This window comes from Nomascus leucogenys, chromosome X, assembly GCF_006542625.1.
Source record: "Nomascus leucogenys isolate Asia chromosome X, Asia_NLE_v1, whole genome shotgun sequence".
NCBI lineage: Eukaryota > Metazoa > Chordata > Mammalia > Primates > Hylobatidae > Nomascus > Nomascus leucogenys.
Genome location: NC_044406.1, coordinates 91,313 through 235,491, shown reverse-complemented (window position 1 = coordinate 235,491; position 144,179 = coordinate 91,313).

Genomic DNA, 144,179 nt, shown 5'->3' with positions numbered 1-144,179 from the left:
TTTATATATTATATATATATTTATATATATTATGTTTATATACAATATATATTTTATATATATAATATATATTTTATATTATTTTATATAATATATTTTATATATTTTATATAATATATTTTATATATTTTATATATTTTTATATATAATTTTATATTTTTATATATAATATATATTTTATATAATATATTTATATATTTTATATATAATATATATTTTATATATTATATATAAATATATTTTATATATTATATAATAATATATATTTTATATATTATATATAATATATATTTTATATATTATATATAATATATTTTATATATTATATATATATATATTTTATATATATTATATATATTATATATAATTATATTTTATATATATTATATATATATTTTATGTATATTTTATATATATTTAAATATATATTGTGTATATATTATATATTTATATATTTATATATTCTATATATATTTTATATATATTATATATATTTTTATATATATTTTATATATATCTATATATATTTTATAAATACTTATATATATTTCATATATATTTTTTATATATTTTATATATTTTATAATATTTAATATATTCTATATATTTTTATATATATTTATATACATTTTATATATATTCTATATATATTTTATATATTTATATATTTATATATATCTATTATATTTTTTATATATATTCTATATATATATTTATGTATTCTATATATTTTTATATATATTTATATATATTTATATATATTCGATATATATTTTATATATATATTCGATATATATTTTATATATATTCGATATATATTTTATATATATTCGATATATATTTTATATATTTTATATTTCTATAATTTTATATATATTCGATATATATTTTATATTATTTATATATTTATATATTTTATATATATATTCGATATATATTTATATATATTTATATTCATATATATTTATATATATATTCGATATATATTTTATATATATTTATATATTCTATATATATTTTATATATATTTATACATTCTATATATATTTTATATATATATTTATATATTCTCTATATATTTTATATATATTTATATATTCTATATATTTTATATATATTTATATATTCTATATATATTTTATATAGATGTTTATATATTCCATATATATTTTATATATATATTTATATATTCCATATATATTTTATATATATTTATATATTCCATATATATTTTATATATATATTTATATATTCCATATATATTTTATATATATATTTATATATTCCATATATATTTTATATATTTATATATTCCATATATATTTTATATATATATTTATATTCCATATATATTTTATATATATTTATATATTCCATATATATTTATATATATTATATATTCCATATATATTTATATATATTTATATATTCCATATATATTTTATATATATTTATATATATTCTATATATATTTTATATATATTCATATATATTCTATATATATTTTATATATATTCTCTATATATTCTATATATATTATATATATTCTATATATTTTCTATATGTTCTATATATATTTTATACATATATTCTATATATATTTATATACATATTCTATATATATATTTATATATTCTAATATATTCTATATATATTCTATATATTTATATATTCTATATATTTATTATTCTATATATATTCTATATATTATATTCTATATATATTCTATATATTTTATACATATATTCTATATATATTTATATACATATTCTATATATATATTTATATATTCTATATATATCTATATATTTATATATTCTATATATTTATAATTCTATATATATTCTATATTTTATATATTCTATATATATTCTATATATTTATATATTCTATATATATTTATATATATTATATATTCTATATATATATTTGTATATATTATATATATATATATATACACACACATATAGAATTATATATATACTTTAAGTCCCTACAAATTAGAAGAAATAAGTTAACTGGGCATGGTGGTGCACACCTGTGGTCCCAGCTACGCTGACACTGAGGTGGGAGGGTTACCTGAGCCCAGGAGATCGAGGCTGCAGCAAGCTATGATCATGCCACTGCACTTCAGCCGGGTGACAGAGTGAGACATTGTCAGGGGAACTCCCATTTATAAAGCCATCAGATCAAAGGAAACCAAAAGAAAAAGAAAAAGATTGTTCTATTCAGATCTAATTCACATCCCGTACAATTCACTCATTTTTCAAGTAGAGACAAGGTTTCACCATGTTGGCCAGGCTGGTCTCGAACTCCCGACCTCAGGTGATCTGCGCACCTTGGCCTCCCAAACTGCTGGGATGACAGGCGTGAGCCACCATGCCTGGCCAACAGTCACTTTTAGAATGTCAACAGTGGATGCTATGATGGGGTCTCCTACCTCTGCCTGTGATGTGCACTGGCCATCTAGTCATGCGCAATTCAATTTACAATTCAATGGCTTTTAGGATATTCACAGATGCAGAGAAGCATGACTGTGGGTAGTTTACAACATGTTCATCCCTTGCATAAGACAAAGAAACCCCATACTCTTTACCCATGACCCCACTCCCTTCCCACCCCGACCCCAGCCCCTGTGAAACCACTAATCTGCTGTGTGTCTGGATTTGTCTATTCTGAACCTTTCATCTGAATGAAATCACAGAATACGTGGTCTTCAGCGACAGGCTTCTTTTCACTGAGAATAATGTTTTCAAAGCTGTGGTATTCTCCCGACGTCAATAGCACCATGCTTTATGCTTTACCAAAGAAACAAAACAGGGTTGGCCTCTGGGGACACCGAGAACCATGCCTCCTGCCTATGGAACAGATGCTGAGATGAGGCCCCAGGGCCAAGAGGTTATGATGCAGTGTAAATCGCTCGTACCTTCAAAGATGTCATTAGAAGGAAACGAAGGTCCTGTTACCTCGGTAACAGGTAGTTCCTGTTTTACACAGGAGTGGCAATGGAATTTACATAGAAATGCAATGGAATGGCAGTTCCATTTTTACACCCCCAGAGTGGCTGTTGTACCAGCTCTTTTTTTTTGTTAATTGCTATAAAGCCTTCTCAGCTTGTCTTCAACATATATGCTTGGCCAGGTCCTTACTCGGTTAGATGCCTCTGAAATCCTTCATTTATTTTACTTTTATATTATTTATTTTATGAATTTTTTTTTTTTTAAGACGGAGTCCCCCTCTTGTTGCCCAGGCTGGAATGCAGTGATGCAATCTCAGCTCACTGCAAGCTCCGCCTCCCGGGTTCTAAGAGATTCTCCTGTCTCAGTCTCCTGAGTAGCTGGGATTACAGGCGCCTGACACCACACCTGGCTAATTTTTGTATTTTTAGTAGAGACGAGGTTCACCATGTTGGCCAGGCTGGTCTTGAACGCCTGACATCAGGTGATCCACCCGCCTTGGCCTACCAAAGTGCTGGGATGACAGGTGTGAGCTACTGCACCCGGCCTATTTTATTATTTATTTATTTATTTTATATATATATATTTTTTGAGACAGAGTCTCTCTCTTGTCGCCCAAGCTGGAGTGCAGTGGCCCAACCTCAGCTCACTGCAACCTCCGCCTCCCAGATTCTAAGAGATTCTCCTGCTTCAGCCCTCTGAGAAGCTGGGATTACAGGCTCCCAACACCACACCCAACTAATTTTTGTATTTTTAGTAGAGAAGGGGTTTCACCATGTTGGCCAGGATGGTCTCGAATCCCCAACCTCAGGTGATCTGCCCACCTTGGCCTCCCAAAGTGCTGGGATTACAGGCATGAGCCACCACACCCAGACTTTTTAATTAATTTATTTTTTATTTTATTATTTTTTTTTGAGACAGAGTCTCCCTCTTGTCACCCAGGCTGGAGTGCAGTGGCCTGATCTTGGCTCACCACAACCTCTGCCTCCCGGGTTCTAAGAGATTCTCCTGCCTCAGCCTCCTGAATAGCTGGGATTACAAGCGCCCAACACCACACCCGGCTAATTTTTGTATTTTAGTAGAGATGGGGTTTCATCATATTGGCCATGCTGGTCTCAAACTCCTGACCTTACGATCCACCTGCCTCGCCTCCCAAAGTGCTGGGATGACAGGCATCGGCCACCGCACCTGGCCTGAAATCCCTTTAAATAGTCCACCCGCAACAGCTTCCTGTAACACGACATTCACTCTCCTCACCCCCACGTAGACAAATTATGACCTGGCAAGAACAAAAGAATGGAAATTAGTTATCCCTCTGGCTTAGAGGAAGGGCGGTACAGCCTAGCACCCCAGCCTTGCTCAATTGGACTCTTGAGCAATCCTGAGACGAGACGAACTCACGTTTCCTCTCAGAATAAAAATGACCTCATTATCTTCACTGATTGCTAAAGAGAAAAAAGACATTGATGTGAATGGGGTTGAAACATGTACCCCCAAATTCACGTCCGCTCAGAAGCTCGTGTGACCTCGTTTGGAAATAGAGCCTTTGCAGATGTAATTCGTAAAGATTTGGTCAGAATGAAGCGGTGTTGGCCCCTAATCCAACATGATACTGTCATTATAAGAGGGGGAAAATGTGGCCGGGTGCAGTGGTTCACACCTGTAATCCCAGCACTTCGGGAGGCCGAGGCGGGCAGATCACCTGAGGTCAAGAGTTTGAGATAAGCCTGGCCAATTTGGAGAAACCCTGTCTGTACTAAAAATTCAAAAATTAGCCAGGTGTGCTGGCGGGCGCTTGTAATCCCAGCTACTCAGGAGGCTGAGGCAGGAGAATTGCTTGAACCCCGGAGGCGGAGGTTGCAGTGAGCCGAGATAGGGCCACTGCGCTCCAGCTTGGGCGACAAGAGCGAAACTCCGTCTCAAAAATAATAAACTAATTAATTAATTAATTAAAAAGTATTGCAAATATTTATGAAATGCAAACCGGACACACCTGCCACCTTCCTTTTCTGCTGCACCCAGGTAACCTCTGTGCGTAGATTGACTTGCTGCTTTCCAGGGCTTTTCACACCAGTGCAAACCCTTCCCCTCACAGATAGCACCACCATTGTCGTGATGTTCTCCCAGCAGTCCCATTTTCTCCACTGGAAAATGTGTTGGGTTTTGCTCTCCGTAGGGACCACCCACGCTATTTTTTTCACCCTGTCACTTGCATGGAAGCTTTGCTGTTACCTGGTCGTGTCCTGGTCCTTGGACACGAGATCCCTCTGAAGTTTTCTCCATGTGTAAATGGCACAGCAACACAGCCTGAACCTTAATGCTTCATTTGCCTTTTCTTTTTTTTTGAGACGGAGTCTCGCTCTGTCACCCAGGCTGGAGTGCAGTGGCTCGATCTCGGCTCACTGCAACCTCCTCCTTCTGGGTTCAAGGGATTCTCCTGCCTCAGCCTCCTGAGTAGCTGGGATTACAGGTGCACACCAAGACGCCCAGCTAATTTTGTATTTTTAGTAGAGATGGAGTTTCACCATATTGGCCAGGCTAGTGTTGAACTCCTGACCTCGTGATCCTCCCACCTCGGCCTCCCAAAGTGCTGGAATTACAGGTGTGACCTGCCGCGCCCGGCCCATTTTCCATTTTTATTCTTAGAAGAAAATAAAAAACAACCCATGGAAAGGAATTGCTGTCCAACGGCTTGTCAAAAAGGGTCTCACCATTTGCAAGGCATGAGCTTGCCTGTTCTGTCGCTGTTCTAACCCTGGAGAACATGACTAGAATTATTTTTTTCATCTTTGTGTGTTTGTCCATTTCAGGCTGCTATAAAAAATACCTAATCCTAGCACTTTGGGAGGCATAGGTGGGTGGATTGCCTGAGCTCAGGAGTTAAAGACCAGCCTGGCCAACACGGTGAAACCCCATCTCTACTAAAAATACAAATAAATTAGCCAGGCATGGTTGCGGGTGCCTGTAATCCCAGCTATTCTGGAGGCTGAGGCAGGAGAATTGCTTGAACCCAGGAGGCAGAGGTTGTGGTGAGCTGACAGCATGCCACTGCACTCCAGCCTGGTGACAGAGCGAGACTCCATCTCAAAACAAAACAAAACAAAAAACAAAAAACAAAAAAAACAGTACCATAGGCTGGGTGGCTTATAAACAAGTGATATTGTTTGCTCACAGTTCAGGAGGCTGGAAGTCCAAGATCAAGGTGTGGCAGATTCTGTGTCTGGTGAGGACCCACTTCCTGGTTCATAGATGGTGCCTTCTGGCTGTGTCCTCACCTGGTGGAAGGGGTGAAGGAGCTCTGTGGGGTCCCTTTTCTAAGGGCACTAATTGCATTCATGGGGCCCCACCCTCACCACCTCATCACCTTCCAATGGCCCCACCTCCCAACACCATCCTCTTGGGGTTGAAGATTTCAACACAGGAATGATAGTGGGAGGTGACTATTCTGTCCATAAACATTTTCTCTGCTTTTGCTGGGACTGGAAACTTCATGTTTCAAGATGGGGTCTTGGGCAGCTTATAAGCAGTCAACCTTTAGGTCTCGCAGTTCTGGAGGTTGAGTGTTCAGGATCAAGACATGAGATTCAGTATCTGGTGGAAACCCCACTTCCTGGATCATAGACTGCTCCTTCCGTCTGTATCGTCACATGCTGGAAGGGAAGATGGAGCTCTTTGGGGTCCCTTTTATAGGACAGGAATCCCCTGAATGAGGCTCCAACCTCATGACCTCATCAACTCCCAAAAGCACCACCTCCGAAGGCCATCACTCAAGACAGAATTCAACATGAATACCTCATCCACTCCCAAAAGCACCACCTCCGAAGACCATCTCTCAAGACAGAATTCAATATGAATACCTCATCAACTCCCAAAAGCACCACCTCCGAAGACCATCTCTCAAGACAGAATTCAACATGAATACCTCATCAACTCCCAAAAGCACCACCTCCGAAGACCATCTCTCAAGACAGAATTCAACATGAATACCTCATCAACTCCCAAAAGCACCACCTCCGAAGGCCATCACTCAAGACAGAATTCAACATGAATACCTCATCCACTCCCAAAAGCACCACCTCCAAAGACCATCTCTCAAGACAGAATTCAACATGAATACCTCATCAACTCCCAAAAGCACCACCTCCGAAGACCATCTCTCAAGACAGAATTCAACATGAATACCTCATCAACTCCCAAAAGCACCACCTCCGAAGGCCATCACTCAAGACAGAATTCAACATGAATACCTCATCAACTCCCAAAAGCACCACCTCCGAAGACCATCTCTCAAGACAGAATTCAACATGAATACCTCATCAACTCCCAAAAGCACCACCTCCGAAGGCCATCACTCAAGACAGAATTCAACATGAATACCTCATCAACTCCCAAAAGCACCACCTCCGAAGGCCATCACTCAAGACAGAATTCAACATGAATACCTCATCAACTCCCAAAAGCACCACCTCCGAAGACCATCTCTCAAGAGTGAGGATTGAACATGAATACCTCATCAACTCCCAAAAGCACCACCTCCAAAGGCCATCTCTCAAGAGTGAGGATTGAACATGAATACCTCATCAACTCCCAAAAGCACCACCTCCGAAGGCCATCTCTCGAGACAGAATTCAACATGAATATCTCATCAACTCCCAAAAGCACCACCTCCAAAGGCCATCTCTCAAGAGTGAGGATTGAACATGAATACCTCATCAACTCCCAAAAGCACCACCTCCGAAGACCATCTCTCGAGACAGAATTCAACATGAATACCTCATCAACTCCCAAAAGCACCACCTCCGAAGGCCATCACTCAAGACAGAATTCAACATGAATACCTCATCCACTCCCAAAAGCACCACCTCCAAAGACCATCTCTCAAGACAGAATTCAACATGAATACCTCATCAACTCCCAAAACCACCACCTCCGAAGGCCATCACTCAAGACAGAATTCAACATGAATACCTCATCCACTCCCAAAAGCACCACCTCCGAAGGCCATCACTCAAGACAGAATTCAACATGAATACCTCATCCACTCCCAAAAGCACCACCTCCGAAGACCATCTCTCAAGACAGAATTCAACATGAATACCTCATCAACTCCCAAAAGCACCACCTCCGAAGGCCATCACTCAAGACAGAATTCAACATGAATACCTCATCAACTCCCAAAAGCACCACCTCCAAAGGCCATCACTCAAGACAGGATTCAACATGGATACCTCATCAACTCCAAAAGCACCACCTCCAAAGACCATCTCTCAAGACAGAATTCAACATGAATACCTCATCAACTCCCAAAAGCACCACCTCCAAAGACCATCTCTCAAGACAGAATTCAACATGAATACCTCATCAACTCCCAAAAGCACCACCTCCGAAGGCCATCTCTCGAGACAGAATTCAACATGAATACCTCATCAACTCCCAAAAGCACCACCTCCGAAGGCCATCACTCAAGACAGAATTCAACATGAATACCTCATCCACTCCCAAAAGCACCACCTCCGAAGACCATCACTCAAGACAGAATTCAACATGAATACCTCATCAACTCCCAAAAGCACCACCTCCGAAGGCCATCACTCAAGACAGAATTCAACATGAATACCTCATCAACTCCCAAAAGCACCACCTCCGAAGGCCATCACTCAAGACAGAATTCAACATGAATACCTCATCCACTCCCAAAAGCACCACCTCCAAAGACCATCTCTCAAGACAGAACTCAACATGAATACCTCATCAACTCCCAAAACCACCACCTCCGAAGGCCATCACTCAAGACAGAATTCAACATGAATACCTCATCCACTCCCAAAAGCACCACCTCCAACGACCATCTCTCAAGACAGAATTCAACATGAATACCTCATCCACTCCCAAAAGCACCACCTCCAAAGACCATCTCTCAAGACAGAATTCAACATGAATACCTCATCAACTCCCAAAAGCACCACCTCCGAAGACCATCTCTCAAGACAGGATTCAACATGAATACCTCATCAACTCCCAAAAGCACCACCTCCGAAGACCATCTCTCAAGACAGAATTCAACATGAATACCTCATCAACTCCCAAAAGCACCACCTCCGAAGGCCATCACTCAAGACAGAATTCAACATGAATACCTCATCCACTCCCAAAAGCACCACCTCCAAAGACCATCTCTCAAGACAGAATTGAACATGAATACCTCATCAGCTCCCAAAAGCACCACCTCCGAAGACCATCTCTCAAGACAGAATTCAACATGAATACCTCATCAACTCCCAAAAGCACCACCTCCGAAGACCATCTCTCAAGACAGAATTCAACATGAATACCTCATCAACTCCCAAAAGCACCACCTCCAAAGACCATCTCTCAAGACAGAATTCAACATGAATACCTCATCAACTCCCAAAAGCACCACCTCCGAAGACCATCTCTCAAGACAGAATTCAACATGAATACCTCATCAACTCCCAAAAGCACCACCTCCGAAGACCATCTCTCAAGACAGAATTCAACATGAATACCTCATCAACTCCCAAAAGCACCACCTCTGAAGGCCATCACTCAAGATGAAGATTCAACATGAATACCTCATCAACTCCCAAAAGCACCACCTCCTAACGCCATCTCTCGAGAGTAAGGATTCAACATGAACTTGGGTGAACGCAGACATGCAAACCATTGTACCTTGCCCTTGCTGAGTGGTTCGGATCGGGTCTCTCTCACTGTGCACCCTGCCTGCAGCTCCCACCATTGCCTCACCCCAGCCCAGGGATGTGCTGTCCTGGGCACTGAGTAATGTTTGTAATACACATGAGCCTGTGGTGCAGGGTGCATGTCCCATTCACTGCTGGAAGCTGCCCGCTGAAGAACCCAGCTCCAAGCCAAAACCCTCTATGTGAACCCATAGATATATATGTCTTATATACATATGTGTATATAATATATGCACATATGTATATGCATCATATACACGTATGTGTGTGTCATATACACATATGTGTGTTATATACTTACATGTATGGGTGTTATATGTACACACGTGTGTTATATAGACATAACTATATATTATATAACTGTATTATACAATATTATCCATTATACATGTAACTATATATGTTATACAGTGTTATGCATACATAATATTATTTCTATTGCAGATAGTGGAATTTGAAATAGACTATAAGTATATCTGTATGTAAAGTGGGAAACTTCTATGTTTCCTATGAAATTGCACTATTATATAATTTTTTTTCATACAGAGTCTTGCTGTGTCGCCCAGGCTGGAGTGCAGTGGCGCAATCTTGGCTCACTGCAACCTCGGCCTCCTGGGTTCAAGTGATTCTCCTGCCTCAGCCTCTGGAGTAGCTGGGATTACAAGAGCCTGCGATCACACCCAGCTAATTTTTGTATTTTTGGTAGAGACAGTGTTTCACCATGTTGGCCAGGCTGGTCTGGAATTCCTGACCTCATGATCCACCTGCCTCAGCCTCCCAAAGTGCTGGGATTACAGGCGTGAGCCACTGCGCCAGGCCGACTATTATATATTCTACCATATAGTCAAATATATATATATTTATAATGCATTATCTGTATTATATATTATATTTACTATTATGCACATATAACTATTGTAGAGAATATAATATATAATAAGATATACATACATCCATATTGCAAGCTGGGAAAACCTTATATTTTCTATAAATTGCACTATGGGATATGCAAACATATAGCATATCATAGTTTATACATAACACATGATATATTATAATGTATAATACGGTAACTATCCTGGAGGATAGAATATATGTATATCTATATGCAAGGTGGGAAACTCTGATTTTTTTCTACAAAGTTGAACTATTCTGTGTATAATACATATAATAAAACACATATAGGTCAGGCGAGGTGGCTCACGCCTGTCATCCCAGCACTTTGGGAGGCCGAGGCGGGTGGATCAGGAAGTCAGGAGATCGAGACCATCCTGACTAACACGGTGAAAGCCCGTCTCTACTAAAAATACAAAAATTAGCCAGGCGTGGTGGTGGGTGCCTGTAGTCCCAGATACTTGGGAGGCTGAGGCAGGAGAATTGCTTAAACCTGGGAGGCAGAGGTTGCAGTCAGCGAAGATTACGCCACTGCACTGCAGCCTGGGTGACAGAGTGAGACTCCTGCCAAAAAAAAAAACAAAAAAACACACACATATATATATATCTTTTATATATATTGATATATATATTTTGATATATAAATATATTTATCTTTTATATATAAATATATATCTTATATATAAATATACATCTCTTTTATATATAATATATATCTTATATATAAATATACATCTCTTTTATATATAATATATATCTTATATATAAATATACATATCTTTTATATATAATATATATCTTATATATAAATATATATCTTTATATATATCTTTTATATATATCTTTATATATCTTTTATATGTATTTTATATATAATATATATTTTCTATATCTTATATATAATATATATTTTCTATATCTTATATATAATATATATTTCTATATCTTATATATAATATATATCTTTTTAAACAATTGCACGATTATATATTCTGCATCCTATAGGTGGTATAAAGTACCTATAACACAAAGCATGACAATATGCTGCATTTTGTATAACAGCACACTGCAGAATGCCGCGTCTGAAACAGCCTCTCACCTGTCCTGCTAACCCTCCTTCTAGCCCTCGTTTTCTTTGTCACTGAGTCTCAGGGGATGCCAGAGCCCGAAACGCAGAGCTGAGCATTTTGGCGCGGCCACCGGGTAACCCTGCAGAAACAGCCTCTCTGTCTCCACAGGCTTCAGGGTGTCAAAGGGAGATTTGAAAGCTCCCCCGATAGGGACGGGATCAGATTACAAATTGGCTTTGCAGGGCAGCAGGTCACACGCAACTGAAAATCGATTCCTCTTGGCTGGCCTGTATTGATCTATTTAGAAAGTAGACCTGGACCGTCTCGCTTGCAGCCAAGCTGCTGAAGCCCCGTCCAAGCTGGAGGCTCCTCACTGACTCCTGAGGGCACCCCCAACCCACTGGGGATGAGGGAGTTAAGATGCAGAACACCTGCCTAGCTCAGCGGTTTCTCAAACTCTCTGCATTTCACCACCCCTTGCTGATACCTTAGGACTCCTGTTACCCAGCCGACACCTCCCATCAAATAAACATGGGTCTCTGGGCGTGGATCCTAGCCTCAATATTTTCTAAAAGCTCCCATAAAATGCCTTTGTGCAGCCAGAGTTCAGAGCCACTGCTTAGGAGTAAGTCACCACACGCCACAGATGCTTGGTAACGACAGCCATTGACGCCGAACAACTCCAAATAAAACAGAATAAAATGGGACCAACCCATGAAAACGTTTGCATCCTACCAGAAAAGAAAGCCAAAAGTTAGTGCTGCAGTGAACATTTGTGTGCATGTGTCTTTATGCTAGAACAATTTATTTATTATTATTATTATTATTATTATTAAAACCAAGTCTCACTATGTCACCCAGGCTGGAGTGCAGTGGCAAGATCTCAGCTCACTGCAACCCCTGCCTCCCGGGTTCAAGTGATACTCCTGCATCAGCCTCCCAAGTAGCTGGGACTACAGGCATGAGCCACCAAGCCTGGCTAATTTTTGTATTTGTAGCAGAGATGGGGTTTCACCATATTGGTCAGGCTGGTCTTGAACTCCTGACCTCAAGCAATCCACACACCTCGGCCTCCCAAAGTGCTAAGATTACAGGCGTGAGCCACTGTGCCCGGCCAGTACTCTTCTTGTAAAGACACAATTCTATCAGGTTACAGCCCCACACGTATGATCACATTTGACCTCAGTTACCTCCTCACAGACCCTGTCTCCAAATACAGTCATAATGGTGGACTCAGAGCTTCCACCTGTGTCTCTGAGCAGTGGCAGGGGGTCGAATCCAGTCCATAAGAAGAGATGGGCAGGGGCCCAGCCTTTAGAGAAAGCACCCGGTGCACCCAGTGGCTGCAAACACCAAGCCAGATCCGCGGCTCCTGAACTGTTCTACACGCTGAATCATCAGAATTGACTCTGGGGCTGGGCATGTGGCTCACACCTGTAATCCCAGCACTTTGGGAAGCCGAGGGGGTGGATCACCTGAGGTCAGGAGTTCGAGACCAAGTTGGCCAACATGGTGAAACCCCGTCTCTGCTGAGAATACAAAAAATTAGTCGGGTGTGGTGGCGCCCACCTGTAATCCCAGCTACTCAGAAGGCTGAGACAGGAGAATCGTTTGAACCTGGGAAGTGGAGGTTGCAGGGAGCCAAGATTGTGCCACTGCACTCCAGCCTGGGGGACAGAGCAAGACGCTGTCTAAAAAAAAGGAAAAAACAATTGAACAGCAAGGTGTGCATGGAAAGAAAACTCACTACCTAATTTTGTGCTGAGCTCCTAAGACCTGAAATTAGCTCTGACATTCCTGCCCCTAGATTCTGAGCAGTGTCTGAAAACACATGCCTGAGAAATCCAGTCTTTGGCCAGTAAGAAAACATCCGCCAAGGTCTGAGTATGGAGCGCGACCCTGTTAAGTTGAGATTAAATTGTGGTCACTGAAGAGCAAGTGGGTAATTAACAAATCACAGAGCAATCAGCCAGCAGAAATGACTAAATCAAGACTGGGACCTGAAGGATAGGAAATTCTTCCTCCAGGGTAACAAAGTGGAAATTCCAGCTGAAATGTTTATCTTGGTCTGTGGCAGTTTGAGTTAGAAAAGAGGAGGATGTCCAGAGATGGTGTCCAGAGACCCTGAACGAAAGGATGTCCACTGGGCTTCATTCTCATTGTTGATGAGAGCCCAGGGGGTGATCCTGGGGACACCACAGTAAATGATAGATGATAGATAGATGGAAAGGGTAGATAGATAGACAGATAGATAATAGATGATAGATACATGATAGATCTATAGATAATAGATGGAGATAAGAGATACATACATAATAGATGATAGATGATAGATCAATAGAAAATACAAAGATAATAGACAGATGGAGATAAGAGATACATAGATAATAGATGATAGATACATGATAGATCTATAGATAATAGATGGAGATGAGAGATACATACATAATAGATGATAGATAGATGATAGATCAGTAGAAAATACATAGATAATAGACAGATAGAGATAAGAGATACATAGATAATAGATAGATGATAGATAGATAGATAGATAGATAATAGATGACAGATACATGATAGATCTATAGATAATAGATAGATGGAGATGAGAGATGCATACATAATAGATGATAGGCAGATAATAGATGATGGATCAATAGGTAATAGATAATAGACAGATGGAGATGAGAGATACATAGATCATAGATAAATAGATGATAGATTGATAGCTAATAGATGGAGATGAGAGATACATAGATAATAGATACATAGGATAGATAGGATAGATAAATAAAGATGATAGATGGAAAGAAAGATAGATAGACACATAATAGATGATAGATCAATGATAAATCGATAGATAATAGATGGAGATGAGAGATAGATAATAGATGATAGATAGGCAGATAATACATGATAGATGATAGATCAATAGATAATAGATAATAGATGGAGGTGAGAGATACATAGATCATATATAGATGATAGATCTATAGCTAATAGATGGAGATGAGAGATACATAGATAATAGATACATAGGATAGATAGGATAGATAAATAAAGATGATAGATGGAAAGAATAGATAGATAGATAGATAGATAGATAGATAGATAGACACATAATAGATGATAGATCAATGGTAAATCGATAGATAATAGATGAAGATGAGAGATACATAGATAATAGATACATAGGATAGATAGGATAGATAAATAAAGATGATAGATGGAAAGAATAGATAGATAGATGATAGATAGATAGATAGATAGATAGATAGACACATAATAGATGATAGATCAATGGTAAATCGATAGATAATAGATGAAGATGAGAGATAGATAATACATGATAGATGATAGATCGATAGATAATAGATGGAGGTGAGAGATACATAGGTAGATAATAGATAGATAGGGTAAACAGAGATGATAGATGGAAAGGATAGATACATAGATAGACAGATAATAGATGATAGATCGATGATACGTCAATGGATAATAGATAGATGGAGATGAGAGATAGATGATAGATAGATAGAGATGATAGATAAATAGAGATGATAGATAGATGATAGTTAGATGTAGAACAGAAATTTATCCTCTCCCAGTCCTGCAGACCACAAGTCTGAACTGAATGTGTCTCAAGGCTGAGCTCCATCTGGAGGTTCTAGGGGAGGATCCTTCCTGCCTTTCCCCGCTCCTGGGGGTGGCAGGCATCCATGGGCTTGTGGCCACATCACTCCAGTCTCTGCCACCATGTCCATGTGGTCTCCTCGTCTGTGTCTGTGTCTCCTCTTCTGTCTCTTGTGAGGACACCTGTCATTGGACTTAAGGCCCATGCAACTCCAATATGATCTTGTGTTAACTCATCACTTTTGCAAAAATCTTATTTCCGTATAAGATCACATTCTGAGGTTCCTGTCAGATGGATTTCGGACACATTCTTCAAAGCAGCCCACTCAGGTGACAGCAGGATTATTCCCCAGGATTATCTAGAGTTGATAGACCAAGGGTCAGATAAGAGGCAGAAAGACCAGGAAGAGATGGCTTCAAAAGTCAAGCAGAGGGTGTGTGGTGAAGGGTAGAGACCTCACTGGGCACCCTGGAGGTCATAATGTACTCACCTCTGGGATACACGCTGAGGGCAGAACCATGAGGATTTCCTGATAAAAGGCTATGTTCTGGGAAATTCATAATTATACAAGACGTGCCAAACAGCCTTGTGATACCAAGAATATGTTCAGACGTTGCCAAATGTGCCCCAGGGCAAAACATCATACCTGGTTGCTAGCAACTGCCATAGATAGATATATAATAGATAAGTAGTAGGGAGAGAGCAAGGGAGAGAGAGAGAGCAAGAGTGAGAGAGCGAGAGAGAGAGAGAGAGAGAATATACTTAGGTAAGTAGACGATAGATAGATAGATAGATAGATGATAGATAGATAGATAGATAGATAGATAGATAGATAGATAGACAGACAGATGATAGATGATTAGATAGATGCTAAGGAGGTAGGTATATAGACAAGTAGATAGATCAATAGATGATAGATAGATAGATGATGATAGATAGATAGATAGATAGATAGATAGATAGATAGATAGAAGCTAAGGAGGTAGGTATATAGACATGTAGATACATCAATAGGTGATAGACAGATGCTAAGTAGATAGGTAGATATGTAGATAGATCAATAGATGATACATAGATAGATGCTGAGTAGGTAGATAGATAGATATATAAATAGATCAATAGATGATAGACAGATGCTAAGTAGATAGGTAGATACATATATAGAGAGATAACAGATGATAGATGCTAACTAGGTAGGTAGATAGATGTGTAGATAGATCAATAGATGATAGATAGATTAGATAGATAGATGATAGATAGATGCTGAGTAGGTAGCTAGATAGATATATAGATAGGTCAATAGATGATAGATGCTAAGTAGGTAGATCTGTAGATAGATCAATAGATGATAGATAGATACATAGATGCTGAGTAGGTAGGTAGGTAGATATGTAGAGAGATCAATAGATGACAGATACATAGATACATAGATGCTGAGTAGGTAGGCAGGTAGATATGTAGAGAGATCAATAGATGATAGATAGATACATAGATACATAGATGCTGAGTAGGTAAGTAGGTAGATATGTACAGAGATCAACAGATGGTGGATATATAGATACATAGATGCTGAATAGGTAGGTAAATATGTAGAGAGATCAATAGATACACAGATGCTGAGTAGGTAGGTAGGTAGATATGTAGAGAGATCAATAGATGAAGATAGATAGACAGATAGATACATACAGAGTAGGTATGTAGGTAGGTAGATATGTAGGAAGAGCAATAGATGATAGATAGATGCTAAGTAGGTAGACAGATAGATATGTAGATAGATCAATAGATGATAGAGAGGGATGATAGATGCTAGATCAATCAATGCGCAGATGATAGAAAAATAGATGAAAGACATGATAGATAGACAATAGATGAGATACATAGATGATAGAAAAAAAGATGATGGATACACAGAATGATAAATGATAGAAATAGACAGATAGATACATGATAATACATGATATATAGATATAGGTAGATGTTAGATAATAGATGATATATAGAAGATACATAGATAATAATAGGTGAACAGATAGAATAATAACAATAATAACAGATGAAAGAGAGAGAATTATAGACTGAGTGTCTCATGCTAAAGAAGATTATCTCAACCTCAGCAGTATTGATGTTTAAAATCAGATCATTCTGGCTGGGCACGGTGGCTCACGCTTGTAATCCCAGCACTATGGGAGGCCGAGGCAGGCGGATCACGAGGTCAGCAGTTCGAGACCAGCCTGGCCAACATGGTGAAACTCCATCTCTACTAAAAATACAAAAATTAGCCAGGTATGGTGGCACACGCCTGTAGTCCCAGCTACTTGGGCGGCTGAGTCAGGAGAATTGCTTGAACCCGGGAGGCGGAGGTTGCAGTGAGCTGAGATCGCGCCACTGCACTCCAGCCTGGGCGACAGAGTGAGACTCCATCTCAAAAAAAATAAATAAAAATAAACAAACAAAAAACCCAGGAGATGATTAATTTTTTTTGAGACAGAGTTACACTCTTGTCACCCAGGCTGGAGTGCAATGATGCATTCTCGGCTCACTGCAACCTCCGCCTCTCGGGTTCAAGCGATTCTCTCGTCTCAGCCTCCTGAGTAGCTGGGATTACAGGCACCCACCACCACACCCGGCTAATTTTTTTGTGTTTTTAGTAGAGACGGGGTTTCACCATGTTGGCCGGGCTGGTCTCGAACTCCTGACCTCAGCTGATCCACCTGCCTCGGCCTCCCAAAGTGCTGGAATTACAGGCATGGGCCACCGTGCCCAGCCAAGATGACTAATCTTACGGACAGAACATCCAAGACCAGTTTCTCCCTGTAGTTATTTCTGTGGCACTCTGCCAAGACAAATACCCTGAGACCCGTCTTTCTGAGAAAGACAAACTGTGAGCAGCAGAAATTGATTTTTATTAGCTCAGGGAAGCAGAACGTGTTACACTTTGGAACTGGAAAGAGATGAGAACTAGTAGGGTCTCTAAACGCAAAGGCACTTTCAAAAGTGTCTCAAACTCACCAAATGATGATCTCTTTCTTCTTCCTGTAAGGTCTGAGCCCTGCTAAAAGTCTCAGACGTGAGGCTAAATCAACAGGGGGTACTCAGAGAATATTAATTAGATTTCAGACATTGGGGCATGGATGTAAGTCATGAGCCAACACCAAAAATAAAATGTTAAAGCATTTGATGCAATATGTCGAGGGGAAGATAAGTAGGAAGGGAACCATGGAAAAATGCCTTTATTTTTTCCTGGGAGGATGACAGACATTCAAAGCCTTTCTCTCTGGGCTGAGACGTCACAGTCCTTTGCTCTGCCTGGAACTGGAAGTTATCCCTCCAGATTATATTTATACGCACACCAAATGGCGTCAAACAGAAACGTGGAAACGTCCCAGTTTTTATCTGACTCGAAAGGGTGTTTTTCTCACTGTTTCAGCCTCTGTTCTTTGAGTTCCGTGGGGTACTGAGCTGGATTCCAGCATCTGGCTCAGTGGAAGGTCTTGGGTTCCCGTGGGGGTTCTGGGTTTAAAATCGGCTCAGCTCACTCACTGCTCTATTATACATCGAATAAGGTAAATGAATTTGTCGTTAAACACTCCCAAACAAAACTCCAACCCCAAACAGCTGTACAGGTAAATTCTACCAATTATTCAAGGAAAAAAAAAAAAAAAACCTCAATGCTATACAAATGCTTCCAGAAAATAGAAGCATATACTTCTCAGCACATTATATTAAAGACTTTTTGTATATTTGCTCATGAGGAATCTTTGCTATTCATTTTAGAGTCTAACAACGTCCTAGTCTGGTGTTAGTATCCAGGTAATGCTGGCTTCGCAAGACGTTAACAGATCAAAACCACAAGTACTAAAACGATAGTATTGGCCGGGTGCAGTGGCTCACACCTGCCATCCCAGCACTTTGGGAGGCCGAGACGGGCGGATCACCAGGTCAAGAGATTGAAATCATCCTGGTCAACATGGTGAAACCCTATCTCTACTAAAAATACAAAAATTAGCCAGATGTGCTGGTGGGTGCCTGTAATTCCAGCTACTCAGGAGGCTGAGGCAGGAGAATCGCTTGAATCTGGGAGGCAGAGGTTACAGTGAGCTGAGATGGTGCCACTGCACTCCAGCCTGGACGACAAGAGTGAGACTCAGTCTCAAAAACATAAATGAAAAGAAAAGAAAGAAAAGAAAAGAGAGTCTCACTCATAAGTGGGAGTTGAACAATGAGAACACATGGACACACCAAGAAGGAAAGGAAAGGAAGGGGAGGGAAGAGGAGGGGAGAGAAGGGGAGGGGAGGGGAAGGGAGGGGAGGGAAGGGAAATATTTCACGACCAAGGGTTGGGGAAGGAAAGAATCTATCCCAGAAATGTGGGTTGGCTCAGCCTTTGAAACAGATCAAGGTAACTCACCATGACAACAGAATAAAGAATTAAAAGCATATGATTACACTAAATGCCAAAAAGACACTTGACAAATGTACACATTCATTTATGTTTATATATATATATATATATATTTCTTAAAGTAGGAATAGAGACAATTTCTTCCACCTTATAAAGCACATTACAAACTGACAGCTATTGATTATACTTAGCAGGGAAGGGCTAAATGCCTCCCTGGTAAGATCAGGAGCATGGCAAAGTGTCCCGTCTCACACAAAATCAAACTGTAGGACCCCCTAGTGCAATTCAAAAAGAAAAGCTAAGAAAATGCCTACTTATTGGAAAGGAGGAACTAAAACTTTTTTTATTTAAGAAAGTGCTTATGCGATAGAAACGATATGAAAAATAGTTCAACCATTGTAGAAGACAGTGTGGCAACTCCCCAAGGATTTAGAACCAGAAATATCATTTGACCCAGGAATCCCATTACTGGGTATATACCCAAAGGATTATAAATCAGTTTACTATAAAGACACATGCACACGTATGTTTATTGCGGCACTATTCACAATAGCAAAGACTTGGAACCAACCCAAATGCCCATCAATGATAGACTGGATGAAGAAAATGTGTTGCATATACACCATGGAATACTATGCAGCCATGAAAAAGGATGAGTTCATGTCCTTTGCAGGGACATGGATGAAGCTGGAAACCATCATTCTCAGCAAACTGACACAAGAACAGAAAACCAAACACCGCATGTTCTCACTCGTCAGTGGGAGTTGAACAATGAGAACACATGGACACAGGGAGGGGAACATCACACACCGGGGCCTGTCGCGGGGTGGAGGGCAAGGGGAGGGAGAGCATTAGGACAAATACCTAATGCATGAGGGTTGACAGGTGCAGCAAACCACCATGGCACACGTATACCTATGTAGCAAACCTGCACATTCTGCACATGTATCCCAGAACTTAAAGTAAAATAAAAATAAAGAGAAAGGTACCTTCTAACTAGGCTATTGGTTAAAAAGAAAAAAGAAAAGAAAAAGCAATGGTCCAGCATTGTTTGGATTTTAGAGCCTCCCGGGCTGAAAGAGTGGCTTATCTTGGGTACAGGCACCCTCCACTGGACACATGGGTTCACAGAATGGGATCTGGATAGAAAGCAATTATCTCATAACGTTACAGAAGAGGAAGCTTCAATACACTTCCAAATAAAGGAACCCGGCGACGTGACAATTCGCCGCAAAACTATGATTAAGAAAATTAAAATGTATCCACGACTCTTTCAAACACCTTGGAAGTATTAAGGGAGAGGGGAAATCAGAATCTGTTTAACCTGCCGATGAAAAGGATTTGAAAGCCGGTTTTGCATGATCATAGGGAAGAGAGACCAGGTGCTCCAAGCAAGAACCTTCATAAACGGAAAATCATTGGAATTATGCACCGTTGTGAATCAGGCAGGTGTTTGAGACCCTGTAAAGATTCAGATACAACCGTTATTTATTTTTCGCTTCCTAGTAGATATTCTAACCATGCAATGCAGCGTTACTGGGCTGCTGTTAGTGACAGATGCGTAAGTCTCTTTATTAGGTGCCTGATGGAGTGTGTGAAATCCTTGCTCTTTTTACATTTTTTAAACAGAAATTGGCCACTGGAGAACTTCAGTCAAAAATTTCCACATGGCTTCAAATCTGTTTCATTTTAAAATCTGAAACAGTATGTTTCTTAAAGAGAAAATGTAGGTAGGTGAGTGGCAACAATTAGCATCTGTCTTACATGTTTTATACATAATTATGAGATAAATAGAATAAATGTAGTGTATCCATACACGGATACACATATATACACACATACATATTCACACATATATACACACGTACATATACATATATACACACATACATACACATATATGTATACACATATACACATACATATATGCACACATGTACACATATACACACATACATATATACACACATACATATATACATGTACATATATACACATACATATATACATATACACACACATATATACACTCAGAGACATATATACATATACATATATACACACATACATATATGTACACACATACACATATACACACATACATATATGCATATATACACATATATACACACATACATATATACAGACATACATATAAACATATATACACACACATAAATATATACATATACATATATACACACATACATACACATATGTGTATACACATATACACATACATATATGCACACATGTACACATATACACACATACATATATACACACATACATATATACATGTACATATATGCACACATACATATATACATATACACACACATATATACACTCAGAGACATATATACATATACATATATACACACATACATATATGTACACACATACACATATACACACATACATATATGCATATATACACATATATACACACATACATATATACAGACATACATATAAACATATATACACACACATAAATATATACATATACATATATACACACATACATACACATATATGTATACACATATACACATACATATATGCACACATGTACACATATACACACATACATATATACACACATACATATATACATGTACATATATACACACATACATATATACATATACACACACATATATACACTCAGAGACATATATACATATACATATATACACACATACACATATGTACACACATACACATATACACACATACATATATGCATATATACACATATATACACACATACATATATACAGACATACATATAAACATATATACGCACACATAAATATATACATATACATATATACACACATACATATATGCACATACATATATACACATACACATATATACTCACATATATAATGTACATATGTACACACATACATATATGCACATAAACATATATAATATAAATATGCACATGTACATATATACACATATACATATATAATATAAATATGCACATATACATATATACACACATACATATATACACTCATACATATATACATGTACATATATACACACATACATCTATAAGCACATATATACATATATACACACATAAATATATAAATATACATATATACACATACATATAAACACACATATACACGCATACATATATACATTTACATACGTGCACACATACATATATACACACATACATATATACATATACCTGTATGCATACATATATACATATACATGTATACATACATACCTATGTATATACACTCACACACTCACACACAGAGTTGGCTGTTTGTATCTGTGGCTTCCAAATCCAGGGATTCAACAAACCACAGATGAAAAATATTTGGAAAAAAATGCATCTGTACTGAACATGTACAGACTTTTTAAAACATTATTCCCTAAACAATATGGTATAGTAACTATTTACATAGCACTTCCATTGTATTAAGTATTATAAGTAATATAGAGGCAATTGAAGGTATTTGGAAGGATGTGCATAGATAATATGCAAATACTACACCATTTTATATCAGGCATATCCGTGAATTTTACTATTGTCTGTCGTGTGTCCTGGAACCAATCCCTCACAGATAACAAGGGATGACTGTATATAGATGAGTTAGAGATAGAGAATGATAGAAAGAGAAAAATAAATAGATAAGATATGTGGATAGAGTGATACAGCGATGAAAGGATTGATTGACTGATGATAGATATATGGATGGATAGATAGAAGATAGATGGAAGATAGATAGATAGATAGATACATACATACATACATAGCTAGATAGATAGATAAGTAGATAGATAGGTACATAGATACATACATAGATAGCTAGATAGGTAAGTAGATACATAGATGATAGAGATAGATACATAGATAGGTATAGATAAAAAGATAGATAATAAATACATAGCTATAGATAGATAGAAGATAGAAGATAGATAGATAGACAGATGGATAGAGAGATAGTAGATAGATAGATAGATAGACAGATGGATAGATAGTAGATAAATAGATAAGTAGATAGACAGAGTGAGGGCAGAGATGAGGAAGTGAGGATGGAGAGAAGTTGGCGGGGTCAGGTGAGGAAGGGACTTTCACGTCAAGGGTGAAGGGCATCGTGGCAGTGGGGGTTCAATGTGGTGGACCCGGAGTCTCTGGGGTGAGCGCACTGTCCACACAGCCCTCTCCACCCAGGGATGCTGGTCATCCCCTGCCCCTCAGGTGACACCATCTACTCAACCCACAGGTCCTGCAGGTGCATCTTTCAGGCTGAAACCACCCACCTCTTGGTGACCACCCTGGAGGAATGACCAGCACCTCTCCTGGTCCCCTCCTGCCTGGCTGAGCCTCTCCAGGAAATCCAGGACACTCACTGAAGAGGGTGTGGACCCCGACCCAGCGGGTGGGGTAGGAATCTCCATTGTTTGTGGGTGGGGCTGAAAGAGCCAACACCAGAGTGGCATGTCATCCTGGAACAGCACACCCCTTTACCCCTGGGAGAGCAGGTTCTTCCTTGACTCAGAAATAGGTGGATTTCTGAAAATGTACACAGTGACACAGCAATGGGAGGCATGTGAGTACATGACTCTGTGCATATGGTTCTCTCTGTATGTATACATCTGTATATCCAATGTGTGTTTATACACGTGTGTACACACCTCAGTGTATATGGCTCTATCATCTGTCAATCAACATGACATCAATCTATGTACCTGTCATCTATGTATGTATGTATCTATCTATCTATCTATCTATCATCTATCTATGTATCTGTCATCTATCTATCATCTGTCTACACAGCTACCTGTCTACTGTCTATCTACCAGCTACTTATCTTCTATCATCTATCTATCTATCTATCTATCTATCTATCTATCTATCTATCTATCTATCATCTATCTATCATCTATCTACACAGCTACGTGTCTACTGTCTATCTACCTACCTACCTACCAGCTACTTGTCTTCTATCTATCTATCTATCTATCTATCTATCTATCTATCTATCTATCATCTATCTATCTACCAGTTACTTTTCTACTATCTGTGTACCTACCTACCAGCTACTTGTCTACTATCTATCTATCTATCTATCTATCTATCTATCTATCTATCTATCATCTATCTATCTACCAGTTACTTTTCTACTATCTGTGTACCTACCTACCAGCTACTTGTCTACTATCTATCTTCTATCTCTGTCTACTATCTATTTACTTATCTATCTATTATCTATCTACCATCATCTATCTTTCTATCTTCTATCATCTATCCATCTATGTATCTATCTATGTATCTATCTATCATCTATCTATCTATCTATCTATCTATCTATCTATCTATGTGTCTTCTATCTATGTATCTATGTATATTTCTATTTATCTATCTATCTATCTATCTATCTATCTATCTCCTATCTATCCATCCAGACATCTATCATCAACCAATCTTTCATCTCTGTATCACCGTATCTCACTCTATATATCTTTCTCTATCTCTAAGTCATCTATACACAGTCATCCCTTGTTATCTGTGAAGGATTGATTTCAGGACACTCAGCAGATACTAGTAAAATTCATAGATGTCCCTTATATAAAATGGTATAGTATTTGCATATTACCCATGCATATCTTTCCAAATACCTACAATTGCCTCTATATTCCATCCTCACTACCTCATCTCTGCCCCCCCAGTCTGAGAGCAAAGAAATCCCTCCCTCTAAGCATCAACCACTTTAGGTCTAACCCAAACCCATGCACGCCTCCCTCTTGAAAACAGACTTTGAAGTCAAGCCAGGGAGAGGCTGGTTTTTCTCCATCTCTCTGGTCTAACCCATCCCTCCCCTGGGGAGATGAAGTGAGAACCATCAGGCTACTCGAATTAGTTAGCAGGGCAGTGGGTGAAAGGGAAGATGCGAAACTGAATGAGAGGGAGAAGCCTCATTTACAAACACCCCAAAGCATCATCCTGTCGTGTGTACATAGAACATTACCAAGTCCCTTCTTCCTTCATTCTAAGGAGGATGCACCTCTGACATCCAGCCTGATTCAGGCTAGGCTGGAGATCAAAGACTCAGAAAAAGAGCCCGATGTTCTCAGAGGACCCCATCCAGGTCTCCAGAATGGGAAAATCCTCACTGGGGGGTTTAAAGTGGAAACCCAGGTGGGATGGAGGTGATTCTACCCAGAGGGTCCCCACTGCCCAACCAGGTTTGAGAGCCTGTACTTGCAACCAGCAACGGGTCCACAGTTGGGATTTGGAGGTCTCTGCCAAATATATTCTTGATGCAAAATGACTGTTTTCTTGTGCCTTTAATCCCCATGTTTCCTCCAAGTACCCAAAGCCTCCCTTCCAGTCGTAACTCAGGGCCTTTCCAACTCTTGGCATCTTCCCAGAGAAGATGACTCTTCTCTCCTACATTCTTGTAAACTACTTCAAATAATTTTTTTTTTTTTGAGCCAGAGTCTTGCTCTGTCACTCAGGCTGGAGTGCAATGGCACAATCTCAGCTCGCTGCAACCTCCGCCTCCCAGGTTCAAGCAATTATCCTGCCTCGGCCTCCTGAGTAACTGGAATTACAGGTGCCCACCACCATGCCCAGCTAATTTTTGTATTTTTAGTAGAGATAGGGTTTCGCCATGTTGGCCAGGCTGGTCTCGAACTTCTGAACTCAGGTGATCCGCCAGCCTCGGCCTCCCAAAGTGCTGGGGTTACAGGCGTGAGCCACCGTGCCTGGCCTTAAATAATTTTTTAAACAAAGCAAGCCCCCTTCCTCCCCACAAAACAACTGACAAGATAAATAGATAAACAATGTGGCTCACAGATGCTTGGTGGTTATTCTATGGCTGACATATCCAGGTGGACATCTGTATGTCCACATAGAGAATAAGACTCATGGATATTTGCAGACACCCAAGTCAGGGAGAAATTTAAATAGTGACGGCCTTTCCTCATGAGGAATGCGTGCACGACTTCGGTGTCCACAAATCTGTTTCAATACTGCTTAACGCCGCTTCAACAGCTGTTTCAATGCTGCTGGTTTTGGATCTTGTCCCAGTATCCCCAGTGTGAATGGGAAGCTTATCAAATTCCCCGATTTGACTCCATTTGCTTCTATCAAATTCCCCAATTTCACTCCATTTGCTTCAGCATGTATTTCCTCTACCAGATGTCCCACCTCCTGTGTGCCAAGCACACAGAGATATTGGGACGGGGGGTATGGGAGGTAGAAGGGTGAATTCTAGAGGCACAAACTGCCCATCGGAGGAAGCAGTGCCTACAGGCTAGGCTGGAGACCAGAGGCTCAGAAAAAGAAACTGATGTTCTCAGAGGACCCCCATCCAGGTGTCCAGGTGGCACCTGCCACCACACCTGGCTAAGTTTCTGGCTGAAAGTGAAGAAGATAACATTGCAATATTTTCTTGAAGTTGTGCGCAGGTACACAAGCTTTTAAACTCACCCTTCTCGTTTTGAAAAATCAAGACAGAATGTCGCTCCATCACCCAGGCTGGAGTGCATTGACGTGACCTTGGCTCACTGCAGCCTCGACCTCCTGTGCTCAGGTGATTCTCCGGCCTCCCAAAGTGCTGGAATCATAGGCATGAGCCACTGCACCTGGCTGAAACTCACTATTCTTTCTTTTTAGACGGGGTCTTGCTCTGTCGCCCAGGCTGGAGTGCAGTGGCGTGATCTTGGCTCACTGCAACCTCCACCTCCTGGGTTCACTCCATTCTCCTGCCCATTACCAATATATACGAGGCAAATTGCTGAGAAAGCTTTCTGCTGCTTAAAGCTCAACCACCGCAAAAGCTCCTCTTGGTATACTGGAAACTACACGTGGGAAGGTTACCGGAGGCGTTCAGGCGTGTCCTGAACTAGGAGGCCTGGGGAGGGAGAGGGGAAAGCCCTAGGACTCAAAAAGTACAAAGCAGAATGGGGAAGAGGCGTTCAGGCACCTGCCTCTTCTACCACTGGTAAGGAGACCGGAAGTGGCAGGACCTGCTCCAGGATATAGATACTCATAAGAGCATGGCTGCCCAGGGGCCTGAGGTCTTGCCCTTCATCCCCCCCAAGCTGTGCAATGCTCCAGGTGTGCACCCAGCATGATGTGGGAAGGCAGATTCCCCACTGGGGTCCGGCCTTGTAACTGCCTGTGGTCAGACCCACAGGACCGTATTTAGGCCACTGACCTGGGTTTGGAATTCCTGTCTCATTCCCAGCTTCCTGCATAACCAGGAATGTGACCTGAGGGAACTTCAGTTCCACCTCTGCAGAGGGAGAGACCACAGGGCCTATCGTGGGCTCTGAGAAGAGAAAAAGTGGGGCCAACTAGTCCTGGGCAATGTGCAGAAGATGGTGAGGGTTAGGTCCAAGTGCTTAGCAGCCAGCAGAAGATTGTCTGTGTTAGGCCCTGTAGGTGCAGGACCTTGAGGTTGGACCCACTAACCCTGGCTCTGACAGTCAGGCCCATCTAGGTGCTCAGCAAATCGCCCGTCCTCTGCAGTGAATCAGTAGGACCTGCTCAGTCAATAGACCACCCCCCAGGCCACCTGCAATGGCCATCAGTGAGCCCCCAGGGTCAACAAACCATCTCTAAGGCCACCAACAATGGTGGTCAGTGAGTCCCCAAGGTCAACACACCACCTCCCAGGCTACCTGTAATGGTCACCAGTGAGCCCCCAAGGTCAACACACCACCTCCCAGGCGACCTGCAATGGTCATCAGTGAGTCCCCAGGGTCAACACACCACCTCCCAGGCCATCTGTAATGGTCATCAATGAGTCCCCAAGGTCAACACACCACCTCCCAGGCTACCAGCAATGGTAACCAGTGAGCCCCTGGGGTCAACAGATCACCTCTAAGGCCACCAGCAATGGTGGTCAGTGGGCCCCACCAAGTCAACACACCACAGGCCACCTGTGATGATGGTCAGTGAATCCCTGGGGCCAACAGAACACCTCCCAGGCCACTTGTGATCACCATTAGTGGGCCACACCAGGTCCTTAGCAGACCATGGCCCAGGCCTCACTGCCCTGGCCTTTCATGGGGCCAGTGTGTCCGTGGTGTCTCTCTCATACACACACAAAACACACAACATACAACATGTACGTGCTCACACACACACACACACACACCGTCCCTTCTTAAATGTTCATGTTCATTATATAACTTATGTGAGAAGAAAATTTGTATTTGTTCCTGAAAGCAGAAGACACTATGAGACTGTGTTTTAGAGGTATGCCTGCAGAACTCGCTGTTGACATAAATCCAGCAGCATCTGCCCAGCTGGTGGGGAATACTGGACACAGGACCCCAAGCCTCAGGGCATGGAAGATCAGCATGCCATCCATAAAAGTCTCTGGGAACAGGGGGTGGAGAACTAGGCACTGTGCCCATCAATCCAATTAAGCTACTGAAGCTTCCCTGGTCAGTAATTAAGCAGATCACTGGCCGGGCCTGGGGATCCTATCATCACCACTGTTTGATTTCATTCTCTGTAGAAGTGCTTGGAATGAAAGTCGGTTTAGCTACAAAACAGCTCTGTAAATCCTCAATGCTGAGAAGTCCTGGACCAAGCCGCCACCCCGTGCAGGAAATTCTTTCTGCTCCATGCACAGAGAACCCCCAATCGCCCAACAGTTGGGCTGGCTCGATGATTTTCCAGCTCTTCGATTTGCGAGATCTCCCTCCCTCCCTAAGCTTGTAATGATGGTTCATGCTTTATTTCTCCCTGTGCTATACCCAGAGTCCCAGCTGGAAATGATGTGCTTGATTGAAAAATTAAAACATAGATCAGAACACTCAGTCCCTTGGTTGGGAACCTGATGACCTCAGATCTTGCCTCCTTTGTGGGTGAAGTGAAGGAGGCTCCTTGTGATGAGAGGAGATTTCAGGGGCCACTGTCTTTTTGTGTGTTGCTGTAACAAAATACTTTAGACTGGGTGGCTTTTGAACACCAGATGTTTATTGCTCATAGTTCTGGAAGCTGGACGTCCAACATCAAGACATAGAAGATTCAGTGTCTGGTAAGAACCCAGTTCCTGGTTCATAGATGGCACCTTCTTGCTGTGTCCTTGCATGGTAGAAGGAACAAAAGGAGCTCTCTGGGATCCCTTTGATAAGAGCACTCATCCCATCCACGGAGCCTCCATTCTCTTGACCTCATCACTTTCCAAGGGTTCCACCTCTTAATACTATCACCTTGAGTATTAGGTTTCCTCATATGAACTTTAGGGACACAGAAACCTTCAGAGCATAGCACAAATGTTCAAACAAAATACGCACCCAATTATTCATAGCAGCTTTCTTCCCAATCACCAACAGGTAGATACAACCCAAATGTTCATCCATAGGTGAATGGAGAAACAAAATGGCGTCTATCCATATGGTGGAATATGATACAGCCATCAAACGCAATGAAATCCTGACACACGCTGTCATGTGAGTATATCTTGAGAACATTACGTTCAGTAAATGAAGCCAGATATAAATAAGCCACACCTTGTGTTATTCCATTTATGTGAAATGTCCAGAAGGAACGAATCCCTAGAGACAGAAAGTAGATTAGGGGTTTCCATGGGCTGGGAGAAGGAGGAATGAGGAGTGAGGGCTTAATAGGTACAAGGTCTCCATTTAGGGTGATGAAAATGTTCTGGAAGGAGACAGAGGTAATGGCTATACAGCATGGGGAATGTTGAATGTTCTGGAAGGAGATGGAGGTAATGGCTATACAGCATGGGGAATGTTCTGAATGTCACTAGTAGTAAATGTTATGTTATATGTGTTTTGCCATAATTAAACTGTAAAGATAGCTGGGTGTGGTGGCTCACACCTGTAATCCCAGCACTTTGGGAGGTGGAGGTAGGTGGATCACCTGAGGTCAGGAGTTTGAGACCAGCCAGACCAACATGGTGAAACCAACATCTCTACTAAAATACCAAATGAGCACGGTATGGTGGTGGGTGCCTGTAGTCTCAGCTACTTGGGAGCCTGAGGCAGGAGAATCACTTGAACCCAGGAGGCGGGGAGGTTGCAGTGAGCCAAGATTGCATCGTTGCACTACACCCTGGGCAACAGAGCGAGATTCTGTCTCAAAAAAAAAAAAAAAAAAAAAAAAAAAAAAAAAAGCAAAAGAAAATTTTAATTCCCAGCTCACAGTGCCTGAGATAAGGTATGGGACAGAACAGGGACACCATAAGCAAGGCTTGCTCTTTGTGAGGGAAGCATGAGAGAAACTTCACTTGGTATGTATTGTTTAAGATGCTGTTTTAGTATCAAACGCTGTACATTACAGTGCAGAATGTGTCTTTTGCAGCTTTCCTGAAGCTTCCATTTGGAAAATCGTGCTTAACCCTACACCTGGTCTTCGCGACTCAACTCAAACGGACACCCCGCTACACACCACCTCCTAGTGGCAATGGAGACTAATTGCAGGAATACACCAACATTCAGATCCTCATTCAAGACTGTCCTGCCAACCCAGAACTCAGCCTTGAAAAATTAGAATGAGCATCTTTGAAGTGGAAGAGTGATGGGAGGTGATTAGAAGAGGAGAGGCTTTTTTTTTTTTGAGACGGAGTTTTCCCTTTTGTTGCCCAGGCTGGAGTGCAATGGCACAGTCTCAACTCACTGCAACCTCCACCTCTCAGGTTCAAGCGATTCTCCTGCCTCAGTCTCCCAAGTAGCTGGGATTAAAGGCATGAGCCACCACGCTCAGCTAAATTTTTAAATTTAGTAGAGATGGGGATTCACCATGTTGGCCAGGCTGGTCTCGAACTCCTGACCTCAGGTGATCTACCCGCCTTGGCCTCCCAAAGTGCTGGGATTACAGGCATGAGCCACCGCGCCTGGCCGAGGAGAGGCATTTCTAAACTTGAGGCATTGTTTTAAATTTGAAAACAAACACTTACAAAATAATTGCCCAGTGGATCAATTATTATTAAATCTATCCATTTGAAACACACCTGGTGCTTAAGGAAGACCCAAGTTCCTTTACCTGGTAGAACCAAAGTTTGCTTCCCTTGCAAGAAAAAGAAAATAACTACCTCAAGTCAAATGGAAGGAGTTTCACCCCAAGTAATACAACGCTCTCAACAGGTATGCCTGCCAGGAATCCAGGCTCTCTCAACCTTGTGCTATACTTTGGGAAAAGAATGCGATACACTTATTCTTTTTTCAGCCAAATACCAAGAAAGAATGAAGATCTCAGGAATTTCAATGAGACTAACTTGCTGACCTAGCTGTTTTTATTTAAATGAGGATAATGATGACTATGCATTCAGAACTAGAATAAAGCTCTTATCTTCTGAAAACAGGTATTTTCAGAATTTTTCAGTCACTTTCTTTTTATAATCCCTTTCTCACTTTTCTTCTTTTGCTTTCAGTAAACAAACAGAGCAGAAAACATGAACTCCTTCATTAAAAGTCTGTGCAAAAAGATGCAAACTTTCTAAAAATGTCTTTCACTTCACCTATTCCACAGAAATTATTGTGATTCACTCTGAAAAAACCTGCAGCTCATTTTTGAACCAGGCTCTTACTAGCATGGATTAAGTAAAAGCCTGAACATACGTTTTATTTTGTAAAAGAAATGTTCACATTCAGTTAAAAGTATTGGATCTCACTTATGTAAAGAATCTACAAAAATAAAAAGAGAATGAAAGGAAGGCAGAAAGAAGGAAATGAAAAAGAAAGGAAGGCAGGAAGGGAGGGAGGGAGGAAAGAAGGCAGGAAGGCAGGCAAGAAGGAAGGAAGGGAGGGAGGAAAGAAGGTAGAAAGGAAGGAAGAAGGGAGGGGCAAGGGAGGGAGGAAAGAATCTACGAAGGAAGGAAGAAGGGAGGGAGCAAAGGGGAGAGGAAAGGAGAGAAAGAAAGAAGGAAAGAAAAAATGAAAAATGAAGAGAGAATGAAGGAAAGAAAAAAGAAAGAGAGAGAAAGAAAGAAAGGAGCCAGGTGCAGTGGCTCACGCCTGTAATCCCAGCACTTTGGGAGGCCGAGGCGGGCAGATCACGAGGTCAGGAGATCGAGACCAGCCTGGCCAACACAGTGAAATCCCGTCTCTACTAAAAATACTAAAAAAGTAGCCAGGCGTGGTGGCGGGCACCTGTAGTCCCAGCTACTCGGGAGGCTGAGGCAGGAGAATGGCGTGAACCCGGGAGGCGGAGCTTGCAGTGAGCTGAGGTCGCGCCACTGCACTCCAGCCTGGGCGACAGAGCGAGACTCCATCTCAAAAAAAAAAAAAAAAGAAAGAAAGAAAGGAAGGAAGGAAGGATGGAAGAAAATATATAGAAATAGAAAAAATGTTGGTTGTTACAGATGATGTAGAATAACTCTAGAAATCAAATGCAAAATATAAGGACTATAATCTATTTTATATTTAGGATTTTTGTTAAAAGAGTAGATAAGGTGCTCTTGTTGCAAAAAAAAGGTAAATATGTGAGATGATAGATGTGTTCATTTTCTTGACAATTATAATCATTTCACTGTGGCACTATATCAAAAGATCATGTTTCATGTCTTAAATACATACAAAAGAAATTAATTTAAAAAAGGAAACGAACTCAAACAATGAATCCGGGGATGTTATAATTTATATCAGAAGAGTGCTTTAGAATTGACAAAGTACGCTATATGCTTTACCTTGTTGGAACCCTTCCACAAATACGGAGAAACCATCTTTCATTCTCATTTTACAGATGAGAAATGTAGGCTTAAAGGGAGCCAAGTCTCTACCCGAGGTCGTATAACCCGTTCAACACAATATGCTATTCAGGAAAAGCAGAGAGTACTGCGGTCAACGTGAATTATTAGTGTGGGCATGTTTATGTGCTTAGTGAACCCAGAGAGGCAATAACTATTATGCCTCTTTGCTGAAGTTGCCAGAATTAAAGAAGCCGTCTTCACTCCACCTTGTATGGTTTGTGTCTCCCAAGTTTCATGTGTTGGAAACTTCTCTCTCAAATTAGTATGTTGTAGTGTTTGGAGTGGCACCCTTAGGAGAGAATTGGAATTAGATAAGATCATCAAAGCAAGGCCCACATGGACAGAGCTGGTGGCATTAAAAGTCCTCTGCTATGTTGTAACGTGGCAAGATGCCCTCATCAGATGCAGGCACCATGGCTTTTGGACTTGCCAGCCTCCAGGACTTTACAAAATAAACTTCTTTTGTGAATTACCCAGACGGTGTTATTCTGTTGTAACAACCGCAAACAGATTAAGACACTTTCTGGGCCGGGCACGGTGGCTCACATCTGTCATCCCAGCACTTTGGGAGGCCAAGGTCGGTGGATCACTTGAGGTCAGGAGTTCGAGACCAGCCTGGCCAACATCGTGAAACCCCATCTCTACTAAAAATACAAAAATTAGCCAGGCGTAGTGGTGGTGCCTGTAATTCCAGCTACTCGGGAGGCAGAGACAGGAGAATTGCTTGAACCCGGGAAGCGGAGTTTGCAGTGAGCTGAGATTGCGCCACTGCACTCTAGCCTGGGTGACAGAGCAAGACTCTGTCTCAAAAAAAAAAAAAAAAAAAAAGATACCTCCTGAACTCAGCCTGGCTATGGGTCTTCTGCAAAGCAATTCCATTCACTTCAGAACACGCCATCCATGGTCTCCCAAAGAACAGTCACAAAGACCATTTTTATTTCCTGGAAAAATCTCCGCTCTAAGGCGTATTCTGCCACTGACAGTTATTTGGACTTCACAGGCATTTATGCAGTGACCTTTTTGACTGTTGACAATCTTTCATTTCCAGTTGGTCTCGATAGAAGTGGCATTTCACACCCACCCTGCAATGATGCCAGGCCAGGCCTGATTCTCCTCTGTCCCAGCGGGCAACGAATCGGCGCTTCATGACACATAAACACAGCTGCATGGAAGAACTCCAGAGCTCGAGTTCAAATTCCCAGTGCCTCCCTCCGTTTCCTAATAGATAAGCAACAGTGCCTCTAGATGGTCAAAGAGAGACCTCTACCAAAGCCAATTCCATCATCTGCGTGAATAGCCACTCACTCAGCATCAACTGAGAGCATCAGTATAGTTGTAAAATGAATACTAGAAACCTATGGGGACTTATGCAGAAGGCACTCAGATCTTTTGAGATTTGGACTCACTGCCGCACTGGAGGATTCGAATGTAAGGTGCCCTGCAGTAGAGGGCATCTTCTGTTGTAGCTTTGCTTCTTTAGTGCTTATTCCATGATGAGTGCAGGTGCAGCGCCGCTCATTCCCAGCAAGGGCAGGATAGCAGCAGTCCAGCCTCCCTCTGTCTCACAGAACACAAGTAAATGGACATGGATTGTCCTGTATACAAAAACGTGCCAAATTGGTCCAATGTACAGAAACTCTGGTCACTCAACTTTGCTTTGCTTTTTCCTTCCTTCCTTCCTTCCTTCCTTCCTCCTTCCTTCCTTCCCTTCCTTCCTTCCTTCCTTCCTTCCCTTTCCTTCCTTTCCTTCCTCCCTCCCTGTTTCTGTCTCCCTGTTTCTCTCTCCCTCCGTCTTTCTTTCTTTCCGTCTTCTTTCGTTCTTCCTTTCTTTCTTTTTCTTTCTTTCTTTCTTTCTTTCTTTCTCTCTCTTTCCTTTTTTCTCTGTCCCTCCTTCTTTCTCTTTTTCTTTCTTTCTCTTTCTCTCTCTTTTTCTTTCTTTCTCTCTTCCTTTTTCTTTCTCTTTCTCTCTCTCTCTTTCTTTCTTTCTTTCTTTCTTTCTTTCTTCTTTCCTCTCTCACCCTCTCTCTCTCTTTCTCTCTCTCTCCTTCTTTCCAGCCTGGCCAACATGGTAAAATCCTGTCTCTACTAAAAATACAAAAATTAGCTGGGCATGATGGTGCACACCTGTAATCCCAGCTACTCGGGAGGCTGAGGCAGGAGAATCACTTCAACCCAGGAGGCGGAGGTTGCAGCGAGCTGAGATCGTGCCACTGTACTCCAGCCTGGGCAACAGAGCAAGACTCCATCTCAAAGAAAAAAAAAAAGAAAAGAAAAGAAAAAGAAAGAGAAGGGGCCCAGGAGTGACTTGCTGGAGAATTTGGCTCAGGGTGGTCCCTGTTCAGCTCATTTCCATCTCAACAAAGGAGATCAAAGCTACACTTGGAAGCTTTGCTAGGTCACAAAAGCATCAATGTTGTTAGTTAGCAATGGGGACTATTTTTTTTGCTTTTGAAGACAGGGATAAAGTCCTTCTATGGCAAAACTCACCAGGGAGATGAACTATATAATCAGGACAAAATAAAAGGAAGATGGTGAATTATTACAAATCAAAAAATTTTATGAGACAAATCAGCCATCTAAAGTGTGTGGAGTTTCTTTAAATTTTTATTTAAAGAAACCAACCACAGAAAGTCATTTCTAAGACTGAGGGAAATTTGAACACATACTGATGAGTACATAATATTAAAAGTATTGTTGGGCCGGGCGCAGTGGCTCACACCTGTAATCCCAGCACTTTGGGAGGCCAAGGCGGCGAGTCACAAGGTCAAGAGTTTGAGAGCAGCCTGGCCAACATGGTGAAACTCAGTGTCTACTAAAAATACAAAAAAAATCAGCCAGGCATAGTTGTGGGCACCTGTAATCCCAGATACTTGGGAGGCTGAGGCAGGAGAATCGCTTGAACCCAGGAGGCAGAGTTTGCAGTGAGCTACGATCACGCCACTGCACTCCAGCCTGGGTGACAGAGTGAGACTGTGTTGAAGAACAGAAAAAAAAAAAAAATCTGTAGAATTGAAAGGTAGAATGATAATGATGTCTAAGATTTTCTTTCAAATATCCTGGCCAAAAAAATTACGATGGAAAAATAAAACACATTGACAACTGTTTGTAATCGTTAAAACCTGGGTGATAGATGCATTAGGGTTCATTAAACTATTTTTTAAGGAAACAGAATTCGAGATCTCAGTACACAATCTCCATCTGAAAGCAAAGAATGCTTCTCCATTTTTAGAAACCAGTTTGTAGATAAGTATGCATGCTGTTCGCTTATATGCTTTAATGCTCTTTAATACGATTTTATATTGTGCCACTGGAAGAATTATATTTCATCACTTAGAAAATATCCACTCTAATCTGTAAAAGCAGAATAAATTGCTTCACCAAAGAGACACACAGAGAGAACCCTCAGTGAATCAGACAGCTCAATCATCTGTGTAAATATGACCTGAGGGATGGCAGCATTGGGCTTCATTTAATTATTTTACAAAACGTGTCATGCATTTACCATTCCATATACGTTACGGTCTTCTGTGGAACAGCTGCAGCCCACCCTGCCATACTTGGAAGTTGTTTCCATCAATAACACAGGCACCACTGTGGGCGTAGACCTTACATTATAAAACATGGTGTTTTTCGCCAGGCTTATCACTACACCAGCTTATATTTTGGAATAACTTCTATTGATTCTCAAGGATTTCCAGCGGAGACATACTTGGTAGTTACCCAAATGTGTTGTGTGGCTTAAATCCATTTTTTTCTTTTTTTGAGATGGAGTTTCGCTCTTGTTGCCCAGGCTGGAGTGCAGTGGCACAATCTCAGCTCACTGCAACCTCCGCCTCCCAGATTCAAGCGATTCTCCTGCCTCAGCCTCCCAAGTAGCTGGGATTACAGGCATGAGCCACCACACCCAGCTAATTTTTTGTATTTGGTAGAGACAGGGTTTCACCATGTTGGTCATGCTGTTCTCAAACTCCTGACCTCAGGTAATTGACCTGCTTCAGCCTCCCAAAGTGCTGGGATTACAGGCGTGAGTCACCACGTCCGGCGGCGTGACTGAAATCTTTATGTGAGTTTATATAACGGGTGTTACACACAGTGTCAGGTTACAGTTGTTAATATACAGTAATGGATGGATTTCCCTGAGCTTTCCAGCTTAACTCACATTTTAATCAAAGCTGGCTTTTAAAATTTTTCCACCTGTCATTAAAAAAAAAAATCCACTGACTGCCTCACTATCTGTCACCAATGACATGATTATTAAGAATCCTCCTTGAGTAGACAATGAGTCACTATGCAAAGCAGACGGGAAGGTATACTGCCAACCCTGTTCACTAAATGACAACCTCCTGTTTCAAGGTCTTTTTATATACAAAATCGTTGACAGCATCAGATAGCTGGTAAAGACCTCAAGATAGTATTTGAGGTCTCAGCCTTGGCAAGTCTGAATATATTCATTAAAAGCAATTGCTTTAGCATAGTATTCAGAAAGACTCATTTATGATTTCAAGCTCTTATGCCGTTGAATTAAGGTAGACTTCCTTGTTATCTAGTTTGACTTCCCTGTTATCTAGTTTCTGGCCAATTGCCTCTGTGGCCAGAACATTCTCTTCATCTAAGGTGGATCACGTCCTTTCTCTTCTTTAAAGAACGCTCTGAGGTCCTACTCACTCTCTTTACCGAGCTACATAAGTTGCCACAAATCTTGTTCCTTAAAATTGTAGCTTAATCTGTACAGCAAAGCAAAGAATCAGCAGAGTAAATGCACAACACACAGAATGGGAGAAAAATTTTCCAAACTATGAATCCGACGAAGGACTAACATCCAGAATCTACAAGGAAATCAAACAAATCAGCGAGAAAAAAACAACAACAAAAAATCCCATCAAAACATGGGCAAAGGGCATGAATAGACAACTCTCAAAAGAAGACATACAAATGGCCAACAAGCCTGTGAAAAAATGCTCAACATCACTAATGATCAGGGAAATGAAAATTAAAACCACAGTGAGATACCATCTTACTCCTGCAACAATGGCCATAATTCAAAAATCAAAGAATAACAGATGTTGGTGTGGATGTGGTGAAAAGGGAACACTACTGGTGGGAATGTAAACCAGTTCAACCACTATGGAAACCACTGTGAAGATTCCTTAAAGAACTAATACTAGAACTACCATTTGATCCAGGTATGGAGACTCCTTAGAACTAAAACTAGAACTACCATTGATCCAGGTATGGAGACCTTGAAGAACTAAAACTAGAACTACATTTGATCCAGGTATGGAGACCCTTGAAGAACTAAAACTAGAACTACCATTGATCCAGGTATGAGATTACTCCTTGAAGAACTAATACTAGAAACTTAAGAAAAAACTAAAACCATTTGATCCAGGTATGGCGACTCCTTAAAGAACTGATATGAGAACTACCATTTGATCCAGGTATGGAGACTCCTTGAAGAACTAATACATGAGAACTTAAGAACTAATAAACCATTTGATCCAGGTATGGAGACTCCTTGAAGAACTAATACTAGAACTACCATTTGATCCAGGTATGAGAGAAAACAAATACCATTGAAAAGAACTAATACTAGAACTACCATTTGATCCAGGTATGGAGACCCTTAAAGAACTATTGATCCAGTATGGACTCTATGAGAACTACCATTTGATCCAGGTATGGAGACTCCTTGAAGAACTAATACTAGAACTACCATTTGATCCAGGTATGGAGACCCTTGAAGAACTAAACTAGAACTACCATTTGATCCAGGTATGGAGACTCCTTGATGAACTAAAACTAGAACTACCATTTGATCCAGGTATGGAGACCCTTGAAGAACTAAAACTAGAACTACCATTTGATCCAGGTATGGAGACCCCTTGAAGAACTAAAACTAGAACTACCATTTGATCCAGGTATGGAGATTCCTTAAAGAACTAATACTAGAACTACCATTTGATCCAGGTATGGAGACTCCTTGAAGAACTAATACTAGAACTACCATTTGATCCAGGTATGGAGACTCCTTGAAGAACTAATACTAGAACTACCATTTGATCCAGGTATGGAGACTCCTTGAAGAACTAAAACTAGAACTACCATTTGATCCAGGTATGGCGACTCCTTAAAGAACTGATATGAGAACTACCATTTGATCCAGGTATGGAGACTCCTTGAAGAACTAAAACTAGAACTACCATTTGATCCAGGTATGGCGACTCCTTAAAGAACTGATATGAGAACTACCATTTGATCCAGGTATGGAGACTCCTTGAAGAACTAATACTAGAACTACCATTTGATCCAGATATGGAGACTCTTGAAGAACTAAAACTAGAACTACCATTGATCCAGGTATGGAGATTCCTTAAAGAACTAATACTAGAACTACCATTTGATCCAGGTATGGAGACCCCTGAAGAACTAAAACTAGAACTACTATTTGATCCAGGTATGGCGACTCCTTAAAGAACTGATATGAGAACTACCATTTGATCCAGGTATGGAGACTCCTTGAAGAACTAATACTAGAACTACCATTTGATCCAGGTATGGAGACCCCTTGAAGAACTAAAACTAGAACTACCATTTGATCCAGGTATGGAGACTCCTTAAAGAACTAATACTAGAACTACCATTTGATCCAGGTATAGAGACTCCTTAAAGAACTAACACTAGAACTACCACTTGATCCAGGTATGGAGATTCCTTGAAGAATTAATAATAGAACTACCATTTGATCCAGGTATGGAGACTCCTTGAGAACTAAAACTAGAACTACCATTTGATCCAGGTATGGAGATTCCTTGAAGAATAATACTAGAACTACCATTTGATCCAGGTATGGAGACCCCTTGAAGAACTAAAACTAGAACTACTATTTGATCCAGGTATGGAGATTCCTTAAAGAACTAATAGTAGAACTACCATCTGATGCAGGTATGGAGACTCCTTGAAGTACTAATACTAGAACTACCATTTGATCCAGGTATGGAGATTCCTTGAAGAATTAATAATAGAACTACCATTTGATCCAGGTATGGAGACCCCTTGAAGAACTAAAACTAGAACTACTATTTGATCCAGGTATGGAGATTCCTTAAAGAACTAATAGTAGAACTACCATCTGATGCAGGTATGGAGACTCCTTGAAGACAACTAAAAAGATAGATCCTGGAACAATTGATCCATTGATCCTGAGCAAGAACAAAGATAAGTCTCAGAACTGGGCATCTACACAGTGGAAAAGAAGTCATTATATGGAAAACGACACTTGCCTTTTATTATTATTTATTGATTGGTTGACTTTTGTTTCAGTAGTTTTTGGAGGACAGGTGGTTTCAGGTTACATGGATGAGTTCTTCAGTGGTGACTGATAGCAGCACAATTTGCAATTGCAAAAATATGACACCAGCCTAAATCCCCATCAACCAATGAGTGGATAAAAGAAAATGTGGTGTATATACACCATGGAATACTACTCATCCATAAAATGGAATAAAATAATGTATTTTGCAGCAAGTGGAGTAAAATAATGTATTTTGCAGTAACCTGGATGGAACTGGAGGCCATTATTCCAAGTGAAGTAAGTTGGGTATAAAAACCAAATATCGTATGTTCTCATTCATAAGTGGGAGCTAAGCTACGAGGATGCAAAGGCATAAGAATGATACAATGGACTTTGGGGGAAAGGGTGGGAGGGGAGTGAGGGATAAAAGACTACACATTGGGTACAGTGTACACTCCTTGAGTGACGAGTTCACAAACATCTCAGAAATCACCACTAAAGAAGTTATCCATGTAACCTAAAACCACCTGTTCTCCAAAAATGACTGAAACAAAAGTAAATAAATAAGCAATAAAAAAAATTGTAGCTTAAGCAGCTCAGCTTTCATTGTAATGGTATTCCTTAGGTAGGGCAGCCATTAAAAAAAAAAAAAATCACTGCAAAAGAAATGGCTCTGGCCAGACGCAGTGGCTCACACCTGCTATCCCAGCATTTTGGGAGGCCAAGTTGGGCGGATGACTTGAGGTCAAGAGTTTGAAACCAGACTGGCCAACATGGTGAAACCTCGTCTGTACCAGAAATATAAAAAAGTTATCTGGGCGTGGTGGCATGTGCCTGTAATCCCAGCTACTCAGGAGGCTGAGGCAGGAGAATCACTTGAAATCAGGAGGTGGAGGTTGCAGTGAACTGAGATTGCACCACTGCACTCCAGCCTGGGTGACAGAGTGAAACTCCGTCTCAGAAAGAAGAAAGAAAAAAGAAAGAAGGAAAGGAAGGAAAGGAAGGAAGGAAGGAAGGAAGGAGGGAAGGAAGGAAGGAAGGAAGAAAGAAAGAAAAGAAGGAAAGAAAGGAAGAAAGAGAGAGAAAGAAAGAAAGAACGAAAGAAAGAAAGAGAAAGAAAGAAAAGAAAAAAGAAAAGAAAAGAAGAAAAGAAAAGAAAGGAAGGAAAGAAGGAAGGAAGGAAGAAAGAAAGAAAGAAAGAGAAGGAAAGAAAGAAAAAGAAAGAAGGAAAGAAGGAAAGGAAGAAAGAAAGAGAGAGAAAGAAAGAAGGAAAGAAAGAAAAGAAAAGAAAAAAGAAAAGAAAAGAAGTGGCTCCAATGAACAGAGATAGATTCTGTCACAACTCTGGAGACCAGAAGTCTGAAATGAAGGTGGCTACGGGGCTGGTTTGCTTCTGGAGGCTTTGAGGGAGAATCTGTCCCAGGTCTCCCCACTGGCATCTGGTGGTCGCCAGCAAGTCTTGGTGCTCCTTGGCTGGTGGACACATCACCTCAATCTCTGCTTCTTATCTTCTCTGTTTCCCTTGGTGTCTGGACTCATTACATTTGCAGAGACCTGATTTCCAAAGAAGGTCACCTTCACAGGCACCCGGCATTGGGACTTGACCCTAACACTGTAGGGGACACAATTCTACCCATGTCACTCCCTGACACCCAGATTCTGTCCTTTGCTTTCATGGTTGTTGTGACAGTACATGTGTCTTCTCTACATGTCCTAGATCAGCATTCCTCAAAAGTAGAGATGAAAACCAGCATCTGGCCGGGCGCAGTGGCTCACACCTGTAATTCCAGCACTTTGGGAGGCCGAGGCAGGCAGATCACCTGAGGTCAGGGGTTTGAGAGCAGCCTGGCCAACATGGTGAAACCCTGTCTCTACTAAAAATACAAAAAAAAAAAAAAAAAAAAAAAAATAGGCGGGCGTGGTGGTGGGTGCCTGTAATCCCAGCTACTCAGGAAGTTGAGGCAGGAGAATCCCTTAAACCCTGGAGGCAGAGGTTGCAGTGAGCCAAGATCACACCATTGCACTCCAGCCTGGGCAACAAGAGCAAAACTCCATCTCAAAAAAAGAAAAAAGAAAAGAAAAGCAGTATCTGGGTACTGATAGATTATTTAAAAGGTGATTGCAGCTGGGCACAACGGCTCACGCCTGTAATCCCAGCACTTTCAGAGGCCGAGGCGGGCAGTTCACGAGGTCAGGAGATCAAGACCATCCTGGCTAACACAGTGAAACCCCGTCTCTCCTAAAAATACAAAGAAATTAGGCGGGCGTGGTGGTGGGCACCTGTAATCCCAGCTACTCAGGAGGTTGAGGCAGGAGAATCACTTAAACCTGGGAGGCGGAGGTTGCAGTGAGCCAAGATCACGCCATTGAACTCTAGCCTGGGCAACAAGAGCAAAATTCTGTCTCAAAAAAAAAAAAGAAAGAAAAGAAAAAGAAAAGCAGTATTTGGGTACTGATAGATTATTTAAAAGGTGATTGCAGCCGGGCGTGGTGGCTCACGCCTGTAATCCCAGCACTTTGGGAGGCCAAGGCGGGTGGATCACAAGGTCAAGAGATTGAGACCAGCCCGGCTAACACGTTAAAACCCCATCTCTACTAAAAATACAAAAAAAAACTTAGTCGGGCGTGATGGTGTGTGCCTGTGGTCCCAGCTACTTGGGAGGCTGAGGGAGGAGAATGGTGTGAACCCAAGAGGTGGAGGTTGCAGTGAGCCGAGATCGTGCCACTGCACTCCAGCCTGGGTGACAGAGCAAGACCCGTCTCAAAAAAAAAAAAAAAAAAAAAGGGTGATTGCATAAAGCAAAAATAAGGGATGGGGAGAGGAGTGCTGCCATATGGGAGAAGATCCAACAGCTGGGGTTGCTATGGCGCTTGTTACTGCCATGGGCAAGGGGGTCTGTGTCCTGCTGAGGACCCTCTGAAGGATGGAAAGGCTGGAACATTTATCTATCAATTCCTGTTCTCCCACTGCACAGTTGGAATCCACTCTGCAGCACGGAGCAGCTCCCAAGGCTTCCAAGAAAGCCCTGAGTGAGACGGCTAGCTCCAAGTGTGTGGATGCAGAGACACAGAGAAGGCTGCAGTGTGATGGGGGCTATGAGAAGTGACCACAATGCTACAACCCAACATCAATGCATGGATCTTCAGTCATCCATGATACCCAGAAAACAAGATCAAGAAGCAAGATCAAGATCAAATAACAAGATCAGGGCATAGCACCAGGTACGGAGCTAAGCTAGGTATGCATTCAACGTCTGACCCCAGAAAAAGGGATATTGTAAACTGGTGCTGTAACTCAAGGGTCCTGAATCCCCAGGGCACAGAACAGCACCGGTCCATAGCCTGTTAGGAACCGGGCCACACAGCAGGAGGTGGGCAACAGGTGAGCAGCAAAGCTTCATCTGCATTTTTTTATTTTTTGAGATGGAGTCTCATTCTGTCACCCCAGCTAGAGTCCAGTGGTAAAATCTCAGCTCACTGAACCTCCGCCACCTAGGTTCAAGCGATTCTCCTGCCTCAGCCTCCTGAGTAGCTGGAATTACAGGTGTTCACCCCCACACCCAGCTAATTTTTGTATCTTTACTAGAGACAGTGTTTCGCCATGTTGGCCAGGCTGATCTTGAACTCCGGACCTCAGGTGATCTGTCCACCTCAGCCTTGCAAAGTGCTGGGATGACAGGCGTGAGCCACCATACCTGGCTGCTTCATCTGTGTTAACAGCTGCTGCCCATCACTTGTGTTACCACCTGAGCTCCACCTCTTGTCAGATCAGCAGTGGCATTAGAGTCTCATAGGAAGGCGAACCCTATTGTGAACCACACATGTGAGGGATCTAGGTTACATGCTCCTTATGAAAATCTAATGCCCGATGATCTGTCACTGTCTCCCATCACCCCTAGATAGGACCATCTAGTTGCAGGAAAACAAGCTCAGGGCTCCCACTGATTCTACCCAATGGTGAGTTGTAGAATTATTTCATTCTATATTACAATGTAATAATAATAGAAATACAGAGCACAATCAATGTAATGTACTCAAATCATCGCAAAACCATCTCCAGGTCATCGTCCATGGAAAACAATCATCTTCCATGAAACTGGTCCCTGATACCAAAAAGGTTGGCAATGACTGCCGTAAATCAAGCTTGAATGGAAAACAGTATGAAGATTTCTCAAAAGACTAAAAATAAAACTACGATTTGATCAAGGAATCCCACTCCTGGGCATATACCCAAAGGGTAAGAAATCATTCTATCAAGGCATCACCTGAGGTCAGCAGTTCGAGACCAGCCTGGCCAACATGGTGAAACCCTGTCTCTACTAAAAATACAAAATTAGCTGGGTGTGGTGGCAGGTGCCTGTAATCCCAGCTACTCAGGAGGCTGAGGCAGAAGAATTGCTTGAACCCAGGAGGTGGAGGTTGCAGTGAGCTGAGATCGCACCACTGGACTCCAGCCTGGGTGACAGAATGAGACTCCATCTCAAAAAAAAAAAAAAAAAAAGAAGAAGAAAGAAAGAAATCATCCCATCAAAAATACACCTGTAGTCATATGTTTATCACAGTGTATTCACAACAACAAAGATATCGAATCAGTCTAGGTATCTGCCATTGGAGAATTAGATTAAAAAAACTGTGGTATTTATACACCGTGGAATATTATGCAGGCATAAAAAGAATGAAATCATGTCTTCCAAAGAGACATAGATGGAGCTGGAGGCCATTATCCTAAGATAAATAACTCAGAAAATCAAATACTGTATGTTCTTACCTATAAATAGGAGCTAAATAATAGGTACCCAAAAACATAAGAGATGGAGTTCACAGATATTGGGGAGTCCAAAGGGGAGAGTGTTGGGGTGTGGGGGTGAAAGTTGAAAATTTATCTCCTTTTTTTTGTCTCTCTTTTTTTTTTTTGAGATGGAGTGTCACTCTGTTGCCCAGGCTGGAATGCATTGGCGAGATCTCGGCTCACCGCAACCTCCACCGCCTGAGTTCAAATGATCCGCCTGCCGCAGCCTCCCAAGTAGCTGGGATTACAAGTGCCCGCCACCATGCCTGGCTAGTTTTTGTATTTTTAGTAGATACAGGATTTCACCATGTTGGCCAGGTGGGTCTTGAACTCCTGACCTTGTGATCCACCTGCCTCAGTCTCCCAAAGTGGTGAGATTACAGGCATGAGCCACTGCGCCCGGCCGAAAAAATTATCTCTTGTGTACAATATTTTCTCTTCAGGTAATGGCTATACTGAAAGTCCAGACTTCACCATTACACAGCATATCCGTGAAACAACACTATGCTTGTACCCCTTAAATTTATTTTTTTGATTTAAAGTAAAAAATAAAGTGAGTTTTCTGTTCTTGTGTTAGTTTCCTGAGAATGATGATTTCCAGCTTCATCCATGTCCCTCCAAAGGGAATTGAACAATGAGAACACATGGACACAGGGAGGGGAACATCACACACCGGGGCCTGTCGGGGGGCGCAGGGACAGGGGACGGAGAGCATTAGGAGAAATATCTAATGCAGATGATGGGTTGATAGGTGCAGCAAACCACCGTGGCGTGTGTATACCTACATAACCAACCTGCATGTTGTGCATGTGCAGAACTCAAAGTATAATAAAAAATAAAGTAAAATAAAAAATAAAATAAAAAAAAATATAAAAATAAAAAAGCGAGATTGAATGTTACCAAACTGAGTTCGTCATCCTGACTCTGCTGCTCACTTGGAAGGTGTAAGAACCCGATCATAGGTATCGGCTGGGCTTAAAACCAACGTCTGCCTCATCCTGGCTCTGTGCCCTTTCTGGGTGTCTCTGTTCTCAGCTGTAGAACAGGGTTAATAGTGCCTACTGGCCGGGCACGGTGGCTCACGCCTGTAATCCCAGCACTCTGGGAGGCCAAGGCGGGCGGATCACCTGAGGTCAGGAGTTCGAGACCAGCCTGACCAACATGGAGAAACACCATCTCTACTAAAAGTACAAAATTAGCCGGCTGTGGTGGTGCATGCCTGTAATCCCAGATACTCGGGAGGCTGAGGCAGGAGAATCGCTTGAACCCGGGAGGTGGAGGTTATGGTGAGCTGAGATCGTGCCATTGCACTGCAGCCTGGGCGACAGGAGTGAAACTCCATCTCAAAAAATAAATAAATAAATAAAAATAAAAATAAAAAAGAGTGTCTACTGCCTAAGGTTGATAGGATGGTAGCACTCACTGAGAAGACATCGGAGCCACTACACCCGTGAATACACACATCGGAGTATATGGAGCACTTTTTATTATTGCCTGGTAGTCCACCCGCTTAACACTCTCCCTTGCGTGTGAAAAACACAAGTTACACTCAACATGATTGCATCCTCCACACACCGGGTGTGTGGGACGATCTCGGCTCACTGCAACCTCTGCCTCCAGGGTTCAAGCGATTCTCCTGCCTCAGCCTCTCGAGTAGCTGGAATTACAGTTGTGCACCATCATCTCTGGCTAATTTTTGTATTTTTTTTTTTGAAATAGAGTTTCTGTCTTGTTGCCCAGACTGGAGTGCAATGGCGATTACAGGCGTGAAACACCTTACCCGGCCAATTTTTGTATTTTTTTGGTAGAGACAGGATTTCTCCGTGTTGGTAAGGCTGGTCTCGAACTCCTGACCTGAAGTGATCTGCCCGCCTTGGCCTCCCGAAGTGCCCGGATGAGAGGCGTGAGCCACTGCACATGGCCTTTGCTTGTTTTCTTTTTTTTTGGAGACAGAGTCCCTGTCACTCAGTCTGGGGTGCTGTGGCTGATCTCGGCTCACTGTAACCTCTGCCTCCAGGAGTCAAGCGATTCTCCTGCCTCAGCCTCCTGAGTAGCTGAGATTACAAGTGCCTGCCACCACGCCCGGCTAATTTTCTTTTTTATAGTAGAGATGGGGTTTGACCATGTTGCTCAGGCTGGTCTCGAACTCCTGACCTCAAGTGGTCCACCCGCCTTGGCCTCCCAAAGTGCTGGGGTGACAGGCATGAGCCACCACTCCTGGTAGAGATTTTGCTTTTTAATTCTATTTCCTTAACACCTTGAACATGTATTGCTTGGGCTGTTCCTCATCTCAGCCTTATGTTTTGATTCGATTGCCTTCCAATGAGCACCTTATTATTTAAAAGTGGACTTCAAGATGGGACTGTACCGTTTCCTTTTCTATCACACTTCACTGTTGGGCCATGAACCCTATTATTATTATTATTTTATTATTATTGAGAGAGTTTTGCTCTTGTTGCCCAGGCTGGAGTGCAATGGTGTGATCTCAGCTCACTGTAACCTCCACCTTCCGGTTTCAAGCAATTCTCCTGCCTCAACCTGCCGAAGAGCTGGGATTACAGGCGTACACCACTATACTCAGCTAATTTTTGTATTTTTAGTAGAGACGGGGTTTCACCATGTTGCCCAGGCTGGTCTCCAACTCCTGACCTTGTGATCTGCCCGCTTCAGTCTGCCAAAGTGCTGGGACTACAGGCATGTGCCAGCACACCCGGCTAATTTTGTATTTTTAGTGGAGACAGGGTTTCACCATGTTGCCCAGGCTGGTCTTGAACTCCTGACCTCGTGATCCGCCTGCCTCGGCCTCCCAAAGTGCTGGGACTACAGGCATGTGCCACCACACCCAGCTAATTTTATATTTTTAGTAGAGATGGGGTTTCGTCATGTTGCCCAGGCTGGTCTCGAACTCCTGACTTCGTGATCCACCCGTCTCGGCCTCCCAAAGTGCTGGGACTACAGGCCTGTGCCACCACACCCGGCTAATTTTTGTATTGTTAATAGAGACAGGGTTTCGTCATGTTGCCCAGGCTGGTCTTGAACTCCTGACCTCATGATCCGCCTGCCTCAGCCTCCCAAAGTGCTGCGATGACAGGTGTGAGCCACCACGCCCGGTCACCATGAACTCTAATGTCAGGAATTACCGAGGCGCTCTTTCTGCATTTTTTTCTAGTATAGATCCTGGTAAGCCACATCCACGAGAGATTTCTCTGGAAGAACTTTGCCTTGAATGGAAGCAATTGTCCTGATGGCCACTAGGGGGAGCAAGCATCCTTTTCTCTCTTCGAATTGTAACTCGAGAAGGATCCCAGGCAGGTGTCCATAACTGCGGAAGTTGACTTTGCCAGGGTTGAGGACGCCATGACATAAACTCAGGAGGTCTTGATGACATGGGCCCAAGGTGGTTGGGGTGCAGCTTGCTTTTATACGTTTTAGGAAGACTTGAAGCATCAATCAATACATGTAAGATGTATGCTGGTTGTATCTGGAAGCGCAGGATGACTCAAAGTGGGGGTACACTTAAACATATTCTGGGCCGGGCGCGGTGGCTCACACTTGTCATCCCAGCACTTTGGGAGGCTGAGGTGGGTGGGTCACCTGAGGTCAGGAGTTCGAGACCATCCTGGCCAACGTGGTGAAACCCTGTCTCTACTAAAAATACAAAATCAGGCCGGGGGCAGTGGCTCACGCCTGTCATCCCAGTACTTTGGGAGGCCGAGGCGGGCAGATCACGAGGTCAGGAGATCGAGACCATCCTGGCTAACACGGTGAAACCCCGTCTCTACTAAAAATACAAAAGGAATTAGCTGGATGTGGTGGCAGGCGCCTGTAATCCCAGCTACTCAGGAGGCTGAGGCAGGAGAATGGCGTGAACCCAGAAGGTGGAGTTTGCAGTGAGCCGAGATTGTGCCACTGCACTCCAGCCTGGGAAACAGAGCGACACTCTGTCCAAAAAAAAGATTAGCTGGGTGTGGTGGTGCGAACCTGTAATCTCAGCTGCTAGGGAGGCTGAGGCATGAGAATTGCTTGAACCTGGGAGGTGGAGGTTGCAGTGAACCGAGATCACGTCACTGCACTCCAGCCTGGGCGACAGGTGGAGACTCTGTCTTAAAACAAACAAACAAACAAAAACATACTTATTGGCAATTGGTTGAAAGAGTTATTATCCCTAGTAAGGAATGTCTGGCTTGTGATGGTGTTGTGGAGACTGAGGTTTTATCAGGCAGATGAAGCCTCCCAGGTAGCAGGCTTCTGAGAAAAGAGACTGCAAATGTTTTTCTCTTTTTCCTTTTCTTTTTTTTTGGGTGGAGTTTCACTCTTGTCATCCAGGCTGGAGTGCAGTGGCACAATCTCAGCTCACTGCAACCTCTGCCTCCCGGGTTCAAGTGATTCTCCTACCTCAGCTTCCTGAGTAGCTGGGATTACAGGCATCCGCCACCACGACCAGCTAATTTTTGTATTTTTAGTAGAGACGGGGTTTCACCATGTTGGCCAGGTTGGTGTTGAATTCCTGACTTCATGATCCGCCCGCCTCGGCCTCCCAAAGTGCTGGGATTACAGGTATGAGCCACCGCGCCTGGCCTTTATGGTTATTTCCTGATGATATGCTAAACAAGGGGTGGATTATTCATGCCTCCCCTTTTTAGACCATATAAGGTAAATGAGGCTGAGACCTACTGGGCTGCATTGCTAGATCGTTAAGTCATTTTAAGTCACCGGATGAGATAGGAGGTCGTTACAGATCATAAAGACCTTGCTGATAAAACCGGTTGCATTAAAGAAGCCGGCCAGAACCCACCAAAACCAAGATGGCCACAACAGTGACCTGTGGTCGTCCTCACTGCTACACTCCCACCAACACCATGACAGTTTACAGATGCCATGGCAACGTCAGGAAGTTACCTTATATGGTCGAAAAAGGGGAGGCATGAATAATCCACCCCTTGTTTAGCATACCATCAAGAAATACCCATAAAGGCCAGGCGTGGTGTCTCACGCCTGTAATCCTAGCACTTTGGGAGGCTGAGGTGGGCAGATCACGAGGTCAGGAGTTCAACACCAGCCTGGCCAACATGGCAAAAATAATAAATAAATAAAGCAAAAATAAAAATCTGAATGGACTCCCTCCTTGGCCAGGACGCTCTAAAATTTAACGTGAAATTATTTCAATTTAAATTTAAAGTTGGCTGGGCATGGTGGCTCACGCCTGTCATCCCAGCACTTTGGGAGGCTGAGGCTGGCAGATCATGAGGTCAGGAGATCGAGACCATCCTGGCTAACATGGTGAAACCCCATCTCTACTAAAAATACAAAAAATTAGCTGGGCGTGGTGGCGGGCGCCTGTAGTCCCAGCTACTGAGGAGGCTGAGGCAGGAGAATGGCATGAACCCAGGAGGCAGAGGTTGCAGTGAGCAGAGATTGTGCCACTGCACTCCAGCCTGAGCGACAGAGCAAGACTCCATCTCAAAAAAAAAAAAAAAAAAAAAATTAAAGTTCATGCCATGTTGGGAAGTGGAGGTTGGCCAGGCCTCACTACACCCCTCTGTTACCAGAAAGGGGTCCTCATCCAGATTCCAAGAGAGGGTTCTTGGATCTCACGCAAGAAAGAATTCAGGGCAAGTCCGTAGAGCAAAGGGAAAGTGAGTTTATTGGGAAAGTAAAGAAATAAAAGAATGGCTACTCCGTAGACAGAGCGGTCTCTAGGGTTGCTGCTTACCCATTTTTATGGTTCTTTCTTTCTTTCTTTTTTTTTTTTTTTTTTGAGACGGAGTCTTGCTCTGTTGCTCAGGCTGGAGTGCAGTGGCCCCATCTCAGCTCACTGCAACCTCCGCCTCCCACGTTCAAGCGATTCCCCTGCCTCAGCCTCCCGAGTAGCTGGGACTACAGGCATCTGCCACCACGCCTGGCTAATTTTTGTATTTTTAGTAGAGATGGAGTTTCACCATATTGGTCAGGCTGGTCTCGAACTCCTGACCTCAAGTGATCCGCCCACCTCTGCCTCCCAAAGTGCTGGGATTACAGGCATGAGCCACCACGCCAGGCCCAGGTAATATCTCTTATAGCCAGAGTGATTTTAGAGTGACCTTCACATATCGTGACCCGTGAATGAGTTTCCTGGGCATGATGGTTAATACTGAATGTCAACTTGATTGGATTGAAAGATCCAGACAAAGTGTTGTTCCTGGGTGTGTCTGTGAGGGTGTTGCCAAAGGAGAATAACACCAGAGTCAGTGGACTCGGAGAGGCAGACCCACCCTCAATCTGGGTGGGCACCATCTCATCAGCTGCCAGCGTGGCCAGAATAAAAGCAGGCAGAGGAGCGTGAAAAGGCTAGACTGGCTTAGCCTCCCAGCCTCCATCTTCCTCCCTTGCTGGATGCTTCCTGCCCTGGACCACTGGACTCCAAGTTCTTTGGCCTTGGCACTCAGACTGGCTTCCTGGTTCCTCAGCTTGCAGATGACCTATGGTGGGACCTCACCTTGTGATTGTGTGAATTAATACTCCTTAATAAACTCCCATATATATACACATACATACACATATACATACATATATATATGTGTGTGTGTGTGTATCTTCTATTAGTTCTATTCCTCTAAGGAACCCTGACTAATACAATCTAAAAAGAGTACACATGAATAATCCACTCCTAGTTTAGCATATCATCAAGAAATAACCATAAAAATGGGGGCCAGGTGCGGTGGCTCATGCCTGTCATCCCAGCACTTTGGGAGGCCGAGGCAGGTGGATCGCCTGAGGTCGGGAGGTCGAGATCAGCGTGGCCAACATGGTGAAACTCTGTCTCTACTAAAAATACAAAAAAACTTAGCCGGGCATGATGGCAGTTACCTGTAATCCCAACTACTCGGGAGGCTGAGGCAGGAGAATCGCTTGAACCCTGGAGGTGGAGGTTGCAGTGAGCCGAGATCATGCCACTTGCACTCCAGCCTGGGCGACAGAGTGAGACTCTGTCTCAAAAAAATAAAAAAAGGTTGTATTCTTTTGAGTCCTTGATAGCCTTTGACTGAATACATCATTTATTAGTTTGGTGTAGAAGTAATGGAGTGAAAACAAAAACACCACAACCACAAAAACAACAACAACAAAAAACACCCAGGCACAAAAGTGCAAAATGGCACAATCTCATTTGCATGAAGTGTCTAGAATAAGACTGTTTGCAGAGTCAGAGAGCAGATGGGTGATTGCTTAAGGCTGAGAGCAGGGAGATTGGGGAGTGACGGTTTAATGGGTATGGGGTGTTTTTTGGGGGGTTATGAAGGTGTCCTGGAACTAGATAGGGCTGGCGGTTGTGTAAAATGCTCTGTGCACTAAATCGTCTCTTCGTTAAAATGGCAAACTTTGTGTGTAATGTGCATTTCCCACAGTAAGAAACAACAGCAGCACAAAGGGAGGCGATAACTCAGGTCGTATCACACCCTGCAGGCCCCATCACCCTTCCTCCTTCCTCTGTTCACCTCCTCCTCTCTTTCCGGGCTCTGCAGACGAGCCCTGGCAGCCCTCCCCTGGCCGTCTGGACCCAGGCCTCCCTGTCTTGGTGCATTTTAGGACATTAAGTCTGGCTGGAACCTGAGAGCATCAGCCAGGCGGTAAGTCCCCACGTCCCTCCAGCAGTCTGGGAGGGGAGCTCTCTCCTCTGCTTTTGCACACCCTGGAGAAAATTGTCAGGCAGCAGACATGAAGAGCCTCTGGGAGATTCAGTGAGGGCTGGCAGGCAGGTGTCCAGGAGCCTGAGTGACTCGCGAGAGAAAGGACGTATTCCTTAAAGACAAATTCATCAAGGGATTGGTTTAAATAATTCCTGCTCTGCACATCCCAAATTAAGCTTCATCATCAGACACCGCATCTGTTGCCTTTTCTAGAAACATGAGCTCTCAGCTCAGTGATACCGTCTGTCGGGGTTTCAACGTTTCACCCCCCAGGGGAGCAGGTTTCCATACACCAAAGCTCTCCAAGGTCCAGTTCTGAGGACGGGGAACGCTGGCTGTCTGGTGACGGCCTTTCCAAAGCTGCCCTGTCCTCTTGCATTAAGAAAGATTAGTTTGCACTCGGGGAGGAGAGGCGCAGAAGGTTAACAAGATTAGAGAGAGCTCCTGAGACCTGCCGTGAGATTCCCTGAGGGATGTGGCTAATAAAACTGTAAAAACAACGCAGGCGGTGTCTCTCACGGCCGGGTCCTGATTTCAGAGCCGGAAATGTCTACCTCTTCTGGGCAGTTTGCTACCTCAGTAATTTAGGTTGTCAGTTGTGGTATCCAAGCCCCAGCACAGTTGTTTTGTTTGTTTGTTTTTTGCAGTTTGCAGGTGATACTTAGTTCCTAAAGATGTTTTTCTATTTTTCTTTTTTTTTTCTTTTTGTTTTGTTTTGTTTTTTTGAGACGGAGTCTCGCTCTGTCACCCAGGGTGGAGTGTAGTGGCACAATCTCTACTCACTGCAACCTCCGCCTCCTGGCTTCACACCATTCTCCTATCTCAGCCTCCCAAATAGCTGGGACTATAGGCGCCTGCCACCACGCCTGGCTAATTTTTTGTATTTTTAGTAGAGACGGGGTTTCACTGTGTTAGCCAGTATGGTCTCGATCTCCTGACCTTGTGATCTGCCCGCCTCGGCCTCCCAAAGTGCTGGGATTACAGGCATGAGCCACCGTGCCCGGTCTATTTTTCTTAACTAAGAAATGTGTATGTGTGTGCATATGGTTGTCTGACTGGTAGAGGTGAAGAGCTTCATGAATGTGTGTATGCGTGTGTGTTTCTGCATGTGTCTGTGTGTGTATGTGTTTCTGTGTTATCTGTGCTTGTGGTTATGTTTGTGTCTGTACATATGCATGTGTCTTTGTGGATCTGTGTTTGTATATGTATGGCCATTGTGTGTTTGCCTGTTTGTGTATGCATGTGAATGTGTGTGTTTATATTTGTGCATTTGTGTCTGTGTGTGTATGTGTATTGTGTATTTGTACATGAGTGTGTTTGTGCATGTATATATTTGGGTGGCATGTGTATGTGTGTGTGCGTGTGTGTATATGCATGCTAGTGTGTGTGCAGTTGTGTATGCATTTGAGCATATGTGCATGTATGCATTTGTGTGTGTATATGTGGATACAGATGAGCATGTATGCCTGTTAGTGTCTGTACGCATTTGTGTGTATGTGTTTGTGCATATGTGCATGTTTGCATTTGTGTGTGTATATATGGATACGGATGAGCATGTATGCCTGTTAGTGTCTGTATGCATTTTTGTGTATGTGTTTGTGCATGTGTATATTTGGTGTGTGTAGATATGGATATGTATGAGTGTGTATGCCTGTTGGTGTCTGTATGCATTTGTGGGTATGTGTTTGTGCATATGTATATTTGGGTGTGCATGTGTGTATGTGTGCGTGTGTGTGTATGCATGCTAGTGTGTATGCAATTGTTTGTGTATGTGTGCATATGGGCATGTGTGCATTTGTGTGTGTATACATGGATATGGATGAGCGTGTATGCCTATTAGTGTCAGTATGCATTTGTGTGTATGGGTTTGTGCATATGTGTATGTGTGCATTTGTGTGTGTATATATGGAGATGGATGAGCGTGTATGCCTGTTAGTGCCTGTATGCATTTGTGTGTGTGTTTGTGCATGTGTATATTTGGGTGTGTGTAGATATGGATATGTATGAGTGTGTATGCCTGTTAGTGTTTGTATGCATTTGTGGGTATGTGTGCATGTGTATATTTGGGTGTGTATGTGTGCGTGTGTGTGTATGCATGCTAGTGTGTATGCAATTGTGTATGTGTGCACATGTGCATGTATGCATTTGTGTGTGTATATATGGATATGGATGAGTGTGTATGCCTGTTAGTGACTGTATGCATTTGTGTGTGTGAGTGTTTGTGCATATGTGCATATATGTGTGTATATATGGATATGGGTGAACGTGTATGCCTGTGTCTGGATGCATTTGTGTGTGTTTGTGCATATGTGCAGGTATGCATTTATGTGTGTATATATGGATATGGATGAGCGTGTATGCCTGTTAGTGTCTGTTTGCATTTGTGTGTGTGTATGTGCATGTGAGCATTTGCATATGTGTGTATATGTGTGTCTGCATGTGTGCATCTATATGTGTGTGCATGTATGTGCATGTGCATACGTGTATAGGCACATGCTGATTTGTGTGTGTGAGGGGAGGGGGCACAGGCAGATCCTCTCTGTGTGGTCCCAGGTGGGGCCTGGTGGCAAGGAGCCTGGTGCGTTCAGCCCTCGGTGGATGTGGTAGTGGAGGGAACAGCAGGGCAGCGTCTGAGGTGTGACAAAGCACAACCTGCCCCGAGAGAGTCCTGCTCTCTGGGCCATCTTGGCTTCTCGGGCCACAGGTGCATTCCTCACAGGTGACCTGAGGGTGGAGGAAAGGCCGTCTCTGCAGGCCAGGGGGCTCGCTGGTTAGTGCTCACACCCAGCGTGCACCTGGACGGCACCAGAGGTCTTCCTACCTCCCAGGAGCCGATGCACGATCTCCGGGAATCTGGCCCTCGTCACCCTCGACCTCGGGCACCACAAGACTCCATTTACAGACGGGAAGCGGCCTGGGGCTGACCTTGCTGACCCCTGTCCGGCCTCGATGGGTCTGAGATGCAGGTGCCATTGCCTTCCCAACAGCGGCGTGTGACCCAACACGAGTTCGGGAATGCGAACATTCTCCTCTCGGAGCTTCGCAAGCTGTTTTGGCACAAACTCACTGCTCAGCAGACTTCTTTGAACAAGGAGTCTTCTTAAAAAATGACACTTAAGCCTGTAATCCTAGCACTTTGGGAGGCCGAGGCGGGCGGATTGCTTGAGGTCAGGAGTTCGAGATCAGGCTGGGCAACATGGAGAAACCCCATCTCTACTGAAAAATACAAGAATTAGCCAGGGTTGGTGGCGCATGCCTGTAATCCCCGCTACTCAGGAGGCTGAGTCAGGAGAATCGCTTGAACCCGGGAGGTGGGGGTTGCAGTGAGCCGAGATTGCACCATTGCACTCCAGCCTGGGCAACACAGCGAGTCTCTGTCTCCAAATAAAATAAGATAAGATAAAAAAGTAAAATAAAGTAAAATAAAATAAAGTAAAATGAAATATAAATATAATAATAAAAATAAAAATATAATAATAAAAATATTATAATAATATAATAATAATAAAATCTGCCTACATAGGTCAGTGTGCAGGCGGCGAATTGACTCCTTGCTCTGTGGCGTCAGAGCCTTGGAGAAAACGGGGGTCACTGAGAAGGGGGGGCGGGTCAAGTAAGAAGAAAACGCCAGGGAGGCTGATGCAAATCCCAGACCTCAAGGAGCAAGGGAGGGGCTCTTCTATCGAGTCCTGACGCCCAGGGTTAAAGGTAGGGGAGAAGGAATCCATTCTTTGCCTTCTCTCTCTTCCCGCCCCCCAACCCCTGCACCTGCTCCCCACTGGCTGGGCCCAGTTGAAGTCACCCAGCCAGGGTGATGTCAATCAGAGCCAGGCTGATGTCAATTACACAGGGCCTTCTCTCTCGTCCCGCCCCCTAGGGCCTGCACCTGCTCCCTATTGGCTGAGCCCAGCTGAAGTCACCCAGCCAGGGTGATGTCAGTCAGAGTCACGCAGATGTCAATTACACAGGGCCTTCTCTCTCTCTCTCTCTTCCCGCCCCCTAGCCCCTGCGCCTGCTCCCCATTGGCTGAGCCCAGCTGAAGTCACCCTGCCAGGTTGATGTCAATCAAAGCCAAGCAGATGTCAATTACACAGGCCTTCTCTCTCTCTCTTCCCGCCCCCTAGAGCCTGCATCTGCTCCCCATTGGCTGAGCCCTGATGAAGTCACCCAGCCAGGTGACGTCAATCAGAGCCAGGCAGATGTCAATTACACAGGGCCTTCTCTTCCCGCCCCCTAGCCCCTGCACCTGCTCCCCATTGGCTGAGCCCAGCTGAAGTTAACCAGCCAGGGTGATGTCAATCAGAGCCAGGCAGATGTCAATTACACAGGGCCTTCTCTCTTCCCGCCCCCTAGCGCCTGCATCTGCTCCCCATTGGCTGAGCTCTGCTGAAGTCACCCAGCCAGGTGATGTCAGTCCCAGCCAGGCAGATGTCAATTACACAGGGCCTTCTCTCTTCCCGTCCCCTAGCCCCTGCACGTGCTCCCGATTGACTGAGCCCAGCTGAAGTCACCCAGCCAGGTGATGTCATCTGTCTCTCTGCCAGGCGGATGTCAATTACACAGGGCCTTCTCTCTCTTCCCGCCCCCTCGCCCCTGCCCCTGTTCCCTATTGGCTGAGCCTAGCTGAAGTCACCCCGCTATAGAGCCAGGCAGCTGTCAATCACACAGGGCCCACAAGGGCCTAGAGATGGGTTGAGTGCGAATCTGACGGACCCTGTGAATCACCTCAGCGCCTGCACAGTGGGAAGGGGTCCCCTCTGGCACGTTGCTGCCAAGTTTCAACAGCGCTTAGAGGGGAAGCGGCAGAAGCAATTCGGCTTCTCAGTGGGCTTGCCCCGGCGTGCACTTGAACGAAGCACTGGCAGGAAGGAAGCCTACAAATTCATCTGGGACCACCAGCTTCCGGGGATCCCGTGAGATGCGGGGCGTGGAGGGTTTGTGAAAACAGCAGAGTGAGTTCTATGTTATTTACTGCTGTTCTCTTCGGTCACATTGTTCTTTTGTTTTTTGTTTAAAAATAGGTGACTTTTAGGCCTCACGCAGTGGCTCACGCCTGTAACCCCAGCACTTTGGGAGGCCAAGGCGGGAGGATCACCTGAGGTCAGGAGTTCGAGACCAGCCTGACCAACATGGTGAAACCCTGTCTATAATAAAAATACAAAAATTAGCTGGCCGTAGCGGCAGGTGCCTGTAGTCCCAGCTACTCGGGAGGCTGAGGCAGGAGCATTGCTTGAGCCTGGGAGGCGGAGGTTGCAGTGAGCCGAGATAGGGCCACTACACTCCAGCTTGGGCAACAGAATGAGACTCTGTATTTAAAAAAAAAAACAAAACTGACTTTTAGGCCGTATACAGTGGCTCACGCCTGTTATCCCAGCACTCTGGGATGCCGAGGTGGGAGAATTACTTGAGCCCAGGAGTTTGAGACCAGCCTGGGCAACATAGCAAGACCCCATCTCCATTTCTTAAATTTAAAAAAAGGTGACTTTTGTCAGAATGAGTTATACAAATTCTGTGCTTTTACAAAAATTTATTTTATTTTATTCTTTTATTTATTTATTTGAGACAGAGTCTTGCTCTGTTGCCCAGGCTGGACTACAGTGGTGCAATCTCGGCTCACTGCAACCTCCACCTCCCGGGTTCAAGCGATTCTCCTGCCTCAGCCCCCTGAGTAGCTGGGATTACAGGCAAGTGCAACCACGCCCAGCTAATTTTTTTGTGTATATATATATATATATAATTTTTTTTTGTGTATATATATATATATATATATATATATATATATTTTTTTTTTTAGTAGAAATGGGGTTTCACCATGTTGGTCAGGCTGATCTCAAACTCCTGACCTCGTGATCTGCCCGGCCTCCCAAAAGTGCTGGGATTACAGACGTGAGCCACCGCACCCGGCCTTATTTTATTCTTTTGAGAAAAATTGCACATATTCATGGGATACATAGTGATGTTTCTATGCATATAGTGTATAATTATCAGATCCTTATAACGTATAATAATCAATGTATAATTAATGATCAGATCCATATAACCTATAATGAGATGATTAATAGCACATCCATCATGTCAAACAGCCCTTCCTTCCTTCCTTCCTTCCTTCCTTCCTTCCGTTCTCTCTCTCTCTCCTTTCTTTCTTTCTCTCTCTCTGTCTCTCTCACTTTCTCTCTTTTGGTCTCTCTCTCTCTCTTTCTCTCTCTCTCTCTTTCTTTCTTTCTTGTCTCACTCTCTCATCCAGGCTGTAGTGCAATGGCGTGGTCTTGGCTCACTGCAACCTCCACATCCAGGGTTCGAGCAATTCTCCTGCCTCAGCCTACCAGGTAGCTGGGATTACAGGCATGTGCCATCACAGCTGGCTAATTTTTGTATTTTTAGTAGAGACAGGGTTTTGCTGTATTGGCCAGGCTGGTCTCGAACTCCTGACCTCAGGTGATCCACCTGCCTCAGCCTCCCAAAGTGCTGCGATTACAGGCGTGAGCTACCATGCCCATCATTTCTTTGTGTAGGGAACATTTAATATCCTCCTTCCAACTATTTGAAACTGTAGAATATACTATTGTTAACTGTCATCATTCTACGGGGCTTTAGAACACTAGAATTTATTCCACCTGTCTAGCTGTAATTTTGTATGTCTTAATTGTTTTCATATGGACATAATAGCGCTCCGGGAAGAAAAAAAACAAAACAATAAATGTCACCTAGAACAGTAATCAGTAATGCTGTCAAAACTTTATTCAGGCTTTGTGTGGTGGCTCATGCCTGTAATCCCAGCACTTTAGGAGGACGAGGCAGGTGGATTACTTGAGGTCAGGAGTTCGAGACCAGCTTGACCAACATAGTGAAACCCTGTCTCTACTAAAAATATTTTAAAAAATTAGCCAGACCTGGTAGCAAGTGCCTGTCATCCCAGCTACTCAGGATGCTGAGGCATGAGAATCACTTGAATCCGGGAGGCAGAGGTTGCAGTGTGCTGAGATCGTGCCATTGCACTCCAGCCACTGCACTCCAGAGACAGACTCTCTCTCTCTCTCTTTTTTTTTTTTTTCAATTTTTAAAAGGTAGGCAGATCACCTGAGGTCAGGAGTTTGAGACCAGCCTGGCCAACATGGTGAAACCCCGTGTCTACTAAAAATACAAAAATTAGCCAGGCGTGGTGGCGGGTGCCTGTAATCCCAGCTACTTGGGAGGCTGGGGCAGGAGAATCGCTTGAACCTGGGAGGTGGAGGTTGCAGTGAGCCGAGATCACGCCAGTGCAGTGTAGCCTGGGCAACAGACAGAGACTTCATCTCAAAACAAACACACAAAAAATTGATATTATGCACAGTATTTAATAAATTACATGAGACAGTCAATACTGTATTCTAAAATAGTCTTTGCGTTAGGTGATTTTGCCCAACTATAGACAAATGTGAGTACTGTGTTTTAAGGCAGGCTAAGCGATGATGTTTGGAAGGCTAGCTGTATTAAATGCCTTTTCATGCAAGGATCTTTTCAACTTACAATGGGTTTATCAGGACGTAAGCCATTTTAGGTCAAGGAGTGTTTGTATTTTGCTTTGATGAACATTTGACTATTCAATCCTTTTAAAGTGGTGCATTCATGTGGCAGTTTGAGAGACACTAACAACAAAAAAAATACAACACCTCCAGCAAGTACCAGAAAGATCGCCGTTCTCTGTACAACTTCAGATTTGATAAAGCAGGCTTTTAAAAAATGCTCTAGGGAATTGCAGGTCAGGTTAACAAAAACACATATTCAAATACCACAAATGCAGCTATTAACATTAAAGCTGGCAGGGCATGGTGGTTCACACCTGCAATCCCAGCACTTTCGGAGGACAATGTGGGTGGATTGCTTGAGGTCAGGAATTCAAGACCAGCCTGGTCAACATGGTGAAACCCTGTCTCTACTAAAAATCCAAAAATTAACTGGGCGTGGTGGCAGGTGCCTGTAATCCCAGCTACTCGGGAGGCTGAGGCAAGAGAATCCCTGGAACCCAGGAGGCAGAGGTTGTAGTGAGCCGAGATCACGCCACTGCACTCCAGCCTGGGCAACAAGAGCGAAACCCCGTCTCAATAAAACAAACAAAACCCTCCAAAACACAAGGATGTTGGGGTTTGTCAAGACAAGGACCCCTTGTGTCTTTGTGTCTTTGGACTTGAGGAAATAGTCCCCCGCAACCTCTAAAAGTCAATACATTTGATGTTTTCAAGGGTAGGTGGTAATCTTACTGTAATCACTGACTTCAGAGCTATCCTTCCTTCCTCGGATTGGGGTATGGGGGTAGGGAAAATAACACCCATGACGATGGCCGCATCCTAATTCCTGGATCCCTGCACCTGTGAACATGTGACCTCACATGGCAAAATGAATGTTGCAGGTGCAATGAAGCTAAGGATCTGGAGATGGGACATGATCCTGCATGATTGGGTGGGCCCAGTGTCTTCACAGGATCCTTAGAAGAGGAGGTAGCATGGTCAGAGGCAGAGAGATTGGAAGAGGCTCTGCAGCTGGCTTTCAAGATGCAGAGAGGGACCATGCATGAAGCATTGCCAGGTAGCTTTTGCTGAATTATAGTTGAATCCACTTCAATTGCATGCAGTTCCTTTTGAAAGCCCTAGAGGAAGGTCCATCATGCCTCTCCCAGCTCCTGGGGGTTCCAGGTGTCCCTGGGCTTGTGGCCACATCACTCCAGTCTCTGCCTCTGTCTCCACGTGGCCTTCTCCTCTGTGTCTGTGTCTCCTCTTGTGTCTCTTAGAAGGACACCTGTCATTGCATTTAGGGTCCACCCTAACTCCATATCACCTCATCTCTAGATACTTAAGTAATCACATCTACAAAGACACTTTCCAAATAATGTCCCATTGCAGCTTGTGGACAATGGGATGTGGACAGATCTTTCTGGGACCACAAGTCCTAGAAAGTGGATTGAACTACAGTCCACTTCAACTATATGCAGCTCCCTCCAGAGGCTCTGGGGAGGGTCCTTCCTGCTTCTCCCAGCTCCTGGGGGTTCCAGGTGTCCCTGGGCTTGTGGCTGCATCACTCCAGTCTCTGCGTCCATCTCCACGTGGTCTTCTCCTCTGTGTCTGTGTCTCCTCTTGTGTCTCTTAGAAGGACACCTGTCAGTGGATTTAGGACCCAAGTTAAATGCAAGATGATCATGTTTCAAGATCCTTAACTATATCACATGTAGAAAGACCCTACTTACAATTAAGGACACACTCTGAGGTTCTGGGTAGATGTGAATTTTTTTTTTTTGTAGGGTGAGCGGGGGCACGTTTTAACCCAGTACAGGGACCTAACCCAAGACAGTGCCTTGATTAGGGAAGACAATGGGGTCATTTCATTGATAGAGTCATGAATTGATCATTCCTCCTGTTTATGAAGCATTCTCTAAAATGTTCCCGGGCCGAGTGTGGAGCTCTGAGAACTCTTGAACAAACCTGTCCATGGCGGTTTCTGCCTTCTGTGCTTTATAATTTAGAGAAATTCGGCTGGGTCCGGTGGCTCACACCTGTAATCCCAGGACTTTGGGAGGCCGAGGCAGGCGGATCACCTGAGGTCAGGAGTTCGAGACCAGCCTGACCAACATGGAGAAACCCCATCTCTACTGAAAATACAAAATTAGCCAGGGGTGGTGGTGGGCGCCTGTAATTACAGCTACTCAGGAGGCTGAGGCAGGAGAATCACTTGAGCCCAGGAGGTAGAGGTTGGGGTGAGCCGAGGTCACATCATTGCACTCCAGCCTGGGCAACAAGAGCGAAACTCCATCTCAAATAATAATAATCATAATAATAATTTAGAGAAATTCATTATTTCTGTGCCTGGTAAATTGGCGTGCTTTCGCGGGTATGGATTACAGGATTTTTATCTTTCTTGGGGCATCTCCAGGGATGAAAGTCAGGTCCTGGACTTTTAAAATCAAAGGCCATGACGTTCGATGACCATTAAAGAGAAAGATAAAAGCTGCCACAAGGTTCCGTTTGTCTAATTGAGCATTTGCAGGCTGAGGAGTGGAAAGGTTGTTTCTGATGTCCGCAGGGGACCGTTTTACACCTGGAAACCTGACATTTCATCCACCGCAGGCCGCGGGGCGTGCCGGCGACTTCCCTTTTCAACCCCTCTGGCTCCTCTTTTTTTGAAGCTGAGAGAGATGATTTTCATTTCCGGCAACATTAATGAGGCTTTCTGGGCACTCGCCTGTGAGCAGGAAAAGGCTAAGACAGGTATAACCTGTCTTTGGGACAGGCTCTCTTTGGGAGGCCGAGGCGGGCGGATCACCTGAGGTCAGGAGTTTGAGACCGGCCTGGCCAACATGGTGAAACTCTGTCTCTACTAAAAATATAAAAATTAGCCGGGCGTGGTGGCGGGCACCTGTAATCCCAGTTACTTGGGAGGCTGAGGCAGGAGAATCGCTTGCAACCGGGAGGTGGTGCTTGCAGTGAGCTGAGATCGCACCATAGCACTCCAGCCTGGGCAACAGAGTGAGACTCTATCTCAAAAACAAATAAACAGCCGGGCGCGGTGGCTCACGCCTGTTGTCCCAGCACTTTGGGAGGCCGAGGCGGGCAGATCATGAGGTCAGGAGTTCGAGACCAGCCTGGCTAACACTGTGAAACCCCGTCTCTACTAAAAAAATGCAAAAATTATCTGGGCGTGGTGGCGGGCGCCTGTAATCCCAGCTACTCAGGAGGCTGAGGCAGGAGAATCTCTTGAACCTGAGAGGCAGAAGTTGCAGTGAGCTGAGATTGTGCCACACTGCGCTCCAACCTGGGCGACAGAGAAAGACTCCTTCTCAGAAGACAAACAAAAAACCAAACCAAAACAACAACAAAAACAAACAAAAACAAACAAACCCCACAAAGATATGAAGGGGAGAGGGGCATTCCTGGGTGTAATATTCTCAATGAACACCAGGTGGCGGTGGTGAGGCACCAGCCACACAAGGCGTCTTGAAACGTGAACTGCCCGAAACGGTGACTTTTGTGTCCACAGTACCTGGTATGTGGTCAAACGCTGGGCTACATGGTGCTGTGAAGGTATCTTTCAGATGAGATGCACATTTTGTTCAGAGTTTGAATGAAGCCGGTGACCACGCACAATGAGGGTGGGCCTCGTCCGATCAGTTGAAGGTCTTAAGAGCAAAGACCAGTATTTTCCAAGGACAAAAGGATTCTGCCTCCTGGGATTCAGGTTCCAGCTGCAGCATTAACTCTTCCCGGGGTCTGCAGCCTGCTGGTCTACCTGAAGAATTTAGTGTTTCCCCTTCAGAATCATTGAGCCAATTCCTTAAAATCTTCCTTACTTAGATATCTATATGCACATGCATAAAACCAACATATACCTCCCTCATAGCCAATTCCTTAAAATCTCTCTCTCTCAAATATCTATATGCATGCGTAAAACCAACATATACCTCCCACATGGCCAATCCCTTAAAAATCTCTTTCTTAGATATTTATATTTGTATGTGTAAAACCAACATATACCTCCTACTTAGACAATTCCTTAAAATCTCTCGCTCAGATATCTATATATGCATGCATAAAATCAACATAAACCTCCTACTTAGCCAATTTCTTTCTTTTTCTTCTTTTTTTTTTTTTTTTTTGAGACAGACTCTTGCTCTCTTTCCCAGGCTGGAGTGCAATGGTGCGATCTCAGCTCACTGCAACCTCTGCCTCCTGGGTTCAAGCAATTCTCCTGCCTCAGCCTCCCTAGCAGCTGGGATTACAGGCGCCCACCACCATGCCTGGATAATTTTTGTATTTTTAGTAAAGACAGGATTTCACTATGTTGGCCAGGCTGGTCTCAAACTCCTGACCTCAGGCAATCTGCCCGCCTCAGCCTCCCAAAGTGCTGGGATTACAGGCATGAGCCACCACGCCCGGCCTTAGCCAATTTCTTAAAATCCCTCTCAAATATCAATATATATATATATATGAAACCAACATATACCTCCTACTTAGACAATTCCTTAAAATCTCTCTCAAATATCTATATGCACATGCATAAAACTAACATATATCTCCTTCACAGCCAATTCCTTAAAATCTCTCTCTCTGAAATATCTATATATGCACGTATAAAACCAACATATACCTCCTACTTAGCCAATTCCTTAAAAACCCTCTCTCAAATATCAATATATGTTTGTATGAAGCCAACGTCTGCCTCCTACTTAGACAATTCCTTAAAATGTCTCTCCCTCAAATATCTATATGTATGTATAAAACCAACATATACTTCCTTCATAATTTCTTAAAATCTCCCTCTCCCTTAAATATCTATATATGCATAAACAAAACCAACATATACTTCCTTCATAGCTAATTTCTTCAAATCTCTCTCTCTCTGTGTATATAGATTTATATAGACATAGATATAGAGATATTCTATATCTTCATACAGATATGCATGAATGAAGCAAATATGTACCTACTATATAGACAAATACTTAAAATCTTTCCTTTCTCTCTGTATGTGTATATATATATATAGATATTATATATCTATATATAGATCTGTATGGGTAAAGCCAATATGTACCTCCTATATTGACAATTCCTTAACGTCTCTCTCTCTGTGTATGTCCATATATAGATATATAGACATTATATATCTATATGTATGTAAAACCAACATATACCTCCTACATAGACAATTCCTTAAAATCTCTTTGCCTCTCTCTCTGCCTCTCTGTCTCTCTCTTTTTTTTGAGATGGAGTCTTGCTCTGTTACCCAGGCTGGAGTGCAATGGTGTGATCTTGGCTCACTGCAACCTCCACCTCCCGGGTTCAAGCGATCCTCCTGCCTCAGCCTTCCAAGTAGCTGGGATTACAGGTGCCCACCACCATGCCTGGCTAACTTTTTGCATTTTTGGTAGAGACGGAGTTTCACCATGTTGGCCAGGCTGGACTTGAACTCCTGACCTTAGGTGATCTGCCCGCCTTGGCCTCCCAAAGTGCTGGGATGACAGGTGTGAACCACCATGCTCAGCCTAGAGATATATAGCTATTATATAGCTATATATAGATATGTATGGATAAAGCCAATATGTACCTCCGATATTCATAATTCCTTAACATCTCTCTGTGTATATTTATATATAGATATATAGATATTATACATATGTCTCTCTGTGTATATTTATATATAGATATATAGACATTGTGTATATATATATATATGTATATATATATATATATGCATGTAAAAAACCAACATATACCTCCTACATAGACAATTCCTTAAAATCTCTTTGTCTCTCTCTCTGTATATATTATCTATCTATCTATCTATCTATCTATCTATCTATCTATCTACCTGTGTCTATATAAGTGTGATTAAAGCCAATATGTATCTCCTATATAGACAATTCCTTAACATTTCTCTTTGTGTGTGTATGTGTATGTGTGTGTGTGTATATATATATGTAATATCTATATGTATTTATAAAACCAGTAGCCAATTTCTTAAAATCTTTCTGTAACCTATCTACATGTGTGTTTACATGTCTGTCTATACATATGTATAAAACATCTACCTCCGGGCTGGGCACGGTGGCTCACACCTGTAATTCCAGCACTTTGGGAGGCCAAGGAGGGCGGATCACGAGGTCAGGAGATCAAGACCAGCCTGGCCAACATGGTGGAAACCCCGTCTCTATTAAAAATAAAAAAAAATTAGCCAGGCATGGTGCTGGGCGCCTGTAGTCCCAGCTACTCGGGAGGCTGAGGCGGGAGAATCATTTGAATGTGGGAGGCAGAGGCTGCAGTGAGCCGAGATCGCACCACTGCCCTCCAGCCTGGGCCACAAAGTGAGACTCCATCTCTAAAAAACAAAAAGAAACCCTATCTACCTCCTATTGGTTTTCTCCATCTTACTGGTTCTGTTTCACTGTCTGATACACCACCCAAGGAGAGAGAATAAGGGGTCCCCATGGGTTTGTGGGGTGACTGGAAGAGTCACAGACCACCTGTGGGTGCCTGGATTCCGGGAGGGGACGGGAGGACTCAGGGAAGAAGGACAGGGTGGAATCATCAGAGTTTCCCTCCGGTGGGAGGCCGGGAGCTTCCAATTGCCTCTGTACCCCCGACCCAGCACACAAAAGGACGAGGAGAAGCATATCCTCCTCTCTAAGCATCAGCGCCAGCCACGGCAGGTGCAGCGGTAGCAGTGAGCCTTGGCACTCAGCGTTTTTCTGCACTGTGGGTGAAAGTCCGGAAAGACGTCAGAACCTGTGGGCCCTGAGTGTCAGCCTGGCCCCCGTGGGTGGGGAGTGAAAGGTGCCAGAGCAGTGGTCCTCAGGCTGGGGCTGGGTTAATTCCAGGAGAATCACCCTCTAGCAAGAGAGGTTCCAATGCAGAATCCCAGGCCTGCCCAGGAGAATCCAGTTCAGGAGCCTGTGGGTGAGTTCCAAAGGGTGTGGCCAGGGATTGCTCAGTTATTCAGGCGACTCGATGACAAAGGGGAGTGAGCTTTTTTTTTTTTTTTGAGATAGAGTCTCACTCTGCCTCCCAGGCTGGAGTGCAATGGCAAGATCTTGGCTCACTGCAATTTCTGCCTGCCGGGTTCAATGATTCTCCTGCCTCAGCCTCCTGAGTAGCTGGGACTACAGGTGGCCACCACCATGCCTGGCTAATTTTTGTATTTTTAGTAGAGACGCGGTTTCCCCATGTTGGTCAGGCTGGTCTCGAACTCCTGACCTCGTGATCTGCCCATCTCAGCCTCCCAAAGTGCTGGGATTACAGGCATGAGCCATCGTGCCCAGGTGATCCTCTTTTTTTATGGGCTAAACTGTGTCCCCTCTAAAATTCCTAGGTTGAATTCCTAACCCCACGATCTCAGAATTTGGCTGTATTTGGAGACAGGGTATGTAAAGAGGTAATTAAGGTAAAATGAGGTTATTAAGGTAAACTGAGGTTATTAAAGTAAAATGAGATTATTAAGGTGGACCCTGATCGAGTAAGACTGACGTGCTTGTAAGAGGACATTGGGAATGGGTGCGGTGGCTCACGCCTGTAATCCTAACGCTTTGAGAGGCCAACGTGGGCGGATCACCTGAGGTCAGGAGTTCAAGACCAGCCTGGCCAACATGGCAAAACCCTGTCTCTACTAAAAATACAAAAATTAGCCCGGCTGGGTGGCAGGTGCCTGTAATTACAGCTACTTGGGAGGCTGAGGCAGAATTGCTTGAACCAGGGAGGCGGAGGTTGCAGTGAGCCGAGTTTGTGCCAACGACTTCAGCCTGAGCAACAGAGCGAGACTCTGTCTCAAAAAAAAAAAAAAAAAAAAAAAAAAAAACGGCCAGGAGCGGTGGCTCACACCTGTAATTCCAGCACTTTGGGAGGCCGAGGTGCGCAGATCACGAGGTCAAGAGATAGAGACGATCCTGGCCAACCTGGTGAAACCCCGTCTCTACTAAAAATACAAAAATTAGCCGGGCGTGGTGGTTCATGCCTGTAACCCCAGCTACTCGAGAGGCTGAGGCAGGAGAATTGCTTGAACCCAGGAGGTGGAGGTTGCAGTGAGCTGAGATCCTGCCACTGCACTCCAGCCTGGGCAACAAGAGCAAAACTCCGTCCAAAAAAAAAAAAAAAGGCCGGGTGCGGTGGCTCAGGCCTGTAATCCCAGCACTTTGGGAGGCTGAGGCGGGCAGATCACGAGGTCAGGAGATCGAGACCATCCTGGCTAACCTGGTGAAACCCCGTCTCTACTAAAAATACAAAAAATTAGCTGGGCGTGGTGGTGGGCACCTGTAGTCCCAGCTACTTGGGAGGCTGAAGCGGGAGAATCGCTTGAACCCGGGAAGTGGAGCTTGCAGTGAGCCAAGATCGCACCATTGCACTCCAGCCTGGGCGACAGAGCCAGACTCCGTCTCAAAAAAAAGGTATTGGGACACAGACACACACACAGGGATAATCCTATGAAGATGCAGGGAGAAGGCAGCCATCTACAAACTGTAAATCAAAAACTATGTGAGACAGGTCTCATCAATATTGACATTTATTGGGCCAAGGTTAAGGACCGTGGTCTGTGATGTGGCCTCAGGAGGTTTGGAGAATTGCCCAAGGTGGGTGGGTTACAGCTTGATTTTACACATTTTAGGGAGACAGACGTTGCAACAAACACATACATCCATACGTGGAAGGCGTACATTGGTTTGGCCCAGAAAGGTAGGACGTCTCTACGTGGGGGCCTCCAGGTCATGTGTGGATTCAAGGATTTTCTGATATGCTGTTCAATTTAGCAGAAAGAAATGCCTGAGTTTACATGAGGGGGGTTGTGGAAGACAAGGATTTTGTGATGTAGATGAAGCCTCCAGGTAGCAGGCTTAGAGAGAATGGATGGTAAATGTCTCTCTGTTTTGTTTTGTTTTTGTTTTGGGATGGAGTCTCCCTCTGTCACCAGGCTGGAGTGCAGTGGCACAATCTCCACTCATTGCAACCTCTGCCTCCCAGGTTCAAGCGATTCTCCTGCCTCAGCCTCCCAAGTAGCTGTAATTACAGGCACCTGCCACCCAGCCGGGCTAATTTTTGTATTTTTAGTAGAGACGGGGTTTCACCATGTTGGCCAGGCTGGGGTAAATGTCTCATATCAGAGGTTAAAAGCTGTCGGACTCTCCAGAGAAGACGTGATGAGGGAAGAGGATTGATATGGTTTGGCTGTGTCCCCACACAAATCTTCCCCTGAATTGTAGCTCCCTTAATTCCCAGGTGTCTTGGGAGGGATGTGGTGGGAGGTAATTGAATCCTGGTGCAGCTTTTTTCCATGCTGTTCTAATGAGAGAGAGTAAGTCTCACGAGATCTTAGGGTTTTATAAAGGGGAGTTTCCCTACAGGAACCCTGTGTTGCCTGCCACCAGGGAAGCCGTCCCTTTGCTGTGTCTTCATCTTCCACCGTGGTTGCGAGGCCTTCCCCAGCCATGTGAAACCGTGAGTCCGTTAAACCTCTTTCCTTTATAAATTACCCAGTCTCAGGCATGTCTTTATTAGCAGCATGAGAACAGACTAATACAGGGATTCTTTCTTTTCTTTCTTTTTTTTTTGTTTTGTTTTTGAGATGGCATGTCACTCTGTCACCCAGGCTGGAGTGCAGTGGCTCGAGCTCGGCTCACTGCAACCTCTGCCACCCGGGTTCAAGCGACTCTTCCGCCTCAGCCTCCCAAGTAGCTGGGATTACAGGCACCTGCCACGGCGCCTGGCTGATTTTTGTATAGGGGTTCTTTACAGAATGCAAATTTCCCCCACAAGAGACAGCTTTGCAGAGATAGTCCAAGATAAGTGAAGGACAATATATTTTGCAGAAAAATATGCTGATTCCTTCAGGGCCTGCTGTCTGTCCTGTGATGCTATACCAGTGTTAGGTGGGAATTTGGTATTGTATTGCTACGAAGAGTCTGTTTCATCAGTCTTATCTCAAAAAATAAAGAAAGAAATAATTAATATAGAAAACTGCTATCTTTAGGCCAGGCTCGTGGCTCATGCCTGTCATCCCAGCACTTTGGGAGGCCAAGGCGGGCGGATCACGAGGTCAAGAGATCGAGACCAGCCTGACCAACATGGTGAAACCCCGTCTCTACTAAAAATGGAAAAATTAGCCAGGCGTGCTCGTGCGCACCCGTAATCCCAGCTACTTGGGAGGCTGAGGGAGAAGGATCATTCAAACCTGGGAGGCGGAGATTGCAGTGAGCTGAGATTGTGCCACTGCACTCCAGCTTGGTGACAGAGCGAGATTCTGTCTCAAAAAACAACAAACAAACAAAAAACAAACGCTGCTCTCTTTAGATAGGGTAGCGTGGTGCTTTGGCTCCTGGCTGGCGTCTGGGAACTTGTGTGTAGAAGTTTCACCATCCTAAATGATAAGAGTGCCTCACTGTGTGTAAAGCGTTTCTCATCAACAATATGATTTATGCCAAACACCTGCTTTCCTTCTGGGTGGGACCCTGGAATTTGGGGAGGTACTTGGCAATGGTTGCCTGTGGGACCAGCCCCTAGTAAACAGCCCGTAATTAAGCTGAGTCTCCGATGAGTTTCTGTGGTCGACAGCATTTGACTGACATGTGTGATGAGGACTTGTTGCTTGGAGAACTGGGTATATCGTGTGTAATTCCACCTGGAGACTCTGAAGCTTGACCCTCGATTTTCCCCAGACTTTTCACAATATGCATTTTCCCTTTCTTCATTTTGTTTTGTGTGCTTTGGCCATAATAAATCATAGCTGGCTGGGCACCTTGGCTCACTCCTGTCATCCCAGCACTTTGGGAGGCCGAGGAGGGCGGATTATAAGGTCAAGAGATCGAGACCATCCTGGCTAACACGGTGAAACCCCGTCTCTACTAAAAATACAAAAAATTAGCCGGGCGTGGTGGCAGGTGCCTGTAGTCCCAGCTACTCGGGAGGCTGAGGCAGGAGAATGGCGTGAACCCAGGAGGCGGAGCTTGCAGTGAGCCGAGATCGGGCCACTGCACTCCAGCCTGGGTGACAGAGTGAGACTCCAGCTCAAAAAAAAAAAATTTACCTGTTTAACCATTATTTATTTATTTATTTATTTATTTAGTTATTTTGAGAAGGAGTCTAGCTCTGTCACCCAGGCTGGAGTGCAGCAGTGGCATAATCTGAGCTCACCACAACCTATGCCTCCTGGGTTCAAGTGATTCTCCTGCCTCAGCCTCCTGAGTAGCTGGGACCACAGGCACCAACTGCCACGCCTGGCTAAATTTTGCATTTTTAGTAGAGATGGGGTTTCACCATGTTGGCCAGGATGGTCTCGATCTCCTGACCTCGTGATCTGCCTGTCTTGGCCTCCCAAAGTACTGGGATTACAGGCATCAGCCACTGTACCCGATCATTTCTTTCTTTTTTTTTTGAGAAGGAGTCTGGCTCTGTCACCCAGGCTGGAGTGTAGTGGCGCAATCTCGGCTCACTACAACCTCCACATCCTAGGTTCAAGTGATTCTCCTGCCTCAGCCTCCTGAGTGACTGGGACCACAGGCGTGCACTGCCACGCCTGGCTAAATTTTGCATTTTTAGTAGAGATGAGTATTCACCATGTTGGCCAGGTTGGTCTTGAACTCCTGTTTTTAACCTTTTTTAAATGTACAGTTCAGTAGCATTAAGGACATTCTCATTTTGTGCAATTTTCACCACCCTCCGTCCCCAAAGCTTGTTTATCTTCCTCAGCTGAAACTCTGTCCTCATTAAACACTCTTAGGGCCGGGCACGGTGGCTCACGCCTGTAATCCCAGCACTGTGGGAGGCCAAGGCGGGCAGATCATGAGGTCCGGAGTTTGAGACCAGCCTGGCCAACATGGTGAAACCCCATCTCCACTAAAAATACAAAAATTAGCCCAGCGTGGTGGCGCATGTCTGTAATCTCAGCTACTCAGGAGGCTGAGGCAGGAGAATGGTCTGAACCCAGGTACAGGAGCTTGCAGTGAGCGGAGATCGCGCTACTCCACTCCAGCCTGGGTGACAGAGCGAGACTCCCTCTCCAGACAAACCAACAAAAAACAGTCTCTCCTCATTCCCCTCCCACAGTCCCTGGCTGTAAGAGCTAAAGAAAGGAAAGAAACAGGAAAAGCGGCTTAACAGTTACAGACAGGTTTATTTTGGTGAATAAACCTGAGAGATGATTTGGGCCAATTTTGGTTAGGAGCACTTTTTTTTAACAGACTTAAGAGTTCTTAAGGGTTTAGGGCAGGCGAGTTTATTACAGGCTTGGAATGTTTTTATGTTTTTTTTGTTTTACTTATTTGAGGGGGAGAGTTTTATGTTTGTTGGTTTGTTTTTGTTTGTTTTTTGAGAGGAGTTTCACTCTTGTTGCCAGGGCTGGAGTGCAGTGGCACGATCTCGGCTCACCACAACCTCTGCCTCCGGGGTTCAAGCAATTCTCCTGCCTCAGCCTCCTGAGTAGCTGGGATTACAGGCATGTGCCACCACGCTCGGGGAATTTTCGTTTTATTTATTTATTTACTTACTTACTTACTTATTTATTTATTTAGACAGAGTTTCGCTCTTGTTGCCCTGGCTGGAGTGCAATGGTGTGATCTCGGCTCACTGCAACCTCCGCCTCCCAGGTTAAAGCGATTCTTCTGCCTCAGCCTCCCAAGTAGCTGGAAGTACAGGCACGTGCCACCACGCCCGGCTAATTTTGCACTTTTAGTAGAGACAGGGTTTCTCCATGTTGGTCAGGCTGGTCTCGAACTCCCGATCTCAGGTGATCTGCCCGCCTCGGCCTCCCAAAGTGCTGGGATTACAGGTGTGAGTCACCACCCCTGGCCTGTTTGTTTTTTTTTCCTTTTTTTTGTTTTTTATTATTTTTTTATTTTTTTCCTTTCAGCTTTTCTATTTTAGTGCACCTGAAAGGAAAGGAATGTGCTTATTAGGGCCCATTGAATGAGTTTGAAGTTTGGTGGTTACCCAAGAAATTCTTCTCCCTCCCTTTGTGCCCGAGCTGTTTTATTTGTGTTTTACGGTTTGCTTTTTCTGGCTGCTTGTTCTTAGAAGAGAAGTGATTTTCTTGAAATGCATGAGGTTAGCAAGGCAGCAGGAACTTAAAATGGGAGTTTGTCACCATTACTGTGTATATACCCAAAGGATTATAAATCATGCTACTATAAAGACACATGCACACGTATGTTTATTGCAGCACTATTCACAACAGCAAAGAGTTGGCACCAACCCAAATGTCCATCAATGATAGACTGGATAAAGAAAATGTGGCACATAGACACCGTGGAATACTATGCAGCCATAAAAAAGGATGAGTTCATGTCCTTTGCAGGGACATGGATGAAGCTGGAAATCATCATTCTCAGCAAGCTATCACACTGCGTCGGCCTCCCAAACTGCTGGGATTACAGGTGTCAGCCACTGAGCCCAGTTTAACTTTTTAATGGACAATTGTACAGATGTACCATGTATAGCATGATGTTTTGAAATATGTATACATCGTGAAGTGGCTAAATTGAGCAAAATAACATTTGCATAACCTCACATATCATTTTTGTGAGAGAACCCTTGAAATGTACTCTATTAGTGATTTTCAGGAATAGAATACATGGTGGCTGGTCACGGTGGCTCATGCCTGTCATCCCGGCACTTTGGGAGGCTTAGGTGGGTGGCTCAATTGAGTCCAAGAGTTCAAGACCAGCTTGGCCACTACGTTGAAACCCTGTCTCTACAAAAAATACAAAAATTAGCCAGGCATGGTGGCGTGTGTCTGTAATCCCAGCTACTCAGGAGGCTGAGGCAGGAGAATTGCTTGAACCCGGGAGGCGGAGGTTGCAGTGTGCCGAGATCACACCACTGCACTCCAGCTTGGGCAACAGAGCAAGACTCTTGTCTCAAAAAAAAAAAAAAAATAACCAAGCACTGCATGTTCTCATAAGTGTGAGTTGAACAATGAGAACACATGGACACAGGGAGGGGACTATCACACACTGGGGCTTGTCAGGGGGTAGGGAGCTAGGGGAGGGATAACATTAGGAGAAATACCTAATATATGTGACGGGTTGATGGGTGCAGCAAACCACCATGGCACGTGGATACCTATGTAACAAACCTGCACATTCTGCACGTCATGTACCCCAGAACATAAAGTATAATTTAAAAAAAAAATTAACTCCAAGAAAAAAATAGTAGTGTTCGTACAAAATGTCGGCTCCCGGCAACCTCCGCCTCCCGGGTTCAAGCGATTCTCCTGCCTCAGCCTCCTGAGTAGCTGAAATTACAGGTGCCTCCCACCGTGGCTGGCTAGTTTTTGTATTATTAGTAGAGACGGAGTTTCACCATGTTGGCCAGGCTGGTCTCAAACTCCTGACCTCAGGTGATCGACCTGCCTTGGCCTCCCAAAGTGCTGGGATTACAGGCGTCAGCCACTGCGCCCGACCTTTTTTTTTTTTTTTTTTTTTATAAATTAGCTAGGCGTGGTGGTGCCTGTAGTCCCAGCACTTTGGGAGGCTGAGGCCATAGGCTGGCTTGAGGCCAGGTGTTCAAGATCAGTCTCAGCAACATAGTCTGACCCCATCTCTAAAAATATTGGAAAAGAAAAAGAAAGTCAGCATTTTTTTCTGAGAGATTTTGACTCCCCTCCATCATCTTTCACTAAGTGAAGCAAGCAAAAGAATTCTGCAAGAACACATGTTGACTTTCTTTTTCTTTTCTTTTTTTTTTTTTTTTTGAGACAGTCTTGCTCTGTCGCCCAGGCTGGAGTGCAGTGGTGCGATCTCAGCTCACTGCAACCTCCCGTGTTCAAACGATTCTCCTGCCTCAGCCTCCGGAGTAGCTGGGACTACAGGCACCCACCACCACTCCTGGCTAATTTTTTGTATTTTTAGTAGAGACAGGGTTTCACCGTGTTAGCCAGGATGGTCTTGATCTCTTGACCTTCTGATCCACCCGCCTCAGCCTCCCAAAGTGCTGGGATTACAGGCGTGAGCCACTGCATCTGGCCCTTTTTCTTTTTCTTTTAGAGGTGGTGTCTCGCTCTGTGGCTCAGGCTGGAGTGCAGCAGCACGATCATAGCTCACTGCAGTCTCCACCTCCCAGGTTCAAGCGATCCTCCTACCTCAGCCTCTTGAGTAAATGGAGCTACAGGCACACACCGCCATATCTGGCTTATTTTATAATATTTCTCACCAGCAATCACCTCTCCCTCGAGCGATGCTCTTGAAAGCTGAACTATAGCCATAGTGGAAAAAGCCAGGGTGTCAGGATAGGCAAGTGGAAAGCCAGGCTGTCAGGCTAGCCACAGTGGAAAAGCCGGGGTGTCAGGCTAGCCACAGTGGAAAAGCCAGGGTGTCAGGCCTGCATAATTTTGTCCATTGCGGTTTTGTAAAACTTAATTGTGAAATACACATAACAAAATTCACTGTGAATACCGTTGAACAAAAGCACAGGCTGGGCTCTGTGGTTCACGCCTGTAATCCCAGCACTTTGGGAGGCCGAGGTGGGTGGATCACCTGAGATCAGGAGTTCAAGACCAGCCTGACCAATATGGAGAAATCCCGTGTCTACTAAAAATCCAAAAATTAGCCAGGCGCGGTGGCTGATGCCTGTAATCCTAGCACTTTGGGAGGCCGAGGAGGGCGGATGACCTGAGGTCAGGAGTTCGAGACCGGCCTGGCCAATGTGGGTAACCCCCGTCTCTACTAACAATACAACAATTAGCTGGGCATGGTGGTGGTGGGCGCCTGTAATCCCATCTACTCTGGAGGCTGAGACAGGAGAATCACTTGAACCCAGAAGGCGGAGGTTACAGTGAGCTGAGATCGCACCACTGCACTCCAGCCTGGGTGACAGAGCGAGACTCCATCTCAAAACAAACAAGCAAGTACAGTGTTGTACAACCACTATTACTTTCTACTTTCAAAATATTTTCATCCCCGCAAAGGGAAACTCTTTTATCCATTAATCATTTCCTCCCCATTCTCCTGCCCTCAGCCCCGACGAAGCACGAATCCATTTTCTAGCTCTGTGGATTTGTCTTTTCTGGACGTTTCAGAGAAATAGAATCAGACACTCTGTGGCCTTCTGTGTCTAGTTTCTTTCAGTGACCATGATATCTTCAGGGTTCATTCCCGTTGTTTCCTATATCAGGACTTTTTAAAATCTTTCTTTAAAAAATTTTAAAAGCAGGTATTACTATTTTTATATTGGCTGAACGATCTGGAATATTTTCAAAGATTTATTTCTGATGTATTTTTATATGTTTATTTTTTTGAGACACAGTCTCAATCTGTCTCCCAGGCTGCAGTGCAGTCATGCAATCTCGGCTCACTGCAACCTCCACCTCCTGGGTTCAAGCGATTCTCCTGCCTCAGTCTCCCCAGTAGCTGGGACTACAGGCCCCCACCACCACATCCGGCTAATTTTTGTATTTTTAGTAGAGGCAGGGTTTCGCCATGTCGGCCAGGCTGGTCTCCAACTCCTGACCTCAGGTGATCCGCCTGTGTTGGCCTCCCAAAATGCTGGGATTACAGGTGTCAGCCACTGCACCCGGCCTATTTATGATTTAACTTTTTAATTGACAGACAATTGTACAGATGTACCGTATACAGCATGATGTTTTGAAATATGTATACATCGTGAAGTGGCTAAATTGAGTGAAATAACATTTGCATAACCTCACATACTTACTATTTTTGTGAGAGAACCCTTGAAATGTATTTTATTAGTGATTTTCAGGAATGTAATAGATGGTGGCTGGGCGCGGCGGCTCATGCCTGTAATCCCGGCACTTTGGGAGGCTGAGGTGGGTGGCTCAATTGAGTCCAAGAGTTCACCAGCCTGGCTGCTGTGTTGAAACCCCGTCTCTACAAAAAATACAAAACTTAGCTAGGCGTGGTGGCATGTTCCTGTAATCCCAGCTACTCGGGAGGCTGAGGCAGGAGAATTGCTTGAACCTGGGAGGTGGAGGTTGCATTGAGCTGAGATGGCACCAGTGCACTCCAGCCTGGGTGACAGAGCGAGACTCTGTCTCAAAAAAAAACAAAACCATAATGCGTCATTATAAACTCTAGTCACCGTGATGTACAATAGAGCTCTTCAATGTATATGTTCTAACTAAACTTTGTATCTTTTTTTTTTTTTTGAGATGGAGTCTTGCACTGTCACCCAGGCTGGAGTGCAGTGGCACAATCTCTGCTCACTGCAAGCTCCACCTTCTGGGTTCAAGCGATTCTCCTGCCTCACCCTCCTGAGTAGCTGGGACTACAGGCGTGTGCCACCACGCTTGGCCTAATTTTTTGTATTTTTAGTAGAGACGGGATTTCACTGTGTTAGCCAGGATGGTTTCGATCTCTTGACCTCGTGATCTGCCCGCCTCGGCCTCCCAAAGTGCTGGGATTACAGGTGTGAGCCACTGTGCCTGGCCACGTTGTATCTTTTGACCAACATCTTCCAACCTTCTCCAGCCCCTGGTAACCACCATTCTATGATTCTATGATTTATGGTTCTATGCTCTGATACTATAATTTCAATTTATTTTTATTCTATGTAGAAGTGAGATCATGTGGTATTTGTCTTTCTGTGACTGGCTTATGTCAGTCAACATAATGTCCTCCAGGTTCATCTCCATGTGGTCAAAAATGACAGGATTGTCTTCGTTTTAAAGCCTGAATAGTGTTCTGCCATGAGTATATACCACATTTTCTTCATCTGTTCATCTGTTGATGGGCACTTGGGTTATCCCATACCTTGGCTATTGTGAATAACACAAAGACTTCCTATTCTTTTTCATGGCTGAGTAATATTCCCCTGTATGGGTGGACCATCTTCTGTTCTTCCATTCATCTATTGATAGACACCCATATCTTAGCTATTGTAACTAATATGGTGAGGACTTAATTCCCTTTTTGTGGCTAAGTAATATTCCCCTGTATGGGTGGACCATGATCTATTCCTCCATTCATCTGTTGATGGGCACTTGAGTTATCCTATACCTTAGCTGTTGTGAATAACACAAAGACTTCCTATTCCTTTTCATGGCTGAGTAATATTCCCCTGTATGGGTGGACCATGTTCTGTTCTTCTACTCGTCTGTTGATGGGCACTAGGGTTATCCCATACCTTAGCTGTTGTGAATAACACAAAGACTTCCTATTCCTTTTCATGGCTAAGTAATATTCCCCTGTATGGGTGGACCATGTTCTATTCTTCTATTTGTCTGTTGATGGGCACTAGGGTTATCCCATACCTTAACTGTTATGAATAAAACAAAGACTTCATATTCCTTTTCATAGCTGATTAATATTCCCCTGTATGGGTGGACCATGTTCTATTCGTCCAATCATCTATTAATAGACACTTAGGTTATTCCTATATCTTAGTTACTGTGAGTAACACAAAGACTTCCTATTCCTTTTCGTAGCTGATTAATATTCCCCTATATGGGTGGACCATGATCTATTTCTCCATTCATCTGTTGATGGGCACTTGAGTTATCCCATAACTTAGCTACTGTGAGTAACACAAAGACTTCCTATTCCTTTTCATGGCTGAGTAATATTCCCCTACACGGGTGGACCTTGATCTATTTCTCCATTCATCTGTTGATGGGCACTTGGGTTATCCCATAACGTAGCTATTGTGAGTAACACAAAGACTTCCTATTCCTTTTCATGGCTGAGTAATATTCCCCTACACGGGTGGACCTTGATCTATTTCTCTATTCATGTGTTGATGGGCACTTGGGTTATCCCATAACGTAGCTATTGTGAGTAACACAAAGACTTCCTATTCCTTTTCATGGCTGAGTAATAGTCTTCTTTATGGGTGGACCATGTTCTGTTCCTCCATATTCAGAGATCCTTGGGTTATCCCATATCTTAGCTGTTGTAACTAATAGGATGAGGACTTCATTCCCTTTTTATGGCTGAATAATATTCGAGATACAAGATGTCAAGGTACAATGATGAAGTTTATGACTTCCCCGTTTTTTCTTTCTTGGGAAACAGCCAAGAACTAACATGTTTCCTACACGTTCTATTTCCCTTTCCAATGAATAGTCTGTCTGTGATTTCAACAGGAAAAATACCCCAATTTCCTTACATGCCAATGTATAGAGAACAGGTTAGAGATCCAGATGGAAGATAGAGATCAATTGACCTTTTAGTATGTAAGTGTCTTATGTATGTGAACATAAGCATGTTTTAAAGTACCCATGTGATTTGAAAAATATGCAGATGGAAAGCATTTTTAAAAATTGGAGGCTGGGCACGATGGCTGACACCTGTAATCCCAGCACTTTGGGAGGCCAAGGCAAGTGGATCATGTGAGGTCAGGAGTTTGAGACCAGCCTGGCCAACATGGTGAAACCCCGTCTCTACTAAGAATACAAAAAATTAGCCGGGTGTGGTGGGATGCACCTGTAACCCCAGCTACTTGGGAGGCTGAGGCAGAAGAATCTCTTGAACCCAGGAGGCAGGGGATGCAGTGAGCCGAGGTTCTGCTGTTGCACTCTAGGTTGGGCCACAAGAGCAAACTCAGTCTCCAAAAAAAAAAAAACAAAAACAAAAAAAACCCAACAACATCAACAACAAAAAAACATTGGAAAAACCTTTCTGGGATTATGGCAGAGGCTCCAGTGCAAAGATGAGTTATTACATGGACTTGTCCTGTTTGAAAACTATAGACTTAGGTGAGCCTGGTATGAGAGCCTCATTCCTAAGTGGCGTGCTGTACGAAACATGCTTATGCCCGTATTTGAATCTTTTTCTCTTTCCTGTTTGCTTTCTAGCTTGGTAACTAAAAATGAGAATACGATGCCACTGCCTAAAAATTAGAATTCACATGGTGGATAGATAGTGTCCGGATATTTTAAAACATGGTGTATTATTAAAAATCCCCAATGAGAGAAAGATGAGCCATAAAAAAAGCTGACTTTTTTTTGAAAGAGACTTTAAAAAACACTGGACTCGGCGCAGTGGCTCACGCCTGTAATCCCAGCACTTTCGGAGGCTGAGGCGGACGGATCACGAGGTCAGGAGATCGAGACCATCCTGGCTAACATGGTGAAACCCCGTCTCTACTAAAAATACAAAAAATTAGCCAGGCGTGGTGGCGGGAGCCTGTAGTCCCAGCTACTCGGAGAGGCTGAGGCAGGAGAATGGCGTGAACCTGGGAGGCGGAGCTTGCAGCGAACCGAGATCACGCCACTGCACTCCAGCCTGGGTGACAGTGCGAGACTCTGTCTCAAAACAAAACAAGACAAAACAAAAACAACATCCTTGGAGCTAAGTGTCTATATCATGGTGAACTTTGTTTTCTTTGATTGAGACAGGGTCTAGCTCTGTCGCCCAGGCTGGAGTGCAGTGGCGTGATCATAGCTCACTGCAGCCTCAACCTCCCTGGTTCCAGCGATCCTCCCACCTCAGCCTCCCTAGTGTGTGGGAATACAGGCGTGTACCACCACACCTGGCTAATTTTTGTACTTTTTATAGGGACGAGGTCTTGCCATGTTGCCCACGCTGGTCTCGAACTCCTGGACTCAAGCCATCCTCCTGCCTCAGCCTCCCAAAGTGCTGGGATTAAAAGTGAGTCACCATGTCCAGCTGTGGTGAACTTTCAAAATCATGTTGGTTTTTTTTTTTTTTCCTGTTTGCTCACTGTTTTCTTTTTATTCTTTAACTGACATATAATAATAGTCCATATTCATGAGGTCCACAGTGATGTTTTAACACATACAATGTACAATGATTAGAGCAAGGGAATTATCATATCCATCATCTCAAACGATTCTCATTTCTTTGAGTTGGGTACATTCAATATTCTCCTGCTGAAAGCTATTTGAAACTATATATTATTATTACTATTATTGTTTTTTTGAGATGGAGTCTCTCTCTGTCGCCCAGGCTGGAGTGCAGTGGTGTGATCTCGGCTCGCTGCAACCTCTGCCTCCCGGGTTCACACCATTCTCCTGCCTCAGCCTCCCAAGTAGCTGGGACTACAGGTGCCCACCACCACTCCCGGCTAATTTTTTTTGTATTTTTAGTAGAGACGGGGTTTCACCATGTTAGCTAGGATGGTCTCGATCTCCTGACCTCATGATCTGCCCGCCTCAGCCTCCCAAAGTACTGGGATTACAGGCGTGAGCCGCTGTGCCTGGCCCACAGTGAAATTTTAATACATACAACGTACAAAGATCACAGCAAGGTAATTATCATATCCATCATCTCAAATGATTCTCATTTCTTTGTGTTGGGTACATTCAATATTTTGCTGAAAGCTATTTGAAACTACATATTATTTTTAACTATAGCCATCCTACAGGGCTATAGAACATTAGAACTTAATTATTCCTCATGTTACCAAAGTCAACATTATCGGAATTACAAGACTTATATCAACATCTCTTGCTTCTGGGCCCAGCGTGGTGGCTCATGCCTGTAATTCCAGCACGTTGGGAGGCCAAGACGGGCGGATCACCTGAGGTCGGGAGTTCGAGACCAGCCTGCCCAACATGGAGAAACTTATAGTAAAAATACAAAATTAGCCAGGTGTGGTGTTGCATGCCTGTAATCCCAGCTACTTGGGACGCTGAGGCAGGAGAATTGCTTGAACCCAGGAGGTGGAGGTTGCAGTGAGCCGAGATCACACCATTGCACTCCAGCCTGGGCAACAATAGTGGAACTCTGTCTCAAAAAAAAAAAAAAAAATCTAAAGATCTCTTGCTTTCTTCCAGGTTCCTATATTTGCACAATTCATTACTAGAGAAATTCAGGTCTCTCATAATGAATTCCTAATAGCTTTTATGAAGTAAAATCAAGCTTGACTTTTTTTCTCTTTTGCTGTCAAAATTCTCATTATTAACTGAATATTGGTGGGGAAATGGCAGATAACGTCAAGCCAGTCATCCACTTTGGCTTTGCGTTTTTAAAATTGATAAGTTAACCTTCTAAACTGTCTTTTAAAAATTTTATTTTATTTTACTTTAAGTTCTGGGATACATGTGCAGGACGTGCAGGTTTGTTACATAGGTATACATGTGCCCTGGTGGTTTGCTGCACCTGTCAACCTGTCATCTAGGTTTTAAGCCCCGCATGCATTAGGTATTTGTCCTAATGCTATCCCTCCCCTTGCTCCCCAGCCCCCGACAGGCCCCAGTGTAATGTTCCCCTCCCTGTGTCCATGTGTTTTCAATGATCAACTCCCACTTTTGAGTGAGAACATGTGGTGTTTGGTTTTCTGTTCCTGTGTGTGTTGGCTGAGCACGATGGCTTCCAGCTTCATCCATGTCCCTGCAAAGGACATGATCTCATTCATTCTCATAGCTGCACCTTCTACACTTTTAAATTTTGGAATAACTGCAGACCTTCAGGAGGATTAGAAAAACAGTACAGAAAGTCCTTCGCACGCACCCCTCTCAGTCAGCTTCCTCTCCTATCTTACACAACCTGGGTGCATTTATCAAAATGAGACGTCAACGGCGATGCAACACGATTAGCAAGTCTGCAGAGTGTGTTTGCATTTCACCAGATTTTCCGGTCCTGTCTTTTATTTAGATTCAAGATCCCATCCAGGGTGCCATATTGCACTTAGTCACTGCGTCGTCTTGGCTTTCTGCAGTCTCTGCAGAGCTCCTCAAATGCCCCTTGTATTTTTTTTTTTTTTTTTTTGAGACACCATCTTGCTCTGTCGCCCAGGCTGGAGTGCAGTGTCACGCTCTTGGCTCACTGCAACCTCCATCTCCCGGGCTCACACCATTCTCCTGCCTCAGCCTCCTGAGTAGCTGGGACTACAGGCTCCCGCCACCATGCCCTGCTAATTTTTTGTATTTTTAGTTTGGACAGGGTTTCACCGTGTTAGCCAGGATGGTCTCGATCTCTTGACGTCGTGATCCGCCCAACTTGGCCGCCCAAAGTGCTGGGATTACAGGCGTGAGCCACCGTGCCTGGCCAATTCCCTCGTTTTTAAGAGCTTGACGATTTTGAAGAGTCGTGGTACAGGTGTGTTGAGAAATGTCCATCACGTTTTTCCAGGTTCAGGCTGGGGGGCTGAGGAGGGTGGGAAGCGGACCACAGAGGGAACTGGAGTCATCAATGCTGGCATCGCTGAAGACATCCCGTTGACATCTTGTACCTGCCCAGGCGATGTGGAGGTGGCCTCTGCCAGGTGTCCCCAGCGTTGACTCGGCGGAGGTGGCCTCTGCCTGGTGTCTCTGCAGAGAAGTTGCCATGTTTCTCGTTCGATCATTTGCTCCTTGGAAGCCAGGGCAGACTATCCAAGCAACTCTCTCTTACGGGGGATTGTATTATGCTTGACTTCTCCTGCTTGGGGTGGGTGCAGAAGGGTCTGGTGGAATAATAGGAATTCTTTTGTAAGGAAGGTTGGGCTCTTCTCCCATGTTTATGTTTGATTCAATCCTTTTATAGACATAATATATGTCTATAAAGGTATATATTATGTATATACATATGTAATACATATAAAATATGCCATCATATACATAGGAAATATAAACATATATCTATATATAATATTAGTATGATCTCATTAGTACAAACTCATATATATACTAGTATAAACTCATTAGTATAAGTATAAAATATATTAGTATAATAAATATATATTACTGTAAACTCATTAGTGTATTATATATTAGCATAATATATGAACTCATTAGTATAAACTCATATATAGTAGAATAAACTCATTAGTATTGGTACAATGTATTAGTATAAACTCATTACTATTGAGTCATATATACTAGTATAAACTCATTAGTATTTAAATAGTATAAATATATGTATTAGTATAAACTCATTAGTATAAACACATATATACTAGTATAAAACTCATTACTTTAAGTGTAATATGTAAGTATAATAAATCTATATTAACGTAAACTCTAGTATAAACTCATTATTATTTGTATATTATTTGTATAATATACATTAGTGTAAACTCATTAGTATAAGCTCATATATAGTGGAATAAACCCATTGCTATTTTTATAATATAAGTATAATAAATATATAGGTATAAACTCATTAGTATAACCTCATTAGTATAAACATATATGCTAATATAAACTCAGTATAAGTGTAACATATATTAGGATTATAAATATATATCCACATAAACTCTAGTAGAAACTAATATATATACTAGTATAAACTCATTAGTATTTGTATAATATATATTAGTATAATAAATATACATTAGTGTAAACTCATTAGTATAAACTCATGTATATAGTACAATAAACCCATTACTATTTGTATAATACATATTAGTATAATAAATATATAGGTATAATCTCATAGTATAAACTCATTAGTATAAACATATGCTAATAGAAACTCATTAGTCTAAGTGTAATATATATTAGTATTATAAATATGTATCAACATAAACTCTAGTAGAAACTAATATATATACTAGTATAAACTCATTAGTATTTGTATAATATATACTAGTATAATAAACATATATTAGTGTAAAACTCATTAGTATCAACTCATGTATACAGTAGAATAAACCCAGTAGTATTTGTATAATATATATTAGTGTAATATACATTGATATAAACGCATTAGTATAAACATATACACTAGTATAAACTCATTAGTATTTGTATAATGTATTAGTATAATAAATATACATGGTTATAAACTAGTATAAACACATATACTAGTATAAACTCATTAGTATTTGTATAATATATAAAGATAAATACACTTTGGCATAAATTCATTAGTATAAACTCGTATATACTAGTATAAACTCAGTGTCTGTATATTAGTATAATAAATATATATTATAAACTCATTAGTATAAACATATATACTAGTATAAACTCATTAGAATTTGCATTCTGTATTAATATATTAGTATAAACTCATATAAGCTAATATAAACTCATTAGTATTTTTATAACATAATATAATATGTTAGTATAAACTCATCAGTATAAAGTCATCTAGTTAGTATAGTAAACATATACTAGTGTAAACTCATGGCTACCTGTTAATAAGCAGGAAGGTACAGAGTTGATGTCTGGAGCCAGCTGGAGATTGCCTTCCATGGCGGGGTAGAACCCAGTACTATCCTTAGTTATTTTTTATTTTTATTTTACTTTGTGGGGCCTTGGGAAGATCTTCCAGGCTGGCTACAGTGTTGTGACCTGTGGAGTGTCCCTCATTTTCAGTTTTTCTGATGTTTTCTCCTGGTTAGAGGGACGCTTTGCATTTTTGGAAGTCCTCCGCAAGGCGATGTTACCATGATGTCTACACTTTTTTTTTTTTTTTTTTGAGACGGAGTCTCCCTCTGTCGCCCAGGCTGGAGTACAGTGGCTCGATCTCAGCTCACTGCAACCTCCGCCTCCTGGGTTCACGCCATTCTCCTGCCTCAGCCTCCCGAGTAGCTGGGACTACAGGTGCCCGCCACCATGCCCGGCTAATTTTTTGTAGTTTTAGTAGAGACGGGGTTTTACGTGTTAGCCAGGATGGTCTCGATCTCCTGACCTCGTGATCCGCCCACGTCAGCCTCCCAAAGTCCTGGGACTACAGGCGTGAACCACCGCACCTGGCCCTGTCTACACATCTTGACACCTTGCTTCTAGTGATGTTAATCTTGATGGTGAAGGTGGTATGTGCTGGAAATAATCAATGGGTTGAGGGGTATAGACTTGAAGACTGTATGCAAATGTCCTGTTTCTTTTTCTTTTTTCTTTTTTTTTTTGAAAACAAGTCTTGCTCTGTCGCCCAGGCTGCAGTGCAATGGGATGATCTCAGCTCACTGCAAACCTCCGTCTCCCTGGTTCCAGCAATTCTCCTACCTCAGCCTCCCAAGTAGCTGGGATTACAGGCCTGTGCCACCACACCTGGCTAATTTTTGTATTTTTGGTAGGCACAGGGTTTCACAACGTTGTCCAGGCTGGTCTCAAACTCCTGACCTCAGGTGATCCACCCACCTCAGCCTCCCAAAGTGCTGGGATTACAGGCATGAGCCACTGTGCCTGGACTTCCCCTCCCTCCCTCCCTCCCTTCCTTTCTCTCTCTCTCTCTCTCTCTCTTTCTCTTTTTTTCTCTTTTTTCTCTTCTTTCTCTTTCTCTTTTTCTCTTTCTCTTTCTCTCTTTCTCTTTCTCTCTCTTTCCCTCTCTTTCTCCTTTCTTTTTCTCTTTCCTTTTCTCTTTTTCTCCTTCTCTCTTTCTCTTTCTCCCCCCTCCCCCCTCTCCCCCCTCTCTCTGTCTCTTCTTATTTTTTTTGAGATAGGGCTCTCTCTGTCCCCACCCAGGCTGTAGTGCAGTGGCACAGTCTCGGCTCACTGCAGCCTTGACCTCCCAGGCTCAAGGAACCCTCCCACCTCAGCCTCTCAGGTCCCTGGGACCACAGGTGCATGCCACCATGCCCAGCTAATTTTTTTTTTTTCTTTTGTAGAGACAGGGTCTTGCTATGCTGCCTAAGCTGGTCTTAAACTCCTGATCTCAAGCGATCCTCCAGTCTCAGCCTCCCAAAGTGATAGGATTATGGTGTGAACCACCGTACCCAGCCCTATTTCTTCTTAAACCTCTTCATCAGTAACTTTAAAATTCACAGTGAATAAGGGATTTCTGATATTTATTCAGAGTGTAGAAGGGGCAGGAAGATGAATCGGCAGATGTGGTTGGATTATAAATACATACATAACACATCAGTCCTTTTCTTTTCTTTCTGTCTCTCTGTCTCTCTCTTTCTCTCTCTCTCTGTCTCTTTTTCTTTCTTTCTTTTCTTTCCTGTCTTTCTTTTCCTTCCTTTCTTTCTTTCTTTCTCTTTCTTTCTTTCTTTCTTTCTTTCTTCTTTCTTTCATCTCTCTCTCTTTTTCTTTTCAGACAGAGTCTCGCTCTGTCACCCAGGCTAGAGTGCAGTGGCATGGTCTCAGCTCACTGCAACCTCCACCTCCTGGGTTCAAGGGATTCTCTTGCCTCAGCCTCCCAAGTAGCTGGGAATACAGGTGCCCACCACTATGCCTGGCTGATTTTTGTATTTTTAGTAGAGATGAGGTTTCACCATGTTGGCCAGGCTGGTCTCGATCTCCTGACATCAAGTGATCCATCCGCCCTGGCCTCCCAAAGAGCTGGGATTACAAGTGTCAGCCACTGCGCCTGGCCATATTTCTGTTCAAGGAGTATTGAGTTTCTTATTTCCTTGCCAGAATGTGGAAATGAGATGAAGACCCCCACAAAAGAGAACAAGCAAAGGCTACTTATTCAGAGCTTGCTCTAGCAGGGGTCCGCCACCATCACAAAACTCAAAGACAGAGGAGGGGAAAAGCTTTATCGTGGAAAAGGGAGGGCTCAGGTGTGTCCTGAAGAAAGCCTTTGTCCTCCAGGGGAGCTGGAGGCAGCTCCCTGGAAGCATGGTGGTGTCCTGGGTGAGGGGTTAGGGGGCATATTTGACTTCCTCTCGTTGGACTTAAATTGGAAATGGGAAGAAGAATTAGGAAAGCTTGCAGGTATTAATGAAGCCTTGGCCACTGGGGGCCAATTGCTGCAGAGGGAATGGATCAGAGTTCTCTCTTTTTTCACATTACAGCCTGTGTGTGATGTGCTATTACATACGGCCCACCATTTGTTTTTTTGTAAATAAAGTTTTATTGAAACTCAGCCAACCTCATCATTTGCATAATGTCTCTGGCTGCTGGTTTTGTTGTTGTTGTTATTGTTTGTTTGTTTGTTTTTTGAGACAGGGTCTCCCTCTCTTGCTCAGGCTGGAGTGCAGTGGCACAATCATAGCTCACTGCATCCTCTACCTCCCAGGCTCAAGCAATCCTCCTGCTTCAGCCTCCTGAGTAGCTGAGACTACAGGCACATGTCTACAAGGCCTGCTAGTTATTTTATTTTTTGATTTTTAGTAGAGATGGGGTCTCGCTTTGTTGCCCACGCTGGTAGAGTTCTCTTTTTATATATGGTCCTAGTAGTGGAATGCTGGCTATGAATATATCAAGATTCACGCCTCCCATCTCTCAAACTAGGAGAAGCAACTGCTGATGAAACATTAAGACAATTCCAAGGCACAGGGCAATGTTTTCTCGATGGGGAGATTTGCTGCGTTTTGTCATGGCTCATGTCCTACATATTGGAATTATTCCATCTGCAGAGGAGGAGGAACCTGAATCTTCAACTTCAATGGTGCCTTTGGCAGCAAAGACCTGGAGATCGTTCACTTGTGAAGGATGCAGGGGACAGATTCAGGGCCGGGTGAGCACCTCCATTTAGGGTTTAGGAGCTGGACGGCAGCTCTGTAATTTTTCAGCGCTCCCATCGTTGTTGCAGAACGAGCCATCTCCTTGAGGGATTCTCTTGTCAGGGAGACATGTGTTCACCAACCTCCCCACACCCTGCATACTTCATCCTGTATCTTGCCTTCAGAGCTCTGTCTTCCTCATCAGCCCTCCCTGATGGGGTGGCTGGGAGGATCCAGCCTTTTCCACCTGTATCAGGGCATCCGGGGAAAGACAATAGAGATGGGAACTGGGTATGGCTGTTTCTTCACCACCAAAAAGGTTCATCAAAAGTTTATATACTTGGCCGGGCACAGTGGCTCACTCCTGTAATCCCAGCACTTTGGGAGGCTGAGGCGGGTGGATCACGAGGTCAGGAGATCGAGACCATCTTGGCTAACACGGTGAAACCCCATCTCTACTAAAAATACAAAAAATTAGCCAGGTGTGGTGGCAGATGCCTGTAATCTCAGCTACTTGGGAGGATGAGGCAAGAGAATGGCTTGAACCTGGAAGGCAGAGGTTGCAGTGAGCCAAGATTGTGCCACTGCACTCCAGCCTGGACAACACAGCAAGACTGTCTCAAAAAAAAAAAATACATACATATATATATATATGTATTCTTACTGATGTGGCCATGAGCAGGTTGAATAGTTACTGCATGGTTTTAATGTGGGATTTTCTGTTCATGGCCATAAGCTGAACATCTTGTCCAGGTTGTGGTTAAGGCTAAGGAACATATAACTCAAGAGCAGGCATTTTCCTTAGCTGAGGGTGTGAGTTCCAGGCTGAGTCTGAAGGCCCGAGACCCAGGAGAGCTGAGAGTGTCAGCTCCAGTCTGAGTCTGAAGACTTGAGACCCAAGAGGGCTGAGGGTGTGAGTTCCAGTGTGAGTCTGAAGGCCTGATCTTTCAGCTCAATCAGAGAGCTTTTTCAGTGCTTTTAAAATCCATTTGTCCATATTGAGATTATTGTTCTCAGCTGTAATTTCAATGTCGTCAGACTTCTGAGTTTATCAAGCCTGGTACATTTTCATGTGATTGTGTGAATTTGTGTTTATTTCTGGGCCAAGGTAGAAAGAATAATGAAATCATTAATTCTTATTGAAAGATGAATCAAGTCCATTCCCTAATTATTTCCAGCTTCACTCTGGTGGCCTTGGGTTTCAGAGATGAGAGTGGAGCAAGAGGAGGTATCTCAGAAGCTATCAGGAGATTGCATTCCAGCTGGGTGACTCCTAAGTTGGGCAGGGGATTTTTAAAACACCAGTATCTTCCTCCCCTTTGCCTGGTTGGACTTTGGTCTACAATCAGAGAATGGTCCTTCTCAGGGCCATGCAGGGTACCAGGAGGGGTCCAGGAGGAGGTGGGGCTTGGCCATCCTCATGCCATTCTTGCCTCAATAGCCTCTGAAGGACAAAGAACAAGCAAGTGGGCTGTTAGGTTGCATTGCTGAAAAATGTCACAGGCATCCCCTCTACAGCACATCATCGGACCTCAAAAGCAGCCTCCTTGGTGGGGCATCTTGGTCCCAAAAGTTAGGAGAGACTAGAGTTGCTTTCATTCCTGTTCACCTGGAATCATGCATTGCAAGTGTTCATTCCCTTGTGGAGTCCTTCTTTCCCTCCCTCCGTCCCTCCCTTCCCTTCCTTCCTTCCTTCCCTTCCTTCCTTCTTTCCCTCCCTCGCTCCTTCATTCCTTCCTTCTTTCCCTCCCTCCCTCCTTCATTCCTTCCTTCCTCTTGTCTTGATGTGTCGCCCAGGCTGGACTGCAGTGGTGCAATCTCAGCTCACTGCAACCTCTGCCTCCTAGGTTCAAGCGATTCTCCTGCCTCAGACTCCTGAGTGGCTGGGATTACAGGTGTCCACCACCACAGCCGGCTATTTTTTTTTTTTTTGTATTTTTAGTAGAGATGCAGTTTCACCATGTTGGTCAGGCTGATCTCAAACTCCTGACCTCAGGTGATCCACCTGCCTTGGCCTCCCAAAGTGCTGGGATGACAGGCATGAGCCCCTGCACCCAGCCAGTGGCTGTCTTTCCTTGGCCAGGGTGTCTATGCAATTGAGCTTGGGTTAGGGGCAACTATGTGTTTAATGCAGGTCGGTCGATTATATGGTTGACTCTTTAGGGTTTTCCTTTGCAAAGAGTGTACAGTAATGGATGCCATGTGGGTGGCTGGAACGTGGCAGACATTCTCTGGAATAATGCTGGCAAAATGCTCTTTCCTCCTAAGAGAAAAAGACACCCATCAGTCCAGGAGGATGCCTGAGAAAACAGTCATCAATCGGGAAAGAAAAACATAGCCGTCTCCATTGCACGCCACAATTGAGCCAGCACTATATTTCCCTCTTTAGTTGTGTGTGTCTATGTGTGTGTCTATGCCTGGTGTATGTAGTATAAGATCCAGACTGAAGGCCTGAGACCCAGGAGAGCTGAGGGTGTGACTTCCAGTGTGAATCTGAAGGCCTGAGACCAGGAGAGGGGGTGACCAGTTGAACTGAGCTGACCCAGGAGAGCTGAGGGTGTGAGTTCCAGTCTGAGTCTGAAGGCCTGAGACCCAGGAGAGCTGAGAGTGTGATGATTTCTAGTCTGAGTCTGAAGGCCTGCGTCTGGAACTCACACTGTCTGCTTTGCGTGAGAATGTACAAGGATTGTCAACGCTGCTGAGCTCGTTAAACATTTCATACTCTCTCTCTCTCTCTTTTTTAATCATACTGCAGCCATTCTTTTTTCCCTAAGGGATTTGTTTCTAAACCACTGAGAAGCAGTAAAGTGTCATCAACCACAGATTGTGCCTATTGCAAAGTGAAGTCTTATGTTGCTTTAGCCTGCAAAAAGCATGAGAATTCTGAAGTAAAATATCAACAGTGCATTCATTATAATGATTTTGTGGTTCAACTGAAGCTTATATGTCAGAGAACCCATGCTTATTTTTATTTACTTTGTTTTTTGAAAGTCAAAATTTACGTTTATTTAAAAGTTTTTCTTTTTTTAAATTTTTATTTGAGGTACAAGGGACCATGTGAAACTTTATCATGGGGTTTTGTTGTACAGATATTTCACCACCCAGGTATTAGCCACCAGTACCCAATAGTTATCTCTTCTGCTCATCTCCCTTCTCCCACCTTCCACCTTCAAGTAGACCCTACTTTCATTCTCTGTGTGAAGAGGTTCTCATAATTTACCTCCCACTTATAAGTGAGAACATGTGGTATTTGGTTTTCTGCTCTTAACATTAGTTTGCTGAGGATAATCGCCTCCAGCTCCAACCATGTTCCTGCAAAGGACATGATCTCATCCTTTTTTATGGCTGCATAGTATTCCATGGTGTCTATGTGCTACATTTCTTTTTTTTAATTTTTTTATTTTATTTTTTCATGATTATACGTTAAGTTCTAGGGCACGCGTGCACAACATGCAGGTTTGTTACATATGTATAATGTGCCATGTTGGTGTGCTGCACCCATTAACTCATCATTTACATTAAGTATATCTCCTAATGCTATCCCTCCCCCCTCCTCCCACCCCACGACAGGCCCTGGTGTGTGATGTTCCCCATCCTGTGTCCAAGTGTTCTCATTGTTCAATTCCTACCTATGAGTGAGAACATGCAGTGTTTGGTTTTTTTGTCCTTGCAATAGTTTGCTGAGAATGATGTTTTCCAGCTTCATCCATGTTCCTGCAAAGGACATGATCTCATCCTTTTTTATGGCTGCATAGTATTCCAAGGTGTATATGTGCCACATTTTCTTTATCCATTCTCTCATTGATGGGCATTTAGGTGTATTCCATGTCTTTTCTATTGTGAATAGTGCTGCAGTGAACCTACGCATGCACGTGCCTTTTTTGTTTTTCTTAACACAGAGCCTCACTCTGTCAGCAGGCTGGAGTGCAGTGGCATGATCTCAGCTCACTGTAACCTCTGCCTCCCGGGTTCAAGCAATTCTTCTGCCTCTGCCTCCTGAGTAGCTGGGATTACAAGTGCCCAACTCCACGCCTGGCTAATTTTTGTATTTTTAGTAGAAACAGGGTTTTACCATGTTGTCCAGATGGTCTTGATCTCCTGACCTCGTGATCTGCCTGGCTCAGCCTTCCAAAACTCTGCCTGGCCTCGCACGTGTCTTTATAATAGAGTGATTTATATTCCTCTGGTTATAGACCCAGTCATGGGATGGCTGGGTGAAATGGTCGTTCTTTCTTCAAAATGCTTAAGTTTAAAAAATTTGACTCTCACCATTCATTGCGATGAAACCTGCAAATGTGTCCTTAAAATAAATAATAAATAGGCCGGGCACAGTGGCTCACGCCTGTATTCCCAGCAGTTTGGGAGGCCGAGGTGGGCGGATCATGAGGTCAGGAGATCGAAACCAGCCTGGTTAACGTGGTGAAACCCCGTCTGCACTAAAAATACAAAAACTAGCCAGGCGTGGTAGCATGAGCCTGTAATCCCAGCTACTCGGGGCGCTGAGGCAGGAGAATCGCTTGAATCCGGGAGGTGGAGGTTGCGGTGAGCCGAGATTGCGCCCCTGCACTCCAGCCTGGGGAGAGATCAAGACTGCATCTCAAAAAGTAATGATAATAAAAATAAAAGAAGTAAATAAGTAAAACCTGCCTCCAGACAATGGAATAATTTTGAGAACCAACATGAAATGAGCTATCAAGCCATGAATAAGCATGCAGTAACCGTGAGTGCATATTACTCAGTGAAAGAAGTCAATCTGAAAAGGCCACCTACTGTAGCATTCCAACTCCATGACATTCTGGAAAATGCAGAACGATGGGGACAGTCAAAAGATCCCTGGTTTCCAGGGACTGCGAGTCTTTTATTGACTTCTCTGGAATGGGGCTATAGAGTTCTAACATTTGTAGAGATAGTTTCTTCAGTAAATTGGTTATATGACAGCCAGATGTTAGCTACTGGTTGACTTGGGCAATCATTAATCAATAACCTTCATCTATTTTATTTATGTATATATGCACACATATACAAACCCATATAGAGGATGGAGTATGTGGTAATTTGTTAGATGGTGTCTCCCTGTCCATCTCTCTCTCCCTGTATGTCTATGTGTGTGTGTATAGACAGATGGTAGGTAGATTGATAGGTAGATGATAGATATGGGTGGGTAGATGATAGGTAGATAATAGATGGATGAATAGATAGATACATACATAGATGGATGTATAGATGGATGATAGATACATACATAGATGAATGGATAGATGATGGATAGATGATGATAGGTAGGTAGATAGATATGGGTAGGTAGATGATAGGTAGATAATAGATGGATGACTAGATACATACATAGATGGATGTATAGATGGATGATAGATACATACATAGATGAATGGATAGATGATGGATAGATGATGATAGGTAGGTAGATAGATATGGGTGGGTAGATGATAGGTAGATAATAGATGGATGAATAGATAGATACATACATAGATGGATGTATAGATGGATGATAGATACATACATAGATGAATGGATAGATGATGGATAGATGATGATAGGTAGGTAGATAGATATGGGTGGGTAGATGATAGGTAGATAATAGATGGATGAATAGATACATAGATGGACTTATAGATGGATAATAGATATAGATGAATAGATGATAGATGGATAGATGATAGGTAGATATATAAATAGATATGGGTGGATAGATGATAGGCAGCTAATGGATGAATAGATACATACATAGATGGACTTATAGATGGTACATACATAGATGAATAGATATAGATGGATACATAGATGATGACAGGTAGATAGATAGATACGGGTGGGTAGAGGATAGGTAGATAATAGATGAATAAATACATAGATGGATGTATAGATGGATGATACATACATAGATGGATAGATGATAGATGGATACATAGATGATGATGATAGGTAGATACATGCATACATACATACATAGACAGCTATAGATGATAGATGACATGTCTATCTATGTTTCTATGTATCTATGTACTCATCCATCCGTCCATCCACCCATCTGCACACATATGTAGTCATGCACCACATAATATTTCAGTCCATGATGGACCACATATACAATGATACATTACAATATTGTAGTTTTCCTGTACCCTGTTCTATGTCTAGGTATGTTTAGATACGTAATTACTTAGTGTTACAATTGCCTACAGTATTCAATACAGTCGCATGCTGCCCAGGTTTGTAACCTAGGAGCAATAGGCCATATTGTGTAGCCCAGGTGTAGAGTAGGCTGTACTATCTAGGTTTGTGTAAGTGCACTCTCTGATGTGCATACAAGAATGAAATCGTGTCATCATGCATTTTGCAGAATCTATCCATGTTTTAAGTGACCCATGACATGTCTGTAATGACTGTATATGGTAGATGAGGTATCTATCTATATATCTATGTCATCATCTATCTATCCCATCCATCGATCCATCCATCCTTCCATCCATCCATCCATCCATTTATTCATCTACCCACCTTGTCTGTCTATGCAATCTCATCCATCTATCTACCTACCTTGCCTATCCGTCCATCCAACCATCCATTTATCCATCTACTCACCCTATCTATCGATGTATCTATGTATCTATCTAATCTATCCATCCAATCAACCATCCATACATCTGTCCATCCATCCATTTATCTATCCACTCACTCTATCTCTCCATCTCTATCTGTTCCATCTCATCAATCTATCCATTCATCTACCCACCCTACCTGCCTATGTATCTATATATCTATGTATCTCTGTATGTATGTAAGTATGTATGTGCCTATCCGTCCGTCCATCCATCCATCCATCCATCCACTTACCCTGCCTGCCTCTCTCTCTCTCTGGTAGATAAAAGTTACAGTTAATTATTTTCAAACTAACCAGTAGCTGAAATCTGGCTGCTATATGACTGGCTCACTGAAGAAAGTGTCTCTAAGTCAGAATGTTAGAAGTCTATTATTCCAGAGCATTTAATGAAAGAAGATATATTTCTGAAGTTTATTTTTCACAAGAGGTGATTTTTTGAGGACTTTTAAATGGAAGAAGGTCTGAATATTATTGCAGAGATCAATACATTCTTGTATGCCTTTCCATAAATTAGAAGAGAATAAAGTTACTGATTGTGGGGTGTAGAATAATGCTCCCCCATACCCTCTCAAAACAGTCTGCATCTTCATCCCTGGAACCTGCAAGTACATGACATGGCAAAGACGAATGAAGGTGGCAGATGGAATTAAGATTTCTAATTAGGCAATCTTAAAATAGATTATCCTGGTTCTCTGGGGTGAGCCTAATGTCATCACAGGCATCATTATCAGTGGAAGAGGAGGCAGGGGAGACAGAACGGGAGGGACTGCAGAGTGAGAAAGAGCAGACGGGTCATGGCTGGCTTTGCTGATGGAGGAAGGGGACATAAGCCACTGGATACAGGTGGCTTCTAGAGATGGAGTTGGCAAGGTTCTCCCCTAGAATCTTCAGGGCAGCATAGCCCTGCTGACACCTCAATTTCAGTCCACTGCACTTTTGATCTCCCAAACTCTCAGATACTACGTGGGTGTGTGTTTGTTTATTTAACACAGAGTCTCACTATGATTCCCAGGCTGGAGTGCAGTGGCGAGATCTCGGCTCTTTGCAACCTCTGCCTCCCAGGTTCAAGAGATTCTCCTGCCCCAGCTTCTTGAGTTGCTAGGACTACAGGCACCCACCACCACGCCTGGCTAATTTTTGTATTTTTTTTTTTTTTTAAACAGTGACGGGATTTCACCATGTTGGCTGGTGTTGAACTCCTGACCTCAAGTGATCCACCCACCTCGGCCTCCTAAAGTGCTGGGATTACAGGTATGAAACACTGTGCCTGGCTATAAAATGTTTCTTATTGGACCTAAAAGGGTGCCTGGCTCTTAGTTGATTATCTGCTGGCTCTGGAAAGGAAGGAAGGAGAAAAAAAAAGGCAGGGGAAAGAGGATTCTTTATAGAATGTCGATTTTTCCTGCAAGGGACGGCTTTGCAGGGCCATTTCAAGATATGGCAGAGATACGTGTGCATGTGTCTTTATAGCAGCATGATTTATAGTTCTTTGGGTACATACCCAGTAATGGGATGGTTGGGTCAAATGGTATTTCTAGTTCTAGATCCCTGAGGAATCGCCACACTGGCTTCCATAATGGTTGAACTAGTTGACAGTCCCACCAACAGTGTAAAAGTGTTCCTATTTCTCCACATCCTCTCCAGCACCTGTTGTTTCCTGACTGTTTAATGATCGCCATTCTAACTGGTGAGAGATGGTATCTCACTGTGGTTTTGATTTGCATTTCTCTGATGGCCAGTGATGATGAGCGTTTTTTCATGTGTCTTCTGGCTGAATAAATGTCTTGTTTTGAGAAGTGTCTGTTCATATCCTTCATATGTTTATTGCGGCACTATTCACAATAGCAAAGACTTGGAACCAACGCAAATGTCCAACAATGATAGACTGGATTAAGAAAATGTGGCACATAGACACCATGGAATACTATGCAGCCATAAAAAATGATGAGTTCGAGTTCATATCCTTTGTAGGGACATGGATGAAACTGGAAACCATCATTCTCAGCAAACTATTGCAAGGACGAAAAACCAAACACCGCATGTTCTCACTCATAGGTGGGAATTGAACAATGAGAACTCATGGACACAGGAAGGGGAACACCCCACACACCGGGGCCTGTTGTGGGGTGGGGGGAGTGGGGAGGGATAGCATTAGGAGATATACCTAATGTAAATGACCAGTTAATGGGTGCAGCACACCAACATGGCACATGTATACAATATGTAACTAACCTGCAGGTTGTGCACCTGTACCCTAAAACTTTTAAAGTATAATAAAAAAATATGGCAGAGAAATGTGTTTTGGGGGTAAAATATTTTGATTTTCTTCCTTGTCATGCCAGAGTCAGATGAGAAAGTAGTAAGTCACGATCCACAGGGTTAAATAAAACCCATCTGATGAGAATGTATTATGGTTTGTATGACATGACTCCCCCGCCAGACCCCTTAGATAGGAAGTTACGCAAGATAAAAAAAAAAATAATCAGAGCCTCGTCCTCATACACAAGGCTTCAGTAGGATGTTGTGTTGGTGCCCCGGCCGCATGATGGAAGCATAGCAAGTCCCAGCTGCTGTGAGTCCTGGCTGCTAGTGGCTCCCGGCTGTCCCCTCCTCATCGGAATTTCCCTGGGCTGGTGGATGCCACTTCAGCAGAGAAGCCTGGATGGTGAACTGATTTCTCATTAGAGCAGACAGCCCGTGACTAATAGGACAGAGCCGTAACTCAACCTTCTTCCCCAAACTGGGGCAGCCTGGGGAGGAGGGGCCGTTCTTTCTCCAGGTTTCCCCGGGAGATCAGGCAGGTGCACGTCGGATATCACTTCTAGGGAAGTTGAGCTAAGACAGGTCATTTAGGGATCCTGGAGGCTCCAAAAGAGAGGGTGTCTTCCTTCCAGGCAGCTCAGTCTGAGGGATGAGACACTTCCATTGTCTTCCAAGTATGTGAATATCACAGGCATGTGGGAAATGCATGCAAACTTTTTTTTTGAGATGGAGTCATGCACCCGTCCACTTTAAACCTTTTTGTTTGTTTGTTTTGTTTTGAGACACAGTTTTGCTCTTGTTGTCTAGGCTGGACTGCAATTGCATGATCTTGGCTCACTGCAACCTCCACCCCCGACCGGGTTCGAGTGATTCTCGTGCCTCAGCCTTCCGAGTAGCTGGGATTACAGGCATGTGCCACCACGCCCGGCTAATTTTTTGTATTTTTAGTAGAGACGGGGTTTCTCCATGTTGGCCAGGCTGGTCTTAAACTCCTGACCTCAGGTGATCCACCTGCCTCGGCCACCCAAAATGCTGGGATTACAGGCATGAGCCACCATGCCCAGCCACTTAAAACCTTTCTAAATGTTATCTGGGCAATGCATTCATCAATATATTATCATTGGAAAGGCTGGAATGACAGGATCACTAGAACAAACTATGCCTCTCCACCTCACACCCCGTCTCAATTGTCCTCCATTCTCCTGGGAACCTCTGTTAATTGTTTTTGGTTCATTCTACCTGCCAATTATCTCAATATTTTAATGAATGCCGCTATTTTTTTTTCTAGTAGAATCATAAAATAAAGGGTTATACCACTTGCCTTTTCCCCCTGAAGGATTTGTCCTGGGGAATACTTCTGGGTCGATTCCTCTTTGATTTTCTGCACAGCCTGTGTTACATCGTGGACCAAAGCTCATTTCACCTGCAGGAGCATCTGTTTCTTTTTTGACATCTATGGAGAGGGAATCCACTATTGCCTGGATGCTGGTGGGAAGCCAGGCTTTGCTCCTTGTTAGACAGACCCGAGGAGACAGATACTTGTCTTCATTGCATTGCCGTGAAGATGTGAAGTGATGATTTATGCCTAACCTCAAAGATGTCTTATCAGGGACCTTGAATTCTGAGGGAAGGATGTAAGAAAACAAAAAAAGTTCAGTAATTATTCACGATGGAAGCAAGAGCACTTCAACAGAGGACTCTGGGGTCTACAGGTAATTCAACAAAGCTGTGTCCTAAGCAGGCTGTGTATAACTGGGGCATGGCGGGTATACACATGGTATATACACAAGGACTTCTTATCCACCAGCCTTCATGGGGTTCTACCTATAATTCCCTAATCTTCTCAACCTTTATCTGACCTGCCCAATATCTATTAACTTTCTTCAATCAACTAGAGTCTATTTCTGTTGCTGGCAACCAACAACTGTACATAACCCTTAACTATAAACATATAAATTGATTCCAATTCATTCCCAGTGGTTTGCAAATCAATACCTTTTTGCAGCCAATTCCCTTTATACAGTCTTTGTACACCTGCGACCTGTAGGCTACACTCCTACACACTGAATTGCTGGTTCAATGGATGGGTACTTTTTTAATCTCTCCAAGTAATGTGTAAATGGGCCATCTAGAGTTGATGTTACCAGTTTCCATCCTTAACAGATAATCCTCTTGCCCCATACCCTGAAACCTGTCAGTATTGTCAATTTTCTTTGTATGTTTGCCAAACGTATGGGCAATTATGGCCTCTTTTTTCTAATGTTGTATTTCTTTCGTTATCTGGCATGTTGATAATCTTTTCACAGATGCACTGACCATTTGTAATTATTGGGTACTGTGTATGTTGCTGAGGACAGGTGCATAGGGAAAGGTTATTTCTTAGTAAAGGATGAAAAAAAGTTTATATTTTAAAGAGAAAAAAAGCTGCCATGTGGGAGGCCTGAGAAGCCTTCTGAGATGTCAGACATTGGGGGTTTCATTGACAGTTTCAGCCGCTGCTCTGAAACCCACCAGAACACTGGCCACAGAGACCACGTGTGCATGGCTGCCCCACCCCCCAGGACCGACTCTGCAGGGATAGCGAGGCAGACCCATCCCTGGGAGAAGCAGCAGCAGCAGCACTCCTAACTTTGGATCCAAGATCCCTGGCAGCCGTGCCAACAAGCTATGCAAACAGCATTGTAGCCTTAGTTCTCTCTCGTCTCCTTCACTTCCTGCGGCATGATCAGAGCTGTGCTAGCGTCAGAGCTGCAGTATGGTCAGATCTGCAGTGAGGTCAGAGCTGCAGGATGGTCACACCTGCCGTGTGGCGACAGCTGCAGTATGGTCAGAGCTGCACAGTCAGATCTACAGTATGGTCAGCACTGCGTGCGGTCTGGTCAGAGCTGCAGGATGGTCAATGCTGAAGCATGGTCAGATCTAGGGTATGGTCAGAGCTGCAATATGGTGACAGCTGAAGTGTAGTCAGATCTACAGTAGGGTCAGAGCTGTGGCACAATCAGACCTGCAGTATGGTCAGAGCTGCGGTATGGTCAGAGTTGCAGTATGATTAGAGCTGCAGGATAATAAGATCTACAGCATACTCTGTGCTATGGCCAGATCTGCGGTATGGTCAGAGCTGAGGTACGGTCAGAGTTGCGGTATAGTCAGAGCTGTGCTATGGTCAGAGCTGATGTATGGTCAGAGTTGCAGTACGGCCAGAGCTGCTGTACAGTCCGAGCTGCAGTGTGACCGGAGCTGTGCTGTGGTAGGACCTGCAGTATGGTCTCAGCTGCAGTATAGGCCAATCTACAGTAAAGTCAGAGCTGGCGTGTATAGTCACAGCTGTGCTATGGTCAGAGCTGCAGTACGGCCAGAGCTGTAGTATGGTGAGATCTGCAGTAAAGTTGGAGCTGGCGTATAATCAGACCTGTGCTATGGTCAGAGCTGCAGTATAATCAGATCTACAGCACAGTCAGAGCTGGCGTATAATCAGAGCTGTGCTATGGTCACAGCTGTAGTATGATCAGAGCTGCAGTACGGCTAGAGCTGCAGTATGTTCAGATCTGCAGTAAAGTCAGAGCTGTTGTATAGTGAGAGCTGTGCTATGGTCAGAGCTACAGTATTCTCAGAGCTACGGTATGGAGTTTGAGGCTGCAGTGAGCTACGATTGCACCACTGTACTCCAGCCTGAGCGATAGAGCAGGACCCCATCTCAAAATAATGATAAGATTAATAATAATAGTTGAGTTTTGCAATTTTTTTCTAACAAACATAAAGTAGTACTAATTGATAATGACTCTAACCCATCAGTCTCTCTCCTGTTGCTAGCCAAGTTCAGCTGCCAACTTCAGTGTCCAGCTGTGTAGCAAATGCCACCTATACTGAGAGAGAGGGCTCAGTAGAGCATGACGACTTTGAGAGCTTTTTGAGATAAATCAAACCAGTCACAGCTCTGAGTGTGTATTCAACCACCTAAATTTAATTCAACATAAGCAGACGGTTTGTAAGTGCTATGGTTAGAATATGGTTTGCCCTTAGCAAAAGTCGTGTTGAGGCTGGGTCCCCAAGGTAAGAGTGTTTAGATGAGGCTCTGCCCTCATGAATGAATTAATCCCTTCATGAATTAATCAATTAATGAATTATCAAAGGTGTTGGTTAGTTATCAAAAAAGCAGGTCTGCGATCAAAAGCCAGGTTGTTTTTCTCTCATGAGCCTCTGTGCTACAGGAGGCCTGCCCCATCTCAAAACTCTCCAGAGACAGTCCCCACTAGCAAGAAGGTCCTCACCAGATGCAGCTCCTCGTCCTTGCACTTCCCAGCCTCCAGAACTGTCATAAATATCTTTCTTTTCATTATAAATTATGGAGTCTTAGGTATTCAGTCATAGCAACAAAAAACAGACTAAGATAGTGAGTGTTCCAATATGCCACAGTGAGTTTCATTTTACATCCACTCTGTCATGCTTCTGCTAGATGGCCTGATTTGTCTATAGGTGAGTTTCATTTTACATCTATTCTTTCATGCTTCTGCTAGATGGCCTGATTTGTCTATAGGTGAGTTTCATTTTACATCCACTCTGTCATGCTTCTGCTAGATGGCCTGATTTGTCTATAGGTGAGTTTCATTTTACACCCATTCTTTCATGCTTGTGCTAGATGGCCTGATTTGTCTATAGGTGAGTTTCATTTTACATCCATTCTTTCTGCTTCTGCTAGATGGCCTGATTTGTCTATAGGTGAGTTTCATTTTACACCATTCTTTCATGCTTGTGCTAGATGGCCTGATTTGTCTATAGGTGAGTTTCATTTTACATCCATTCTTTCATGCTTCTACTAGATGGTCTGATTTGTCTATAGGTGAGTTTTATTTTACATCAATTCTGTCATGCTTCTGCTAGATGGCCTGATTTGTCTATAGGTGAGTTTCATTTTACATCCATTCTTTCATGCTTCTACTAGATGGCCTGATTTGTCTATAGGTGAGTTTCATTTTACATCCATTCTTTCATGCTTCTCTAGATGCTGATTTGTCTACAGGTGAGTTTCATTTTACATCCATTCTTCATGCTTCTGCTAGATGGCCTGATTTTTCTATAGGTGAGTTTCATTTTACATCGACTTTCTCCTGCTTCTGCTAGATGGCCTGATTTGTCTATAGGTGAGTTTCATTTTATATCCATTCTGTCATGCTTCTGCTAGATGGCCTGATTTGTCTGTAACCATCAGCTCTTTTAAGATGGCCCTGAATTTTTTTTAGAATTTTAAGGCAATGAATGCCCCTGGGAAGGTTTAAAAACTCACAAATCATGTCAAAATCAGTTTCAATCAAATACCAACCCTTTACTTCAGAATTTATCCAAGCTTCTGTTAGAATACAAGCCATCCAGGGAAGGAGGAAGGATCTTAGGTGTTTACAGAGTGACCTTGGGCAAAGATTTCTTCCCTTTAAGTTTCTCCTAAGTTTAGTGGGGATATGCACGAAGTGTGAGATGATCTCTGTAGAATATTCTGCCCACTACCACCTTCTTTGCTGTAGGAGGATTTTTGTCATCAGTCATTCCCTCTTTTCACCGAATTTACAGCATTCTCTTCAAAATAGTCCTCCAGACCATGGTGCGCTAAGTCCACCCCTGGGTAGAAACTCCCTAGCAACAGCCACACATACATCACAAATGCTATGGACGAGAGTGCTCCCAGGTACCTGATTGACAGTATCTGCGAATGGGAAACTTCTGAAATGCCCATCAGCAGCACAATGGATAAATAAGTCGCGACGTGTTGACCCAAGAAAATGCTAAACATCATCGACAATGAAACAGCTATATTGACACGCCATGACATGGATGAATCTCGCAAACATTGTATTAGGCAGAAAAGGCTAAATTATACCCTCAATTCCCAAAATCACCCACTCTATGATGTATTTGCATGAAGTATGAAAATGGTCAAAACTACCAGCAGCGTCAGAAGACCGTGACGGCAGCAGGGGGACGGTGACTGTCTGTCAGCAGGCGTGTGTGGAGCTCTCCAGGGAGCTGCTAGTGGTGAGTTGCCATCTGGACCTCAGTCTGTTTATGGCTAGTTTCATTTGGGGAAATAACCTGGGCATGCTCTTTTGATCTAAGAATGTTTCCCACCTATGCTGTGCATTGATACGTTATAAAAGAGCCCTCCACGCATTACTTACCTATGAATTTTTTTTTTTTTCCGAGATGGAGTCTTGCTCTGTTGCCCAGGCTGGAGTGCAGTGGCGTGATCTTAGCTCACTGCAAGCTCTGCCTCCCCGGTTCACGCCATTCTCCTGCCTCAGTCTCCGGAGTAGCTGGGACTACAGGCTCCTGCCACTACGCCCAGGTAATTTTTGTATTTTTAGTAGAGACGGGGTTTCACCGTGTTAGCCAGGATGGTCTTGATCTCCTGATCTCGTGATCCGCCTGCCTCGGCCTCCCAAAGTACTGTGATTACAGGCGTGAGCCACTGCACCCGGCCAACCAATGAATCTTAATTGCCTCGCATGATAAACTAAGGGCAAGCACCAGCAAGGAAAAGATAAGCCTTAGTGCACAATTAAGCGAATTAAAACAGAGACCAGTGTGATCTCCCGAGAGAGTGAAGGGTCTCACTGCCAGGCCTGCCAGCAACACTCGCAGACACAGTAATAATGCCTGTGATTTCTTCATGTTTTCCCAAAAAGAAAGCTCACCAAAGCATAGTCACATCCAGTGCCTGTGGTTGGTAGATGCTGCATTCTGTACTGGATCCACTTGGGAAAAAAACGACGACAGATGAACTGGGCTTACAGGCAGCAGAACAAAGACGGATGAAGGATAGAAACTCATTCTTCTCCCTGTTCTTCCCACTTACCCAGTGCTTAACGCCAATCAAAGTCTGCTTTCTGAGCTCCTAGTTTCTCTCTTTAAGTCTCAAAAGTAGACTATGTGACTCGTGTCATGAGTATGTCTAACTAGTCTTTGGAATAAAAACAAAACAAATCTAGTATTTCAGTTGATTAATTCTATATTCTTATGTAGGATATTTTAACACAATGTTGGGAATTTCCCTCTTCCCCACCCCAAAATGCTGCAGGACAAGTCATTCCCCAATGTAGGTGGTGTGACTACATTTATGCTTGTCACATATTTCAATGTGTTGCATTTGCCTGAAATCATAATTAAAACACGATTCGGAACTAAATTTGGGGCTTGCATCTGCTATGACCTTACAATTTGCCTAAGCCCAAATTCTTCCTTGGCAGCACAAAATTGACACTTTTCTGAAACTCAGGTTGTTCCCTGACACGGGAGAACAGCCTGCCTGCTGAAATTAAGGGGTGACACTTGGACTGCAGCCTGGCTCTCTGAGACCTTCAGGAGCAGAGAAGAGAAGCATAGCCTCACGGAAGGGTGAGGCGATGTCAAACAGAGGCGCGTTGCTCCCCTGACAAATGCAATGAACCCCCAAATCTGACATTTCCAGAGGTAGACAAACTTAGCTGAGCTGTCTGTGTTCCCTGGAGCAGCTCTGAAGGTCTTTGCTGCCTGCTTTGAAGATGGTGACTCAGTGCTTCCTACAATGCAATTTATTCCAAGGGCTGCAAAGGCACAGTTGAAAAGCCGACCCTACCATCAGCTTCAAAGCTACCTCAGGAAACAACAGGGCTGATGGCACCTCAGCTAGATGTGTGTCTAATTACTATAAAAGAGTCAGAATCAAGATTACCAGGAACCCAGGCCATCCTCATCCTGCTTGCTTCCTGTGGGCAGAAGCCTGGTGGTTACAAGCTCTCAGCCACACTGAATGAAGCTGGAAACCCAGCACTGTCATAAACTTTTCCAAGCATGCACAGCTAGTCCTGAAACCCTCTAGGTCTCAGTTTGTGCACTTGCAACTTCAGATAATAACGGTGTAACCATGATGAGAAGGCTGTAAAATTAAATGAGGCAACGCACATAAAGGAAGCTCTTGGGATAGCCCCTTAGACACTGCAAGAGCTGGGTAAATGTCAACTATCACTGTTATTATTTTAGTTATTAACAAGAGTAAGCTCTGCCTCCAGTTCCCCAAGGTACCCTGAGTTGTAAAATCCAGGAGGCTCCTGCATCTGGATGATATGGATGAATCTCACAAACATCATACTGGGCAGAAAAAGCCAAATTATACCTTTAGCCCACAAAAGGAATCAACAACTGAGACTTCTGCTGAACAAAACCAGGATAGGCAACATTTGGGACTGTCCTTACCACGCCTCAACCTGTATTCCATGGCCTCCCTTCTCCCTAGCTCCTGAAACGTCAGGTCCTGCCACTGGGAACTGTTGCCATGGTGCCCCAACAAAGTCTGCCCCCATGTGGTTGGCCCTAGGAACTTATTTCTTCTACCCGTCATGTCTTCTCAAACTGCCGTCAGAAAGTATTCAACACCGGCTGAGTGCGGTGGCCCACACCTGTAATCCCAGCAATTTTGGAGGCCAAGGTTGGAGGAATGCTTGAGGTCAGGAGTTCAAGGCCAGCCTGGGCAACATCACTGTGTTGCTCGGGCTGGAGTGCAGTGGTGCAATCATGGCTCCCTGTAGCCTCAAATTCCTAGGCTCAAGCAATCCTCCCACCTTGTGGCGATTCCTCAGGGATCTAGAACTAGAAATACCATTTGACCCAGCCATCTCATTGCTGGGTATATACCCAAAGGATTATAAATCATGCTGCTATAAAGACACATGCACACGTATCTCTGCCATATCTTGAAATGGCCCTGCAAAGCCGTCCCTTGCAGGAAAAATCCACATTCTATAGAGAATCCTCTTTCCCCCCCTTTTTTTTTTTCTCCTTCCTTCCTTTCCAGAACCAGCAGATAATCAACTAAGAGCCAGGCACCCTTTTAGGTCCAATAAGAAACATTTTACAGCCAGGCACAGTGTTTCATACCTGTAATCCCAGCACTTTAGGAGGCCGAGGTGGGTGGATCACTTGAGGTCAGGAGTTCAACACCAGCCAACATGGTGAAATCCTGTTACTGTTAAAAAAAAAAAAAAAATTAGCCAGACGTGGTGGTGGGTGCCTATAGTCCTAGCAACTCGAGAGACTGGGGCAGGAGAATCGCTTGAACCCAGGAGGCAGAGGTTGCAAAGAGCTGGGACTACAAGTGTGCACCATCACACCTGGCTATTTTTTATTTTTTGTACAGGTGAAGGTCTCACCATTACAATATTAGCCAACTGTGGTGGCACAGACCTGTGGTTCTAGCTACTCAGAAAGCTGAGCTGAAGGGATATCTTGAGCCCAGGAGTTCAAGGGGGCTGTGAGCTATGTGATTGCCACCGCACTCCAGCATGGGTAGCAGAGCAAGACTCTGTCTCAAAGAAAAAACAAAAAGGTATCTGTCACTGAGATCTCAATACCACAAGTATACAAGCATCTTGTTGTGAGCTGATTAATCTGATCCCTCCAAATAAGACCATTTTCAAATCGTGTAGTGAGACCTGGGATCTCTCCATGGGATACCTTTAACAAGGAATTTTTAGGACGCTCAAGTTTCAGCAGTATTCAGCTCTGATCTTTAACCTTACTAGACTTAAATGTGGTCACCCCCACAGCACAGCCAGGGTACATGTCCTGGAAAATGTCTTCATTGGGTCATTATCCTTCATCTGTCCACTCTGTGTCTAGACCACCCTGAACAGATGGCTTAGGAAACAAGCAAAATTAAGCTGCTGCCTCTTTACATGAACACCCTTGTGCAAGTGCCAAATAATTTAAGTCCTTGCACCAAGGAATACAAGGTAGAAAATGCTCGTGGAACTAAGGGTCTATATTATTAGCTAGTGTTTTTTGCACAAAGAAGGGTTTTCATTCTATTAGCACACAGCTGAACAAAGTAATTAGATGAAAAGTACATCATCGATATGTGTATTAGGACAGACCAGGTGATGGTGCTATAACAAACAACCCCAGAGTCTCAGCAGCTACCATCACCAAAGTCTGTTTCTCACCCATACTACTTGCTCACCAATGGGGGCTTCACTGTTTGTCATCATAAGACAAGGAGGACCCAGGGCGATAAAGCAGCCCTGTTCTGGAATACTTCCAGTCTCAGGGAGGGAGAGAGAGAACAAAAGATGTTCTCCAAATAGAAATGCTTTTACACTGTTGAGTGTAAATTAGTTCAACCATTGTGGAAGACAGTGGGGCAATTCTTCAAGGATCTAGAACCAGAAATGCCATTTGACCCAGCAATCCCATTACTGGGCATATACCCAAAGTATTGTAAATCATTCTACCATAAAGACACATGCACACATATGTTTATTGCAGCAATATTTACGATAGCAAAGACATGGAACCAATCCAAATGCCCATCAATGATAGACTGGATAAAGAAAATGTGGCACATATATACCATGAATTACTATGCAGCTATAAAAAAGAATTAGTTCATGTCCTTTGCAGGGACATGGATAAAGCTGGAAGCCATCATTCTCAGTAAACTAACACAGGAGCAGAAAACCAAACACCGCACGTTCTCACTCATAAGTGGGAGTTGAACAATGAGAACACATGGACACAGGGAGGGGAATATCACACACTGGGGCCTGTCAGGGGGTTGAGGGTGAGGGAGGGAGAACATTAGGACAAATACCTAACGCATGTGGGACTTAAGACCTAGATGGGTTGATAGGTGCAGCAAACCATCATGGCACATGTATACCTGTGTAACAAACCTGCACGTTCTGCAGATGTATCCCAGAACTTAAATATTTTCAAAAAATTTTGTTCTCCAAGTGCAACCATGACCCAGGCTTCTGATAGGAAGTGACATACCTCACTTCTGCTCAAATTCGCAGTCCATGGCGGTGTCTGAATTTAGTGGCACGGAAAAGTGTGATTCTCTGAAGCCAGGGGCACCTATATTTGTAAGTGATAAAAAAAATCTACTGTAAGAAGAAAATAAAAAATGGTTAGTACTTTACTACTCAACTGTATTCTAACAGGAGGGGAAAAGTTGAAGCTTTTGAGAGAAATCACCAGAAAAAAAAAAAAAGCCATCAGAAAATATGTTCTTGATCCAGAAATTTCAAGGGCAGTTTTCTGCCAGGAGAGGGCTATGAAAATGCATCACTGGCTTTTATAGGGTTTTCAGGAATAAAAACATTCCGTTCCGTATATGACACAACATCAAATGTAATAGATGTGTTTCTAAAAAATTCCCCATTATACTTCTGTAACAAAAAGGAATAATAGCTAAGCTGAACAGGATGTCAATAGAACCTATTTTCCCAAGCTAAGGACAAAACATCCCTCCTCAAAATCCCAGCCACTACAAACTGTTAAAGCCGCATATCCTAATGCTCTTATATTTAAGATGTCAGGAGGATGTGAATTTTTAATTAAACCAGCCTCGTAAAAAGGCCTCACACATTATATATGGATGGTTGCAAAATGGATCTTCACACAAAGACAACTGCTTGGGAATGATGCGTTTCCTTTAGGAGATAGATCAGCAGGTATACTACAAATCTGCAGTCTGAATCATCCTTCCAATAGAAATCGAAATTTTTCGGGGTCCGAGTTTCCAATCACACCCCCCAAATCTCCAGTTGAGCATATTTGCCAGGATTTGAGGAGTATATTACTTGGCTAAGGCCGCCATAACAAATGGCCACAGACTGGGTGGCTTAAACAATATATATTTATTTCCCAAAGTCTTGGAGGCTGGAAGTCTGAGATCAAGGTGTGAGCAGGGCTGGTTCCTCCTGAGGCGTCTCTCCTGGGGTTGTAGACGCCGTCTTCTCCCTGTGTCCCCACAGGCTCGTCCCTCTGTGTGTGTCTGTGTCCTCATCTCCATTTCTTGAAAAGACACCATTCCTATAGGAGCAGGGCTCACCCTAATAACCTCATTGTGCCTTAATCACCTCTTTAAAGACCCCATCTCCAAACACAGTCACAGTCTGAAGTCCTGGGTATCAAGACTTCCATATATGAAATTGGAGAGGGACACAATTTGGCCCATAACAGGCAGTTAGCAACCCCAGGAGCCCACAGTAAGAGCTGTGGCTTCAGAAAACCTGTAAAACTCATCCGACATGTCTCTGCTCCCCTCTCCCTACCCTGCAGTCTCGGTTTTGTCGGTCAGTCGCCCCTCCAGCCCCAATCTCTCCCCCAGTATCTGGTGTCTTTAGGAAGAGTTAACAGAGAACCAAGTGTGAGCGCTTGATTCTGAAGAGTCTGTTGTCTGGAATATTTATGTGGTCAGAAGGGAGAAGTGATTTTTACAAGAGAGAAAGGCAAGCCATCCCGGAGGTTTGGAGAGGATGACGGGAGGATTGATGTGAAATGCCTGGTAGACTTTCAATCATGTCATTTCCAAGCACACCTCCCAAATTTCCAAATGAGCATATGTGTCAGGCTTCTGAGGAGTATATTAGTTGGCTAAGGCTGCCATTACAAAGGACCACAGACCAGGTGGTTTAAACAATAGATATTTATTTCCCAGAGTCCTGGAGGCTGGAAGTCTGAGATCAAGGCATTGCAGGGCTGCTTCCTCCTGCAGCCTCTCTCCTTGGCTTGTAGGTGCCATCTTCTCCCTGAGAACTCACAGGGTCATCCATCTGTGTGTGTCTGTGTCCTCCTCGTCTCATTTCAGTCATACCTGAAAAGGTAGCTATGAGTATGGGGCCCTGTCTTAGTCCGTTTTATGTTGCTAGAAAGGAACACCTGAGGCTGGTATTTTATAAAGAAAAGTAGTTCATTTGGCTCTCAGTTCTGTAGGCTGTACAAGGAGCATGGCACCAGCATCTTCTTCTCAAGAAGGACCTTGAGGACCTCAAGGAGCTTCCACTCATGATGGAAGGCAGAGGGGAGCCAGTGTGTAGAGATCACACAGAGACACAGGAAGAAAGAGAGATGGGTTGGAGGTGCCAGACTCTTCTGACAAGCATCTCTTGAGGGAATCAATAAGGTGAGAACTTAGCCCTGAGGGAGGGCATTAATCAATTCAGGAGGGAACCACCCCCAGGACCCAAACATCTCCCACTACCCCCACCTCCAACACTGGAGATCAAATTTCAACATGACATTTGGTGGGAGCAAATAACCCATATCCAAACTACGGTAACTCCCAAAGGTTAGCAGTTTCACGGATACATATTGAACTTTTTCCCAAAGCCATTGCCTTCCTTGAACATCAGCTGAGCAAAGAGTAATCCCCCAAATACACAAGATCAACATAGCTCTTGGTCAGTCTCTGATAAAACAGAATTATCTCTTCTGTGATGAATTACCAGCTATGTACAGAGAATTTCACCCCAAAATATGGCTCCTTTGTAAAACGAATATTTTAAATTAAAAACCCTTAGAGATTAAAAGACCTTAGAAGGGACTTTTCCCTTATTGACATAAAAACCAGAGACATCCACCAAGTTAAACACTTTTTTCCTTTCTGTATTAGTCTGTTCTCACGCTGCTAATGAAGACATACCCAAGACTAGGTAATGTATAAAGGAAACAGGTTTAATGGACTCACAGTTCCACATGGCTGGGGAGGCCTCACAATCATGGTGGAAGGCAAAGGAGGAGAAAAAGCCCATCTTCCATGGCAGCAGGCAAGAGGGCATGTGCAGCGGAACCTGCCTTTATAAAACCATCAGATCCTGTGACATAATCACTATCATAAAAACAACACAGGAAGCACCTGCCCCCATCATTCAATGACCTCCCACAGGGTCCCTCCCTTAACATGTGGGGATTATTACAATTCACTTTCACTCCCTTCCTGGGCTCTTCTTCTTGATTACAGGAAAGAATGCTAAGATGTAAGCCTGCTCGAGGAGACCTTTTTACAAAGTAATGACTGGTCTCCAAGGAGTATTTAATTTCCAAAGAGAACCATTAATAAGTCAATCTGTTTCTTCCCCTATTCATTCTCCCAAGTATCCATTCAATCTTCCTAGGCATCACTTATTACCACTCAACAGAATTACCTACACTCCCCATGTCCCCTCTTGCCATCTGAAAGGAGGTTACAGAAGTATTTTGCCCCCATTGGGGTATTGAGTCCACCCTCTGTGATTCTCCTCATGCTCGCAGTTAAAAAAAAAAAAAAATTGTATGTCTTTGATTAATCTTCCTCATGATGAGCTGATTTTCAGTAAGCCCACAAGGGCAAAGGACAAGATTTCCCTTGGGACGCCAAAATTACTGCTAGGTGAGAAACTGTCAGGGAAGGAAGTGTGTGCTGAGATCAAGCATCCGTTTCTTTCACGGTGCATCTTGCAGATGGCCAAGGGCAGCTCTGAAAATACTTGTGAAGAACAGAACACAACAGTGAAGCTGGGATACAGAGGCACCTGCCTGGAAACTTAATAAGCACGATGTTTGTTGGGTGTTTCCTTACTATGGTGGGCTAGATAGGGTCATGAAAACAATATGTTCATGCCCTAATCCCTGGAACCAGAGTGAATGGATCTTGAATAGGGAGCTGGGTAAGATGAGACTGAGACTGACTGGGCTGCATTTCCCAGTAGGTTAGGCATTTTAAGTCACAGGATGAGACAGGAGGTCGGCACAAGATACAGATCATAAAGACCCTGCTGATAAAACAGTTTGCAGTAAAGAAGCCGGCCAAATCCCACCAAATCCAAGATGGCAAAGAGAGCAACCTCTGGTCATCGTCACTGCTCTTTATACGCCAATTATAATGTGTTAGCATGCTCAAAGACACTCCCACCAGCGCCAGGACAGTTTACAAATGCCATGGCCATGACTCAAAGTTACCCTGTATGGTCTAAAAGGAGGAGGAACCCTTCACTCTGGGAAATCTCCTCCACTGTGCAGAAAAACTCATCAATAATCCACCTCGTTTAGCATATCATCAAGAAACAACCACAAAAATAAGCAACCAGCTGCTGCGATGGAGTAGCTATTCTTTATTTCTTTACTTTTTTTTTTTTGAGATGGAGATTCACTCTTGTTGCCCAGGCTGGAGTGCAGTGGCGCCATCGTGGCTCACTGCAACCTCCACCTCCCGGATTCGAGCAATTCTCCTGCCTTAGCCTCCCAAGTAGCTGGGATTGCAGGCATGTGCCACCACACCTGGCTGATTGTATATTTTTAATAGAGACAGGGTTTCACCATGTTGGTCAGGCTGGTCTCGAACTCTTGGCCTCAAGTGATCTACCCGCCTTGGCCTCCCAAAATTTTGGGATTACAGGCATAAGCCACTGCACCCAGCCTATTCCTTTACTTTCTTAATAAACTTGCTTTCACTCTACTCTGTGGACTTGCCCCAAATTCTTTCTTGCCTGACGTCCAAGAACCCTCTCTTGGGGTCTGGAGAGGGACCCTTTTTTTTTTTGAGATGGAGTCTTGCTCTGTTGCCCAGACTGGAGTGCAGTGGTGCGTTCTCGGCTCACTGCAAGCTCCGCCTCCCGGGTTCACGCCATTCTCCTGCCTCAGCCTCCCGAGTAGCTGGGACTACAGGCCCCTGCCACCACGCCTGGCTAATTTTTTTGTATTTTTAGTAGAGACGGGGTTTCACCATGTTGGTCAGGCTAGTCTCGAACTCCTGTCTTGTGATCCGCCTCCCTCAGCCTCCCAAAATGCTGGGATTACAGGCATGAGCCACCGCGCCCGGCCACAGAAAGCTTTTCTAAATTACATTTATGAGAGCTTCCCTGCAGCTCACTGTGATACATGAAGGGAACCCTAAAGGGTAAGTATTTTTGCTTTTTGTTCTCCTTGTGATTTGTCTCCGCAGGGAGACAGGATCAATACAAACATCAAAGGGCCCTTTGTTTTCTATTTCATTACGATAAAATAAGTTACCTGAATTCTGCCAAGAGCTTTGGAGAAGGAAAGTTAACTGTACAGCATTAACTGTGTCCCTAGGGGGTCAAGGATATGTGGTCAGAAAAAAAAAATGCATGGGTCGGCCCGGTGCAGTGGCTCATGCCTGTAATCCCAGCACTTTGGGAGGCCGAGGCAGGCAGATCACCTGAGGTCCGAGGTTCCAGACCAGCCTGGCCAACATGGTGAAACTCTGTCTTTACTAAAAAGACAAAAATTAGCTGGGCATGGTGACGCACGCCTGTACTTCCAGCTAATCAGGAGGCTGAGGCAGGAGAATCACTTGAACCCAGGAGGCAGAGGTTGCAGTGAGCCGAGATCGTGCCACTGCACTATTCCAGCCTGGGCAACAGAGCAAGACTCCAAAATCACACACACACACACACACACACAATTTAAAGAATAGGCTGGGTGCAGGGCTCACGCCTGTAATCCCAGCACTTTGGGAGGCCGAGGCGGGCAGATCACCTGAGGTCAGGAGTTCAAGACCAGCCGGAGTTCAAGACGAGCCTGGCCAACATGGTGAAACTCGGTCTTTAATAAAAATACAAAAATTAGCCGAGCATGGTGGCACACGCCTGTAATCCCAGCTAATCAGGAGGCTGAGGCAGGAGAATCACTTGAACCCAGGAGGCAGAGGTTGCAGTGAGCCAAGATCGTCCTGTACTCCAGCCTGGTGACAAGCAAGACTCAACTCAACAAACACAACAAAAAAAAAACAAAAAAAAAAAAATAGCCAGTGCATGGCTCAGCTATAATCCAGCAGTTTCAGGGCCACAGAGGTGATCTTGACCAGGTCGAGATCAGCCTGGGCAACAGCGAGACCGTTCTACAAAATATAAAATTACCTAGCATGGTGTACACTTGGTCCAGCTACTGGGAGGCTGAGCAGGATAATCACTTGGCCAGGAGGGGAAGGCAGTGAGCCAGATGTGCCACTGCGTTCAGCTGGGTACAGAGGATCCTGTCTCACACACACACCACACAATTCAAATTAAAAAATACAATTCTAGCCAGGCACAGGGGCTCACGCCTGTAATCACAGCACTTTGGGAGGCTGAGGTGGGCGGATTACCTGAGGTCAGGAGTTTGAGACCAGCCTGGCCAAGATGGTGAAACCCCGTCTCTACTAAAAAGACAAAAATTAGCTGGGCGAGGTGGCGTGTGCCTGTAACCCCAGTGGCGGGCCACGGTGGCTCACGCCTGTAATCCCAGCACTTTGGGAGGCCGATCACTTTGCAGGGGGCGGATCACAAGATCAGGAGTTCGAGACCAGCTTGGCCAATATGGTGAAACCCGGTCTCTACTAAAAACACAAAATTAGCCAGGCAAGGTGGCACGTGCCTGTAATCCCAGCTACTCAGGAGGCTGAGGCAAAAGAATCACTTGAACCCGGGACACAGAGGTTGCAGTGAGCCGAGATTGTGCCACTGCACTCCAGCCTGGACAATAAAGGGAGACTCCATCTCAAAAATATATATATATATACTTCTAACATTTCCAACGGATTAAACGGATCCCCTGTTGGCCAAGGGGTTCTCAAAGCAACCTGAGAAGCTAGTTCAGGCCATGACAGGAAATGGGGGTTGGACCTGCCTCCCTTGGAAGCTTAGGTACCAGTGACCAGCATTAACATTAAAACAGAGAGTTTAAGATGGACCAGACTTTTTGTGCAATGAGATCCCAAACTCCAACTTGACTCTGGTAGAGCGTTACATGACAGATAGCAGGCCCTGGAGGAATCAAAGTATTTGACCCCAGAATAGATTTCTTTGACATATTTTAGAATGGCCCTGCAAAGCCATCTCTTGTGTAGAGATATACGAGGTCCTTTCTGGAGATTCTGACACCTGTTAACGCCCAATAGGACGTGTTCACCATCCATTCCCTCTGTAGCCTACTATATGGAGGCTTCGTCTACATAACAAAAACCTTGGCTTCTGCAGCCCCCTTTATCTAAACCCAAGCATTTCTCTCCACTGATTTCAAACTCTTCAGGCAGAGCTTGACCCTTTCAACCAATTGCCAATCAAGAAGTCTTTTTTTTTTTTTTTTTTTTTTTTTTTTTTTTGGAGATAGCGTCTAGCTCTGTCACCCAGGCTGGAGTGCAGTGGTGCAATATTGGCTCACTGCAACCCTCACCTCCCAGGTTCAAGGGATTCTCAAGCCTCAGCCTCCCAAGTAACTGGAATTACAAGCATGTACCACCATATCCAGCTAATTTTTTTTTTGCATTTTTAGTGGAGACAGGGTTTTGCTATGTTGTCCAGGCTGGTCTCAAACTCCTGGCCTCAATTGATCCACCTTACTTGGCCTCCCAAAGTGCTGAGATTACAGGTGTGAACCACCATTCCTGGCCAAAGAAGTCTTTAAATTCACCTATGACCTGGAAGCCTACCCCCTCTTTTGGGGCTAAACCAATGTGTCCCTTCCATGTGCTGATTTATGTGTTTGCCTGTAACTTCTGTCTCCCTAAAAGGTATAAAACTAAGCTATAGGCTGGGCACAGTGGCTCACACCTGTAATCCCAGCACTTTGGGTGGCAGAGGTGGGCGAATCACGAGGTCAAGAGATCGAGACCATCCTGGCTAACACGATGAAACCCCGTCTCTACTAAAAATACAAAAATTAGCCAGGTGTGGTGGCGGGCACCTGTAGTCCCAGCTACTTGGGAGGCCGAGGCAGGAGAATGGTGTGAACCCGGAAGGTGAAGGTTGCAGTGAGCTGAGATTGTACCACTGCACTCCAGCCTGGGTGACAGAGCAAGATTCCGTCTCAAAAAATAAAAAAAAAAAAAAAAACTAAGCTGTAACCCAACCACACTGGACCCATGTTCTCAGAACCTTCTAAGGCTGTGTCATGGACCACGGTCCTTAACCTCAGCAAAATAAACCTCTACACTGATTAAGACCTGTCTCAGAGGCCTTTTGGTTTGCAAATACATGCAAGTTATACATCCATTTAGATCTAAAATGGTGAGATGTCTTGAAGTGAGGGCTTATGGGTCATAGGTAGATTCAAAGATGTTTCTGATTTGTAATTGGTTAAGGAAGGGAAGACTTATTTAGAAATCTGGGGTCAGCAGAACTAAAATGTTAACTGGCTTGTGGGGTGACTCTCTGCAGGACCCTCAGAAAGAAATTTATTTTTTTAATTTTTTTTGAGATGGAGTCTTGCTCTGTCATCCAGGCTGGAGTGCAGTGGCACAATCTCGGCTCACTGCAAGCTCCACCTCCCGGGTTCACGCCATTCTCCTGCCTCAGCCTCCCGAGTAGCTGGGACTACAGGTGTAATTTTTTTGTATTTTTAGTAGAGACGGGCTTTCACCGTGTTAGCCAGGATGGTCTCAATCTCCTGACCTCGTGATCCACCCACCTCGGCCTCCCAAAGTGCTGGGATGACAGGCGTGAGCCACCGTGCCTGGCCTTTTTTTTTCTTTTTTTTTCTACCACTCTGAATGCACTTGGTCTGATCGGGTCTTAGAAGCTAAGCAGAGTCAAGCCTCATTAGTATTTGGATGGGAGAGAAGTTGGGAAAATTTGGGTGATGTAGGCTTTAAATTATTTTATTTATTTATTTTTTGAGACGGAGTCTCGCTCTGTTGCCCAGGCTGGAGTGGAGTGGCGTGACCTTGGCTCACTGCAACATCCGCCTTCCTGGTTCACACCATTCTCCTGCCTCAGCCTCCCAAGTAGCTGGGACTATAGGCGCCCGCCACCACGCCTGGCTAATTTTTTTTGTATTTTTAGTGGAGACGGGGTTTCACCATGTTAGCCAGTATGGTCTCGATCTCCTGACCTCGTGATCCGCCCGCCTTGGCCTCCCAAAGTGCTGGGATGACAGGCGTGAGCCACCACACCCGGCCTCAGGAAGAAATTTAGAACAAAGCATGACGGCCAAAGCTCAGAGTTCCCACCCCCCTTATGTTGGCTCCAAGTGCCAGTGCCACCCCCAATTCTTGTGCCTGTTTTTCCCAGCTCTGTGGGGGCCCCAAGTTCAGAGTCAGGTTTATGAGGGATGCTTCAACCTTCTGCTGTAGGAGAAACTGTAGACCCAGACACAGAGCCTGGAGGTTCAGCCCAGGTCCTCGTCACCAAGTTTTGTCCTCAATCTTCCTATAAACCATGGCTCGGAGATGGAGCAGAGACCCTTCTTTTTAGGGGCCTGCAGAACCCACGTGTGAAAATAAAGGAAAATCTTGAGTTTCTACATGGAAAATTCCAGGTATCTAGCTAGCCCCAGATATAAAGAAGTAACTTGATAAACAACGAGGTAATAGGCCAGGCATGGTGGCTCATGCCTGTAATCCCAGCACTTTGGGAGGTTGAGATGGGAGGATAACTGGAGGCCAGGAGTTTGAGACCAGCCTGGGCAACATAGGGAAACTGTCTGTACAAAAATTTTAAAAATTTAGCCGGGCATGGTGGCTCATGCCTACAGTCCCAGCTACTTGAGAGGCTGAGGTGGGAGGATTGCTTGAGCCCAGGAGTTTGAGGCTGCAGTTAGCTATGATTGTACCACTGTACTCCAGCCTGGGTGACAGAGCAAGACCTTCTCTGAAAAAGAGGAGGGAGAAGGAGGAGAAAGAGGGAGGAGGGGAAGGGGGAGGGAGGAGGGGGAAGGGGGAGGGAGGAGGGGGGAGGGGAGGGAGGAGGGGGAGGGAGGAGGGGGGAGGGGGAGGGAGGAGGGGGAAGGAGGAGGAGGAGGAGGAGGAGGAGGGAGGAGGGGGAAGGAGGAGGGGGAAGGAGGAGGGGGGAAGGAGGAGGGGGGAAGGAGGAGGGGGGAAGGAGGAGGAAGGGGGAGGGAGCAGGGGAAGGGGAGGGAGAAGAGAGGGAGAAGAGGGGAGAGGGAGAAGAGGAGGGGGAGAGGGAGAAGAGGAGGGGAGAGGGAGAAGAGGAGGGGAGAGGAAGGAGGAGGGGGAGGAAGGAGGAGGGGAGAGGAAGGAGGAGGGGGAGAGGAAGGAGGAGGGGAGAGGAAGGAGGAGGGGGAGAGGAAGGAGGAGGGGGAAGAAGAGGGGGAAGGAGGAGGAGGGGGAAGAAGAGGGGGAAGGAGGAGGAGGGGAAGAAGAGGGGAAGGAGGGAGGAGCGGGAAGGAGGGAGGAGGAGGGGGAAGGAGAACGGAGGAGGGGGAAGGGGGGGGGAAGGAGGAGGGGAAGGAGGAGGGGGAAGGAGGAGGGGGAAGGAGGAGGGGAAGGAGGAGGGGGAAGGAGGAGGGGAAGTGGAGGGAAGTGGAGGGGAGACGAGGAGGGGGAGTCGAGGGGGAGACGAGGAGGGGGAGACGAGGAGGGGAGACGAGGAGGGGGAGAGGAGGGGGAGACGAGGAGGGGGAGACGAGGAGGGGGAGACGAGGAAGAGGAGGGGAGACGAGGAAGAGGAGGGGGAGAGGGGGGAGAAGAGGAGGGGAGAGGAAGGAGGAGGGAGAGGAAGGAAGAGGGGAAGAGGGAGAAGAGGAGGGGAGGAAAAGAGGAGGGGGAGGAGAAGAGGAAGAGGAGGAGGAGGGGGAGGGGAGAGGAGGGGGAGGGGGAGAGGAGGGGGGGAGAGGAGGGGGAGGGGGAGAGGGGAGGGGGAGGGAGGGGAGGGGGAGGGGAGGGGGAGGGGGAGGGGGAGGGGGAGGGGAGGGGAGGGGGAGGGGGGGAGGGGAGGGGAGGGGGAGGGGAGGGGAGGGGAGGGGAGGGGGAGGGGAGGGGGGGGAGGGGGAGGGGAGGGGGAGGGGAGGGGGAGGGGGGGGGGGGGAGGGGGAGGGGAGGGGGGGAGAGGAGGGGGGGGGGAGAGGAGAGGAGGGGGAGAGGAGGGGGAGAGGAGGGGGAGAGGAGGGGGAGAGGAGGCGGAGAGGAGGAGGCGGAGAGGGAGGAGGCGGAGAGGAGGAGGCGGAGAGGGAGGAGGGGGAGAGGAGGAGGGGAGAGGGAGGAGGGAGAAGAGGAGGGGGAGAGGGAGGAGGGAGAGAGGAGGGGAGGGGAGGAGGGAGAAGAGGAGGGGGAGGAGGAGGGAGAAGAGGAGGGGAGAGGGAGGAGGGAGAAGAGGAGGGGGAGAGGAGGAGGGAGAAGAGGAGGGGGAGGGGAGGAGGAGAAGAGGAGGGGGAGAGGAGGAGGGGAAGAGGAGGGGGAGAGGGAGGAGGGAGAAGAGGAGGGGGAGAGGAGGAGGAGAAGGAGGAGGAGGAAGAGGAGGGAGGAGGAGGAGGAAGAGGAGGGAGGAGGAGGAGGAAGAGGAGGGAGGAGGAAGAGGAGGGAGGAGGAAGAGGAGGAGGAGGAGGAGGAGGAGGAGGAGGAGGAGGGAGGGAGGAGGAGGGAGGAGAGGAGGAGGGAGGAGGAGGAGGAGGGGGAGGAGGAGGAGGGAGGAGGGAGGAGGAGGGAGGAGGAGGAGGGAGGAGGAAGAGGAGGAGGAGGAGGAGAAGAGGAGGAGGGAGGAGGAAGAGGAGGGAGGAGGAGGAGGGAGGAGGGAGGAGGGAGAGGAGGGGAGGAGGAGGAGAGGAGGGAGAGGAGGAGGAGGAAGAGGGGAGAGGAGGAGGAGGAGAAGAGGAGGGAGGAGGAGGAAGAGGGAGGAGGAGGAAGAGGAGGGAGGAGGAGAAGAGGAGGGAGGGAGGAAGAGAGGGAGGAGGAAGAGGAGGGAGGGGAGGAGGAAGAGGAGGAGAGGAGGAGGAGGGAGGAGGAGGAGGAAGAAGGAAGAGGAGGAGGAAGGAGAAGGGAAGGAGGGGGAGAAGGAGGAGAAGTGGAGGGAGAAGAGAAGGGGGAGAAGGAGGAGCAGGAAGAGAGGAAGAGAAGGAGGAGGGGGAAAGAAGGAGGAGGAGAAGAAAGAGGAGAAAAACCACAGCATGCCCTGAGAAGGCAGAACATTCCATGAAGCTCCAAAGAAGTGAGCAAATGCTGCCTGAGAACGGATGTGCTCTCTTGGTTTTAATGGCTCCACCATTAACTCAGTCAGGAAAGAGAGCTCGGGGAAATTTAAGTGTGACCTTATTCAGATGTGAAGAATTAGGCCACGGGCAGTGGCTCACCCCTATACTCCCAGCAGTTTGGGAGGCCAAGGCAGGTGGATCACCTGAGGTCAGGAGTTGGAGACCAGCCTGACCAACATGGTGAAACCCTGTCTTTACTAAAAATACAAAAATTAGCTGGGTGTGGTGGCACATGCCTGTTATCCCAGCTACTCAGGAGGCTGAGGCAGGAGAATCGCTTGAACCCAGGAGGCAGAGGTTGCAGTGAGCCGAGATTGCACCATTGCACTCCAGCCTGGGCAGCAAGAGCGAAACTCCGTCTCAAAAAAAAAAGGAAAAGAAAAAAAGACGTGAAAAACTAGTGTTATCAGGGTCACAAACTTCCCAAGTGGTGATAACACGCAGACCCTGCAGAGAAGTCGCCAAGCCTCATCGTATTCACCGCTCATCTTCAGCCTGAGAAGCTCAAGATTTAAGTCTCCAGGCTGAGGATTGAGAAGAAAACATCGCAAGAAATGGTCTGGCTGCAGCAAGGTCCCTGTCCATGACTTCGAATACCGATCCTGGAGAATGTGCTTCAGATCTTGAAGCACCCGCTTCTCTTCAATTCTACTTTCTGAGCATTTGGTGCAAAAAGAAGGCCAGATTTGGCTTTCGCAAAAGACGCACTTGCCACAAGCAGAGACTCATAAATGCAGCACGCTCACCTTGCTGTCCCCTGAGGCTGTCTCAGAGGAGGCAACGGGTTGCTGGGTTGTTTGCTGGATCATGTGCAAACCAGGCAAAGACGATATGCTACTGCAGACTTCATTTCTGCAGCCTTCGAAAGCCGTCTCAAATCTGCCTCTCGGAGGCTCGCAGCCTGAAGACTTTTACAAGAAACGGTGGAGTCGCAAAGGTGAGCGGAGGAAGGCATTTCAGCAAGTCGATGGAATAGAAGAGGAGCTGGCATTTCAGCCTCTCCGGTTTCTCTGCTATCAACGCTGACAGTTTAACAGTCCAGACCCATCTACTTCACTTGTCCTTCAGAACCATGTCATCTCTGTCACTTAACTTACACATGAGTGGGCAGACTCCTCCTTGCTTCAGCCCAGGAGGCTCAATGCCCTCTCTTGGCTTGAAGGGCATGACAGAGAATCTCCCCCCTCCTTTTTTTTTTTTGAGTTAGAGTCTCACTCTCTCACCCAGGCTGCAGTGCAGTGGCGCCATCTCGACTCACTGCAACCTCCACCTCCCAGGTTCAAGTAATTCTCCCACCTCAGCCTCCCACGTAGCTGGGACTGCAGGCACCCGCCACCATGCCCAGCAAAGTTTTTTAATTTTAGTAGAGATGGGGTTTCACCATGTTGGCCAGGCTGGTCTCGAACTCCTGACCTCAGGTGATCCTCCCGCCTTGGCCTCCCAAAGTGCTGGGATTACAGGCGTGAGCCACGGTGCCTGGCCCTCTCCTTTCTTTCTTCAATGCAGAGAGCAGCAGCTTAGTAGATGGGTGAGGCACAGACCTCTGCTGGGTGGGCTTAAAAACCGGATGCATCTGGCCGGGCGCAGTGGCTCACGCCTGTAATCCCAGCACTTTGGGAGGCTGAGGCAGGCAGATTACCCGAGGTCAGCTGTTTGAGACCAGGGCCAACATGGCGAAACCCCGTCTCTACTAAAAATACAAAAATTAGGCGAGTGTGGTGGCGGGCACCTGTAATCCCAGCTACTCAGGAGGCTGAGGCAGGAGAATCGCTGGAACCCAGGAGATGGAGGCTGCAGTGAGCCGAGACTGCGCCACTGCACTCCAGCCTGGGTGACAGGGCGAGACTCCGTCTTAAAAAAATAAAGAAAAAAAAAGACAGGATGCATCCAGCTTGTCTCACACACTCTACCCTGGGTTTATATTTATTATCCACAAGGAAACATCCAAAATCAGGGATCAGAGTCGAGGTTCCCCACCTTGTCCATATTGAGATGGGCCAGTCCACATCACAGGCAGGGGCAGGAGACCCCATCATGGTGTCCACTGTTCACATCCTAAAGGTGACTGTCGGCCAGGCACGGTGGCTCACGTCTGTCATCCCAGCACTTTGGGAGGCCGAGGCGAGCAGATCATCTGAGGTCAGGGTTGGAGACCAGCCTGGCCAACATGGTGAAATCCCGTCTCTACTAAAAATATGAAAATTATGCTGGGCATGGTGGGGGCACCTGTCATGCCAGCTACGCAGGATGGTGACGCAGGAAATCGCTTGGACCCAGGAGGCGGAGGTTGCAGTGAGCCAAGATCACACCACTGCACTCCAGCCTGGGTGATAGAGTGAGACTCCATCTCAAAAACAAAGAAACAGGCTGGGCGCGGTGGCTCACGCCTGTAATCTCAGCACTTTGGGAGTCCGAGGCAGGTGGATCACAAGGTCAGGAGATCGAAACCATCCTGGCTAACGCGGTGAAACCCCGTCTCTACTAAAAATACAAAAAATTAGCCGAGCGTGGTGGTGGGCGCCTGTAGTCCCAGCTACTCAGGAGGCTGAGGCAGGAGAATGGCGTAAACCCGGGAGGCGGAGCTTGCAGTGAGCCGAGATCCAGCCACTGCACTCCAGGCTCGGTGACACAGCAAGATTCCGTCTAAAAAAAAAAAAAAAAAAAAAAAACCCAAGAAACAAACCAACAACAACAACAAAACTCTAGCTGTGACATTTAGGGCCCATCTAAATAATCCAGGATGATCTCATGTTGAGAAGCTTAATTGTAAGAGCAAAGACCCTTATTTTTTATTTATTTTTTTTTTTTTGAGGTGGAGTCTGGCTCTGTCACCAGGCTGGAGTGCAGTGGCCTGATCTCGGCTCACTGCAACCTCCGCCTCCTGGGTTCAAGTGATTCTCTTGCCTCAGCCTCCCGAGTAGCTGGGATAACAGGCATGTGCCACCATGCCCAGCTAATTTTTGTATTTTTAGTAGAGACGGTTTCACCATGTAGGCCAGGCTGGTCTTGAACTCCTGACCTCAAGCAGTCCACCCTCCTCCCAAAGTGCTGGGATTACAGGCATGAGTCAGCGCACCCGGCCAACTTTTTTTTTTTTTAAAATAAGGCCACCTTCCCAGGTTTTAGGGAGAAGGGCATGGACTTATCTTTTGAGAGATACCATTTAAACCACTATGGTTGTATCGGGCTGGTTCTCTAGCGGGGCAGAAGAAACTGGATATTCCCATGCCCCAAAGAAGCTAGGGGCCTGATATCAAAAGAGTAACAGGAAGTTAGCAGCCTCCAGCGGAAAGGAAGCACAGACATATCTACCCCAGCCAGCCCCCAAGACTGCTCTAAAAAACCAGGCTACATTCTCCCAGACCGTTTTGTTTGCAAGACAGTCTTGCTTTGTCGCCCAGGCTGGAGTGCAATGGCATGATATCAGCTCACTGCAACCTCCGTCTTCCAGATGCAAACGATTCTCCTGCCTCAGCTTCCCAAAGTAGGTGGGACTACAGGCCTGCGTCACTGCACCAGGCTAATTTTTTATTATTGTAGTAGAGACAGGGTTCCACTATGTTGCCCAGGCTGGTCTCGAACTCCTGACCTCAAGTAATCTGCCCACCTGGGCCTCCCAAAGTGCTGGGATGACAGGTGTGAGCCACTGCGCCTGGCCTCCAGGGGGTTGGTTATTTTTATTATTATTATTATTACTATTATACTTCAAGTTCTAGGGTACATGTGCAGAACATGCAGGTTTGTTACATAGGTAAATACGTGTCACGGTGGTTTCCTGCACCCATCAACCCGTCATCTACATTAGGTATTTCTCCTAATGCTCTCCCTCCCTAGCCCTTCACCCCCTGACAGGCCCCGATGTGTGATGTTCCCCTCCCTGTGTCCATGTGTTCTCATTGTTCAGCTCCACCTATGAGTGAGAACATGCAGTGTTTGGTTTTCTGTTCTTGTGTTTCTTTGCTGAGAATGATGGTTTGCAGCTTCATCCATGTCCCTGCAAAGGACATGAACTCATCCTTTTTTATGGCTGCATAGTATTCCACAGTGTCTGTGTGCCACATTTTCTTTATCCAGTCTCATTGATGGGCATTTGGGTTGGTTCCAAGTCTTTGCTATTGTGAATAGTGCCGCAAGGGGGTCTTTTAAAGCCTGATGCTGGCCGGGCGCGGTGGCTCACGCTTGTAATCCCAGCACTTTGGGAGGCCGAGGCAGGTGGATCACGAGGTCAGGAGATCGAGACCACGGTGAAACCCCGTCTCTACTAAAAATACAAAAACTTAGCCGGGCGTGGTGGCGGGCGCCTGTAGTCCCAGCTACTGGGAGAGGCTGAGGCAGGAGAATGGCGTGAACCCGGGAGGCGGAGCTTGCAGTGAGCCGAGACTGCGCCACTGCACTCCAGCCTGGGCGACAGAGCAAGACTCCGTCTCAAAAAAAAAAAAAAAAAAAAAAAAAAAAAAAAAAAAAAAGCCTGATGCTAACCGGTAGCTTCCGGCGCTGTTGACCACTTCTGCCCCAAAGTGCCTACCCTGGAGACAGAGAGAGAAGACAGCCTGGGGCTGCAGCCAGCACAGCCAGTGTACCTGCTTCTCTCTTGGATGTGCAAGATCTCCCCATAGAAACACTGAAGCAAGACTTGACTCTCCCAGCCCTCTCCTTCCCCACGCTGGCAACGTTCTGAATTTCGGGGGTGTTCACCCATTAAACAGCCCCCAAAAGTGAAAGCAGATCAGTCTAAAATACGTGTGGAAATGTCATTGTTTGCAGAAATTAGTTTAGGGAGGGATAGTGTGTTGAAAGCAATGGCTGTGTTCTTACCCCTGCAAAGTAGGAACAAGACAGCTTTTGGAATAGGGTCTATGAAGATATTCTATTTTTTTTTTTTTTTTTTGAGACGGAGTCTCACTCTGTTGCCCACGCTGGAGTGCAATATCGGCTCGGCGCAACCTCCACCTCCCAGATTGAAGCGATTCTCCTGCCTCAGCCTCCCAAGTTGCTGGGACTATAGGCACCCGCCACCACACCCAGCTAATTTTTGTAATTGTAGTAGAGACGGTTTCACCATGTTGGCCAGGCTGGTCTCGATCTCTTGACCTCATGATCCATCTGCTTCAGCCTCCCAAAGTACTAGGATTACAGGCGTGAGCCACCATGCCCGGCCATGCCCAGCTAAATTTTTGTATTTTTAGTAGAGACAGGGTTTCACCATGTTGGCCAGGCTGGTCTCAATCTCTTGACCTCATGATCTGTCTGCCTCAGCCTCCCCAAGCGCGGGGGAATACAGGCGTGAGCCACTGCGCCTGGCCAGATGTCATTCTTTTGTTTCTGTGACTTGAGGGACTGATGTTTCCGTATTTTTTTCGAGAGTTGCACGGAGCCGTAAGCCTCCCTCTTTCTCCGTTATTAAGATTAGGAGTTGCTTGGCCAGGCACGGTGACTCACGCCTGTAATCCCAGCACTTTGGGAGGCTGAGGTGGGTGGATCACGAGGTCAGGAGATTGATACCATCCTGGCTAACATGGTGAAACCCCGTCTCTACTGAAAATACAAAAAAATTAGCCGGGTGTGGTGGCGGACCCCTGTAATCCCAACTACTCGGGAGGCTGAGGCAGGAGAATCACTTGAAACTGGGAGGCAGAGGTTGCAGTGAGCCGAGATCGCACCACTGCACTCCAGCCTGGGCAACAGAGCAAGACTCAGTCTTTAAAATAAAATAAAAATTAACTGAGCCCTGTCTCAGATTTTCTGGGTTCACATCTGGCTGTCTAAATTCTCTCCATCTCTGATGTCAGCCTTTGTTTCTGCTTCACTTTAAAAGGCATTTTCACTGATATATTATTCCAGACAGACAGATTTTGTTTGTGGATTCTTGGTTTACCTTTCAGCACTTAAAACAGATCACTCCCTGAATTCTGGTTTGCATGACTTCTCGACAAGAAGACTGTTGGCATTTGTATTTTTTTTTTTTTTTTTTTTGAGACAGAGCCTCACTCTGTTGCCCAGGCTGGAGTGCAGTGATGCAATCTCGGCTGACTGCAACCTCTGCCTACCAGGTTCAAGCAATTCCCCACCTCAGCCTCTCGAGTAGCTGAGACTACAGGTGTCACCACCATGCCCGGTAATTTTTGTATTTTTAGTAGACACAGGGTTTCACCGTATTGGCCAGGCTGGTCTCGAGCTCCAGACCTCAGGTGATCCGCCCACCTCCGCCTCCCAAAGTGCTGGGATTACAGGCGTGAGCCACTGTGCCTGGCCTGGAATTCGTATTCTTGTTCCTCTGTATGTAACGTGGATTTCCTTGTTTGTATTACAGGCGTGAGCCAACGCAGCTGGCCTGCAATGTTTGATTTCCCCCATGCCTGCTTTTAAGAGTTCCCTTTGCTTGAAGATAATATGCCTAATATCATTTTCCACACCCTCAAGAAGACCCTGCAAAGAGTATGTGTGCGTTGGCCAGGCGCGGTGGCTCACGCCTGTAATCCCAGCACTTTGGGAGGCCGAGGTGGATGGATCACCTGAGGTCAGGAGTTTGAGACCAGCCTGGCCATTACAGTGAAAACCTGTCTCTAATAAAAATACAAAAAAATTAGCCAGGTGTGGTTGTGGGCGCCTGTAGTCCCAGCTACTCGGGAGGCTGAAGCGGGAGAATCGTTTGAACCTGGGAGGCAGAGGTTGCAGTGAACCCAGGTCTTGCCACTGCACTGCAGCCTGGGTGACAGAGCATGACTCCATCTCAAAAAAAAAAAAAAAAAAAAAAAAAGTATGCATGCATTTCCCACGTGCCTGTGATATTCATATACTTGGAAGACAATAGAAGTGTCTCATCCCTCAGACTGAGCTGCCTGGAAGGAAGACACCCTCTCTTTCGGAGCCTCCAGGATCCCTAAATGACCTGTCTCAGCTCAACTTCCCTAGAAGTGATATCTGACGTGCACCTGCCTGATCTCCCGGGGAAACCTGGAGAAAGAACGGCCCCTCCTCCCCAGGCTGCCCCAGTTTGGGGAAGAAGATTGAGTTACGGCTCTGTCCTATTAGTCACAGGCTGTCTGCTCTAATGAGAAATCAGTTCACCATCCAGGCTTCTCTGCTGAAGTGGCATCCACCAGCCCAGGGAAATTCCGATGAGGAGGGGACAGCCGGGAGCCACTAGCAGCCAGGACTCACAGCAGCTGGGACTTGCTATGCATCCATCATGTGGCCGGGGCACCAACACAACATCCTACTGAAGCCTTGTGTGTGAGGATGAGGCTCTGATTATTATTTTTTTTTTTATCTTGCCTAAATTCCTATCTAAGGGGTCTGGCAGGGGAGTCATGTCATACAAACCATAATACATTCTCATCAGATGGGTTTTATTTAACCCTGTAGATCGTGACTTACTTTCTCATCTGACTCTGGCATGACAAGGAAGAAAATCAAAATATTTTACCCCCAAAACACATTTCCCTGCCATATTTTTTTTATATACTTCAAGTTTTAGGGTACATGTGCACAACGTGCAGGTTTGTTACATATTGTATCCATGTGCCATGTTGGTGTGCTGCACCCATTAACTGGTCATTTAACATTAGGTGTATCTCCTAATGCTCTCCCTCCCCCCTCCCCCTCCCCCCTCCCCCCACCCCACAACAGGCCCCTGTGTGTGATGTTCCCCTTCCTGTGTCCACGAGTTCTCATTGTTCAATTCCCACCTATGAGTGAGAACATGCGGTGTTTGGTTTTTCGTCCTTGCAATAGTTTGCTGAGAATGATGGTTTCCAAGTTTCATCCATGTCCCTACAAAGGATATGAACTCATCATTTTTTATGGCTGCATAGTATTCCATGGTGTCTATGTGCCACATTTTCTTAATCCAGTCTATCATTGTTGGACATTTGGGTTGGTTCCAAGTCTTTGCTATTGTGAATAGTGCCACAATAAACATACGAAGGATATGAACAGACACTTCTCAAAACAAGACATTTATGCAGCCAACAGACACATGAAAAAATGCTCATCATCACTGGCCATCAGAGAAATGCAAATCAAAACCACAATGAGATACCATCTCTCACCAGTTAGAATGGCGATCATTAAAAAGTCAGGAAACAACAGGTGCTGGAGAGGATGTGGAGAAATAGGAACACTTTTACACTGGTGGTGGGACTGTCAACTAGTTCAACCATTATGGAAGCCAGTGTGGCGATTCCTCAGGGATCTAGAACTAGAAATACCATTTGACTCAGCCATCCCGTTACTGGGTATATACCCAAAAGATTATAAATCATGCTGCTATAAAGACACATGCACACGTATCTCTGCCATATCTTGAAATGGCCCTGCAAAGCCGTCCCTTGCAGGAAAAATCGACATTCTATAAAGAATCCTCTTTCCCCTTTTTTTTTTTTTTCTCCTTCCTTCCTTTCCAGAACCAGCAGATATCAACTAAGAGCCAGGCACCCTTTTAGGTCCAATAAGAAACATTTTACAGCCAGGCAGTGTTTCATACCTGTAATCCCAGCACTTTCGAAGGCCGAGGTGGGTGGATCACTTGAGGTCAGGAGTTCAACACCAGCCAACATGGTGAAATCCCATCACTGTTAAAAAAAAAAAATACAAAAATTAGCCAGGCATGGTGGTGGGTGCCTGTAGTCCTAGCAACTCAAGAAGCTGGGGCAGGAGAATCGCTCGAACCCAGGAGGCAGAGGTTGCAAAGAGCCGAGATCTCGCCACTGCACTCCAGCCTGGGAATCATAGTGAGACTCTGTCTTAAATAAACACACACACACACACACACACACACACACACACACACACACACACAAACGTAGTATTTTATAGTTTAGGAGATCAAAAGTGCGGTGGACTGAAATTGAGGTGTCAGCAGGGCTATGCTGCCCTGAAGACTCGAGGGGAGAACCTTGCCAACTCCATCTCTAGAAGCCACCTGTATCCAGTGGCTTATGTCCCCTTCCTCCATCAGCAAAGCCAGCCACGACCCGTCTGCTCTTTCTCACTCTGCAGTCCCTCCCGTTCTGTCTCCCCTGCCTCCCTCTTCCACTGATAATGATGCCTGTGATGACATTACCCAGAGAATCAGGATAATCTATTTTAAGATTGCCTAATTAGAAATCTTAATTCCATCTACCACCTTCATTCGTCTTTTCCATGTCATGTACTTGCAGGTTCCAGGGATGAAGATGCAGACTGTTTTGAGAGGGTATAGGGGAGCACTATTCTGCACCCCACAATCAGTAACTTTATTCTCGTCTAATTTATGGAAAGGCATTCAAGAATGTATTGATCTCTGCAATATATTCAAACCCTCTTCCATTTAAAAGTCCTCAAAAAATCACCTCTGGTGAAAAATAAATTAACTTCAGAAATATATCTTCTTTCATTAAATGCTCTGGAGCAATAGACTTCTAATATTCTGACTTAGAGACACTTTCTTCAGTAAGCCAGTCATATAGCAGCCAGATTTCAACTACTGGTTACTTTGAAAATCATTAATTAATTGTAACTTTTATCTACCAGAGAGAGAAAGAGAGGCAGGCAGCGTAAGTGGATGGATGGATGGATGGATGGATGGATGGACGGACGGACAGATAGGCACATACATACTTACATACATACAGAGATACATAAATATATAGATAGATACATAGGCAGGTAGGGTGGGTAGATGAATGGATAGATAGATTGATGAGATGGAACAGATAGAGATGGAGAGAGAGTGAGTGGATAGATAAATGGATGGATGGATGGATAGACGTATGGATGGTTGATTGGATGGGTAAGCAGATGGATAGATTAGATAGATAGATAGATGATGGATAGATAGATAGATAGATGATAGATACATAGATACATACATAGATCATCAATCATACATCAATAGATCGCAGGGTGAGTAGATGGATAAATGGATGGTTGGATGGACGGATAGATAGTCAAGGTAGGTAGATAGATGGGTAGATAGATGGATGAGATTGCATAGACAGACAAGGTGGGTAGATGAATAAATGGATGGATGGATGGATACATGAATGGATGGATCGATGGATGGAAGGATGGATGGATCGATGGATGGGATAGATAGATGATGACATAGATATATAGATAGATACCTCATCTACCATATAAAGTCATTACAGACATGTCATGGGTCACTTAAAACATAGATTCTAGAAAATGCATGATGACATGATTTCATTCTTGTATGCACATCAGAGAGTGCACTTACAGAAGCGTAGATAGCACAGCCTACTCTACACCTGGGCTACACAATATGGCCTATTGCTCCTAGGTTACAAACCTGGGCAGCATGCGACTGTATTGAATACTGTAGGCAATTGTAACACTAAGTAATTACGTATCTAAACATACCTAGACATAGAACAGGGTACAGGAAGACTACAGTATTGTAATGTATCATTGTATATGTGGTCCATCATGGACCACATGAAATATTATGTGGTGCATGACTACATATGTGTGCAGATGGATGGATGGACGGATGGATGAGTACATAGATACATAGAAACATAGATAGACATGTCATCTATCATCTATAGCTGTCTATGTATGTATGTATCTACCTATCATCATCATCTATGTATCCATCTATCATCTATTTATTCATCTATGTATTTATCTATCATCCATCTATACATCCATCTATGTATGTATCTATTCATCCATCTATTGTCTACCTATCATCTACCCACCCATATCTATCATCTATCTACCTATCATCTATCCATCTATCTATTCATCTATGTATGTATCTATCATCCATCTATAAGTCCATCTATCTATGTATCTATCTATTCATCCATCTATTATCTACCTATCATCTACCGACCAATATCTATCATCTATCATCATCTATGTATCCATCTATCATCTATCCATTCATCTATGTATCTATCATCCTATAAGTCCATCTATCTATGTATGTATCTATCTATTCATCCATCTATTATCTACCTATCATCTACCGACCATATCTATCATCTATCATCATCTATGTATCCATCTATCATCTATCTATTCATCTATGTATCTATCATCCTATAAGTCCATCTATCTATGTATGTATCTATCTATTCATCCATCTATTATCTACCTATCATCTACCCACCCATATCTATCATCTATCTACCTATCATCTATCCATCTATCTATTCATCTATGTATGTATCTATCATCCATCTATAAGTCCATCTATCTATGTATCTATTCATCCATCTATTATCTACCTATCATCTACCCACCCATATCTATATACCTATCATCATCTATGTATCCATCTGTCATCTATCCATCTATGTATGTATCTATCGTCCATCTATAAGTCCATCTATCTATCTATCTATTCATCCATCTATTGTCTACCTATCATCTACCCACCCATATCTATTTATCTATCTATATATCTACCTATCATTATCTATCCATCTATCATCTACTCATCTATGTATGTATCTAGTCATCCATCTATTATCTACCTATCTACCCACCCATATCTATCTACCTACCTGTCATCATCTATGCATTCATCTATGTATCTATCATCCATCTATACATCCATGTATGTATGCATCTATCTATTCATCCATCTATTAGCTACCTATCATCTACCCACCCATATCTATCTACCTACCTATCATCATCTATGTATTCATCTATGTATCTATCATCCATCTATACATCCATGTATGTATGTATGTATCTATTCATCCATCTATTATCTACCTATCATCTACCCACCCATATCTATCATCTATCTATCTACCTACCATCTGTCTATACACACACACATAGACATACATGGAGAGAGAGAGATGGACAGAGAGACACCATCTAACAAATCTACCACATACTCCATCCACTATATGGGTTTGTATATGTGTGCATATATACATAAATAAAATAGATGAAGGTTATTGATTAATGATTGCCCAAGTCAACCAGTAGCTAACATCTGGCTGCCATATAACCAATTTACTGAAGAAACTATCTGTACAAATGTTAGAACTCCATAGCCCCATTGCAGAGAAGTCAATAAAAGACTCGCAGTCCCTGGAAACCAGGGATCTTTTGACTGTCCCCATTGTTCTGCATTTTCCAGAATGTCATGGAGTTGGAATGCTACAGTAGGTGGCCTTTTCAGATTGACTTCTTTCACTGAGTAATATGCACTCACGGTTACTGCATGCTTATTCGTGGCTTGATAGCTCATTTCATGTTAGTTCTCAAAATTATTCCATTGTCTGGAGGCAGGTTTTACTTATTTACTTATTTTTATTATCATTACTTTTTGAGATGCAGCCTTGATCTCTCCCCAAGCTGGAGTGTAGGGGCGCAATCTCAGCTCACCGCAACCTCCGCCTCCCAGATTCAAGCGATTCTCCTGCCTCAGCCCCCCACGTAGCTGGGATTACAGGCTCATGCTACTACGCCTGGCTAGTTTTTGTATTTTTAGTGCAGACGGGGTTTCACCGTGTTAACCAGGCTGGTTTCGATCTCCTGACCTCATGATCCGCCCACCTCGGCCTCCCAAACTGCTGGGATTACAGGCGTGAGCCACTGTGCCCGGCCTATTTATTATTTATTTTAAGGACACATTTGCAGGTTTCATCGCAATGAATGGTGAGAGTCAAATTTTTTAAACTTAAGCATTTTGAAGAAAGAACGACCATTTGACCCAGCCATCCCATGACTGGGTCTATAACCAGAGGAATATAAATCACTCTATTATAAAGACACGTGCGAGGCCAGGCACAGTTTTGGAAGGCCAAGCCAGGCAGATAACGAGGTCAGGAGATCAAGACCATCTGGACAACATGGTAAAACCCTGTTTCTACTAAAAATACAAAAATTAGCCAGGCGTGGTGTTGGGTGCCTGTAATCCCAGCTACTCAGGAGGCAGAGGCAGAAGAATTGCTTGAACCCAGGAGGCAGAGGTTACAGTGAGCTGAGATCATGCCACTGCACTCCAGCCTGCTGACAGAGTGAGACTCTGTGTTAAAAAAAAAAAAGGCACGTGCATGCATAGGTTCACTGCAGCACTATTCACAATAGCAAAGACATGGAATACACCTAAATGCCCATCAATGAGAGAATGGATAAAGAAAATGTGACACATATACACCTTGGAATACTATGCAGCCATAAAAAAGGATGAGATCATGTCCTTTGCTGGAACACAGATGAAGCTGGAAACCATCATTCTCAGCAAACTATCACAAGGACAAAAAAACCAAACACTGCATGTTCTCACTCATAGGTAGGAATTGAACAATGAGACCACTTGGACACAGGATGGGGAACATCACACACCAGGGCCTGTCGTGGGGTGGGAGGAGGGGGGAGGGATAGCATCAGGAGAAATACTTAATGTAAATGACGAGTTAATGGGTGCAGCACACCAACATGGCACATTATACATATGTAACAAACCTGCATGTTGTGCACGTGTACCCCTAGAACTTAACGTATAATCATGAAAAAATAAAAAAAACATTAAAAAAAAGAAAACGTAGCACATAGACACCATGGAATACTATGCAGCCATAAAAAAGGATGAGATCATGTCCTTTGCAGGAACATGGTTGGAGCTGGAGGTCATTATCCTAAGCAAACTAATGTTAAGAGCAGAAAACCAAATACTACATGTTCTCACTTATAAGTGGGAGGTAAATTATGAGAACCTCTTCACACAGAGAATGAAAGTAGGGTCTCCTTGAAGGTGGAGGGTGGGAGAAGGGAGATGAGCAGAAGAGATAACTATTGGGTACTGGTGGCTAATACCTGGGTGATGAAATATCTGTACAACAAACCCCCATGATAAAGTTTCACATGGTCCTTTGTACCTCAAATACAAATTTAAAAAAAGAAAAACTTTTAAATAAACGTAAATTTTGACTTTCAAAAAACAAAGTAAATAAAAATAAGCATGGGTTCTCTGACATATAAGCTTCAGTTGAACCACAAAATCATTATAATGAATGCACTGTTGATATTTTACTTCAGAATTCTCATGCTTTTTGCAGGCTAAAGCAACATAAGACTTCACTTTGCAATAGGCACAATCTGTGGTTGATGACACTTTACTGCTTCTCAGTGGGTTAGAAACAAATCCCTTAGGGAAAAAAGAATGGCTGCAGTATGATTAAAAAAGAGAGAGAGAGAGAGTATGAAATGTTTAACGAGCTCAGCAGCGTTGACAATCCTTGTACATTCCCATGCAAAGCAGACAGTGTGAGTTCCAGACGCAGGCCTTCAGACTCAGACTGGAACTCACACCCTCAGCTCTCCTTGGTCTCAGGTCTTCAGATTCACACTGGAACTCACACCCTCAGCTCTCCTGGGTCTCAGGCCTTCAGATTCACACTGGAACTCACACCCTCGGCTCTCCTGGGTCTCAGGCCTTCAGTCTGGATCTTATACTACACACACCAGGCATAGACACACACATAGACACACACAACTAAAGAGGGAAATATAGTGCTGGCTCAATTGTGGCGTGCAATGGAGACGGCTATGTTTTTCTTTCCCGATTGATGACTGTTTTCTCAGGCATCCTCCTGGACTGATGGGTGTCTTTTTCTCTTAGGAGGAAAGAGCATTTTGCCAGCATTATTCCAGAGAATGTCTGCCACGTTCCAGCCACCCACATGGCATCCATTACTGTACACTCTTTGCAAAGGAAAACCCTAAAGAGTAAACCATATAATCGACCGACCTGCATTAAATGCATAGTTGCCCCTAACCCAAGCTCAATTGCATAGACACCCTGGCCAAGGAAAGACAGCCACTGGCTGGGTGCAGGGGCTCATGCCTGTCATCCCAGCACTTTGGGAGGCGCCAAGGCAGGTGGATCACCTGAGGTCAGGAGTTTGAGACCAGCCTGACCAACATGGTGAAACTGCATCTCTACTAAAATTACAAAAAAAAAAAAAGAAAAATTAGCCAGCTGTGGTGGCGGACACCTGTAATCCCAGCCACTCAGGAGTCTGAGGCAGGAGAATCGCTTGAACCTAGGAGGCAGAGGTTGCAGTGAGCTGCGATTGCACCACTGCAGTCCAGCCTGGGCGACACATCAAGACAAGAGGAAGGAAGGAATGAAGGAGGGAGGGAGGGAAAGAAGGAAGGAATGAAGGAGCGAGGGAGGGAAAGAAGGAGGGAAGGGAAGGAAGGAAGGAAGGGAAGGGAGGGACGGAGGGAGGGAAAGAAGGACTCCACAAGGGAATGAACACTTGCAATGCGTGATTCCAGGTGAACAGGAATGAAAGCAACTCTAGTCTCTCCTAACTTTTGGGACCAAGATGCCCCACCAAGGAGGCTGCTTTTGAGGTCCAGTGATGTCCTGCTGCAGAGGGGATGCCTGTGACATTTTTCAGCAATGCAACCTAACAGCCCACTTGCTTGTTCTTTGTCCTTCAGAGGCTACTGAGGCAAGAATGGCATAAGGATGGCCAAGCCCCACCTCCTCCTGGACCCCTCCTGGTACCCTGCATAGCCCTGAGAAGGACCATTTTCTAATTGTAGACCAAAGTCCAAGCAGGCAAAGGGGAGGAAGATACTGGTGTTTTAAAAATCCCCTGCCCAACTTAGGAGTCACCCAGCTGGAATGCAGTCTCCTGATATCTTCTGAGATACCTCCTCTTGCTCCACTCTCATCTCTGAAACCCAAGGCCACCAGAGTGAAGCTGGAAATAATTAGGGAATGGACTTGATTCATCTTTCAATAAGAATTAATGATTTCATTATTCTTTCTACCTTGGCCCAGAAATAAACACAAATTCACACAATCACATGCAAGTGTACCAGGCTTGATAAACTCAGAAGTCTGACAACATTGAAATTACAGCTGAGAACAATAATCTCAATATAGACAAATGGATTTTAAAAGCACTGAAAAAGCTCTCTGATTGAGTTGAAAGATCAGGCCTTCAGACTCAGACTGGAACTCACACCCTCAGCCCTCTTGGGTCTCGGGCCTTCAGACTCAGACAGGAGCTCACACCACTGGCTCTCCTGGGTCTCAGGATTTCTGACTCACACTAGAAGTCACACCCTCATCTCTCCTGGGTCTCAGGCCTTCAGACTCAGACTGGAGCTGACACCCTCAGCTCTCCTGGGTCTCGGGCCTTCAGACTCAGCCTGGAACTCACACCCTCAGCTAAGGAAAATGCCTGCTCTTGAGTTATATGTTCCTTAGCCTTAACCACAACCTGGACAAGATGTTCAGCTTATGGCCATGAACAGAAAATCCCACATTAAAAGGAAAACCATGCAGTAACTATTCAACCTGCTCATGGCCACATCAGTAAGAATATATATATATATACATATATATATATTTTTTTTTTTTTGAGACAGTCTTGCTGTGTTGCCCAGGCTGGAGTGCAGTGGCACAATCTTGGCTCACTGCAAGCTCTGCCTTCCAGGTTCAAGCCATTCTCTTGCCTCATCCTCCCAAGTAGCTGGGGTTACAGGCATCTGCCACCACACCTGGCTAATTTTTTGTATTTTCAGTAGAGATGGGGTTTCACCGTGTTAGCCAAGATGGTCTTGATCTCCTGACCTCGTGATCCACCTGCCTCAGCCTCCCAAAGTGCTGGGATTACAGGAGTGAGCCACCATGCCCGGCTAAGATATATTTTAAGGACTAATAATGACCATTTATTTGTACAGTTTGACCTCCTGTGTCTCAATCAATCAATCAATCAATCAATGTAAAAAAGGTCTCAGCATTGATGAATGCTAGAGGCTCAAAATACACACCATTGACATTCTTCATGATCTTTCCAAGTTCTGCTTATTTTGAAAATTAAGGAGAAATACAGAAACAATATACATAATTGATTTAACAACTAGACAGAGAACAGTTAAAGAAAAATCATCTTTTAGCTGGGCACGGTGGCTCACGCCCCTAATCCCAGCACTTTGGGAGGCTGAGGCGGGTGGATCGTGTGGTCAGGAGATTGAGACCATCCTGGCTAACACGGTGAAACCCCGTCTCTACCAAAAATACAAAAAATTAGCCAGATGTGATGGCAGGCGCCTGTAGTCCCAGCTACTCGGGAGACTGAGGCAGGAGAATGGCGTGAACCCAGGAGGTGGAGGTTGCAGTGAGCTGAGATTGTGCCACTGCACTCCAGCCTGGGCGTCAGTGAGACTCCATCTCAAAAAAAAAAAAAAGAAAGAAAGAAAAAGAAAAATCATCTTTTGAATAAACATTTATTTCTCATCAACCTTTGAATGCTTCTCTGAATATGAAACACATTAGGGGCTTGATTTATTCTCTTTCTCCCTGGGTCAAGGATTTGACATTTCTGTGCTGTTTACAACAGAAAATTTACAACTTTCACTTAAAGAGCCAAGAGGCCAAAGTGCAGACACAAACATCGGTCAGACTCAAGGATCATGGTGAGTACTGATGTTATTCTGAACCAAACGTGTTCAGAATTCTGACACGGCCGCTACCTTACCTCTAGCACCGAACCAGGACCGAGAGGAGAAAGTCAAGTCACAAGGTAACAACATTGGCCGTCACGCTTGAAGAAAATCTCTGGCAAACGATGTAATTATATCCCAGAGAACAGGAGATGCAAGAGGAGATTTTAGATTTGATGACACAAGCGACTTCCCCAGGAAGGAAGCACTCCCACATCTGGGGCATCTTGAAGAAAAGTCAAGGAGATGGTGAGCATTTATTGGTGGTTGAGCATTTATTGCTTCTGCATATATTCATCATGCACCTTGAGCCCGATTCTGTTCTAGGAGGTGAACGGAGCAGGGTTGAGAACAGCCTGATGCCTTGAAACCTTAGAAAGCTTGGCTTTTCCTCTTTTATTGACACCCATCTGTGAGGGAGCACACGGTTGAGTAACACTCTTTCTAGAAGCTTTGAGGTCAGATGTAGGATATCGGTGCTGAGATCCCAGGCATCATTTCATGCTATCCCTGAAATTCACATTCCAACTGGATTCCTTTGAAGCCCAATGCAGAGGGTGGAGCAAAAAGAAAGGGAGGAGAAAAGGGAGAGAAATCGATAGAGAATAGATAGAGACCTAGATATGTAGATGGAGACATAGATAGGTAGATAGAGACATAGGTAGGTAGGTAGGTAGATAGATAAATAGGGTAGACACAGACAGATGATGGGAAGAGATGACAGATGATAGAGATGATAGATTGCTACATAACTGATCAATAGACAGATGATAGAATGATAGGTACATAAGATAGATGATAGGTAAATGGCAAGATAAGTAGAAAGAATACATGAACAGATGATAGATGAATATGGACAGGTGATAAGTGATGGGTAGATAAATAGATCTATAAATAAATAGATGGGTGGGTGGATAGATAGATGAGGTAAATGATAGATAATATATTAATAGATAATGATAAGTGATAGGTAGATAGATACATAAATACATAGAGATACACAGATGATAGATGGATAGATGATAGGTAGGTAGGTAGGTAGATAGAAGAGGTAAATGATAGATAATATATGAATAGACAATGATACATGATAGGTAGATAAATAGGTAGAGATACACAGATGATAGATGGATAGATGATAGATTAGATAGGTAGATAAATAGGTAGACAGAGATACACAGATAATGGATAGATGATAGATTAGATAGATAATGGATAGGTAGATATAAATGAAGATGGATAATCATGAAGATCTATATAAATAGATGATAAATATTCCTGAATTACAACATCTTACAAAGCAATCACAGCTTTTGCTAAGAAGAAAATGGCTGACTTGGACACTACACACAAATCCCCAAAGAAGGGAATTATAGAAAATAAATGAAGTGAGCTTGAAATTCATGTAAGATGCAGAGAACTTCTAATAGATGAGTCTGGGATTCAGTTAAAGATCTTTGGGGCACCCGGCTCTTGGAAGGGTTCAAAGTATAAGGCAAACTCCACATGGTTAAGTATATAAACTTTTTTTTTTTTTTTTTGAGATGGAGTCTTGCTCTGTCACCAGGCTGGAGTGCAGTGGCGCAATCTCAGCTCATTGCAACTCTACCTCCCGGGTTCAAGCGATTCTCCTGACTCAGCCTCAAGTAGCTGGGACTACAGGCATGCGGGACTACAGGCATGCGCCACCACGCCCGACTAATTTTTGTACTTTTTTTTTTTATTTTAGTAGAGACAGGGTTTCACCATGTTGGTCAGGAGGGTCTCGATCTCCTGACCTCGTGATCTGCCCGCCTCAACCACCCCAAGTGCTGGGATAAGTTCTGGAATACATGTGCAGAACGTGCAGGTTTGTTACATAGGTATACATGTGCCATGGTGGTTTGCTGCACCTGTCAACCCATCATCTAGATTGTAAGTCCCAGATACATTAGCTATTTGTTCTAATGCTCTCCCTCCCCTTGCCCCCCAGCTCCTGAAAGGCCTCAGTGTGTGATGTTCCCCTCCCTGTGTCCATGTGTTCTCATTGTTCAACTCCTACTTAATGAGTGAGAACATGCGGTGTTTGGTTTTCTGTTCCTGTGTTAGTTTGCTGAGAATGATGGTTTCCAGTTTCATCCATGTCCCTGCAAAGGACATGAACTCATCCTTTTTTTTTTTTTTTGGAGATGGAGTTTTGCTCTTGTTGCCCAGGCTGGAGTGCAATGGTGAGACCTCCACTCACTGCAATCTCTGCCTCCCGGATTCAAGCGATTCTCCTGCCTCAGCCTCCTGAGTAGCTTGGCTTACTGGTGCCCCCCACCACATCCAGCTAATTTTTTTTTTTTTTTGTATTTTTAGTAGAGACACGGTTTCATCATGTTGGCCAGGCTGGTCTTGAACTCCTGACCTAAGGTGATCCGCCTGCCTGGGCCTCCCAAAGCACTGGGATTACAAGTGTGAGCCACTGCACCCAGCTGATCCCATTCTTTTTCATGGCTGCGTAGTATTCCATGGTGTCTATGTGCCACATTTTCTTTATAGACACATGTACACGTATGTTTATTGCAGCACTATCTACAATAGCAAAGACTTGGAACCAACCCAAATGCCCATCAATGATAGACTGGATAAAGTATATAAGCTTTATGTTGTTGTTGTTTTGAGATGGAGTCTCCCCCTGTTGCCCAGGCTGGAGTGCAATGGCACGACCTTGGCTCACCACCACCTCTGCCTCCCAGGTTGAAGCGATTCTCCTGCCTCAGCCTCTCGAGTAGCTGGGGTTACAGGCATGGGCCACTATGCCCAGCTAATTTTGTATTTTCAATAGAGATGGGGTTTCTCCATGTTGGTCAGGCTGGTCTCGAACTCCCAACCTCAGGTCATCTGCTTGCCTTGGCCTCCCAAAGTGCTGGGATTAAATATATAAACTTTTTTTTTTTCTTTTTTTCTTTTTTTGAGATGGAGTCTCGCTCTGTCACCCAGGCTGGAGTGCAGTGGCGCAATCTCGGCTCGCTGCAACCTCTGCCTCCCGGGTTCAAGCGATTCTCCTGTCTCAGCCTCCCGAGTAGCTGGGACTACAGGCACGTGCCACCATGCCCGGCTAATTTTTGTATTTTTAGTAGAGACGGGGTTTCACCATGTTGGCCAGGATGGTCTCGATCACCTGACCTCGTAATCTGCCCACCTCAGCCTCCCAAAGTGCTGGGATTACAGGTGTGAGCCACTGCGCCTGGCCAAGTATATAAACTTTTGATGAACCTTTTTGGTGGTGAAGAAACAGCCACACCCAGTTCCCATCTCCATTGTCTTTCCCCGGATGCCCAAATACAGATGGAAAAGGCTGGATCCTCCCAGCCACCCCGTCAGTGAGGGCTGATGAGGAAGACACAGCTCTGAAGACAAGATACAGGATGAAGTATGCAGGGTGTGGGGAGGTTGCTGAACACATGTCTCCCTGACAAGAGAATCCCCCAAGGAGATGGCTCTTTCTGCAACAACGATGGGAGCGCCGAAAAATTACAGAGCTGCCGTCCAGCTCCTAAACCCTAAACGGAGGTGCTCACCCGGCCCTGAATCTGTCCCCTGCATCCTTCACAAGTGAACAATCTCCAGGTCTTTGCTGCCAAAGGCACCATTGAAGGTGAAGATTCAGGTTCCTCCTCCTCCTCTGCAGATGGAATAATTCCAATATGTAGGACATGAGCCATGACAAAACGCAGCAAAACTCCCCATCGAGAAAACATTGCCCCGTGCCTTGGAATTGTCTTAATGTTTCATCAGCATTTGCTTCTCCTACTTTGAGAGATGGGAGGCGTGAATCTTCATATATTCATCACCAGCATTCCGTCACTGGGACCATATATAAAAAGAGAACTCTACCAGCCTGGGCAACAAAGCGAGACCCCATCTCTACTAAAAATCAAAAAATAAAAAAACTAGCAGGCCTTGTAGACATGTGCCTGTAGTCTCAGCTACTCAGGAGGCCGAAGCAGGTGGATTGCTTGAGCCTGGGAGGTAGAGGATGCAGTGAGCTATGATAGACATTTCTTAACACACCTGTACCACGACTCTTCAAAATCGTCAAGCTCTTAAAAACAAGGGAATTGGCCGGGCGCGGTGGCTCATGCCTGTAATCCCAGCACTTTGGGAGGCCAAGTTGGGCAGATCACGACGTCAAGAGATTGAGACCATCCTGGCTAACACGGTGAAACCCCGTCCCTACTAAAAATACAAAAAATTAGCCGGGTGTGGTGGCGGGAGCCTGTAGTCCCAGCTACTCAGGAGGCTGACACAGGAGAATGGCGTGAACCCGGGAGGTGGAGGTTGCAGTGAGCCAAGAGTGCCACACTGCCCTCCAGCCTGGGTGATAGAGCAAGACGGTGTCTCAAAAAAAAAAAAAAAAAAAAAAAAAAAAATACAAGGGGCATTTGAGGAGCTCTGCAGAGACTGCAGAAAGCCAAGACGACGCAGTGACTAAGTGCAATATGGCTCCCTGGATGGGATCTTGAATCTAAATAAAAGACAGGACCGGAAAATCTGGTGAAATGCAAACACACTCTGCAGACTTGCTAATCGTGTTGCATCACCGTTGACGTCTCATTTTGATAAATGCACCCAGGTTGCGTAAGATAGGAGAGGAAGCTGACTGAGAGGGGTGCGAAGGACTTTCTGTACTGTTTTTGTAATCCTCCTGAAGGTCTGCAGTTATTCCAAAATTTAAAAGTGTAGAAGGTGCAGCTATGAGAATGAATGAGATCATGTCCTTTGCAGGGACATAGATGAAGCTGGAAGCCATCGTGCTCAGCCAACACACACAGGAACAGAAAACCAAACACCACATGTTCTCACTCAAAAGTGGGAGTTGATCATTGAAAACACATGGACACAAGGAAGGGAACATTACACCGGGGCCTGTCAGGGGCTGGGGAGCAAGGGGAGGGATAGCATTAGGACAAATACCTAATGCATGCGGGGCTTAAAACCTAGATGACAGGTGCAGCAAACCACCATGGCACATGTATCCTATGTAACAAACCTGCACGTCCTGCACATGTATCCCAGAACTTAAAGTAAAATCAAATAAAATTTTTAAAAGACAGTTTAGAAGGTTAACTTATCAATTTTAAAAACGCTAGGCCGGGCGCGGTGGCTCACGCTTGTAATCCCAGCACTTTGGGAGGCCGAGGCGGGCGGATCACGAGGTCAGGCGATCGAGACCACGGTGAAACCCCGTCTCTACTAAAAATACAAAAAAAAAATTAGCCGGGCGTGGTGGCGGCGCCTGTAGTCCCAGCTACTTGGAGAGGCTGAGGCAGGAGAATAGCGTGAACCCGGGAGGCAGAGCTTGCAGTGAGCCGAGATTGCGCCACTGCACTCCAGCCTTGGTGACAGAGCGAGACTCCGTCTCAAAAAAAAAAAAAAAAAAAAAAACAAAAAAACGCAAAGCCAAAGTGGATGACTGGCTTGACGTTATCTGCCATTTCCCCACCAATATTCAGTTAATAATGAGAATTTTGACAGCAAAAGAGAAAAAAAGTCAAGCTTGATTTTACTTCATAAAAGCTATTAGGAATTCATTATGAGAGACCTGAATTTCTCTAGTAATGAATTATGCAAATATAGGAACCTGGAAGAAAGCAAGAGATCTTTAGATTTTTTTTTTTTTTTTTTTTTTTTTGAGACAGAGTTCCACTCTTGTTGCCCAGGCTGGAGTGCAATGGTGTGATCTCGGCTCACTGCAACCTCCACCTCCTGGGTTCAAGCAATTCTCCTGCCTCAGCCTCCCAAGTAGCTGGGATTACAGGCATGCAACACCACGCCTGGCTAATTTTGTATTTTTAGTATAAGTTTCTCCATGTTGGGCAGGCTGGTCTCGAACTCCCGACCTCAGGTGATCCGCCCGTCTTGGCCTCCCAACGTGCTGGAATTACAGGCATGAGCCACCACGCTGGGCCCAGAAGCAAGAGATGTTGATATAAGTCTTGTAATTCCGATAATGTTGACTTTGGTAACATGAGGAATAATTAAGTTCTAATGTTCTATAGCCCTGTAGGATGGCTATAGTTAAAAATAATACGTAGTTTCAAATAGCTTTCAGCAAAATATTGAATGTACCCAACACAAAGAAATGAGAATCATTTGAGATGATTAATATGATAATTACCTTGCTGTGATCTTTGTACATTGTATGTATTAAAATTTCACTGTGGGCCAGGCGCGGTGGCTCACGCCTGTAATCCCAGTACTTTGGGAGGCTGAGGTGGGCAGATCATGAGGTCAGGAGATCGAGACCATCCTAGCTAACATGGTGAAACCCCGTCCCTACTAAAAATACAAAAAAAATTA